The 144,179-nt window shown below is 35.4% G+C and overlaps 10 protein-coding genes, 1 long non-coding RNA gene and 2 pseudogenes across 13 annotated transcripts; 5 read left to right on the plus strand and 8 right to left on the minus strand.

Moving 5' to 3' along the window:
- Nucleotides 1-19,545: 19,545 nt before the first annotated feature.
- On the plus strand, nt 19,546-20,019 carry LOC116127353. The gene has a single exon (XM_031412999.1). It carries the CDS (start codon nt 19,546-19,548, stop codon nt 20,017-20,019), a length of 474 nt encoding a protein of 157 aa, XP_031268859.1.
- A 4,690-nt stretch (nt 20,020-24,709) lies between these two features.
- On the minus strand, nt 24,710-36,880 carry LOC116127274 (flowering locus K homology domain). 3 transcript variants are annotated; one of them, XM_031412931.1, is made up of 7 exons: nt 36,744-36,880; nt 31,155-31,578; nt 28,632-28,878; nt 27,916-28,061; nt 27,551-27,829; nt 26,254-26,448; nt 24,710-25,166 (listed from the first exon to the last, which is right to left on the minus strand). In XM_031412931.1, exons 2-7 carry the CDS (start codon nt 31,566-31,568, stop codon nt 24,990-24,992), a joined length of 1,458 nt encoding a protein of 485 aa, XP_031268791.1. In that variant the 5' UTR covers nt 31,569-31,578; nt 36,744-36,880; the 3' UTR covers nt 24,710-24,989. The 3 variants fall into 3 exon arrangements, with proteins under 3 accessions (XP_031268791.1, XP_031268789.1, XP_031268790.1); XM_031412929.1 differs by having other exon boundaries at nt 27,916-28,064; XM_031412930.1 differs by lacking the exons at nt 28,632-28,878; nt 31,155-31,578 and adding exons at nt 32,650-32,896; nt 35,175-35,598 and having other exon boundaries at nt 27,916-28,064; nt 36,744-36,874.
- Nucleotides 36,881-38,840: 1,960 nt separating this feature from the next.
- LOC116127418 (uncharacterized protein At2g34160) lies at nt 38,841-41,822 on the minus strand. Its single transcript, XM_031413071.1, has 5 exons — nt 41,580-41,822; nt 40,742-40,790; nt 39,565-39,627; nt 39,415-39,479; nt 38,841-39,312 (listed from the first exon to the last, which is right to left on the minus strand). The coding sequence occupies exons 1-5, from the start codon at nt 41,730-41,732 to the stop codon at nt 39,190-39,192; spliced, it is 453 nt and encodes a 150-aa protein (XP_031268931.1). The 5' UTR covers nt 41,733-41,822; the 3' UTR covers nt 38,841-39,189.
- A 1,104-nt stretch (nt 41,823-42,926) lies between these two features.
- Nucleotides 42,927-45,195, minus strand: LOC116127254 (cytochrome P450 87A3-like). The gene is made up of 9 exons (XM_031412894.1): nt 44,973-45,195; nt 44,551-44,875; nt 44,310-44,459; nt 43,946-44,194; nt 43,763-43,852; nt 43,546-43,624; nt 43,337-43,443; nt 43,117-43,244; nt 42,927-43,014 (listed from the first exon to the last, which is right to left on the minus strand). Exons 1-9 carry the CDS (start codon nt 45,173-45,175, stop codon nt 42,927-42,929), a joined length of 1,419 nt encoding a protein of 472 aa, XP_031268754.1. The 5' UTR covers nt 45,176-45,195.
- Nucleotides 45,196-55,272: 10,077 nt separating this feature from the next.
- On the minus strand, nt 55,273-56,252 carry LOC116127256 (cytochrome P450 708A2-like). Its single transcript, XM_031412898.1, has 4 exons — nt 56,241-56,252; nt 56,047-56,153; nt 55,731-55,858; nt 55,273-55,574 (listed from the first exon to the last, which is right to left on the minus strand). The coding sequence occupies exons 1-4, from the start codon at nt 56,245-56,247 to the stop codon at nt 55,478-55,480; spliced, it is 339 nt and encodes a 112-aa protein (XP_031268758.1). The 5' UTR covers nt 56,248-56,252; the 3' UTR covers nt 55,273-55,477.
- A 1,866-nt stretch (nt 56,253-58,118) lies between these two features.
- Nucleotides 58,119-60,815, minus strand: LOC116127380 (cytochrome P450 87A3-like). Its single transcript, XM_031413027.1, has 9 exons — nt 60,613-60,815; nt 60,195-60,519; nt 59,829-59,978; nt 59,448-59,696; nt 59,237-59,326; nt 59,087-59,165; nt 58,893-58,999; nt 58,577-58,704; nt 58,119-58,420 (listed from the first exon to the last, which is right to left on the minus strand). Exons 1-9 carry the CDS (start codon nt 60,813-60,815, stop codon nt 58,324-58,326), a joined length of 1,428 nt encoding a protein of 475 aa, XP_031268887.1. The 3' UTR covers nt 58,119-58,323.
- A 10,862-nt stretch (nt 60,816-71,677) lies between these two features.
- On the minus strand, nt 71,678-74,291 carry LOC116127379 (cytochrome P450 87A3-like). Its single transcript, XM_031413026.1, has 9 exons — nt 74,027-74,291; nt 73,605-73,929; nt 73,361-73,510; nt 73,004-73,252; nt 72,829-72,921; nt 72,635-72,713; nt 72,433-72,539; nt 72,176-72,303; nt 71,678-72,049 (listed from the first exon to the last, which is right to left on the minus strand). Exons 1-9 carry the CDS (start codon nt 74,227-74,229, stop codon nt 71,956-71,958), a joined length of 1,428 nt encoding a protein of 475 aa, XP_031268886.1. The 5' UTR covers nt 74,230-74,291; the 3' UTR covers nt 71,678-71,955.
- Nucleotides 74,292-85,478: 11,187 nt separating this feature from the next.
- On the minus strand, nt 85,479-87,819 carry LOC116127354 (annotated as a pseudogene).
- Nucleotides 87,820-103,337: 15,518 nt separating this feature from the next.
- Nucleotides 103,338-108,211, plus strand: LOC116127376 (protein WVD2-like 2). The gene is made up of 7 exons (XM_031413024.1): nt 103,338-103,471; nt 105,219-105,666; nt 106,590-106,678; nt 106,785-106,866; nt 106,964-107,035; nt 107,163-107,273; nt 107,701-108,211. Exons 2-7 carry the CDS (start codon nt 105,223-105,225, stop codon nt 108,001-108,003), a joined length of 1,101 nt encoding a protein of 366 aa, XP_031268884.1. The 5' UTR covers nt 103,338-103,471; nt 105,219-105,222; the 3' UTR covers nt 108,004-108,211.
- Nucleotides 108,212-110,279: 2,068 nt separating this feature from the next.
- LOC116127355 lies at nt 110,280-118,539 on the plus strand. Its single transcript, XM_031413000.1, has 15 exons — nt 110,280-110,663; nt 111,132-111,401; nt 111,628-111,754; nt 112,316-112,377; nt 112,490-112,711; nt 113,098-113,219; nt 113,912-114,230; nt 114,699-114,968; nt 115,195-115,321; nt 115,883-115,944; nt 116,057-116,278; nt 116,665-116,786; nt 117,479-117,617; nt 117,836-118,022; nt 118,118-118,539. The coding sequence occupies exons 1-14, from the start codon at nt 110,310-110,312 to the stop codon at nt 117,992-117,994; spliced, it is 2,577 nt and encodes an 858-aa protein (XP_031268860.1). The 5' UTR covers nt 110,280-110,309; the 3' UTR covers nt 117,995-118,022; nt 118,118-118,539.
- Nucleotides 118,540-119,727: 1,188 nt separating this feature from the next.
- On the plus strand, nt 119,728-121,570 carry LOC116127373. Its single transcript, XR_004127599.1, has 3 exons — nt 119,728-120,005; nt 120,595-120,848; nt 121,505-121,570. It is a non-coding gene; the product is annotated as an uncharacterized LOC116127373 (long non-coding RNA).
- A 2,236-nt stretch (nt 121,571-123,806) lies between these two features.
- Nucleotides 123,807-127,837, plus strand: LOC116127356 (annotated as a pseudogene).
- Nucleotides 127,838-128,592: 755 nt separating this feature from the next.
- LOC116127372 (probable WRKY transcription factor 74) lies at nt 128,593-131,219 on the minus strand. The gene is made up of 3 exons (XM_031413019.1): nt 130,006-131,219; nt 129,770-129,895; nt 128,593-129,041 (listed from the first exon to the last, which is right to left on the minus strand). The coding sequence occupies exons 1-3, from the start codon at nt 130,725-130,727 to the stop codon at nt 128,894-128,896; spliced, it is 996 nt and encodes a 331-aa protein (XP_031268879.1). The 5' UTR covers nt 130,728-131,219; the 3' UTR covers nt 128,593-128,893.
- Nucleotides 131,220-144,179: the final 12,960 nt, after the last annotated feature.

Raw genomic sequence — 144,179 nt, forward strand, 5'->3', positions numbered from 1 at the left:
CATGTCTTTTTTTAACTTTCTTTTTTATCAATATTGCCACCTCATTGTAGTGCTACAAACGAATTAATTAGAAAAAGAGGACAGGTGCACTGCAAACAAACTTGACACGAAGAACGAACAACAGAGCAAACATGATGGATATAGCTTGTATTACAAAAAATGAACAAACAAAAGACTGCATCTGTGCTGTGTCATAAAAAACACGACATACAGAAGGTGTTATTATTGTTTCAGGAATAATGTATGCTCAATGAGTCATACAACAGACAAAAATTTACAAATTCATGTAAAACAACACTTTGTCTATGTTTTTTGTCTGGTTGTAAGACATAGTTGTAAGCGTAGCATTATTCTGTGTTCAGAAGCAAATTGACTTGTTACGAAAAAGCAGAGTTTTAGACGACCTTTGTTCCAATGCACCGCTAAATTGATTGGCCAAACCACTTTAGAATTCTTGTGTTTCGTTTGCTTTATTTTTTTTTTTTTGTTGCTTGCCCAAATTTTGTGTTGGTTGTGGAATTTTTCATAGTGGTATCAGCCCCAGTTTGTGACTTGGGAGAGACAGCTCTAAAGGAGGCTGGATTTAAGAGTAGATCAGTGACTATCAAGCTCTACTTTTCTAGAGGTATGTCAAGTTTGGGTTCTTTTCTGAGGTAAATTTTTTTGTTATGGAGTTACAGATTTGGAAACAATTTGGCAATGACAAAATTTCTGATCACATTAGTAAGCAGAAAGCGAAAGGTGAATGAGAATTAAGGTAGAGATTCAAGAGATAATCAGATTGGCTTTGCTCCAGAGATAAGTAAGCGGACGAGTCCAAGGGTTTGGGGAAATTGGGGGTACTTATGCATCGAAGTTGCTAACAGATATGTTTCAGATGGTTGTATTCTCTGAGGTGAGGTCTAGTCTCCATGATCATTTTAATAGCAGTACTAATTGTTGCGTAATTAGAGAGTTAAGGATGAAGAAAAGGCTGTATTGTTGTCATCTTTGCCTAAATATAAGACCTTTAGTTCAAACTGTTGGTAGGCAGATCTATTTAAAATTAGATGATGTGACTACTTTTTGCGTAGGAATGAAAGTTTATGGGATCAAAGAACTCATCACTTAGAGGGATCTACTAGTTGCAGAAGGTTCTAATTGAGGAGGACTCAAGAAGAGGCGATAAATCAAAAGTAAGAGATTACAGTAATAAGAAGTGTTATTATTGTGAGAGAAGAGACATATCCAACCATTCTGTAAGAAATTAATAGGGGATATGCTTGCTTCAAGAAGGCTCAACATATGAAGGATTCGAAGGATGATGCTTGGATTGCTGATAATGAAGAGAATTTTAGTAACATGTCAAGATGAAACTCAAACTTCAAAGGGTGAAAAAGGTTGGGTTTTAGATTCAGCTGCATCATGCATGTTTGTATGGTAAGAGTTGTTAATTTGTTGAATTGAAAAAAGATGAAAATATGGAAATATTTTTGTCAGTATAACGAGAAAGTGAAGATTGAAGGCGTTGGTAGCGTTCGTCTCAAGCTTCACAATGGTGTTGTCAAGAAGCTTCGTCATGTGAGGTATATACTGAGTTGTAGTCACAATTTGATTTCTTGGGTAAGTTGGCTTCTCGTGGATATACCTACATTGGTCAAAGAGATGGATGCGAAGTGTATAAAGATGATGTTATGATTTCAAGGCAAAAAGAATGAAAAACAACTATATTTGCTGATGAAGGTGTGTGTCTTAAGAAATCAAGAGATAATGTTGTTCCAATTCCAGTTGTGAAAGAAAAGAAGACTGTCAATAGAGTATGATTTTTAGTGCTGCTATAATGTTTGGGGATTCAGGTCAAGGGAGGAATTGTTGGGATTGTGCCTTGAATCCCATACTACTTAGGAATGAGAGTTGCAAGGGGAATCTACCCTTTAAATAGACTAATAGATTAGGCTTTAAAAGTATCTTAAAAAGTGTAAGATAGACACCAAAAGAATAGTCATTATGGGCTGTTATTAAGGGTGTATGGGCTTTGGGATAATGTAAGGGTCTGCAATTTTCTCTTCTAAAAATCGCACAATTGTAAGCTTTGCTTAATGGATTGTTGAGTGAATAGTGGACGTAAGCTAAATTGATTGAGCCGTCACTTTAAAATCTTGTGTTTAGTTGCTTGCTTTTTTTGTTGCTTGCCATAATTGGTTTGAATTGTGGGAATCTTTTTAAACAAAGGTGAGTTGAAGCTTGTCTCAAGTTGCTGTTTCTTTCTTCTAGCGGCTTGCCTAATACCACTCAGCGAGACAAGAAGTAAGTTGAAGCTTATCACAAAGAAGTAAAGCCGGCTGCGGAGAGAGAATTATGAAACAATGACAACCGTATCTTATTGTGGGACTGAAAGCAATATTACATAAAAACAATATTCATATATGCATACATAGATAGATAGTTAATTTACTAGATAGAGAATCATGAAAATTTGAAGAATCGAACAAATTAAACTGTTAGTTTGTCAAGGAACGTTTTATATGAATGGCCTTGCCTTAGCTATATATACAAGAATTCCTTAAATAGTTGACCAATCTTCACACGTTAGGTGATGCATGTGATCAAATAAAAGCATGGAGATGCTTCTAACATTAGCATAACCTTAAAGCAAAGGTTAAAATCACTAAAAAGTATAGGGATCAGTTTAGCAAGAAACTATATTAACTATTTATAATCAAATTAGTTTTCTTGGAGTATGTGGATCATTGGCTAGTTTGACAACCTCATCAGGTGACTTCGATACCAGTATTAGTCTGCAAGAAGCACTCTTTTTATCTTTTTATTTCTTTTTTAATGCATCATTGAATTTGGAAAAGTGACAAGAGTCTTCTAATTTATTCATAGATAGATGAATAAATAGAATTGTGGTTATTGTAGATGCACAAATCTACCTTTACGGAAAGGGGGACTGATCCTGTGAGGTTGAGGCTACTGACAATCCGCTAGACTTGCACACATGAAAGGACAAGCGTGAAGCTTCCAGAAAACACTGGGGTGGTGTTTGCTGTAGGCACTCCGACGCTCAAGTCAGCAAGGCTGAAAGAGATTATTTGATAAGAATTAAGGAGAAGAAGGATTACCAGGAGTCTTGTCGGAGGCTAGGACTACAACGAAGGCGTTAGGTTCTTGGGAGCAAGAACTTATGAGCAAATATATGGTTTTGAGTAGTGTAGATTGACTATGGGAGATCCCCCCCTTATGAGAGGGCAGGCCTTTGTTTATATAATGAACCTAAGGGGTTAGAATCATAGTAGGACACTAAGTCCTATTTTGGGAGATAATCCCTATCAAGAAAGAAATATGATTTCTTGACTTTATCAGGTTAAGCTTAATAGTTTGAGTAAGATTTGGAATCTTAGTAGAAGAGGAAATAGAATGAGATTTTGATTTCCTGTTTATGGACTGTTGCCAGCTAATGGGCTGAAACCCAGTTTAGCTTAACTTATAGGATAGCCCAACTCATAAAGTGGGTAGTTCACAAGGTGATTTTAAGCGTAGGCCCAATTGGGATTGGGCTGAGGTCTTAGGTCGTGACATGTTTATTTCGTTATTAGGCCTCGTCAGGCTCAAGATGATTTTTGGCCCTAATAGTTATGTAATCAAGAAACCATGAAATTAAGCGGAAATATTTGATTATAAGTGCTATTTGGTTTTGTTATGCAATCGTATATGAATTTTTACACTAAAAAAGCATGGAGATGCTTTTTAGCAAAGGTTAAAACTAAAATGGCGATGTCTTCCATTTTTATATATTCTAAATTTCATCTCTTTTAGGAGCTAGTATGACCATTTTATTTTCTGATTTGATTCCGAAAATTTTAGTAATTTTCATTTTCTTATTTGAATATGAAAATTATTAGTAATGTTATACATGAAGTCAAAGATCTTAACCAACTCAGCTCAAGTCATAATTAATTATTTAATTATTAGTCTTAATTAAGTGTATGGACAAAAAATCATCTTGGGCCTGACGAGGCCCAATAACGAAATAAACATATCACATCGCAATGTTTTAGTTCAATTCCGGTTGGGTCTACGCTTAAAGTCACCTTGTGAACTACCCACTCTATGAGTTAGACTATTCTACAAGTTAAGTTAAACTGGGTTCCGACCCCTTAGCCTACAACGCCCATAAATTGGAAATTAGAATCATATTATATTTCATTTTCTGCTAAGATTCTGAATCTTACTCAAACTAGTAAACTTAATCTGATAAAGGCAAGAAATCATATTTCTTTCTTATCTCCCAAAATATGACTCAGTGTCCTACTAGGATTTCAACCCCTTGGGTTCACTATAAAAATAGATGTCTGCCCTCTCATTAAGGAGGGAATCTCCAGTATTCAATTTCCATGACTAAAAGCCACTTACTTGCTCCTAAGTTCTTGCTCTCGAGAATTCAATACCTTCGCCGTAGTCCTAGCCTCCGACAAGACTCCCGATAATCATTCTTTCCCTTAATTCTTATTAAATCTCTTATTTCAACCTTGCTGACTTGAGCGTCGGAGTGCCTACGGCAAACACCACCTCGGTGTTTTACGTAAGCTTCACGCTTGTCTTTTCGTGTGTGCAAGTCCAACGGATTATCGGTGGCCTCAACCTCACAGGATCTACATTAAGAATGACTAATTTGATGATTGTTTACATTCTAATTAAATATATTATGCGTTCTCAATATATAATAAGCTTGACATTTATTAAAAGCTGACAACGATCTCATATTTGAGTCGACTTTCAATAACTCACCTTGGGCTAATTGCAACCTATATTGAGTTGTGACTGAGGTTGCCAATTATTAGTTAGTGTGATTATTATTTATCTTGTGCTGGGGATATCAAGAAATGAAGATATTTAATCAAAACCTCATTTAAACGAGACTTGCTTGCTTCATGAAGTGCTTAACAAAAGAAAAAGCTAGTCATAATGCTACAACACAAGATTAAGTTTATTGTTTTTAAATAGATTATATATATATGATCCTCCATGCAAATTATATATTTCATATGCTGAGCAATTCTTCAAAATGTGCTACATGTTAGAGCTTCCAAGAGAAGCTAATGTAATTAAAATATTTTTGCAGTATGCACATCAAATTAATTTGGCGCTAACAAAAAAATATATATATATTAAAAGTTAACCACATTTTCCCATGGAAAAGCTTTTAAAAGACACGTTTCCACCCACTCATAGCTATTTTTAAGTAAAGAAGGACGTAATTATAAAGAGTAAATGACTTTTTCCGACTCAAATAATAATTTAATGATATTTTTTCACCAACAAACTTTTAAAATACCATTTTATTATACAAATTTAAATTCTCTTTTCAATTTTGGCATCGTTACGACCTCACACCACCACCATTCTCTTTCCTAATCATCACTCACTAAAACCCTTCAAACCCTACTCCCACCAACCTTGCCAATTATCGGCAATCGTACGATTCGAGTTTGCGCAACCGCCCCTCCCAAGTCAAATTATGATCAATACCAACCGCCAAAATCCAACTTTCCACCACCAAAAGACTCATCGACCTCCTATCTTCAAAAGCTTTAACAGTCTGAACCAAGTTTTCTCCCTATTTATAATTGGATATAAATTTGAGTAGTAAAATAATATTTTAAAACTCTTTGCGTGTGAAAGTGACACCATTATTTGGGTGGGAAAAAGTCGTTGACTCTAATTATAAATTCAAAAAGCAGTTATGGCATTTTATATCTATATATAATCTTAGAAAAAAGGGTTTAGGGAGCTAAAATTTTCTCTCAACTTTTGCCCACCACCGATGGATTTGGCCACTTTTGTGGCACCCAATCGCAACCCTCAATCTCCCCATTGTCGATCCAGTCGTGCCCCTCTTGCCTTAACGAAGATTCGCGATCTCACACAATTCACTCTCTTCTAGCCATCTTAAACCATTGTTTTGGAGGTATCTTCTCAGGGTGTTGTGTGATTGAATGAGCAAGGAGGTTGTTGCTTCAAGAAGGAAATTCGACTCGGGGCTTGTGATCCGAAGCAGGTCTTGTTGGGGCAAGTGCGGTTAATTTTTCAAATTTTCTCAACTTTGTTTGGTTTCTGAGAAAGTTTTTGGTTTTCCTAGTTTTAGTCTTTGCTTGAATAAATTTGGGAGAAAGAGGAGATCTTTGGGTCAAAGATGCAGCAAGATCAGCCAAAGAAGTTTACTTTCTCTATCTTTCTTTCTTGGGTCTGTTTGGCTGCCGAGAAAGTTAGAGAAAGATCAGATCTGGTTAATGGGTGTTGATGCGTGATTTTGACACCAACGAAACGCACGTATGAAATGCTGAGCTGGCTCAAAAGACACACGTGAATGCAAGAAAGTGAGAGTAAATGCAATGGGAACAGCTTTTAAAGTGGTTCGGATGCTGAGGAAGCAAGTCCTAGGCCCACTGATTTTTGTATTAATGATAGGGGTCAGGTCGCGTTAGCGGACTGACTTACAAATGATAGTACAAGAGTGAATGCTATATATTCTTAAGAGAGAGAGAGTAGCTAATCCTTTAAATGAGAGAAGAGCTCTTAATTTATAGTGGGATGGATTAAGGTTATCATTGCTGAATATGTGAGTTGGTGGGATTATCCGTGCAAATCCTTCTTTATGTCCTATTGCCCACCTTCCAGAGTGATTTACGCGATTTGGTGCAGGAATTTGGACATGTGGAGGTTTTCCACCTCCTGGCTGGTCTGATAGGAGCATGCTGCCCCTCTCCTCACGTGACTCAGCAGCAGGTGTACCCATGTTCTGACTTTTGCGCGTTGATTGGACCTTACGTCAGCCTTGAATTCTTTAGTCATAATAGAAGTCCCATAGTTTTTAAGGTTTAAGGATTGAACCTTGGAAACTATAATTCATGCCGCGACTGGATGCTTTCGGGAAATTCTAGTGATTCTGACCTATTTGAAAATAGGTCGGGGTAGCATTTTTTGTGAACGCGATCTCGCATGGTCATCACTTGTTAAGGATGAGCGACCTGGCCTCGTCAGGCGTTACCTGTTGTACTTTCGATACGGATGCATTTAATGAAACAGCCTCTGCTCTGACAGACGTGTCCTGTGCGTAATAAGTGACAACCAAGCGCATTAAATGCGTAGTATGCTGACATGATACCCTTTATCAGAACATTAAATGCATGATATGCTGAAACGACACCCCTTATCAGAGCATTAAATGCAGATTGGGGAGCAATTAATGCTGAGGGAGAGTGTGCCGTCGCTTGAGCTTTTCAATGGAAAAGGATGAAGGTTTGGTTTTCTTCAATCGTGATGTTCACTCTTTCTCACTGATTTGTGACACGTGGTCGTGATCAATGGTGGGACATTTTTCCGCCCAAACGTCGTTTTGATTTTGAGAAAAACAAGCATCGTTTCCTTTGCTATAAAAACTCAGATCCAGCTCAGGCAATGTCACCACACTCGTCTTTTTCAGAAAGAGCAAGAGACTTTCGCAAGCTTGGAATCTTTGTCTTCCAAACTAGCGTGTTTCTGATATTTGAAGCAGAAGGAGCCATTTTCGTATTCCAAGAGGTAAGAATCGTTCTCTGTTTTTATTTTCTTATTGCCCGTGGTTGGTAAATGGCGTTAGTCTTCCGGTAGCTGATCAGAGACGAGACGCTCATGTCGGGTTCGAACCATGAATGGCGGCTCGAATCATTCTGTTAGGGTTTTCTCTGGGATTTAGGGAGTTTGTTTCCTTCCACATCATCGTACAGAATAGCGTACGATGGCTAAATGACCCCCCTGCTTGTCGCTTTTGCAGACCAGTAGAATAGACCCCTCAATGACCAGATCCGAGGAAGAAACCGGTTCGTCCTCGCAGGGTGCTCTGAACGTCACTCCTAACGTCTATTTGGTACTTACCGGGGAAGAGCTCGAGAGGGTGATAAAATAGTATGGTATCGACATGGGAGTTTTTCGCGATAGGACCCACTCATCTCGATACCCATCAAGTGGGATGACTGCGATCTCCGAGGAGATCTTCAAGGGTAGGGGGTTGATCCTCTTCCACCCTTTTGTCAGGTCGTTCCTGGATCACTTCGGGATCGCGTCGATGCAACTTACGCCAAACGCGTATATAATTGTTGTTGCCATGTAAATCGCGTGTCGTGAGAACGGGCTGTGTGAGCTAACCGCGGTAGAGCTCGGTTGCTCGTATTACTTGAAAAAGAGCAAGGATAAGGATTCTTATTACTTGTCCAGGCGACCTACTATAGCCGCGGGGATACACAACTACCCTAGCAACGCGGGGGCCTATGAAATGAAGTTTTTCTTCTTTCGTTATGACAGCCATTGCCGCTTTCAGGACCCGATTAGGTTCTTTTCCCTTGGCGAATTCATTAAATTTGAAGTGCATTCTTTTCCTAACGACCTGTTTCTTTCTGGTAGTTAACAAGTCGACTGACTTAGGGCTGCTCTTCGATCCAGATAGGATTGTATCTTTTGATTTTCTACCCGAAGCTAGTCACGACGCGAAGAAGCTCGTGACAACCAGGAATCTGCGGAAACACGGTTTCTTCAACGCAAACGCGTCCTTAGAGCCCCCATTGAGTAAGTCTTGCTAACTGGGTCTTTTCTGGTCATGCGATGAATTACTTTTCGCTAACGATGCTCGCATGCAGCAACCATGCCTCCGAAGGTATCAGAGCTGCCGCGACGAAGACAATTCAATTTTCCATGGGCAAGGACTGCTAGGGCAACCGATGCCGCTCCTACCGTTCCCCCGACTGAAGGTGCCACATCGAGCCCCCCGGAGTGACCTGCTAGAACTTCTCAGCCTCCACCTTCGAAAGATGCACCAATCTGACATGCGGGGGCTTCCCATCCATCGGCTGTTCGCCCGAGGCTAAAGACAACGGCTCAGCGACCAAAGAGGAAGAGAAAACAAATTCAGGTCAAAAAGTCAGAGACCAAATCCAAGGGTGATCAACCAAGGAGGAGGTCGAGTAAGGAACCGACAGGCAACGCGACCTCTGCAGAAGGCGCAGAGAAGGAAACTCCAGTGCTGGACTCGCTGGGGGACCTGCCGGAGCACCTGCAACTGATAGTCTACACTTTGCTGGAGTACAGACTCTCGAAAGTATTCGAGAAGTTCGTAGGTTCCAGCGACGTGGACCTAATGTCCACATTGCTCCAGCATTTAAGAAAGGTAAATGAACTATCCTCGGTGAGGACTTCTCGTAGTTCCTTTTGATAAACTAACTTGCTATTTTTTCTTGTTCGCAAGTCTTACTTTCCATGCAACTATCCTTACAAAAGGTTCGGTTGGGAGCTACAAAGGGGGAGGTCGCACTGAAGGAAGAGAACGCAAAGCTTAAGCGGGGCCTAGGGGCCGCCCAAGCAGAAAGAGACCTATCCTCTGAGTCGGAGAACCGATACCTGAGTGAAAGAGACGTGGCTCTTCGTACGGTAGACTTTCAAAAAGCTGAGCTCGAGAAGCACGGGGAGGAAGTAAAAGAGCTCCAAAGGACCATAGCCAGACTCTCTAAGGAGGTCGGAGAGAGGGACTAAGAGCTCAAAACGACCTCTATGCAGGCCTTGCAAGCAGAACAAGAGAGGGATGCCTTCGAGAAGCAAAGGCAAGCTCTCGAGACCGAACTCCAAGTAAGTCAGGGAAAAGTTGCTTCCCTGACCGAAGAGATGCAGAATCAGGCAGTAGAGGTCGAGGAGAAGGCTGCCGAATGGGCGATCGAGTCCATCTATGCCTTGTGGCCGAGGAATCCGCATATTGATATGTCCGACCTCCCAGAGGACTGGCGGGAAACTCTCATGTCCATGGCGAGGCAGGATGATGAAGCGATGGCCACCCGAAGACCCGATCAGCGAGAGGGTTCGGGACATGCCCCGGAGAAGCTCCCAGGCGACCAGCCTTAGGATAATGAGGTCGGTCCTCTAGGAGTCCGATCAGGGCTATCAATTGTACCTTCTTGCCTGCTGTACTCTTCATATTAATGAAATATATTTTGCTTTTACAATTTATGTTCGCTTTATTATACATGAGTTCACATTCTAACTGCTTATAATATTGGAATAAGTCTATGCGAACATGATAACACGTTTATACGAACAAAGTTACATGTGAAGACTATTACAAACGAACAGAATAATACTTATGTACATTTACAAAGATAAAAAAATAATCTTTACAAGGAAAACTGAGTTTGGAATTACTGATAGTAAGGTCGAAGGTGTTTAGCATTCCAAACTCGTGGCACTATGGAACCATTTAGCCTTTTTATGTGGTAAGTCATCGGCCTTATCACTTTGGCGATGCGATATGGGCCTTCCTAGTTTGGTCCCAACACTCCCGCACTTGGTTCTCTAGTACCGGGGAGAACTTCCTTCAATACAAGGTCACCGACCTGGAAGTCTCTTCATTTGACTTTAGAATCGAAGAACCTTTTCGCGCATTGCTGATAGGCTACTATTCTTAGTGAAGCCTTGCTGCGATGTTCTTCAACAAGGTCCAGACTTGCTCGCATAAGTGCTTCGTTGTCGACTTCATTGTATAAGTCTCTCCGAAGCAAACCGGTTCCTACCTCCACAGGGATCATCGTTTCGCAACCATATGCTAGCGAAAAAGGGGTTTCTGAGTTAGAGATTCTTAGAGTTGTCATGTATGCCCATAGAACTTCTGGGAGGTCGTCGGCCCAATTCCCCTTGGCTGCGCCGAGTTTGGCCTTTAAAGTGTGCTTGATGGTTTTGTTGACAGCTTCAACTTAGCCATTTGCTTGAGGTCTTGCGACTAAGACGAATTTTTTATAGATACCCAGCTCGTCGCAAAACCGTTTGAACTCATCGTTGTCGAACTGTTTTCCATTATCTGAGATGAAGGTATGAGGAATCCCGTAGCGGCACACAATATTCTTGAAAACGAAGTTCTTGAGCTTTTTGGTCGTGATCGCGGCTAGCGGCTTGGCTTCTACCCATTTGGTGAAGTAATCTACTACGACCACGACATATTTGACTCCCCCTTTACTGACTGGCATGGGGCCAATGAGATCGATTCCCCACATAGAAAATGGCCAAGGGCTGGTCACTGTTATCAGTTAGTGGGAAAGAGCTCGTGGTATGTTCGTGAACCGCTGACACTTGTCACACCTTTTGACAAAGTTGTAGGTGTCTTCTTGGATTCAGGGCCAGTAGTACCCTTAACGAACAACTTTGTTGGCAAGAGATCGTGCGGCAGTGTGATTACCGCAGATCCCTTCATGTATTTCCCTCATGATGTAATCCGCTTCTTCGCTAGTTACACATCGGAGGAGAGGGGCGCTAAACCCTCGCTTGTACAACTGGTCTCCGATGAGGGTGTAACGAGCAGATCTTATTCGCAAAATCCTTGCCCCGACCTTGTTGTTAGGCAAGGTCCCGTCCTTGAGGTACTGGATAATGGGAGTCATCCAGGAATCTGATTCTGTTACATTCACGGCCTGTTTGATTGGGTTGATACTGGGGGCCTCGATGAATCGAACAGGAATGCTATCCGGTGCTTCTGAGTCCAACGATGAGGCTATCCTTGCCAAGGCATCTGCCATAGAGTTGCTATCTATAGGAATCTAAGTGATCGCGAAGTGCTTGAACGGCTCGAGTGTGGCCTTAGCTTTCTTCAAATAGTGGATCATATTTTCTTCCTTGGCTTGGTACTCTCCTAAAATCTGGTTAACGACCAGCATGGAGTCGTTGTGGATACTGATCGTGGTTATGCCCATTTCTCTGGCCAACCGCAATCTAACAAGCAAAGCTTCATACTCGGCCTCATTGTTGGCTGCCTTAAACCCGAATCGGAGAATGCCGTGAATGCGAGCCCCTTCGGGACTCAAAAGGAGAAGACCTGCATCGGCCCTCTTTATGTTCGATGACCCATCGACGTAGAGGCTCCAGGTCAACAGATTCTGAGCAGTTTTCTGAATGGCTTCGCTGGGCTGTTACTCCGACTCACTTGGAAGATATAAGAATTCTGATATGAAGTCGGCAACAGCCTGCCCTTTGATAGTCGATATTGGTTTGTACGTCAGATTGAACTGACTCAATTCCATGGGCCATTTAAGCAATTTACCAGACGCCTCTGGCTTCTGGAGGACCTGTCTGAGTGGGTAATTAGTCATTATATGGATTGTATGGGCGTGGAAGTAAGGTCGCAACTTTCTGGAAGATATCAGCAGGGCATAGGCTAATTATCCATTTCCGGATACCACATCTCGGCATCCAACAGATGCTTGCTTGCGTAATACACTGGCCATTGGACCTTCTCCTCTTCCCGAACTATGGCTGCACTGACCGCGAATTGAGAGACAGACAGGTACAGGAGGAAGATCTCTTGCGGAAAAGGCTTAGATAGGAAAGGTGGCTTCCCAAGGTGTTCTTTAATACTTTGGAATGCCTACTCGCACTCGGTATTCCACTCGAGCTTTTTATTGGCCTTCAGAACATTGAAGAATGGCAAACAGCGATATGTTAACCTTGATATGAAGCAACTTAGCGCCGCTATTCGCCCATTGAGGCTCATGACTTGTTTTTTGTTGGTTGGGCTTGCCATATGGAGGAGAACTTGAATTTTCTCAAGGTTGATCTTTATTCCCCCCTGGTTAACCATGTATCCTAGGAATTTTTTTGAGGATACTCCGAACGAGCACTTGAGAAGGTTTAGCTTCATTCTGTATAGTCGGAGGATATCAAACATCTCAACGAGATACACTATTGATCTGAAGCGACATGGGATTTGACTAACATGTCATCTACATAGACCTCCATTGACTTACCGATCTGTTCGGAGAACATCTGGTTAACCAACAGCTGGTAGGTCGCACCAGTGTTCTTGAGGCCGAAGGGCATAACTCTATAGCAGTACAGTCCCCGATCTGTAACAAAGGATGTATGCTCTTCATTCGACGCGTACATCAGAATTTGATTATATCCCAAGTACGCGTCCATAAAACTTAACAGCTCGTGCCCCGAGGTGGCATCCACGAGCTGGTCGATTCTAGGTAGGGGAAAGCTATCTTTCGGGCATGCTTTGTTAAGGTCGGTGAAGTCGACACAGGTTCGCCACTTGCCATTGGGCTTCTTTACCAAAACTGGGTTGGCAATCCAGGTCAAGTTGAGCGCTTCTCGAATAGATCCGTTTCGAAGGAGGTTATCCACCTCTAGCTTTAAGGCGGCATATCGCTCCGGATCTATCACTCTTCTTTTTTGGTGAACTGGCTTGGCTTCATTGTCGATGTTCAACGCATGGCAGATGATATCCGGGTTGATCCCGAGGCGAACACATCGATATTTTCTTTGAGGAAGCTGGTTCTCGGAGGCGAGCAGGGGGTTGAGATTGCTCCCAATCCTTAACACTCAACTTGGTTCGCTTTGGTCGATCGATACTTCAAACAAATCCTCAATTGGCCCGCTGGAAGGGCATTCCTGAATTCAAGGATCCATATTATCCTCGGCTGGACCAGGCTGTGGCTTGACCTGGCTGATCGCCATAGTTTGTCGGGGAATGCCACGCGAGATAACCTTCCCTTTGCACGCCATCTGCACTACTTTTACGTAACAGTCGCGAGATGCGCTCTAAGATCTGCTAACTTCCCCTATCCCTGTCGGGGTGGGGAATTTCATCTTCAGATGGTATATCGAAGTGACTGCCTTGAAGTTTCTCAGTAGAGGTCGCCCCAAGATTCCATTAAAAGCAGATGGGCAATCCACTACCAAGAATTCAGTAATCTTGGTCACTTCGTCAAAGTCACCCAGTGTGACTGGAAGCTGGATCGTTCCTTTGGGGATCAGGTGGTCCCTTGTAAAACCGTATAGGGTGAACAAGACAGGGCTCAGGTCGGCCTCATTCAAGTTCATTCTTTCGAAAATTGTCTGGAACAAGATGTTTACAGCACTTTTGTTATCCACCAACATTCTTTGGATGTTATGACACTCTATTAGAGGCGTGATTACAAGAGCATCATCGTAGGGATGATGCAATCGAATTGCATCCTTTTCGGAGAAGGTAATTTCTTCCTCCCTACGAACCTTTTGTGGTCCCCGCATCATGCTCATCACACTGATAGGGTCGTGATGGGCTGCGCAAGCGTACCTTTCTTGGGCGCCTCGCGAGTTCCCCATGAAGTATGGTCCCCCGAAGATCAGGTTGAGGCTGCATACCCCTTTGCGATCACAACGCTTCATTCCTGTTTCCCCTTGACTTTTCTCTTGCATGGGAGTAGAGTCGTCAATATATTCTTTGAAATGCCCCTTCTTGATGAGGTCTTCGATTGCCTGTTGAGAGCTTGGCACTTATCAGTGTGATGCTCGTTGTTCTGATGGAAGCGACAGTACTTTTTACTATTTCTGGCTGACGTGGGAGTTTTCATGGGCTCAGGCTCTCCGAGCAGTCTGGCTTCTTCTGATTTGTCAAGAATAGCTGATACAGATGCATTCAAAGGCGTATATTAATTTCTGTCACGGTCGCGATAAGGAACAGGAGCATAAGACTTTTTGGGCTCATAGCAAGGTTTCTTTCCTTTTCGTTGATCATCAGTAGCCCATCTGCGATCAACTCTCCTACTTTCCCCCCAACCAGACGTACTGCCTGAAGCGCCAGGGTCGCGGCGGTGGAGCGCCGCCACTTAATTTTCAATCCGAAGGTACTTCTCCGCAAGATTATAGAATTGGATGAGAGAAACATCGTCCTCGGCCTGTAGCTCTTTCCACAAGTCGGTTTGTGGATGAACTCCTGCTATGATGAGAGTCCGAACAGACTCTTCGGGAGTATAAGCTAACTTGTTGAGTTCTCTATGAAATCGGTCAATGTAAGACTGGAGGGATTTATCCTTTTCTTGCCTTATATTGCTGAGGTAGCTCAAAGGCATTGAGAACTTTCAGTTCGCTTAGAAGTGCCTCAGGAACGTCGCGCTCATCTGAGGCCACGAACTGATCGATCCCGCTGAGAGCGACCTTAACCACCGTTTGGCATGAAAGGTTAAAGTCACTGCCAAACAACGGCATTTTGCTAGATCTGAGACTTGGTGAAGCTCCATCAGGTCGTTGAATTCATATAAATGATCCTGCAGGTCAGAATTTCCATCGAACGCCAGCATGTCGAGCATCCTGAATCTTGATAAGAGTGGAGCAGCTAGCACTTTGGGAGAGAAGGGGGACGCAGAAGTGACCTACCCTTGCTCATTTTGCTAAGCTCTTAGTCAATCTAGAGCTTGCTGCAGTTCTTCAATTTGAGGCAATAGAGCCACTTGGGGATTGCTTTCACCCGTGCGAGTTCGACCCTCGCGATTACGATTGAGGAAAGTCCAGAGGTCAGATTCCTCTTCGCCTCAGCCGGCGGCCCCGGCCGCTCTCGACACACGCTGGCTAGAGGCGTGTGATGGCGATGAATGATACGGGGTATTTTCACGACCTTCGTGGTGGTACGAACCACCCCGCAAAGTGTGGGAACCTCCCGCACGATGACGATCATGATCGTTTTGCTGGTAGTGATAAGAATCGCCCTGCCCAGCACTTTTATGGGAGTGTACCTACGACGTGGCATGAGACAACTCGGGATGCGTCTTTTCACCGAGTCTTAACTTCATTGGTATTCTACTCGAGACGCGGTCGGTGTTCGCCGGCCCTTTGGAGCCCATAGGCCCATTTTTTGCCACTTGCTTACCCTTTCGTCGATGCGCTGCAATGCTCGCGACACGGGCTATCTCCCTTTGCTGCGCTTTCACGTGACCTGCAGGCGTTTTTGGCGGTTGCACCGCCCCAACTGATTTTGGTGGCACGCCTTGGTCCAAACGGTTAACCTCCAACCTTCGGTTGACCGTTTGGAGAGTATTGTCAAACCTCTCCAAGTAGCTTCTAATGGCAGGGTCAAGTTGTGAGCTTGATGGGATATCCACCGCGACATTTTGCGGAACCGAAGGTATCTCAGAAGAGGTGTCCTCCTAGACTTGGGGTATCCCTTCAACACCCTGGTTGGTTCGCTCAGGTTCAGGTTGGCGGGCCATTTGCTATTGTAGGACCAGTAAGTTAGAGATTCTCCTAATGAAGGATGAACACTAAATTAGGCCCCTCCTTCTAGTGTCAAATTGTTGATGCGTGATTTAAACACCAACGAAACACGTGTGAAATGCTGAGCTGGCTCAGAAGACACACGTGAATGCAAGAAAGTGAGAGTAAATGCAATGGGAATGGCTTTTAAAGTGGTTCGGATGCTAAGGAAGCAAGTCCTACGTCCACTGATTTTTGTATTAATGATAGGGGTCAGGTCGCGTTAGCAGACTGACTTACAAATGATAGTACAAGAGTGAATGTTATATATTCTTGAGAGAGAGAGAGTAGCTAATCCTTTAAATGAGAGAAGAGCTCTCAATTTATAGTGGGATGGATTAAGGTTATCAATGCTGAATCTGTGAGTTGGTGGGATTATCCATGCAAATCCTTCTTTATGTCCCATTGCCCACTTTCCAGAGTGATTTACGCGATTTGGTGCAGGAATTTGGACATGTGGAGGTTTTCTAGCTCCTGGCTAGTCTGACGCACACCCACTGCACTGACAGGAGCATGCTGCCCCTCTCCTCACGTGACTCAGCTGCGGGTGTACCCATGTTCTGACTTTTGCACGCTAACTAGACCTTACGTCAGCCCTGAATTCTTTAGTCATAACAATGGTTTTCCTCTGTTTAATTCCTGAGGAAGTTGATGAAAAACAAATAAAATTATTCAATTAGCCTAAATTTTTATTTTATCTGGACTACTTTTCTATTTCTTTTGTAGGGATCCTAAAATTAGAACAGATAGAAACTATAAATTCTTGTTATACTTAGTTTCTCTGTTAATGTGTTAATGTTTTTTTGAGTCTTGTTTTCATGGTTCATTAACAATTAATTTTGGATGAAGTTAACATAGCTCATAATTCTGAACATAATTTGCAATGTTGTTTTAAATCTATGAGCAACAATTGTTATTATTTGTATGGTTGTAATAGGAAGTGCTATCGTGATTTAGATTCTGCTGGTAATTTTAGGTGATAAATGGAGTTAATTAAATTCTATGCTGGTGGAGGTGAAGAAGAAGAAGAAGAAAAGAGAAGGAGACGAACGACGGCGAAGGTGAAAGAAGAAAAGAGTGGAAGAAGAGAGAAGGATATTTTCGTTTTACATTTACTAATAGATCTCGACGATGGGTGGGAAAGTGTCTTTTTGAAACTTTTCGGGTGAGAAAGTATCTTTAGGCCAAACCTTTGTGATTTGTTTTATGATTTGATAATATCAAAGGAGTTTTAAAAGTTTCTTTAGGCCAAATCTTTATATTAATAGTGTCATCTCATGATATATGTAATTATTGATTTACAATATGACATTATCAATTTCATGTTGTTTAGGAATACTTTTTATTCTTTGACTGTTTTGTAATGTCTTTTTTTTTTTTTCCAATATTTCATACATTTGTCTAATATATTTCATACAAATGTATAGAGGTTTCTTAAGTTATGAGTTTCACGACATCTAAGTGATTATATTGTAAGGAAACTAACTTATATTTCATACATTTGTCTAACTTCCTTCAATTTGCTCTTGTAAAGAATAATAGAAAAGATTTTGCATCGGTATACATATTTGATTTTGAAGGGCTTCTTATTCCAAAGGAGAAACCAAGTTTGTTCGGATGTTAAAGGAGCTAACTTTTGTCTTCCTACCAGAGATGACACAAACATGGAACTGTAACACTCAATTCATGAGCCTTCATAGAATCAAGTCCAAAGAGAACATAATTACAAAACATTTTTGTTTTAGAAATATGGAGATAAGTTTTTGCTTTAATTTAGTGGAGATTTCAAGAAGAAGGAAGAAGAAAAGCTCTTAGAAAGGAGATAGTATTGAGTAACAAATATCACTCCAAATTTACCACAATTTCCCTATATTTGAGACTTGACATTTATCTTTTTGCAATAATTTTTTAACCTATTTACAACTTCCATGGACAAAAGTTGTAGCCCAGAGGCAAGGACTAGCATGGGATGTGTGACTCTCTTAAATTATTTGTTTTTCAGCACATCCCTACCATTTACTTGAACTGGAAAATTACTCTATGATCTTAGATCCAAATAATAGGGTTAAAATTATATCTAGATATAGATCGGATCAAGAAATGGTGAACTAGATTTTTTGGGTCAGTTTTGGGTGAAGTGATAAGATATGATGAGTGATCATAGACAATTGAGCAACCATGTACCAAGACTTTCTTTTGACCAAATACTATTTTACATGATGAGTAAACAATTTTTTCCCACCCAAATAATGGCTTAATGACACTTTCCCACCCACAGATTTTTAAAATACAACTTTCTTACCTATATTTATATTCCGTTTTAGATTCCAGCATCGTTGCAACATCAAACCATCACCATTTTCTTCCCTGATCACTCACATAAACCCCTCAAATCCTATTACCGCTAACCTCGTCTATCACCGGCAATAGAATGATTAAGGTTTGCATAACCGCCACTTCCAAGTCAAATTCCAATCAATCTCAACAAACAAAATCCAACATTCCACCACTAAAAGACTCATTAGCCTCCCCTCTTCAAAAGCCCTAACAGTCTAGATCGAGTTTGTTCTCTGTTCACCGTCGAAATATAAATTTAGGTAGTAAAGTTGTATTTTAAAAGTATGTGGGTGAAAAAGTATCATTAAGCCATTATTTTGGTGAGAAAAAATGGTTAACTCTTTTCATGTTTCCATATCATTAAATACTTGTTTGTATTAAATCTTGATGATTTGAAATACGAGAGAATTCAAATCCTCCATTTATTTGGATGGTTTCCATCTCCAATTTGTTTTGATCATTACAAGTTGTATTCAAGTACATCCCTACCATTTACTTGAAAAGGAAAAATACTCTGATCTTAGGTCCAAAAAAATGGGGTTAAAATTAGATCCAAGTATAGATCGGATCAAGAAATGCTGAACCAGATTTTTCGGGTCGGTTTCAGTCTTACCCGAAACCGACCTGAACCCCATTTTAATTTTAAAAAAAAAATTATGGGTCACATAAATAACTTACTAAACACATTCCCACAAGCATTAGGTCAACATTACAAAACAATGGCGGCTCAGAATTGAACGCTGAAGGCTCTGTATTCAGCTTCAGCCTTCGTAGTCTTGGCATTGGCAGTTTGAATTGAAGAAGTTTCCGGGATGCAGTTTAAAGTTTACTAAGTCGAGTTCATTATGTTTCGTTTTCTTTGTAGAACAAAAACAAAAGTAATTGCTGATAGGGATTTTGCTCTGAATCTCACCACTACTCAACTGGGTTTTTCTCAAAACAAGATTTTCCCTCTTAGGTTTCTGTCATCATCTTCGCATTTAGAGAAGAGATCGTTAAAAACTAAACAAACTGAACAGGAAGAGTCTTTTACCGTTTCATACCTGTTAAACTCATGTGGGTTATCTTTAAAATCTGCTGTTTCTGCTTCAAAGTATCGTCAATTGAAGAACACTGAAAGAGCGAACTCAGTCAGGTTTCTCAGCGACCATGGTTTCACCAAAACCCAGATCTGTAAAGTTGTTATCTACGAGTTTAAAGAATCGTCTTATCCCCAATTACAATTTCCTCAAGAATGTTGTCATTCAGGACGAAAAAGTTTTCACATTTTTGAAGCGCTCGCAACGGCTATTTTTACTGGACTTAAGAAGTAAAAAACCTGGTCCAAATATAGCTCTTTTGAAAGATATTGGTGTGCCTCAATCTCAAATTTCTTATTTGGTGACTAATATCCCAAGAGCAGCATGTTCCAAACATTCCAAATTTTGCAAGGTTGTCAATCAGGTTAAGGAAATGAGATTCCATCCCACCCAAACTGTGTTTGTTGTGGTAGTTGGAGTAATCAGCGAATTAAAGGAATCGGTTCGGGAATCTAAGTTTGAGGTTTATAGGAGGTGGGGTTGGTCCGAGGATGAGACTCTCGCTGCTTTTAGAAGGCATCCCTGTTTTATGACAAATATCTGAGGAGAAGATTACAAGAGTTATGGACTTCCTTGTGAACAAAATGGGTTGGCTGTCGCGAGATATTTCCAAATGGCCAGAAGTTTTCACTTACAGCTTGGAGAAGAGGATTGTTCCAAGGTGTTTTGTAATTCAAGTTCTGCTATCCAAAGGTTGATCAGAGAATATAAATCTCCATCAGCTTACTTGAAACTTACAGAGAGCAAATTTATTGAGAAGTATATAACTCGATTTCAGGAAGAAGTACCTCAGTTGTTGGATGTGTATGAAGGAAAAATTGATTTCCTGGATGTGAATCCTGAATTTCAGAGGTCTGTAAAATGAAAGAGTTCACATAGAACTTTCTCTTTGCTAAAGGGTGTTTCTAATTTCTAAATTTTAGTTTTACCGAAGGGAAAATTGATTTACATGTATACTTCTTAGGTCTAAATTTGTTTTCTTGAGTCTAGCATGAAATTTGTTCTATGATCATATAATATCAGTGGGTCTAAATTTGTTTTCTTGAGTCTAGCATGAAATTTGTTCTATGATAATATAATATCAGTGAGTCAACTATACATACATATAAATAAAAAATCAAAGTTAAAAACGAGTGTGAAAATTGACCGTGGAGTTCACGCCGGTTGCTGGCCTGAATGTTGTCCCATCTCAATTAATTTCACTTTCAATTTCCCATTTAATCTACGTTTTAATCAAGATATTAAAAATCATAAAATAGAGAATAAACAAAGACTATTAAAGATTGGAATATAAAAAAGGAATAACATCAATTATTGGACTTACTATATATATGTGTGTGTGTGAGACAACTAATCTACTTTACCAATAATTTTGTAATAGCATCGATTGTCGCCGACCTTTTGTCGAACCGTTGGTGTGCACGCTTGGAACAGTGGAGGTGATGGCGTCGGGGTGTATCGGCGATTGGACAATCAACAAACAAACCACAAACATTTTAAATGAACCTTTCTCAATCGTCTTTCAACCCAACAAACACAAAAAACCGAATTAATCAAACCCAATTCATCAATCAAAACTTGAAAAACCTTAGGGTGGGGAAGCTTCAATCGCCAGTGCTTGGTGAGCAAACAGGATCGGGAATGTTGGAGCTTTTTTAGAGGAATAGCCGGTGAGTCTATTGGTGGTGACAAGGACGATTTCCAGTGACGAAATCGACTGGAAAAGAAAACAGTTCTCAAAAACCAATCAAGTCTCCGATTGACGAACGGCGGGCAAACATGGGTGGGACGGAAGTGGGTTTTAGCGAGGGAAGTGGGAGAAGTATTTTAATGGTGGTGGGAGAGATCGACAACACCAGAAAGCCAATTTGGCCTTGGTTGGCGATTGAGATAGGGTGGGTTATTATGGGAAGAAAAGCGCCATGCCAACTAGATTAAGGACAATTAGGCCAGGGAAAAGGCACAATCGATGAATGGGAGAAGATTCAGTCGGATTTCATGAAAAAACCAGATGAAATCATATTGAACCATCACCGATTTCCTGTGACCCACAACCACCGCGTGGTTGCCGTTTTCAGGCCATTTTTTGCCTAAATCAAGCGTCGTTGAGCCTTCCCATCACCACCAAGATACTCACTAGCACTCCCTCACCAAAACACCTCCCACTCTCGTGCATCTAACCCCTCCATTCGCTAGCCACCGCACACGATTGGTTCACATGATTCTTGCCCTTTTGAGACCATCAATCAATTCACTATCCCACCTCCAAAACCCTTAACCTTCCCAACACCAATTGCACGATGTTCACCACTCTTCACCACGTAGGGTTTTGCTGTTTTTGCACCGATTTTGCTTGATTCTTTGGCCAAAATCCAATCTTCCACCACTCTTTCAACCTCTGACCTCCCCTTTTCAAAACCCCTCAAACCCCAGCACTTGGTTACTCGCCATTCGTTGGTCGTGAATCACCACCCTTTTTCTTCGTTCACTGTTTTCCCAACAAGGTGAAATTTTAAATTGATCATCCTACCCTTCTTCACAGCGAAATTTACTAACCAAACTATGCTTTAGGTAGTAAAATTGTATTTTGAAATTTTTTAGGTGAAAAAGTGTCATAGTTCCTTCGAGAAACTCAATGGCAATCTTGATAACTTTATCGGGTGACGATATCTGTTTTTAAAACCGGACCGATCCGACTGAGACTCAGCAACTTCTCCAGTCCGGCTCAAGTCTTAGGGGGGTTTTTATAATATTTCAAAATTATAAGGGTTAATTCGTTATTTTATAGGGGTGTTTTGGATATATGTCAAAAGTTTAGGGATTAATTGGTAATTTCTTGGGGTATTTTTGAAATAAATAAAAATTTTAGAGACTAATTTTAACTTTTAGGGGAATTTTTGAATATATTAAAATTTGAGGGATTAATATGTAATTTTTTAAAAATAAAATTGTTGTTGACGTCATCGATCCAACCGATTGGACCGGTTGACCCGTGACCCGGGCAACAAAACGGGTTACCCTCCGGCCCGGGTTTTAAAACAATGGTGACGATATGGTTAATAAACAATCAAGTCAAGATTTGACTATTCAAGAAATTCTAATTTCTCTCTTTTTAATTTTGAGTCTTGTGTGTTTTACAGTAGTATGCAAAATGCTTGCAATTATTAGAAAATAATTTGTAATCGCCAAAGTCTCGTTTTCTTTGGAGAATCTCAGTTGCAATTCTGAGCGATATTGATAAACATATAGCTCACTCCCACTTAGGAAACAATCAAGGCAAGTTTTGATGATTCCATCATCAGTGTCCGAATTGTAGCCACTTTTTTGGCATGGAGAAGATGAATGAGATGAATTACCATGTCGTCGCCCACATATATTCCTATATATATAATTACAAAATACATCAACAAATTATGGAAACTCAAAAGAATAGTGAATGAAAACTACTTACTATGATGATGGTAGACACCTCCCATCCTTGGACCACAGATATGATCACCCAGTTTCAACTTAGACCGAGTAGTGCTTAGTTTTTTTCCCATCTAATTTCTCTATTTCAAGTTGTGGTTATATAAGTTATTTACTTGGCAATACAAACATTTCTCAACAATGGATAACATATATATATATATTCACACACACACACACCCCTAGGGCTCAAAATCCAGCAAAGCTAAAAACTGTTTATGATAAAAGTTGCACAGACAAGGAGTACATTGCTTTATATTAATAGTTACATTATAAGTTTGTGGAAATGCAAAAGTTGAATTTTGAACCCATATATATATATATATATATATAATCTAATTCTGACCGGTTAAAACGAGTTAACCTGACCGGCCCGACTAAGCCACTCGTTCCCTGTTCAATTGGTTAAACCGATCAGGTCGGGTTAGGTTTATATATATATTATAATAATCTAATTCCGACTCGTTAAAACGAGTTAACTGTTATTCCTGACCGGCCCGACTAGCCACTCTTTCTGTTCATGATAAAAGTTGGATAGACAAGGAGCATATTGCTTTAAAACCTTGAGTTGAACAATTCTTCAAATCTTAGTGCTTGCATCAGAATCAGATTCTAAATATAATTCTCTTAAAATTTGTAATCAAATTCGGATCTATTCGGACTTGAGAGAGTTTATGATAAAGGTACCAAATCAACATTATCGGAAAGGTATAACATGATTCCGATGAGTGTACAAATTTGTCAAAGCAAAGAGGTGGAAATTGCTATCGAAATATAGAATCTAAAAATCTAAGTTAAAGAGTAAAAATTGACCATCGTGCTGGCTTGAAAGTTTGTACCATATTAACTAATTTCCCTTCTGTCTAATCAAACCATTACAAATTCATAAATAAATAGACACTGGAATATAAACTTAAAGAATTGGAATTTCACTGTAAAGGAATTGCTCGACAGTAAAAGTTACATCATTAACTTTTAATAATGGCCCAAATAATAATAATACACAAGGATGGAAAAAATAAAAATAAAAACTAGCAGTCCGAGTGTCACAATTCTTTAAATCAAGATTTTGAAACCCGACCCAAGTTGTCACTCGGCCAAGGGGCCAAATCCTGGGTTGACCGGTCCAACCGGTTAAACTAGCAGTCTGTCAGTGATCCAGAAGTTTGAAATCTTGCAAATACCCCCTGAAGATTGCAAAGCAGTCCCTATAAGTTTAAAATCTAGCAAACACACCCCTTTGACAATTAGGGCTTTGATTTTTCCAACCAAATTTCGCCTTATTCGACGGCCAAACTTCAATTTAACACCACCACTTAAACCACTAGCATCTACTCTACGAAACCCCTCTAACCACAATACTTGGTAACCCCCATTCGCCGACCGTGACTCGCATATACCATGCGATTGGTTGATTTTTTTGATCAAATTCCAACTGATTTCGACATTCAAAATTCACTCTGACACCACCCCTTGAATCACCAACATCCACTCTACAAAAGCTCTCTAACCCTGACATTGGTAGCCTCTTGTTCGCCAACAATCAGGTTGGAGATTTTGAGGATAGTTGAATTTTGTAACCCGACTTGATGAAGCCCTCGAGTCCCAGTTCAACCGGCCGGGCCGGGCCAAGTTTTAAAACCTTGATTTAAATACACTGGAGACAAATAATTTTCAACCATTCACATACAAGATTAACCTTTTAATAATTCTTAAAAAAAATAACCCTTTAACATAACAAGGCACACTGCAGAGTTCCAAGGCGATTAAAGGAAAACAGAATGATAAGAAAAATGCACAGTAAACAGAAGCAAAGAACTACGGCGGTCAATAATAGTAAAAAATAATGTATGGCTTAACCCTATGGTTAGCCTAATGCACACACAAAATCTAACAAATGTAGCTTTGTCCTACCACATAATTTTAGGGGAAGCAGAGTAAAATAAAACATTATGGTTCTCCAACAAATTTAACTCCGTTTTTACCAGCCAAATTTTCTAAAATTTTAAGGTCTCGATTATGAAAAACTAAGTCCAACTGCCTTGACTAGTAACCATAGTTTGAACCATAGACTGAGCCATACCCCCCAGTATGGCTTGCATGTCCAGGATTGGAAGGAGGTGAACCATACATTGAACTATGAGTTGCATATGGGTTATAACCTTGGTCTGTCGACCCACTCATCTGGGCCTGTGATGGAGCCGCAGCTTCAGCCATGAAATTCTGCCATACATAAAAACGTTCCGTCAGTTTATAATCGGAAGCATTTTTCTCTAAAAGCTAAAAGCAAAATTACAGTTATAATATTCTTCTGAGAAAGAAGAAAAGAAGAAAAGATAGCAATAAAACAATATATAAAAGCATAAATATGTGGCAGGCAAGGGAGAGAACAGAAGAAATGTTGCCAAACCGAAGTTCAACGAAAAAGATAAGACAAATGATAAAGTCATGACTGATAACAGCAACAGCAAAATACTCCACTTGGGCAATTACTAAACCAAGAGAAATAAGAAGATTAAACATAAAACAGTTGAAGGTATGCACCACCCATGACTAATTGATCTAAACTGCTACATAATCATAAGTACCAGATCTGATTGCAGCAACATGTCTGCTTCTCGCTTGAAAGTAAAATGCGGTAGTCCATATATCATCTGTGGTACATCTAGTTTCCCGTAAATTAACTATAATCTTGCAACGTAAGCCTTCGACCAATTTTAGAGTTTTGTAGAACTAACAGTAAACTTTACTGGATATCTTCTTAATCTTCCGAGCAGACTAACCACAACTTCTTATCATTTCTCAACTTAGCACAATTAATAGGATACATACCATGTTACACGAACAACACTTTCCTAGAATACATGTGTGTGTGTGTGTGTATGTATAGAGAGAGAGAGAGAGAGAGAGAGAGAGGAGAGAGAGAGAGAGAAACTTTATGTGACCATTAGATGGTAGAAAAAGCAACCCTTTCTTTATCGGCTAGAACACAAGAAACTCTCTAAGACATACCAAGTTGCACCAACAAAAGTATCAGAGTGAATAACTCTCGTATGCACCTAAAATTTGATAAATATCCTATTATAGACAACATGTAAAGTATGTTTTCTAGAGGCCCATAAAGTAAATGTTGTCAGAATTATGGGGGCATCCAGCAGGAAAATCAATAAAAGAATTCCATTATAACAACACACAGAGTACAAGGCACAAGTAGCAGCATATTAAGCAATGCACATTAAGAGAAACAGGACTATCTAGCAAAGGAAAATAGAAATCTTGAAATTAACCCAAACAAAGACGAGGGATATGCCTGTATTAGCTGCTGAGCAGTTTGCACTTGTGAAGCAGTTCCACTGATTTCAACTGTCATTTCCCCAGGAACACCCCTGGTTTCTTGAATAGTTACAGTTGCCCCACTAGAACGTCGAATATAGCTTATACTTGCACCAGCTGTCCCAATAACAGCATCAGCATAAGACAGGGGAATTTGCATTTGCTGCGTAATCTACAAGATCATATGAAAACCATCATCAGAAGTCCATAAAATTTGAGAACTTTATTGAGGTTGAGCCAAGATCACAAACCCATTTATAGCATGTGCATACAACACTAGATTTTATTAAAGCCGCAACAAGCTTGCATAATAAGAAACGAGTTTCAAGTCTCAAGCCAGGTTTAAACTGTAACCAAGCATTAAATTGTGCCTGGTCCAAGAAATTTCAACTCAAGACTTCAAAAAATTAACATATTCTGACTCCAAAATAATGGAGAATATATAAATATTATAAAGGTGCAAAGGTGGAGGTGTATATCTCGGGATCTACAGCTCACTAAGTACTATAAATCTGGCATGTATTCTTATAGCTGATACTGCTACATAATTAGCATCTTCCTTAAGCTGTACAACCTTGATGAGGCCCAAGAAATAACTTTTTAGCAACTGAGTATCAAACCCCATAGAAGAAAAGACAAGTCTAAATAGTCACTAATAATCTAAATTACCAGCACAAAGAAATACATTATCTGACACCTTTGTGATCTACATATTTACTTCAGAAAGAGAAGATAATAAAAATAAATAAATAAATAAAAAATAAAAAAGTATGTTCAGATCACATATCCAATCTTTTTTGTCTTTACTCATATTTTGCATGGCCTATACACTACCCCTCTGCTTAGTTGAGCTTGAAAGGGGCCACACTTGTGAAGTAAAAGTGGACTTGTTCAACTCTCTATCACCTATAACATTCATTCTCACAAGGTTTTCAAGGCTCTCACAGGGTCTTGAACTTATCTAATCTATGTGGTCTAAGAGGTTTTACATGAACGCTGCTTTTACTCGGACATCAAAAGAATAACGAGGTTCTCTACCATAACAAAAATAATAATAATAATAATAGCTTTTACTCGGACATCAAAAGAATAACGAGGTTCTCTACCATAACAAAAATAATAATAATAATAACAATAGTTAAGCAAATGAAATCCAGATCTGCACTATGGGTTTAATTTCAAGCGACAGGGAAAAGCATAGCTAAGAAATAAAAATGAATCCATAGATTTATTATCCAGTGAAAATAAATAGAAAAACATGAGGAAAAAAAAACCTGTGTTATCATCGATGGTGCTGACTGGGTATTAGAGGATGCATGGACACCCATAGGGGCTTCTCTTCCATAAGCAGATATTCCCTGATGAGGCTGTTTCTCCATAGGAGGCGGCAAGTCCACAGCAGGATAATAATTGTCAACTTGCCGTGGAGGTGGCATGTACTGAGGATTATGTCCAAAACCAGGGCCTCCACTAGCATTAGGAGGAAGACCTTGAGGTGGACCCCAGGATTGATGAGGTGGCATGTGCTCAATTTGAGGATTTGCCATTTGCATCTGGTTGAAAATAATAATAAGTCAGAATTCCATTTACTATACATGATAAAAGGGAAAAATTAATCAGTGAAGTAAAGTGCACTTACATGCATTTCAAATAACGGAATAATACTGCGGTCAACTAAAAACTTCCTGAGATGAGATGCAATAAGTTCTATTGCTTTGTGTACACCAGTTGCATCTCCTACTACTTCGACAACCCGATCATCTTGAAGAGCAAAGACTGGTAGGTCTTCTGCAGCAATTCATTACGGCAAGTCAGCCAGATACATGAAAAAATAATGCAACAAGGAATCAGCAGTACGTAAAGTAAAAGAAAAAATGATTTTGCTCAAGCAATATGATCTCTGAGGTTGTCAAAGCAAGAATGTACACAAAGCCAAACTCACAATGTACAGCTAGTTAGTGCATTAAATATAAAACACGTGTCTCTCAATACGAAAAAATAATAGAATTGTGCTATTACAATCCAGCCACATGAAATTAAGTCGATTCAATAGATTACACTTTGCCATGGTTAGCCGTGGAAATTAGTTATATTAAAATTACAGAAAATTTCACAACCAAATTATAAATATACATTTCAGGACGCCACAGACAACAGCAGCTACATCAGAGTAAGTATGAATCCAATAACTAAGCATTGCACTGTTTGGAAATTTTGACACAAGGTATGTGTATGCAGATCATTCTTAAGAATATCGAAAATACAGACGTTATGTAGTGCAAGAAGATGACAATATATAAGCATAAAACAGAAGCAAGAATGAGAAATACTATGCAAAGCAAAATCAGAAAATACCTGCCCCAAGAACTCTAACTATACAACTAGATGCTTCTTGAATAGATTTAACAGTTCCTCCTTGTTTACCAATCAAACTTCCTGCTTGAGAAGCTGGGACTAGCAGCCTTGTTGAGACCTTGCCTCCTGGTGGCGGATGAGAAGAATCACCATCCAAACCATCAACAATGCGCTTGTGAACCCTCAAAAGGCCATCCATAGCAGGAGGAAGAGAAGAATCAGGTTCCTCCTTAGCAGATATCATCACCTATTAATGAGTGACAAAGTAAGATCAGCATAAGAAGTGAATTGCCAAGCTTACAACTAAATCCATACAAGCCAAAATAGAACAGGAACATAAAGAACACATGGGTTGGCTGATACAAATTCTTAGCTTAGAGGAAGAAATGATAAAACATTTAAAAAAAAAGAAGAGACATATCACACATTTTTTATACCTGTGAAAATAAAGATAACTTCAAAAAGAAAAAAAAGAAACAAACAAACAATCTTTCAATAGTGCATCCAATACTAGAGAGCAAGTCGTAAGCAATCAGGATGCTCAGACAACAACAGAATGGCAACAAAAATTGGTTTGCCAACTTCCAGTATGCCTTGAGAGTTAACTCCTACCAGCTTATTATCATGACTTACAATCCAATGACCTTTTTCTCTACTGAATTCTGTGAGCTTCACTCCCTATAATTCCAAACCCAGGCTCCAATACAGAATAAGATCCAATATTTTGTTTTCTAAAGAAATATTTTTTCTGCAGTCCAGTTAGTTTGAGAATACAATGTCCAGGCTCCAGGGGAAGCTTGAAGTGTGATAAGAACATAGGGTTTAGCAACTTCACGAAGTTCTTTGTATCTTCACTTGACAAATAAGACCTTGATGTGACATCCAGAATAGTTAGTAACAATTTCTCTTGTAGAAAATTGACTTAATAACCTAATAAAGGCCTGATATGCTTTAGTTTACACACTAAATCCTAATTCATAAAGTATTTTGATGACTTATAGCATCATGATGCTGATTACATGTTTCAATTTAAAACAAAAACGAGACACAAAAAAGTTTCTGTATGTATTTCACTATAAGTGATTAATTAACTTCTGGTAATTTTACGGCGTAACCATCCTAAACATAACTATGCAATCTCAGAAAGGAATTTTCGAATTAACAGTTATTTTAAGTGTCATCTTAGAGCTTATTTTTTTTTTAACAGGATCCTTTGTGGTTTTTACAATCTGCGGCAAGACATCAATCATCCGGGTTCTGAAGTTACCAGAGAGAATGCAGAGCTTCTTGGTACGGTTGTTCATATTTATTCAGATCAACTTTGCAGCACTTTGTAATGCTCAATGCTGATCCCTGCAATCTGGATCTTTGGTCCTTCAAATTTGTAATCTTATTTTGATTTGTTGCCTTAAAATTGGCGAACGGAACCTGCACAGATTCATGTTTGTTATTGCAATAAAGGGAATTGTATTCTTATCTTACGGATTGCTTGTCATTATTGAAGAAGCGTCCTTCTTCTCTTCTTCATCGATTATATTTCTCAAGATTTAAGAATGTGTCTGAGATTGGATTTTATTTTGATACAGAAATATTCTACACTCTTGTTTTCTTATTTTAAAGGCAATAGCCAATGTTTATATAACAATAGAATTATATTTTTCCCAAAATATTATCAATCTTAACATGTTAAAGAAGGAAGAAATTTACTAGAAACTAGTTTATGTACAACTCAACACCTAATTTTTTCGGCAGAAAGGGAACTGTAGTTCTTGCTAGAAAAACAAAACATCTGCATGATTGAATGAAAGGCTTTTACTATAACATCCAAGATTAATACTTACTCTCTTTTCCCTAAATTCTCCATTAGAACCTATAAATGTTTTGAAAATTTTACTTGGTTCAGCTATTCTGTAGCTTTGGCAATGTGGTGTACACTTAGTGGTATAATATTTCATTTCTACTCTTGTAATGACTTTATCTGTCATGAAGTTACTTAATAATTAAATATAACATTTTAGTTCAACACAATTACAATGGATCCTATGAAATTTCAAAAGCTTCCTTTCTAATCATATCTATTAAGTTCATTTCCACATAACCTAATGCCACATGGCAAAATTGTTAATGCATAATATGCTCTATGCACATAAAAGCAACTTTTCAATCAGTTTCAAGACACTCAAGTAAACATAGCCAATCAAACTCAAGATGTTTCGGGGGATATCTGAATGGAACAAGAAAAGCTTCAGAAAATCTCTTCCAGCAATCTTGTGCTGACTTCAGAAACTAAGCCAATGCATAGCAAAAAATATATTTATAACATCTAGAGATTGCCAAGTATGCTCCAAAATTAAATTTGAGATGGTGAAAGATAGAAAATCAAGAAAAAAAAAATTCTTGAAATAGCAACCAGAAGACAGACAGATGTCCTCAAGCCAATAAACAATTCCTGCCCACCAGCCAATTCAAATGTGCTATATCAATATATGTAAACTGAACCACCAAAATTATGAACAAACTTACAGCTCTTTCTGTTGTCCCAGGAGGACCATCAAGTATCTTAATGCGAGCTCTTGTCTCCTCAACTATTTTTTTAATGAACTCCCCTTTGCGACCAATTATACTACCAACTTTCTGTGCAGGAACCAACATCCGGAATACACTCTCTCCAGGCCATCCTGGCCATTTCTTTTCACCGCCTCCAACTGCAGAATCCCCTTCATGTTCTAGCTTTTGTTGAGCCTGTGAATCTTCAGGTACTTGCTCCTCAGCTACTTCATCAATAGGAATTTGATATTCAGGTGCTTCATCATTAGGTACTTGATATTCAGGTACTTCATACTCAGGTACTTGTTCCTCAGGGACTGGATTTTCAGGTATTGGATCTCCTTCATGATTCCCGTCATGTTCAACAAAGCTTTGATCCACTTCAGCCATGATTTTCCCACTGGAGCAAAAGTCAAACCAACACAAATTACTTCAAGACTAAATAGTATACTAATAATGATACATTCAAACCTCAACCTAATTACTTTGTCTATCGGAAAGGCAACTATAAACAACAGCAAACAGTTTATAAAGAAAATCTAAGTTAAGAAACCTCACCCAACACAGAACACGTGAGAGGTTAACCAAAAAAGACAGCTTTAAAAAATAAAACTAAAAGCACAGAAAGGTCAATGATGAGAGAAATGGAAGTGCCATACTCCCTCAATGCTTGATTTGGGAAACAACTAGTAAACGGATAGCAAATACATCATCAAAGACTAGAAGAAATTGGCGATAAATGGACAGCACCTTTAAAAGTCCACCAAAAGGGATGTAACAATGGAATGTAAAGCCTAACCTTTTACTTGGCATGCTCTCACACTATATTTTATTTAGGAATAGGGTAATATAGGAAAGTCATGAAAAATAATCTAATTCATTACAGCCATATATTGTGGTCAAAGCAAAAACACAAAGGCACTCACAAGATGGCAGGTGCACACAGAGTAAGACACTTTCTAAACTTGTAAAATTATTCACCTGGTTCTATCAAAGTATATCTCCCTTGTTTCATCTACTCCTAAACCTCTAAAATTCTACTAACTTATAGAACTACACTTTGAAAAGCATAAACAAAAAACCAAAATCTAATTACATATCAACAATAGATTACTATTACAACTAATAAACAAAAAATCCAGCCACATGAAATTAAGTCGATTCAATAGATTACACTTTGCCATGGTTAGCCGTGGAAATTAGTTATATTAAAATTACAGAAAATTTCACAACCAAATTATAAATATACATTTCAGGACGCCACAGACAACAGCAGCTACATCAGAGTAAGTATGAATCCAATAACTAAGCATTGCACTGTTTGGAAATTTTGACACAAGGTATGTGTATGCAGATCATCCTTAAGAATATCGAAAATACAGACGTTATGTAGTGCAAGAAGATGACAATATATAAGCGTAAAACAGAAGCAAGAATGAGAAATACTATGCAAAGCAAAATCAGAAAATACCTGCCCCAAGAACTCTAACTATACAACTAGATGCTTCTTGAATAGATTTAACAGTTCCTCCTTGTTTACCAATCAAACTTCCTGCTTGAGAAGCTGGGACTAGCAGCCTTGTTGAGACCTTGCCTCCTGGTGGCGGATGAGAAGAATCACCATCCAAACCATCAACAATGCGCTTGTGAACCCTCAAAAGGCCATCCATAGCAGGAGGAAGAGAAGAATCAGGTTCCTCCTTAGCAGATATCATCACCTATTAATGAGTGACAAAGTAAGATCAGCATAAGAAGTGAATTGCCAAGCTTACAACTAAATCCATACAAGCCAAAATAGAACAGGAACATAAAGAACACATGGGTTGGCTGATACAAATTCTTAGCTTAGAGGAAGAAATGATAAAACATTTAAAAAAAAAGAAGAGACATATCACACATTTTTTATACCTGTGAAAATAAAGATAACTTCAAAAAGAAAAAAAAGAAACAAACAAACAATCTTTCAATAGTGCATCCAATACTAGAGAGCAAGTCGTAAGCAATCAGGATGCTCAGACAACAACAGAATGGCAACAAAAATTGGTTTGCCAACTTCCAGTATGCCTTGAGAGTTAACTCCTACCAGCTTATTATCATGACTTACAATCCAATGACCTTTTTCTCTACTGAATTCTGTGAGCTTCACTCCCTATAATTCCAAACCCAGGCTCCAATACAGAATAAGATCCAATATTTTGTTTTCTAAAGAAATATTTTTTCTGCAGTCCAGTTAGTTTGAGAATACAATGTCCAGGCTCCAGGGGAAGCTTGAAGTGTGATAAGAACACAGAGTTTAGCAACTTCACGAAGTTCTTTGTATCTTCACTTGACAAATAAGACCTTGATCTGACATCCAGAATAGTTAGTAACAATTTCTCTTGTAGAAAATTGACTTAATAACCTAATAAAGGCCTGTTATGCTTTACTTTACACACTCAATCCTAATTCATAAAGTATTTTGATGACTTATAGCATCATGATGCTGATTACATGTTTCAATTTAAAACAAAAACGAGACACAAAAAAGTTTCTGTATGTATTTCACTATAAGTGATTAATTAACTTCTGGTAATTTTACGGCGTAACCATCCTAAACATAACTATGCAATCTCAGAAAGGAATTTTCGAATTAACAGTTATTTTAAGTGTCATCTTAGAGCTTATTTTTTTTTTAACAGGATCCTTTGTGGTTTTTACAATCTGCGGCAAGACATCAATCATCCGGGTTCTGAAGTTACCAGAGAGAATGCAGAGCTTCTTGGTACGGTTGTTCATATTTATTCAGATCAACTTTGCAGCACTTTGTAATGCTCAATGCTGATCCCTGCAATCTGGATCTTTGGTCCTTCAAATTTGTAATCTTATTTTGATTTGTTGCCTTAAAATTGGCGAACGGAACCTGCACAGATTCATGTTTGTTATTGCAATAAAGGGAATTGTATTCTTATCTTACGGATTGCTTGTCATTATTGAAGAAGCGTCCTTCATCTCTTCTTCATCGATTATATTTCTCAAGATTTAAGAATGTGTCTGAGATTGGATTTTATTTTGATACAGAAATATTCTTCACTCTTGTTTTCTTATTTTAAAGGCAATAGCCAATGTTTATATAACAATAGAATTATATTTTTCCCAAAATATTATCAATCTTAACATGTTAAAGAAGGAAGAAATTTACTAGAAACTAGTTTATGTACAACTCAACACCTAATTTTTTCGGCAGAAAGGGAACTGTAGTTCTTGCTAGAAAAACAAAACATCTGCATGATTGAATGAAAGGCTTTTACTATAACATCCAAGATTAATACTTACTCTCTTTTCCCTAAATTCTCCATTAGAACCTATAAATGTTTTGAAAATTTTACTTGGTTCAGCTATTCTGTAGCTTTGGCAATGTGGTGTACACTTAGTGGTATAATATTTCATTTCTACTCTTGTAATGACTTTATCTGTCATGAAGTTACTTAATAATTAAATATAACATTTTAGTTCAACACAATTACAATGGATCCTATGAAATTTCAAAAGCTTCCTTTCTAATCATATCTATTAAGTTCATTTCCACATAACCTAATGCCACATGGCAAAATTGTTAATGCATAATATGCTCTATGCACATAAAAGCAACTTTTCAATCAGTTTCAAGACACTCAAGTAAACATAGCCAATCAAACTCAAGATGTTTCGGGGGATATCTGAAGGGAACAAGAAAAGCTTCAGAAAATCTCTTCCAGCAATCTTGTGCTGACTTCAGAAACTAAGCCAATGCATAGCAAAAAATATATTTATAACATCTAGAGATTGCCAAGTATGCTCCAAAATTAAATTTGAGATGGTGAAAGATAGAAAATCAAGGAAAAAAAAAATTTCTTGAAATAGCAACCAGAAGACAGACAGATGTCCTCAAGCCAATAAACAATTCCTGCCCACCAGCCAATTCAAATGTGCTATATCAATATATGTAAACTGAACCACCAAAATTATGAAAAAACTTACAGCTCTTTCTGTTGTCCCAGGAGGACCATCAAGTATCTTAATGCGAGCTCTTGTCTCCTCAACTATTTTTTTAATGAACTCCCCTTTGCGACCAATTATACTACCAACTTTCTGTGCAGGAACCAACATCCGGAATACACTCTCTCCAGGCCATCCTGGCCATTTCTTTTCACCGCCTCCAACTGCAGAATCCCCTTCATGTTCTAGCTTTTGTTGAGCCTGTGAGTCTTCAGGTACTTGCTCCTCAGCTACTTCATCAATAGGAATTTGATATTCAGGTGCTTCATCATTAGGTACTTGATATTCAGGTACTTCATACTCAGGTACTTGTTCCTCAGGGACTGGATTTTCAGGTATTGGATCTCCTTCATGATTCCCGTCATGTTCAACAAAGCTTTGATCCACTTCAGCCATAATTTTCCCACTGGAGCAAAAGTCAAACCAACACAAATTACTTCAAGACTAAATAGTATACTAATAATGATACATTCAAACCTCAACCTAATTACTTTGTCTATCGGAAAGGCAACTATAAACAACAGCAAACAGTTTATAAAGAAAATCTAAGTTAAGAAACCTCACCCAACACAGAACACGTGAGAGGTTAACCAAAAAAGACAGCTTTAAAAAATAAAACTAAAAGCACAGAAAGGTCAATGATGAGAGAAATGGAAGTGCCATACTCCCTCAATGCTTGATTTGGGAAACAACTAGTAAACGGATAGCAAATACATCATCAAAGACTAGAAGAAATTGGCGATAAATGGACAGCACCTTTAAAAGTCCACCAAAAGGCATGTAACAATGGAATGTAAAGCCTAACCTTTTACTTGGCATGCTCTCACACTACATTTTATTTAGGAATAGGGTAATATAGGAAAGTCATGAAAAATAATCTAATTCATTACAGCCATATATTGTGGTCAAAGCAAAAACACAAAGGCACTCACAAGATGGCAGGTGCACACAGAGTAAGACACTTTCTACACTTGTAAAATTATTCACCTAGTTCTATCAAAGTATATCTCCCTTGTTTCATCTACTCATAAACCTCTAAAATTCTACTAACTTATAGAACTACACTTTGAAAAGCATAAACAACAAACCAAAATCGAATTACATATCATCAATAGATTATTATTACAACTAATAAACAAAACCAATGACAGAAAATAAAATAACAAAACAAAGTATTAAAAAAAAATTATAGTCATATATTCAAGAACCACCAAAAGAAAAACATAAAATCAAAAAAATAAAAATAAAAAATAAAAAAACCATTAATTTGTCAACATTAAAAACAAAATCCCAAAGCCAAAACACAGAAAAAGCTCGAAAAAATTACTCCCCTCACAGAGGAACCAGCATACAAGTATGTAAACCCTAAAACTACTCATACATTCTCATTAACAAAAAATAAACATAAATATTCTTCAAGTGACAAAACCCCATGAATGGGTCAATTCTCAAATCACTCAAAAGGACAAACACAATAAAACCCCATAAAGAACAAAATAATAACAGAAACAACATGAACTAAACCCTAAAATTTTTAAAATAAATACTCACACGTGATACGGGAAGAGCTAATAAGAGGTTTCTGGAGGTGAATTTCGCTGTGAAAAGACGAAGTTCTTGCGAACCTTTTTTGGGTTTTTAGGTTTTGTGCGAGAAGAGGAGTCGAGAATAGAGAGATTTGGATTTTGTGAAGTGAAATTATTATTCTCTGATTTGACTTGTTTAATAGTCCTTTGAAACTATCTAATTAAACGTTGACCCCTAAGTTTGAGTTAACTGACAAAGTACCCCTTTATTTCGTTTCCTTTTGGGAAGAAGTTTTTAAAATGTTTGGTGGTGAGTGGCTCGTGCTTGGATGAGTTTAGTGAGTGAGTGTGAATCCAAGTAAGATGGGTCCCGACTTGAGTTTAGGGTTTTGACTGTGGGCTGGACTAGGGTTTTGATGGGCTTTAGAAAACTTGACTGTGGGCTGGTTAGGGCTTTGATGGGCTTCAGAAAACTTGACTGTGGGCTGGGTTAGGGCTTTGATGGGCTTAGGATTCTTGAATTGGGCCGTATTAGAGTTTTCTGGGCTTTAGAGCCTTAGGCTTTTTATTTTTTATTTTTCATTAACATTTGTATATAATTTTTTGAAGTACAATGGTTATTCGTTTTTTAATCGAGTAAGACGTTTTAGGTTTACTTGTTTTTTAGCTTATGTTTATATATTAAATATAAGTACTGTATTTAGCTTTTATCTGAATACAAAAACATCTTAATCAATAAAAGTTTTCTTTTGTCAACAATACGTCTATTAATACTATATAATTCAAATTTTGACAAAACCCTTATGCTATGTATTTTTAGTATAATTTTTAATAAATTTTTAAACATTACATCAAACAATATGATAACATAGTTATCTTTGATTAATATACATTTTTTTTAAATTTTCATAAATTTGATAATTTAAATTTGTTTAAAACATGGAAAATGTAAAACTATATTTTACTTAAAATCAGACATTAAAAAATAAAAATAAAAACAAACATATCAATCAGTTTTGTATATTCAGATAACATATGCATTCAACTTTCAGACAAAAGAATAAACACCACCTAAGTAAATAGATGTGGTTTTATTTTAAACCATGATTGAGAAAATTCAATATTTAAAAAATGTTCTTTAGATAATGAAAAGAATTTTCATATTTTGTATGACAAAATTTTGCAACTACTTTCATTTTTCTCACAACTCCGACATAACAGCTTGCAATTGGTTAGCTGTAATTTATCAGGTGAGACCCATTGCAAGCTACTACATCAGGGTTGTAAGAAAAAGTTTAGGAGAAATGTTGTAAATTTAGCATTTTCTTTATTGGTAGCAAAACTTCACTATAGTTCTGTCATATACTTTCCAATTTGAAAAACTAAAAACAAAGATGATCAATAAACAACGGTACAGCCTAATAGAATTGCCATACCTAAAGAAATTCCGGAAAGCCACATCTTTCATGAAGCTTTAGTAATTCTATGGGGGCTCAGAAAATGCTCGGGGAGATCAGCAATGAAGATGATTTTGTAATTGTGAAGGTGATTTTGAAAAAGACTTAAAGCAAACAATACTCTGTTGAAACTTAATGGTCATTATACTGCTTTCTTTACACTTAATGTCCATAACCACAAAATTGTGGGCAAGAGCAACACTTAGTTTCACAACCCACCCAGATTCTCCTTCTACAATCCCCTGGTTTTGTTTGGACTTTATATCTTCATTCGAAAAATGGAAGAAAAGCCCCTTTGCTAGAAGTTAGAAAGAACCCGCTATGAAAAAAGGAAGAGGGCTAGAGTTTACACATTGATTTTTTTGGCATGTTGAACCGTATGCATCAAAATTCAAAAGATGCCTGTTCGGCTCCTAAAGGATACAATTTTATAAAGTAGAATGACAGGTGAGTTTAAGCTCAGTGATGATATTCAAAACAACAAACTTTTTCAAGGCTAAGAAAAGAGTCAGAATATTAACCATAAAATCAAGAAACTAATCACAATGTTTTCATCAACATAAGAAACCTGTTAATTATCTAGAAATTAGGTAAAGAACGTAAACAAAAGCAAAGCTACAAGTAGTGCTTTACTCATGTACATCATTCTCCTAAAAAAACACCAGAGTACCTTGCTAAAAGAACAACCTCTCACAAATCAAACAGGCTAACCACTAAAACGTATTTCTAGCTAGTTAGCCATTCAATCGTCTTAAAGTTCAAAGATAACCAATATGATAAGGGGAATCACAACCCTGTTAAAAATAAAAGCAGAGAGAAGCACAGAAATTGCCACTGCCCCATTGTGCCATGACATATTAAAGTACTCTCTTTACTCCATCAGATACTCCATAAAGCAGAATTTTAAAGACACGTTACCTATTGACCTCCTATTTATCTACTTTTTCAGACCATAAGAAAGAATGTGGGTAGAACTACAACAAGTGGACATCAGCATTTCTCTAATTTTTCATGTCATTCCTTGTCTTTGGCAGCCACTTCTGGAGCTGGAGCTGGAGCCGGAGCCCGGGCTGCAGCTGGAGTAGCAGTGTTCATCACCGAATCAAACTTTTCAGATTTCTCCAACACAATTTCAATCTAGAAGTCAAGGGAAACAAAAATGAATTACAAAAGGACTTCTTTAGCACAATTTTCTAGCAGACTGCATACAGTAGCACCTAGTAAAGAAATCAAACTCACCTTGGCCTTCTGAATGAATCGCCCTTTGTTCTCATCTTTCATGGCCACAGTAGATGTCAAGACTTCTGTTTCATAATAAAACAAATTTATCAAATCAGCAATCATGCATAAATTCAAGACAATACATAGACTTAAGAGGGGAATTCTTACTCTTCTCAGTGGCCAGTCCATTGTTCTTAAGAATCTCAGCAATAGTGACAACTGTAGTAATTGCTGAAAAGGAAACATAAGATAGATTTTTAGAAAAATGATGACACAATAAACAGCTCTCCGACAGACAAAATGTATGTGCAGAAACTACTATATGGAATTCAAAGCACTGAGAGACAGGTCAAAAACACCCAGAAGACAACTAAATAGCAGGCAAAGTGAAAAGTGCCTTTCAATAACCATCTAATCTGTTTTTCAGCCAGAAAGAGGGATAATAAATAAGATACGTAAAGGGCAAAATGGTGATGCAAGGCTCAAGGTTCATCAGAAGGCAAATCAGTTGAATAGAATAGTATGCAAAAAATATTATCAACTTTACGGTTTCCAAGTGGAAAGTCGCTAAGTGACATCAACCTTGTCAGGAGATCAAATTGAAAACCATATATATAACCATCTGAAGTTTCAACTCATAATTAACTATCACATTAATTTTGTCCTATTATAAATAAGCTTAGATAATTTTCTTATATCTTTCCTTCTTTGTTCCAGTGAAAACTCTACCTTCTGTTCTTTATAATGCAACATTGAGGTAGCAGTATAGCAATAATACCAAATGCCTCCTAATTTTCCAAATGCATGCCTAATCAGTGACTCATGACACAATACCAACAAGAAGGTAAATTTAAAGCCATTTCAGGTGAATTACTTAAGTTATGGTCTCGCTGAAGACTGGTTCATATGAAGGGAACAGTTAGACTTAATCAATTCTTAGCATCTCAACTAATCGGAGATACATCAGTGAAGCTCTACAGGATATAATTTAATCATTCTGCAGAAAATTAATGACCTACCAATCTTAGCATCTTCAGACAATTGCAAGAAAAGACAAATTATGAACCTTTAAGTCTCCCATTTTTGGTTCAAATTTCCAATAAACTATATTGTTAAAACTTGTTATACTTTTATCAAACATGTAGTTAATCAAAGTTCAGTAGTGAATTTTCGTGTTATGCACTCAATAACTTCAACTTACTGAACCTAAGTCTACTCAGTAACATATTCCTGATTTACTTTAGATTCTTTTTTCTTACTTCTTCGCTACTTTCTCATTAATTAGACAGAAGATTACATGAATTTATGATTTAACAATGATATAAGAGATTTCAAAGAAACATACCCATGCCTAAAGCAGAAAGTTCAACCTCATTATGCTGTTGAATGTACCTCTGCATCAAAGGGGAAAAAACAAGTTAAACACATGAACCACAAATTAATAGATACAATATGTTGTTCAAAGATGCATAATTAACTAAAATTGAAAATTAAAACAATCAGATCTTGTCTAGATATTATGTTGCAAATTCTAGGTTAGTGTTTTTCAAAAGTATTTTCACTTGGGATTAGCATCAAAGCTCATGTACTAAAGCAAACAGTAAAAACAAGTTTCTAGACACTAATTAAATTGACTTTGAATCTTTTGAATCATGGCATTCAGAGACAGCAATAACATTTTCTTCTAAACAACATTCATAAGACCACTCATAGAAACAGATCAAATAAAATATCAAATGATATTTTGTTTCCTCAATTATAAAGCATGCGAATTTCTTTTGTTGCTAGCTTTCTACAATTCTAAAATAGCTATAATAACAAATCAACAGCAGTAATTCCATAAGCTAAAAACCAGAACAATACTTAAACTCCCCAAATTTTCTTCCAAACCAAACAGAACTATAACTATAACCACAAAATCATTAACCAATTTCCAAGAACGCAGCAGCAAGAAAAAGATGAAAATTACTTGCGCAATTAAAACGTTAAAAATATAAAAACCAACATCACAAAATTCAAGAAACATGAACTGTGCCTTTAAAAGAATCAAATATAAACTAGATCACAATTCTTAAACAATTGCAAGATCAAATGACACAAGATAACACACAAAATAAGTAACATAAACCAAAAAAGAGAAGTGATTACACATTTAACAAGAACCCAGATGTGAAAAGGCATACCTTGGCAAGATTAACATAAAAGAAGAGTGGTTTCTTGGTGTTAGAAACTTGGATTCTGTTCTTCTTCTGATTCTCCATAGTTTGAGTTGGAGTTGTTGTTGATATTGGTGGTGCTACTGCTGGTTGCACTGCCACTGCTCTCTCTCCTGCCATTTTCTTGGTTTATTTTTGGGTTTCTTGGTGTTCTTTGTAAACTCTCTATCACTTTCCTTCACTTTCTGTGGCGGGAAAATGGGAGTTTCATTAAAGGTGTTGGCCACTACGAAATTTAGAGAAAACCGTTATGAAGTGGTTGGTGGTCTTGTAAAGAGCGGGAGTTCGGTTGGTGGGACCTATGGATGCTCTCCACGTGGTTGGTTTTGGTTGGTGGCAGAAGTGGTAAGAGCTAAAGACGGGTTCAATTGTTTGGTTTAGTTCAATGACTGTTACACCCCTTTGGTAATTAGATCACTAACAATAAAATTAGCCTTAAATTTATAAAAATTTTGTTATGATATAATTATTAATTAGTGTAAAGTAGTTTGAAAGTGCTTTTATAAAAAGCAGTTTTGTTCAACAATGTTTATATTCTAAAAAAAACATATTAAATAAATTTTAAGAGTGCATGTGACAATGTCTTTTGTTTATTTGGGCACTATTTAGAGTTAGAAAGTTGTAAATTGTAAGAAAGGTGACAACAGATTTGCCAAATCCCAATTATTAATGCGACACAAGCTAGGAAAAATATTGACATTAAATTTTATGTCTCATTGATTTATACTGATAATCTTTATATGTGACTCACATAAACTAATATAAGAATTTGAAGACTCCGATTATGAAAGCATTAAGAAAAAGTTGTATAACCACCAATAGATAATCTAATAGTTAAAAAGCAAAAAAAAAAAAAGTTTCATGAGCTTCTTAGTTCAAGTCCCTCTAGGTATAGTGATTATTAGGGTTCTTACCCGATTGACAGTTTCAAAGTTTTGAAAGATTAATTGAAATATATACAGACTAACAGTTTCAAGACTTCGAGGAATTAGTTGAGGTTGGAAAGTATTATAAATTTTACCATAGCATGAGGAAAGAAAAGGAGGAAGATAATAACTCTTAATAATAGAATTTGGAAACAATCAAGAGAACTAGTTAAAAGAAAAAAATATATATTTTATTTCAATTATCAGTAATTTCTTCTTCAACTCTTCTTGAATGAACAATGTCTCTTATAATATACAATTATATTATAATACAGAAAAAATAAAAAGAAGAAGATAATCACATATAAAATTTGGTACGTAATGTTATCAAAGGGTAACATTAATTCTTATAGACACTCTTTTAATTCATTGCCGTGATTTGGTACTTCTACTTCTCTTCAATATCGATGTGCAATCCATTTGGAAATATGAGACTCGGCCTTCGAATGAAGTCCCCTCCTTTGGTCACTGACCACCTGGTGATATCAATCCATGAAGTTTTAAGCCTCCTTTTTTTTTTTTTTTTTTTTTTAATCTAAATAATTGAAAATATTTTTCAAACTTATGTTATTAATTACCTGTATTTACTGACGAAATGATGGAGAAAAATTGCAATTTGGAGCTTTGCAAAATCAGCTCCAACGCAAAGTCTTGAACCACTGCCCCAGGCCATGAAAGTCTTTGATCCAGAGTGTAAATCTTGTCCCTATTCAGTCCATGAAAATACATTTTCAGTGCTTTCTAAGAAAGGATTTTATAACATACTAAAAGTTTAGAATCAGCTAGAATCAAATTTACCTCCCAACGCCATGGATTGAAGTCAAGAGGATTCTCATATTTCTCAGGATTCAAGTGAACAACGGCCGGCGCCACCATAACTATCCACCCTTTTGGAATTGTATATCCTGCAACATTTATATATAATACAGTTTCTCTTAGTAACGTTCATCATGTGCCTTCAACATGTAAATACCAAAGGTTAATTAGCGCTGTGATTTAGAACCTGCCTCTAATCTCTGCATCTTTCCCTACTTTCCTGAAAATCACAGGTGCTATATTTGCCAATCTAACTGTTTCATTGATTACCTGCAACACAGAAAAAAAAACAAAAAACAAAAAATAGAAGTTATTAAAACATTTTCAGTTTAAATGCTTTCAGAAAAGTATTTTATATACGACCGGAAGCAGCCACAGTATTTTCTTATCAGTCCAACTATAACTCACCATATGTGTAAACGTCATTGATTTATATTCTTCCCAAGTAAGTCCAGAATTCTCATCCGCTCGGCCTTTAAGGATTGCCTCCTGCTCTTTCTGCACACAAATTAACAGTTATTAATTATTTTTTATTTTAATTTTGTTTTTGTATTTGTTTGTCGAAAGTATATGTATATTAGATTTACGAACCGTTAATTCTTCTAGCACTTGAGGATGGTCAGAAATAAACTTGGTAAGCAATGTAATGGCTTCAGAAGTACTTTCGAAAGCACCAAAGAGAAGCAGAAACAGCATGTTTATAGCAACACCATCATCCAAAAATGCATTGTCTTTCTCTACTTCTTCAATTACACGATCCAAAAAATCATTTTGAGGAATTTTCGTTGCTTTCCTCTCATGATAGATATCTGTAATCACCTTAATTGCGTTTTTACTTCCCTGCAGGCGTAAAAGAACTTTATATATAAGATCATGAAATTAATGAAAATAAACCCGGTTTCTTTATAAAGTGTTTTTTTCAAAAGTGGAAATAATACTGGGTTACAAGGTATACCTGTACACATGCATGGAAAGCGGTTCCTGGAATGTTGACAGGAAGAGAGATGAGACCATTCATGAAGGCTTTGTAATTATCTAATAGTTTCTTTCCATCCTTCTTTTCCTCATAACTTATCAGCCTCTTTGCAAATGATTCAAATATCATCTGCCAATAGCCAATTAGGAGTAATGTATTAGACTCATTAACATTAATAATTATATAATTGAATCATACACATAAGAATTATTAAGCTTACTTCTGCAACTCCTTCTTTGACATTGACATTGCCTTGGTTAGCCCATGAACGTATATGTCTACTTGTTGCTTCATCCATTTGATGGAGAAGCTTTCCCCTCAGGCTTTCAGGGCCAACAAGATGTAGAATCAAGTTCTTCATGTATCTATGAAAGGTTCCATGCTGTGTGAGCATGTTTTCTTCTCCTAGAAATTCACTGAAACTGTCAGTCAACCAAATTGAGAAATTTGCGCTCTCTCTTTGGAGGATAGTATAGTTTATCTCCGGATCCGTCGATACAATCATCTTCTGACCAAACAGACTTGTCCGGAAAAGTGGTCCATGTCTGAAAGGAAAAACAAAAATGACTACATATTAAGATAAAATTCTTTCGTTAATTAAATCATTAACATACTTTTTGGCCAATGATAGTATGATATTACCTTGCCATTCTCCTTTTGAGAAATGGAGCAACATCATGAACTTTATAGGGAGATAAGAATTGGAGGGTTTCTCCAATAATTGGCAAACCCATTGAACCAGGAGGTAGTTTGCCATCGCACTCGGGGTTCGACCAAGTATAGAACCACTTCACAATCCTAATAACAAGAAAAGCTACCACGCAAAGCCCTATTTCACTCCACATTTTTCCTCACTCTTGTTCGAGTTCAATAAGTACTGATGAGAAGTGGTTTAATTCTCTAGCTACTTATTGATAAAACGGCAAACAACAAAGTGCTTATATAGGTAGCTAAATGCAGATCATAACCATTTAATAAATATTTTTTTATTGATCAGAAATCAGTTGGAAACATTCCTTGTTTAAATTTGGCATCATTCATTATTTTCTAATACTATTGGTCAACAGTCATAGATGAAGACCAAGAGAACGTAAACGAGAATGGGGCCAATATAGATGAATACAAATCCCGGAGAAAGTTTGGTACGTGAATATTTATGAGTCAATCTTGGAGAGTAGTGCCGCTGCTGCCTTCAGTTCCTTGATCAACTTGCCGCTTGAAACAACTGTAGCTGCTTATAATTTAAGGCCGCCCTTAAATTTAAACGCACCTTGATTTAAACAGCGGGGTTTTATGATAATTTTATTAAATATTTGAGTATATATAGTAATTGAAAAAGAAAATTTAACATACAATCTAATTAAAATAATTGATAAACAAAATATATATTATAATAATCTTAAGTAAATTTTCTTAATTAATTACCAAAACACTCCTGCTATGTACTGGAAGCATACACTATTGATTAATATATAACTTTTTAAAACTAAAATTACCATGTATAAGGTTGGGTTAATGGTTATCTATAGAGTAAACGACTTTTTCTCACCCAGGGTTAATGGTTATCTATAGAGTAAACGACTTTTTCTCACCCAAGGTTTGCATTAATTATACTTTCCCATCCAAAAAGTTTCAAAATACCACTATTCTACCCAAAGTTAATATTTTGTTACTACTTAAAGTCGATCTCGGCTGATTTTGGTGGCTAAAATTCTCTCTGTCACCACTGTTTGAACCTCCGATCTCCTCTCGACAAAATTCCTCTCACTTCAACATCCGATTTTTCATTGATTATTGGTCATCGCAAAGCTAAGGTTTCCTGCTCTTAACTAATTTCCTACTGATTCAGGCAATGAATATTCAATCGGTCTTCACCAGCCTCCACTCTACAAAACCCCTCTTACCTTGGCTCTTGGTAATCCGCCAAACGTCGGCTGAGAAAGTGAAATGTATTTTGAGTATTAACGAAATATAAACTTTGAGTGGAAAAGTGGTATTTTAAAACTTTTTAGGTGGGAAAGTGTCATTAAGGCAAACCTCGGGTGGGAAAAAGTCGTTTACTCTTATCTTATATTAGAGACCAGCCCGGCTGAATTTTGTTAATTAAGCAATATTGCTCCAGGTTGCAGCTGGCGAGGTACTTGAAGCAGCCGTCCAACTTGTCCTATTCAATCTTTTACAGAAACTTTAGACTCATAATATCTTTGGAAATAAAAGAATTAATTCAAAGATTCGTTAGGAATAATTTTGTTTTGTGTTACAAGATGGCAAGCCAGTGAGATTGTTTTGAAACAATGTCCCTGGAAATCTTATAATTGTTGTCCATTTATGGTGCACTTCTCACTGTCTAACACCTTTGGAAAACCAGCTTTTTATGCTCATATATAAAACAAGAAAATTCTGCGACATGTAGCACCTCTGCATAGGAGAAATATTTTAGGGTTGCGTTAATTATTGCATTTGGTGCTTTTGTTTTTAAAAAATAAATTTAAAAATAGAAGTAAAAAGTTTTGATTTCATATTCTGAAATATTGCATTTGGTGCTTTTGTATGAGATAAGTTAAATAAACTAATTTAATATCAAGTTCCATATAGCATCTCCTCGGTTGCATAGGTTTTTATATATAATTAATCTTAATTTGCATGAAGACTGAAAAAAATTCACTAGAAACTATCTCTGGGTGATCGAGTGATTCATTAGGGACTCTTGAGTATATAACTCAAGAGGTATTATGTACAAGCCCCTCTTAGGTTGTTAATAGGGGTAACCATTGAAGTTCTTACCCGATAGATAGTTCTAGAGTCCCAAGAGATTAAATAAGGTGTGTGTAAACTGACTCAGACACTCTCGGTCATTTAAAAAAAAAAAAAAATTCATTGGATATCCAAAGGATAATGTTAATATTATATTAATTGTTGATAATGCCATTTATGGACACTAATTAATATTAATTTTGAGGACCATGATATAAGTTATTTTAAAAATCTCGTAGCAAACTATGTGTAATCTTTTTTAGTGTTGAAATTAATATAAATAAAATGGTGATTTGGTGAATAATATGACAATGTCAATTATAAGATAATAGATGATTTGATATATGAATTGTGAAATATATTTTAAGATGTGTAGTATTATTTATGTACATATAATTTACTTTATTGTTAATCGAAATTATAAATAAGTTAATGACAAAAGAAAGGGAGAAAATTGGACTCTTACATAAGCGAATGTATGTAGAAGACGACTGAAAAGCATAATTGTGAAAGTAAATTAAAACTCAATATTTAAGAAATTGATGACAGCACTCGACATAACCAAGGCTTGTGTTGTTCCATGTTGTTTATAATAATTTCATCTTAACTTGTAAATCTTGTTCTTGGAAAGTAATTGTTATTTTGAATAATGATTCCAATTGACCAACACCTAACTGTGTAAGATTATTTTAGAGTGACTAAATCTAATGTCCCTCATCAATGTAGTTAATTCACAGCCAGCTGCACTTGATTAAGCGCCCATGGTTTCAATTTTTAAAACAGGCACTTCATTCTTTGCCGTAATAACATTAGTTTATGAGCAAACAACATGTTCTCACCAAAGGTTTAGCGAAATGGCAAGTTTTCACCCTTGGTTTCATATATTTCAGATTTTCATCCTTAAATTAACACAGTTACTAATTGTTGGGTTTTGAGAAAGATGCTGAGGGTGTTGTTTCTCTCTCTTAGAGTTTTTCCAATTTATAAAGTAGGGGGTGACAATTGCACTTTTTATAAAACAATATCTTCAAAAAATTTATAACTAATCAATATATTACCGCTGTTAACCCAAACTGTATTAAATTTTTGTTAAATAGTAATGATTCAATTCACTTTGAACGATTTCTAGCTACAAAAAAGAAAATAAGCTGAGCTAAGGAGAAGAAGAATCAGTGAAGAGAGTGTGTGGAGGAATCTGGATTTTCATTAACTAAAAAAATTAGTTAGTACATCACATTTATATAGTTTTGAATAAACCAAGACACTGCTGTTTTAATACTCCAGCTTAGTGCTTTTACAAAACTAACCCTATACTAGTGCATTCTTTATCTCAATATCTTCCCATAAACTGGACTACCTTCTTCTTCTGTATCTCAATATCTTCCTATAAACTGGACTTCCTTCTTCTTCTTTATCTCAATATCTTCCCTCAACTGCTGTAGTTTTGTTACATCAGTTGCTGCATTGTACCTTACCTACTGCATTTCAACTACAGTTGTTGAATTGTAGCAATCATGCCCTCTTACGTTATTTCCACCATTCTAACGGCATTCTAGTAGCACTATTACAACGCATTGTACCTTACCTACTACATTTCAACTATAGCTGTTGCATTGTAGCAATCATGCCCTGTTACGTTATTTCCACCATTCTAGCAACATTCCAACAACATTCCAACAACTATATTACAATGCAAGTCAGGTGATTTTAGCAGATATGTTCATTCAGTTAATTCGAACACAACATTCAGCTTTTCCCATAGTAAGCTGAATCTATGACCAAAGAGTGATTTGGTCAAAATGTCAACTTTATGATATTCTCAAGATACATACTGAATAGCTAGACTCTTTCCTGCAACAAGCTCTCTCACATAGTGGACACCTATCTCTATATGTTTAGTTCGAGCATGGAATACAGGGTTAGAGGATAGTGCCTCTGCACTCATATTGTCACACCAAACTATGGAAGTATGCTTAATTTCAATCCCCAACTCTTTAAACAAGTGGTGAACCGAAACTACTTCAGTGGCTACCTGACTTAATGCCGTATATTCAGCTTCAGTGGAGGATAGAGAGACAACTTTCTGCTTCTTGCAACTCCATTGAACCAAATTTTCACCAAGAAATATAGCATATCCACTTGTAGATCTTCTATCATTTATATCACTTGCCCAATCTGCGTTAGCATATGCTTCAAGGCAAAAGTGTGAGTTTTGTTTAAAAATCAATCCATGATAAAGTGTTCCTTTCACATATCGCAGTGCCTTTTTGCATGTTGTCCAATGAGTTAAGGTTGGACTTTGCATAAATTGACTTGGCGTGTTGATTGTGAAGGGGTCAAGTCTGGATATGGTTAAATACTACAACCCTCTTATAATGCTTCTATATAAAGTAGGCTGCTCAAATAACTCCTCATCATCCTTACTAAGTTTCGTACCAACTACCATGGGGGTAAGACAAGGATTACAATCCTTTATTCTAGCTTTTTCAAGAAGTTCTTGAGCGTATTTGGTTTGGGTTAGAAGAAGACCAGAACCATTCCTCTTTACTTCAAAACCGAGGAAGTAATGCATAAGATCCATGATCTTCAGAGCAAACTGGCTGTTAAGGTCTTGAACTACCTTTGTAATGAGTTCATTGTCATTCCCTGTAACCAAAATATCATCTACATACACCAACAAATACATTACTGTATATGCATTTTTATAATAGAACAAACTAGTATTCAAAGTGCTATTGTAAAAACCCCAAGTCAAAAGTGCATTTTTCAGTTTATGAAACTAGGCCCTAAAGGCCTGTTTGAGACCATATAATGCCTTCTTGACTTTGCAAAGCTATTGAGGCTGATTGAGAGAAGAAAAACCTTTTGGTGGTATCATGAATACTTGCTCTGTGAGCTCCCCATTGAGAAACGCATTTTTCACATCGAGTTGATGAATTTCCCAATTGCTATGAACTGCAAGAAAGAACATTATGCGTATAGTAGCTGCCTTTACCATCGGAGAGAAGGTATCAAAATAATCTAGACCAAGGGTCTATTGAAACCCCTTAGCCACCAATCGGACTTTATATTTTTGTAATTGATCCATCTAAATTTGGTTTTGTTTTAAACACCCATTTACGACCCACTATATGCATACCATCTTCATAAGGTACCATCTCCCAAGTTTTGTTGTGCAACAAAGCATTATATTCACTGTCCATGGCTGATTTCCATTCAGGAACTGCCAAGGCTACTTTGACAATCTTAGGTTCTCGAAGAATGACTTTGATAGATAAGAAAGCTTGAGCTAAAGGTTTAAATTGTGAGGATTTCAACCTAGTAATCATGGAATGTACATTTACAGTAGGTGCAGAAGTATGTGGAGCTACCAGAGGTAGAACAACTTCCAAATTAATACCCGAGGAGGCTGAGTGTCTTGATGAGCTAAGATATGTGTCAGAAGAAGCTCTAAAATATATTGATAAGTCTTGTTTACTTCTATTGGATGCACAAATTTATAGGCAGTAGCTTTTGATTGTTGTCGTGTATATGGCAAATCAAAAGCTGCTGCTATAGGAAAGAGGTTGGTCTCAACTGGAACAGCAGAGTAAGCTACTGCTATAAGAGGCTTATTCACCTTTGATTGCACTAGATGCATAAAAGTAGATGCAATGGCTATTGACCGCTGCAGTGTAGATGACAGATCAAAAACTGTTGTTGTAGGAGAAAGATTGGTCTCTGTTAGAGCAGTAGAGGAAACTACTACTGTAAATAGCCCATTCATCTTTGACTGTGTAGAAGGAGAAATTGCAGCTACTGGTGATTTGGATGAACATGTGTGAGTAGAGGATGTTACTCTAATAGGAAAATCAGTCACATGAGGATCATAACTAGTAGAAGCATTGGTTGTATTAAAGGAACTCATGATTTGAGAAATATCATTATCCCCGCAGGAAGGTATAGTCCAAGATGAGATTCCTAAAGAAGAATAAGTATCAAAACTCAAAGGTAAAGTGGAATTATTTGAGTTGAAGAAACCAGTGCGAAATGGGAATTCTTGTTTATTAAATTTGACTTGCTTGACTATATACATATAGCCCGCACTTGTCATGCATTTCTATCCCTTATGGACCAAACTATATCCCACAAAAACGCATTTTTCTATATGAAATGAGCTTATGTTTATGGCAAGGCCATGGGAAAGGAAAACAACTACAGCCAAAAATTCACAGCTCTTGATATTAAGGTTTTTGCTTGAACAAAAATTGATAAAGAGACATAAATTCTAGAACCGAAGAGGGCAGCTTGTTTAAGAGATAAACACCAGTTGAAAAAGCCAACCACCAAAACTTAAGTAGCATAGAGGCATGAGCTAACAAGGAGAGACCAAGTTTAGTTATGGATATGTGCTTCCTCTCTATTTTCCCATTCTACTTATGAAGATGAGGGCAGAGATGTCTAAACATAATCCTATGTTGTTGAAGATATTTAGCAAAAGGCCTAAACTCACCACCCCAGTCAGTTTGCATACATTTAATTTTGGAATTCAACTGATTTTCTATGAAGATATGAAACTGAGTAAACACTTCAAAAGCTTCAAATTTGAGTTTAAGTGGATAGATCCACACATATTGACTGTAATCATCCACGAAGACTATGTAATACCCATATCCTTCACTGGAAACCATAAGGGCAGGTCCCCACAAGTCAGAATGAACTAATTCTAATGGAGCACGTGTTCGAGAGGTGGAGGATGGAAAACTACATTGAGTTAATTTTCCAAATACACAAGCTTCACAGAAAAATCCTTTATTGATATCCAAAGAAGGCTTTACATTCATCTTATTTAATACAACTTGTAGAAACTTGGCATTTTGATGCCCTAGTCTAGCATGCTAAAGAAAAGAAATAACATCAGACTTATTACAAGCTAAATTCTTATTGGAAATTTGAGAAGTAAAACACCTAACACCATCCGAGAAAGCACCAACAACTGTTTGTGATGAAGAAGCAAAATCTGAAGTTGCAGCAGTATTGAGATTTTCTTTAGAAACCAAGTGAACATTGTTGATTGGAAAATCCAGTTGGTACAATCCATTCTTGACTGTCCCTTGAAGTAGGACAGCTTTATTGCTTTTGTCCTGTACCAAACAATGGTCAGCATAGAACTCCACTATCACATTGTTATCTCTTGTGATTTGTGAAATACTTAAGAGATTTTTTGCAATTTTAAGGACACATAATATGTTCCTAAGCTGAACAAGTCTACTGGAATCAAAAGAGGGTAAGAGCATCATACCTATGTGTGTAATTGGTAGTGCCTCACAATTACCGACTTGCACTTGAGAGCCTCCAGGATATTGTGATCGTGCCAACATGTTGGAAGAGTCTGCCATTATATGATTGGAAGCTTCTGAGTCCATGTACCAGGACTGATCTTTGATAGCTTGAGAAGTTGCAATATCAGAATTGGAAACACCCAAGGACAGGATAGTATCTAAAGCAGCAGGCAAGTTGGCAAAATTTTGTTGTGCATTATTAGTCTGTATTGAGTGTACATCTTGGAAAGGAACACCAAAGTTATGTTGTTGATAATGAGGATGTCCTTGTGAGCCATAAATTGAACTGAACTAGAAGCAAACTAATTGAAACCAAGAGGTCCAATAAGCTGATTGCAGACAATACTCTATGATCCATAAAAAGGACTAGACAAATCTAGTGCACAGGAGATCCTCTAAGAGTAGAAAAATCATGAAAGCCACTCATATTAGTGTTAAATGCTCGAAGTGGTATATTTGTTCCAGCAAACAATGCTTGTGCTTGAGCAGGATCAGTAGAGGTTGTTGGAAATGAGGATGAGCCAAAACCAATTGGAATAGTTGGAATAATTGGATATGATAGAGGCTGTACTTAAGTTATTTGAGGGTGCTACTACAAAACCTTGATAGTCCTGATCAAATCTATGGTAACAGTGCATGGTTGAGTGGCCTAGTTTCCCACAAATTTGGCACATCAGCCTTGGTTGACCATATCCTCTACCTCATCCTCGACCTTGGGGATGACAGTTATACGAGCCTCTATTAATATTTGGCCTGAAGTTGCCAATTTGTCTAAGCATTGAGTGTTAATATGGAAATCGTAGATAACCAACATTACCAAAGTTAACATTATGAGCTTGCTGTGATTATTGAGATACCAGTCCAGGATCTTGACAGATATTCATAACTGGACTTAATGTGTTTGAAGGCTGATTAACCATTACTCCAGAAGTATTCACAACCTGCTATGTCTTAGATGCTAATAATGTAGAAGACATTTCATGAAAATTCAATAAAGCATTGTGTTGTTTTTCCAACCGCATCTCATGCTTATAAAGTAAGAACTGAGCCTCTTGAAACGTGACATTACTACTATTTGGCACAAGATTGGCGACAACTGCTTCATATTCAACACCTAAGCCATCTAAGATCTAAAACAACAACTCTCCATCGTTGATATGAACACCACTTGCATTAAGTTCATCCCCCAATTCTTTCATATGCAACACATATTCATTCACACTTTGAGAATCCTTTTTCATTGCTTGTAACATGTTACGCAAGTGTAGTGTTCTAGCCTTAGAGAAAGATTGAAAATGGAGTTCAAGCGTATTCAAAATTTCATACGAGTTACTACATTTCGAAACAAGTCTAAACATGGACTTTGAAACCGACGAATTCAACCAACTGACAATGAATTGATCAGTTTTCTTCCAGCGAAAGTACTTAGGGTTTGATTTTTTTACATAATTGTTCAGTTCCTTCAACCTTTTCTGTTACAAAGATGGGAGGACGAGTGTTTGTACCTATAACAAAGCCATCCAGGTCGTGAGAAACTAAGGCAGGAAGTACCTACGATCGCTAATAATTGTAGTTCTTCTCACCCAATTTGACAGTAAGGTTTGGCAAAGACGAGTGAACTATTAAGCTCTGTGTACTGTTGGTGCCACATTACTCTATATTGGGTTTTGAGATAAAGATTGAAGATTCAGGATTTGAGCTAGTCATTGACGCTTGTCTTTGGCTCTGATACCATGAACGATTTCTAGCTACGAAAAAGAAATTAAGCTAAGCTATAGAGAAGAAGAATCAGTGAAGAAAGTGTGTGGAGGAATCAGGATTTTCATTAACTAACAAAATCAGTTAGTACAACACATTTATACAGTTTTGAATAAACCAAAACACTGTCGTGTTAATACTCCAGCTTAGTGCTTTTACAAAACTAACCTTATACTAGTGCATTCTTTATCTCAATATCTTCCCTCAACTACTGCAGTTTTGTCACATTAGCTGCTGCATTGTACCTTACCTACTGCATTTTAACTACAGTTGCTGCATTGTAGCAATCGTGCCTTGTTACGTTATTTCCACCATTCTAGCAACATTCCAACAACTATATTACAATGCAAGTCAGGTGATTTCAGCATCTATATTCATTCAGTTAATTCACTTGATCTGTCCTTTTATTAAATGATTTTAACTGTGGTAATTAAGCTCTAGTATAAATTTAATCAAGTTTCTCCCATGTAATTTACAACATCCTAGCTCTTGTTTAAACCCTAGTTTAGAAAAACTGATACTTGGCTCTTTTCTCTTGACCATGTTTATCCAGACATGTAGTAAATGATATAATTGAACAAAATAGAGATATACGAAAAAAAAAAAAAATAAACACACAAACACAAACACAAACAGTAAAGAGAAAGAAGAAAACGTGCGATGTACCCTAGTTCACCCAATTAACAGGCTACGTCCAGCAGAGTCAATATTATTTCAATACTGTCTCATCTCTCTCATTTACAATGAATGAATTTCTCCTATTGTTTGCTATCACTCATTACAAGAGTAAAGTGTGTTTATATACTAGGTTTAAAAGACTTAACCTAGCATTACAAGGATTCTTATTCCTAAGCCGAACCTAATAAATAATTAATAACTTAAAGAAATCCTTTAGTAGTTATACATGAAAAAGCCCTAAAACCACCTACAGGCTCAGGCGCGCTGCCCCCGCTACCCTCGTCGACTCACCGAATGCGTCTACGTGGCCTATTAATGTTGAAGTGGTTGACAACTCCAAACAATAATACTATAGTATATAAAGAGATACATGTGTAAAAAGGGGAAAAAAATGCTTTTGTTAATTATTGCGTTGATCATGTTTCTTGTTCAACTTTTTTTTTTTTTTTTTTTGTAAACAATCGTTTCCATTACATTATACAATTGTGCACGAGGAAGTGAAATAGAAGAAGATAATTGAACCTTCATAAAGAATTGGTAATTAATGTAATATATAAAGAGAAAAACTTCTTAGTGTAAAATCAAATGCTCCAAAAACCCAACAGTTCCTCAGCAAGTTTTCTTCTTCAAAACTTCTTAACACTTCTGCTTTTCGGCAATTCTGATGTGTATTCCATTTGGAAATATGAGACTAGGCCTTCTAATGAAGTCCCCTCCTTTGGTCACTGACCACCTGAAGCATTAACCCATGTGATTTTTTTTAGTAATTTTATCTTGTTCTTAGATTAAAAATCACATTTTAGAGGTTATATATATATATATATATATCGTCATAATTACACATAAATGAGTGATAATTAAATTGACCAAAATTGTGTTTTTAGTTTACCTGTATTTGGTGACAAAATGATGGATGAAAATTGCAATTTGAAGCTTAGCAAAGTCAGCTCCAACGCAAAGTCTCGTACCACTACCCCAAGCCATGAACGTCTTGGATCCAGAGTGCAAATCTTGCTCCTATTTAATCCGGCAAAATCCATAAGAATTGGAAATGGTACATTACTTTAATTGAAGAATAATTTGCGGAATTTTTCTAAAATAGTATCTATCAAGTTTGTCCTGAGAAAGCATTTTTAACATTTTTTTAGAAAATGTTTTTTAGTGATTTAAAAGTTTTAAAATCAAATATTGCACTATTTTATTACCTTCCAACGCCATGGATTGAATTCAAGAGGATTCTCATATTTCTCAGGATTCAAGTGAACAACGGCTGGCGCCACCAGAACTATCCAACCCTTTGGAATTGTATATCCTGCAACATTTATAGTTTCTTTAACGTTATGTATTTTATTAATTAATTTTTCTGCTTTAGTTACTGCTCAAGTGATTTACAACTTACCCTTCATCTCTGCTTCTTGTTTTTCCAACCGCATCTCATGCTTATAAAGTAAGAACTGAGCCTCTTGAAACGTGACATTACTACTATTTGGCACAAGATTGGCGACAACTGCATCATATTCAGCACCTAAGCCATCTAAGATCTAAAACAACAACTCTCCATCGCTGATATGAACACCACTTGCATAAAGTTCATCCCCCAATTCTTTCATATGCAACACATATTCATTCACACTTTGAGAATCCTTTTTCATTGTTTGTAACATGTTACGCAAGTGTAGTGTTCTAGCCTTAGAGAAAGATTGAAAATGGAGTTCAAGCGTATTCAAAATTTCATACGAGTTACTACATTTCGAAACAAGTCTAAACATGGACTTTGAAATCGACGAATTCAACCAACTAACAATGAATTGATCAATTTTCTTCCAGCAAAAGTACTTAGGGATTGATTTTTTACATAATTGTTCAATTCCTTCAACCTTTTCTGTTACAAAGATGGGAGGACGAGTGTTTGTACCTATAACAAAGCCATCCAGGTCGTGAGAAACTAGGGCAGGAAGTACCTACGATCGCTAATAATTGTAGTTCTTCTCACCCAATTTGACAGTAAGGTTTGGCAAAGATGAGTGAACCGTTAAGCTCTGTGTACTGTTGGTGCCACATTACTCTATATTGGGTTTTAAGATAAAGATTGAAGATTAAGGATTTGAGCTAGCCATTGACGCTTGTCTTTGGCTCTGATACCATGAACGATTTCTAGCTATGAAAAAGAAACTAAGTTGAGCTAAAGAGAAGAAGAATTAGTGAAGAAAGTGTGTGGAGGAATTTGGATTTTCATTAACTAACAAAATTAGTTAGTACAACACATTTATACAGTTTTGAATAAACCAAAACCTTGTCGTTTTAATACTCCAGCTTAGTGCTTTTACAAAACTAACCCTATACTAGTGCATTCTTTATCTCAATATCTTCCCTCAACTGTTGTAGTTTTGTCACATCAGCTGCTGCATTGTACCTTACCTTCTGCATTTTAACTACAGCTACTGCATTGTAGCAATCATGCTTGTTACGTTATTTCCACCATTCTAGCAACATTCCAGCAACTATATTACAATACAAGTCAGGTGATTTCAGGATCTATATTCATTCAGTTAATTCACTTGATTTGTCCTTTTATTAAATGATTTTAACTATGATAATTAAGCTCTAGTATAAATTTAATCAATGTTTCTCCCATGTAATTTACAGCATCCTAGCTCTTGTTTAAACCCTAGTTTAGAAAAAGTGATACTTGCCTCTTTTCTCTTGACCATGTTTATCCAGACATGTAGTAAATGATATAATTGAACGAAATAGAGATATACGAAAAAAAAAAAAAATAAACACACAAACACAAACACAAACAGTAAAGAGAAAGAAGAAAACGCGCGATGTACCCTGGTTCACCCAATTAACAGGCTACGTCCAGCAGAGTCAATATTATTTCAATACTGCCTCATCTCTCTCATTTACAATGAATGAATTTGTCCTATTGTTTGCTATCACTCATTACAAGAGTAAAGTGTGTTTATATACTAGGTTTAAAAGACTTAACCTAGCATTACAAGGATTCTTATTCCTAAGCCGAACCTAATAAATAATTAATAACTTAAAGAAATCCTTTAGTAGTTATACATGAAAAAGCCCTAAAACCACCTACAGGCTCAGGCGCGCTGCCCCCGCTACCCTCGTCGACTCACCGAATGCGTCTACGTGGCCTATTAATGTTGAAGTGGTTGACAACTCCAAACAATAATACTATAGTATATAAAGAGATACATGTGTAAAAAGGGGAAAAAAATGCTTTTGTTAATTATTGCGTTGATCATGTTTCTTGTTCAACTTTTTTTTTTTTTTTTTTTGTAAACAATCGTTTCCATTACATTATACAATTGTGCACGAGGAAGTGAAATAGAAGAAGATAATTGAACCTTCATAAAGAATTGGTAATTAATGTAATATATAAAGAGAAAAACTTCTTAGTGTAAAATCAAATGCTCCAAAAACCCAACAGTTCCTCAGCAAGTTTTCTTCTTCAAAACTTCTTAACACTTCTGCTTTTCGGCAATTCTGATGTGTATTCCATTTGGAAATATGAGACTAGGCCTTCTAATGAAGTCCCCTCCTTTGGTCACTGACCACCTGAAGCATTAACCCATGTGATTTTTTTTAGTAATTTTATCTTGTTCTTAGATTAAAAATCACATTTTAGAGGTTATATATATATATATATATATCGTCATAATTACACATAAATGAGTGATAATTAAATTGACCAAAATTGTGTTTTTAGTTTACCTGTATTTGGTGACAAAATGATGGATGAAAATTGCAATTTGAAGCTTAGCAAAGTCAGCTCCAACGCAAAGTCTCGTACCACTACCCCAAGCCATGAACGTCTTGGATCCAGAGTGCAAATCTTGCTCCTATTTAATCCGGCAAAATCCATAAGAATTGGAAATGGTACATTACTTTAATTGAAGAATAATTTGCGGAATTTTTCTAAAATAGTATCTATCAAGTTTGTCCTGAGAAAGCATTTTTAACATTTTTTTAGAAAATGTTTTTTAGTGATTTAAAAGTTTTAAAATCAAATATTGCACTATTTTATTACCTTCCAACGCCATGGATTGAATTCAAGAGGATTCTCATATTTCTCAGGATTCAAGTGAACAACGGCTGGCGCCACCAGAACTATCCAACCCTTTGGAATTGTATATCCTGCAACATTTATAGTTTCTTTAACGTTATCTATTTTATTAATTAATTTTTCTGCTTTAATTACTGGTCAAGTGATTTACAACTTACCCTTCATCTCTGCATCTTTCCCTACTTTCCTGAAAATCAAAGGGGCTATATTTGCCAATCTAACTGTTTCATTAATGACCTGCAGCACGGGAAAAAAAAAAAAGTTTAGAAATCAATTGCAAAATCCAGAAATTTACAATTTAGACCCACCATGTGCGTAAAGTTCATTGATTTATATTCTTGCCATGTAAGTCCAGACTCCTGATTTTTACGGCTTTTAAGAATGGCCTCGTGCTCTTTCTGCAAAAACGAAATAAAAATCTTTTACTCTTTGTCTTTCGTTTTCGTTTTTGACTTTCTTATTTAACGAGAAGGGAAATTCGGGGGAAAAAAAATTAATGGCCTATAGTTTTTTACTAACCGTGAGTTCTTCCAGCACCGCAGGATGATCAAAAATAAACTTGGTAAGTAATGTGATGGCTTCAGAAGTACTTTCGAAAGCACCAAAAAGAAGAAGAAAGAGCATGTTTATTGCAACACCATCATCCATAAACGCATTTTCTTTCTCTTCTTCTTCAATTAAACGGTCTAAGAAATCATTGTGAGGAATTTTGGATGCTTTCCTTTCGTGGTAGATATCTGTAATTACCTTGATGGCGTTTTTACTTCCCTGGTAAAAAAAATTCAACAAGTAAATTAGATTTCTGTCAGAGATAGAGAAAACGACTTGAAGACAGAAAAAATGACTAAATTAATAATAGTATATATGAAATTCAAACTACCATGCAGATATATATTATACCTGCACACAGGCATGGAAAGCGGTTCCTGGAATGTTGACAGGAAGAGAGATAAGACCATTCATGAACGCTTTGTAATTATCTAACAGCTTCTTTCCATCCTTCCTTTCTTCATAACTTATTAACCTCTTTGCAAATGATTCAAATATCATCTGCCAATGCCAAGAAGATACCATTAATTATTATCAACATCATGAACATTTTTACATAGTTATTTTCTACTAAGGACGTTTTGATATTAATTTTATCAGGACCTTGCTTTTACACCGTTTAATTTCATCTTAATGGCATGATACTAACAAATTATATTAAAACGTCCTAACTAGAGAATACTATATAATATGATCAATTAATCATGCATGACTTACTTCTTCAATTGCATCTTTGACATTAACACTGCCAAGGGTAGCCCATGAACGTAGATGTCTGCTAGTTGCTTCATCCATTGGACGGAGAAGCTTTCCTTTCAGACTTTCAGGGCCAACAAGATGTAGAATTAAGTTCTTCATGTATCTATGAAAGGTTCCATGCTGTGTGAGCATGTTTCCTTCTCCCAGAAATACATTAAAACTGTCAGTTAACCAAAATGAGAAATTTGTACTTTCTCTTTGGAGGATTGTGTAGTTTATCTCCGGATCAGTTGATACAATTATCTTCTGACCAAATAAACTTGTTCGGAACAACGGTCCATATCTGAAAGAAAGAACAAAAATAGATCATGAGTATTACTTTGTGCCCAACTCGAATGTTTCTGACAAATTTCAAAACAAACTGAATCCACATTACCTTGCAATTCTCCTTTTGAGAAATGGAGCAACATCATGCGTTTTGTAGGGAAATAAGAATTGGAGAGTTTCTCCGATAATTGGCAACCCCATTGAACCAGGAGGTAATTTGCCTTCGCACTTGGGGTTCGACCATTTACAGAAACAGTGACTAATCCTAATAACAATAAAAGCTACCAAGCAAAGACAAATTTCACTCCACATTTTTGCTCGCTCTGACTTGATTTCAATGATCAATAGAAAGGCACAATGTGGTTTGAGTTCTACTTATGATTAATGCCAGACAACAATGTGGTTTACATAGAGGCAATTGCTAACCGTATAAGATACTCTGTTCTTCTTATTTAATGAACATTCTTTGCTTTGTTTCCGTCATATCATTCATTAATTACTCTGGTCAACAGTCATAGAGAAGGACAAAGTAAATGTTAAAGAGGCAACATTGAAAATTCCTGTATGGAAAATGTTTTGGCACCCAAATGGGTCAATATTGGAGAGTTGTGCCGCCTCAAGGCTTTAGTAACTTGCCGGATCAAGCTACTTCGTTAGCCGCTTAAGGCGGCAACTTCAACTAAGACGCACAAGTCTTATTCATAATATGTTCAGATATTTATTCCCTTCTTCCGACGAAAATTATGTCATATTTTTAGGGTGCGTTTGGTTCGGGGTCATATAAGATTACGTGGATAATCTTTGTTTAATTTTCAAGTTTGGTTTGTATGTAATAAAATATTATGGGTATCTTTTATTGTAAATAGTGTATTGTTAGTAATATAGGGGGTAATCAGATTACCCCGGGGGTGTTATTAAAAGATTACCGAGGTAATCTGATCTGATTTTTATACCTATTTTACCCTTAATTAAATATCATTTTGGATACAATTACCCTCAAATGTCTACCAAATAACCTAATCCAAACCCCCTAAATTTGAGAATTTAGCTAAAACACCTCAACTACAAAAAAAATTTAACAGTTAACAAAATACCCCCAATCATCCAAGACCACCGTCGGTCGTCGGCCACCATTGCCAGCGGCAGTCGCCGTAATGGCACACAGCTAGCAGGATCTGGCCAGTCGTGCTCCGATAAGGCTATTTCACTTATCTAAGAGACCCCCTAAAATTATAATAACCTCATCTATTATCAATTTACGGATAATTTATTCAGAAAAGACAAAAGTTTGAAAATAAATTGAAAAGGAACAAAGCACGGTTTAAAACTGTAAATTTCCAACATTTAATCTATTGGGCTGAAATTAAATTCTCTATAACATATATGATCAATTCCTTAATTAATTGAAGGCTATTTTCCAATCTTTTTAACAAAAATAGATTAGTCCTTCAGTCAAAGGAAGTATATTCAGGACCTTATATAGCAGAAATCAATAATTTTGAACTCTTCTTTTAGCATTATTTTTATTTTCAGAGTGTTTCTTATTCAAAGATTCGTTACAAAAATTTATATATGTCTCATCTTGCTCGACGGCAAGCATTACATACATGGAGGTTACTCTTTGATATTTGAATTCAATAATTTATGAAGTCTACAACGTCATCAAAATAGAAAAATAGATTGTTATTTTGTATTGGTAGAAGAAGAAATTTCTGTGAAACGTACTGAATCTGTTGAAGAGAGAAAATTGGGGAAACATATGTGTATTTCATCATTCGACAAATACAATTTGTACACTGCTTTTATACTTGCAAACTAACTTAGTAAGCTACAAGCTACTAACTGCAATTAACTAACTCTAGTTAATAACTAACCAAACTTGTAACTAACTCTCTTAACAATAACAGCAACTAACTTTACATTTAAACAAACAAACTAAACTGTATAGTACTTAATAAATTAGCTATTGTTAACAACCCCTTCCCAATCCCACAACACCGCAACAACCCCCCCAACCCCAACACCCCCCCCCCCCCCCCCCCCCCCCCCCCCCCCCCCAAGTTGGAGGGTGGTAGAGGTCAACACACCCAACTTGCTTAACAATCTGGAATGCAGTGGACTAACAAGAACTTTAGTGAGCAAGTCTGCAGCTGTTCAGATGATGGAAATATCATGGTAATGACTCCGTTTGAACTATACTCTCACAATGTGGCAATCAATGTCGATGTGTTTAATCCTCTCATGGAAGATGAGATTCAATGTAATGTATTAGCACCGGTTGTCACAGTGAAGAGGAGAGGAAACAAATCAGTAAATCCAAGTTCTGAAAAGTTGAATCAACCAAAGCAGCTCACATATAGTGGAGGCCATAGCTCTATACTCTCCTCTGATGAAGATTTAGAGATAGTGGCCAGCTTTTTAGATTTCCATACAATTAAAGACTTTCCAAGAAAAATGCAGTACCCTGTAATTGACTTCTTGTCATGAGATAGGATCCCCAATCAGCTCACAAAATGCTGATAAATTCATAAGATTGTTAGCTGAAAAAATAGGCCTAACCAGAGCAGACTTGAGATATTTCACCACTTTAAGTGTTATCATATGTGATTGTTTGGGACATGCATAAACTGACTTAAGAGATTGACAAACACTTAAGTCTGGTCTGGTCAGGCATAAGTCAGCAACTTACCCTCTAACCTTTGATAAACACTCGGATCAGAAAGAAGAGGATCAGGACCAGCAGGAAAAGGTCATCATAAGCAACTGATGTAAGTTTCAAGGTAAAATCCATAGGAACTGCAAAAGGTTTAGAACAGACAAACCTAATTCAGATTTAAGCTCCAAAGCATACTTTCTTTGACATAAGTGAATACCCCTGGAAGATTTGGCTACCTCTAAACCCAAGAAATATTTCAAAACACCAAAATCTTTGAGATTAAAATGAGAATGCAATAGTGTTTGGTGGAGTTGATCATGTCAATGTTGTCCCCTGTGAGAAATGTCATCTACATAGACTAAAACCAGCAAAATAGAGAATCCATCCTCTAATGAACAAAGAATAATCAACTTTAGATTGAGTAATCGTCCAACAAGTAAGGCGAGTAAGCTTGTAATTCCAAGCTCTAGATGCATGTTTAGTCCATATAGAAACTTGTGTAACTGCAGACTATAAGTTGCCCCCCAAGTTGCCCCTTGCTTGCAAAACCTTGAGGCAAAGTCATATAAATCTCTTCTTGTAAATCCCCTTGAAAAATGCATTATCCTATCCATTTGGTAAAGTGGCCATTATGCATGGAAGCAAGTGATAAAATGGAACTAATGGTAACTATTTTAACAACTAGAAATTGTTTCCGCATAATCCACACTTCCTTTTGAGTGTATCCCTTTGCCACCAATATTGCCTTATATCTTTCCAAGGAACCATCAGCAATATATTTGAGTTTATAAACCCACTTACAACCAATTGGAGTCTTACCTTGGGGTGAAAAGACCAGGGACCAGGTTTTATTTAATTCCAAAGCTTGTATCTCCTTTTGCATGGCAGCTACCTAATTAGGGTCTTGAGAAGCTTTATTGAAAGAAAAGGGTTCTACTAGAGTGAGATGGGATAAGAAGGCTTGGTAGCTTGGTGAAATATGACTATAAGATACAAAATTAGAAATAGAATATGGGATGCAATTGGCTAAAGTTGAAGTGGAAGGAGAAATAGATGGACAAACAAAATCTGATGTTTAGATAGGGGGCCTTTTGATTCTACTGGATTTCCTAAGAGGAATAATAGGTTGAGGTGGAGAGGAATTAATATATAAAGAGGGAGGTCCTGTAGGTTATACATTCTGGACAACAGGCAATAAATCAACTGATAAAGGGACAGTAGGGGCTGTAGTTGTAGAAGGCAACTCAATATCCAAAAATTCAGGATCAAACGGAAAAGGTGATTATGGAGATGTAGACCAAGTAAAAGGAAATATGGTCTCATAAAAAAGAACATCTCTAGTGACAAAAACTTTATGAGAAGAAAGATTATAAAGAAAGTATCCCTTTTAAGTCAAAGAATAACCCAAAAAGACACAAGGGGTAGATCTAGGTGACAATTTGTCCTTAGGGATGAGAATGGTAGCATAAGCTAAACAACCAAAAACCTTGGTGTGATCCAATGAAGGAGGGTGACCAAAAAATCTTTCAAAAGATGATATACCTTTGAGAACTGATGAAGGAAACCTATTTATAAGGTAAACTGTTGTTTGCACACGATATCCCCACAAAAGGTTTGGTATATTGGACTGGAATTTCAAAGCCCTAGCTACTGCAATGATGTGTCTATGTTTCCTCTCAACAACTCCATTTTGTTGAGGGGGATAAGCACATGAGCTTTGATGGACAATGCATTTACTAAGAAACATATCTTGACATTATTCATTAAAAAATTCAAGGCCATTGTCACTTCTAATGCATTTCAAAGTACAATGGTATTGAGTTTCTATCATTTTAATAAAATGTTTAATGGTAATGAAATCTTCATATTTGTATTGCATGAGAAATGACCAAGTTACTCTTGAATAATCATCAACCAAAGTAAGGAAATACCTAGCATTTCCATGTGTTGGAATCTTATATGGACCCCAAACATCTACATGTAACAAATCAAAGATGCAAGTAGAAATTGAATTACTATCATTGAAGGGAACCCTAGTTTGCTTAGCTAGTGGACAAATAGTGCAGTGAGGAGCATTAGAAACATCAAAATCTTTATGCATATGTTGTAATATTGTATAAGGAACATGTCCTAACCGTTGGTGCGACAATTCGACACTATTAGAAACATTTGCAGCAAGAAAAGTACTAGGAAAATTAGACTCTTTATTCAACTGAAAATGACATGGTACATTATGATTTGAACAAAAAACCTTTTGAAATATTGCAAACAGCTTTATGCGAAGCATCTGCTGACATTATTGATTTTTGTGAAATTAGATCAAGGAAATATAGGCATTGCTTATTCTTACCAATCCCCTTCAATTTGCCACTGTAAAGGTCTTGGATTAGACAGAAATCAAGGTAAAAATTGATAATACAATTATTAGAAACTGTAAATTTGGAGACTAAAAGCAAATTGTGTCTAAAAGTTGGTATATGCAAAACTTTTGAGAGATGCATGCCATTGTCCAAAATTGCNGTGAGATGGGATAAGAAGGCTTGGTAGCTTGGTGAAATATGACTATAAGATACAAAATTAGAAATAAGATATGGGATGCAATTGGCTGAAGTTGAAGTTGAAGTTGAAGTTGAAGTGGAAGGAGAAATAGATCGATAAACAAAATCTGATGTCCAGATAAGGGGCCTTTTGATTCTACTAGATTTCCTAAAAGGAATAATAGGTTGAGGTGGAGAGGAAATAATACATAGAAAGGGAGGTCCTGTAGGTTATACATTCTGGACATCAGGCAATAAATCAGTTGATAAAGGGACAGTAGGGGTTGTAGTTGTAGAAGGCAACTCAATATCCAGAAATTCATGATTAAACGGAAAAGGTGGCTATGGAGATGTAAACCAAGGAACTATGGTCTCATGAAAAAGAACATCTCTAGTGACAAAAACTTTATGAGAAGGAAGAGCATAAAGAAAGTATCCCTTTTGAGTCAAAGAATAATCCAAAAAGACACAAGGGGTAGATCTAGGTGACGATTTATCCTTAGGGGTGAGAATGGTAGCATAAGCTAAACAACCAAGAACCTTGATGTGATCCAATGAAGGAGGGTGACCAAAAAGTCTTTCAAAAGATGATATACCTTTGAGAACTGATGAAGGAAGCCTATTTATAAGGTAAACTATTGTTTGCACACAATATCCCTACAAATGATTTGGTATATTGGACTGGAATTTCAAAGCCCTAGCTACTGCAATGATGTGTCTATGTTTCCTCTCAACAACTCCATTTTGTTGAGGGGAATAAGCACATGAGCTTTGATGGACAATGCCTTTACTAAGAAACATATCATGACATTCTTTATTAAAAAATTCAAGGCCATTGTCACTTCTAATGCATTTCAAAGTACAATGGTATTGAGTTTCCATCATTTTAATAAAATGTTTAATGGTAATGAAAACTTCATATTTGTATTGCATGAGAAATGACCAGGTTACTCTTGAATAATCATCAACCAAAATAAGGAAATACCTAGCATTTTCATGTGTTGGAATCTTATATGGACCCCAAACATCTACATGTAACAAATCAAAGATGCAAGTAGAAATTGAATTACTATGATTAAAGGGAACCCTAGTTTGATTAGCTGATGGACAATAGTGCAGTGAGGAGGATTAGAAACATCAAAATCTTTATGCATATGTTGTAATATTGTATAAGGAACATGTCCTAACCTTTGGTGCCACAATTCAACACTATTAGAAATATTTGCAGCAAGAAAAGTACTAGGAAATTCAGAGTCTTTATTCAACTGAAAATGACATGGTACATTATTATTTGAACAAAAACATTTTGAAATATTGCAAACAGCTTTATGCGAAGCATCTACTGACATTATTGATTTTTGTGAAATTGGATCAAGAAAATATAGGCATTACCAATCCCCTTCAATTTGCCACTGTAAAGGTCTTGGATTAGACAGAAATCAAGGGAAAAATTGATAGTACAGTTATTAGAAACTGTAAATTTGGAGACTAAAAGCAAATTGTGTCTAAAAGTTGGTATATGCAAAACTTTTGAGAGATGCATGCCATTGTCCAAAATTGCAGAACCTACATGTGCAATATGAGTCTTAGTAACATCATGTAACCCTAAAATCAATTTTGAAGAAGGTTTTATGGCAATAGGAGACTGCAGAATACTAAGGTCATAGGTCATGTGATCAATGGCCCCTGTATCTATGATCCAAGCATTTTTATTTAAATCAGGCAATGTAATATCATGTGTACTATTAAAGATACTTGCAAGGTTTGCAGCTGAATGATTTGTGGAGGTTACATTCTCTTTTCCTAGCAGCTTCAAAATCTGATTGAACTGCTCCAATGTGAAAACAGGTCTAGCTGGAATATTAAGAGACTTTGCATCTGTCATTTCTGCAACTATATCCTATGATTGCACCTGATTAGCAGAGAATTTGGATTTTGAGTTACCTTTTCCTTTTGAAACTAGTAATCTATTAGATAACCATTTGGCTTGTAACAATTGTCACGTTTGTGACCAGGTAGGTGACAATAATCACATTTCATAGAAGGTTTATTTCCCTTATATCTCTGCCCTAGATTTTGTTTTTTACCATTCTGAGCATAGAGTGTTGTAGTTACATCTGCATTAGTATTCAATCTAGCCAGACTCCTTTGGCTCTCATCTTGATCACTACGGAATATGCTTGTTTCACACTTGGCAGGGGATTCATCAACAGAATTTGACTTCTGACCATAGAGTACGACGCATTCAAACCCATCAAAAATTATAATAACTTTTTTTTTTTATTAAGGTGTTCAAGATATGTCTTTGCAAAAGCACTATCTAGAGTAGGAAGGCTTACGAGAAAATCCAATTCGTCCCATAACGACTTAAGCTTGTTAAAATAAATTGCCACAGTGTTGGTTCCCTGTGTAAGATTCACAATTTCTCTATGGATACCAAAAACTCTAGTGCCATTCACTTTGTGATATTACTCTTTCAGATCCTGCCAGACTTGTGAAGCATTGGTTGAATACACAGTCCCTTTGAATATTTCTTTCGAGACTGAATTAAAGATCTAGTCAAGAACCAAGGAGTTGCACCTTTCCCACTGTGGAGCTAAACGAGCATATGCTGAAGATTTTGTGCAAGTTCCAATAACAAAACCTAGCTTGTTTTTGCACATAAGTAAACAGTCATAGTTCTGCTCCAAACACCGTAATTTTATGTTCCTATGAGCTGTTCTAACACTAAGACTGACCCTAGTGTATTAGATGGATGAACGTAGAGGGGCGAATTTGAGTCAATCGAAGGTAGAACTGATTCTTCTGCCATAGCTTATTGAGCTCAACTTCCAAAGTCTACAGCTTAAGCTGAACAAATTAACGAGTCTTGAACCTTTTTTGAGCTAAACCAGAAGAATATGGAGGTTCAATCAAACCAATTTTTAGGAAATTTGCAAGAAATCTCCTGCTCTGATACCATGTTGAAGAGAGAAAATTGGGGAAACATATGTGTATTTCATCAGTCGACAAACACAATTTGTACATTGCTTTTATACTTGCAAACTAACTCAGTAAGCTACTAACTGTAGTTAACTAACGCTAGTTAATAACTAACCAAACTTGTAACTAACTCTCTTAACAATAACAATAACTAACTTTACATTTAAACAAACAAACTAAACTGTACAGTACTTAATAAATCAGCTACTGTTAACAAAATCCTCTTTGATATTTGAGTTCAATAATTGGTGCTACTTCTAATTAATATTAGGGGTGGAAAAAACTGGTTAACCGAACTGGTTTATCCTATATTTGAACCGAACCGAATTCTGGTTTAAGTAAAAAACCAAACCGAACCGATTTTTTACTTAAACCGGTTTGCAACCTAACCGAAATTAACCAGTTTTAAACCGGTTTTTTAAAATGGTCTGGACCAGTCGGCCCAATTCAATATAACCTTCCAATTTGGCCCAATTTATGTGTTGATATTTGCCAGATATGCTATAGTAGAAGAACTAGCAGGATTTGAAGCAATAGTACACACATGTTCACGTAACCAAACAGAGCTCGATGCCAGAATTCAGGAATGGAAGAGTAAGAGGCTAAAAGTAAGCGGCTCAATTTGTGACATGAAAATTAAAGCTGAGCGGGAGAAGCTGATGGAAACTGTCTCTTTGATGTTTGATGGCAAGCTCAACAACCTTGTAAGTTTTTAGCACCCAAAAGCTGTAAGCTTCCCCAATATATGGCAATCGAGACAGTTGAAAATTCAACCAAAAAAACAACCGCTGGTGGTAAAGAAAATCATAAAGTATATACGCTTATGGTTTTGATGATGAAGTTTTATCATGTGGAGTAAGGAACATTGAAAGTTGAAACTCAAGTTATAGAGAAGGAAAAGATAGAGAAATGGTGGATGCGTATTTGCAGAGCGAGTGAGAGAGAGAGGAATTTAATAAAAGAGAGTTTAAAAATCAGAAGGAGAAAGAGAGGTATTTAATGAAAGTGGTAGATGAAGATTGAAGAGATCGAGAAAGAGAGAGAGAGAGAGAGGCATTTAATAAAAGAGAAACTGAAGAAATCGAGAGAAAGAAAGAAAGAAAGGCATTTAATAAGAAAAAAAGGTGGAGAAATCGAGAAAGAGAGAGTGGTATTTAATAAAATAAAATACGGAGAAACGGAGAAAGAAAGAGCGATTTAATGAAAGAAAATAATTATTCTTTTTAAAAAAATCGGTTTGGTTTCGATTAGCCAGTTTATTTATTTTTTAAAACCGAATCGAATATTCAGTTTATCCATTATTCTAAACTGAAACTGAACTGAATTCATAAAAAAAAACCTAATTTTTAATTCAGTTTCGATCCAATTTTTTGGTTCAGTCCGGTTTTTGATTTTTTTTTTTTTTCACCCCTAATTAATATGCAGTATTAAACAAGCCCTTTAGATTCAGTATTCACAGTCAAAATTGTATTATTGATATTGTTTCTTTTCTTTTTTTTATGGCGATGTAGAGACGTCAATGGTCCAAGCATGGCCTTATACAATAAATAAAATAATTAAAAAATAATATCTGCTTACTTCAATGAACCGTATTATATGTAATTTTCTGAACTACTTTTATTTCGTAATGTTATTTTTTTTTAGATTTTAAAGATTTTAATTTTTTTTATTTGAAAAAAAAAATGTATCACTACTGCTTCTGCATGATATTTTAATGTTTGACAATAACTGAGATTTAGAGTTAATTTTGTTTTTTTTTTTATATATATATAGTTTTTGAGTACTCCCTTTTACTTTGTAAAATAATATTGAATTTTAATGTAATATGCAAATTTCTGAAAATGAATAAACAACTCATTCTCAAGAAATGGGTTATACATATATATATATATTGGTGTCAGCCACGAGGTGTCCCCACATGCACCCGAGGGGGTACGGGACTAATCCCCAGTTTCAAGGTTGGTGCGATGCCCGTAGCCACATGTTGTTTCCAAAGTTCGTCTGAGAGTTCATTTACTATATATCTTATACAATAGGAACCAGACTATTCCAGAAATGCTTTATTACAAATAATCTCATATCTTAAATATATAACCTTTTGTGATTTTATTAGACATTTTCCATAGCCTGTAAAACGAGGCCTTAAGTTTTAGCTCCTCGGGCTGGCATGTGAAGCACAAAAATAACTCAACATGAAAATATATTTTAAAATTAATTAATAAGTGGAAATAAAAGATTCAATATATATATATATATATATATATATATACACGGCAAACTAAATTGTTTCCCCACAACACTTGTCTTGTTTCCAATTTTGTTGCGTATAATGTAGGGGCCCCATGGGATGAATAGCATTGATAGTGTTAGAATGCAATAAGTTTTGGTAGGGTACGCACTCCGAAACGGCCAAACAAGTTAAGCTCATTGTAAAAATGAGTTTTGTCATTTTTTAGCGTTTTAGAATCATTTAAAGACAGGTTTTTGGACGTTTTTATTATTTTTAGGGGGTTTTTTTACAAGTTTCTGAAATTTCTGGACTTTTAAATTTTTTTCGATAATTGTTTAATTTTCCTTTTTCTTTGATTTTCAGATTAGGTTTTTTTAGAGGAACTATTTAAAGATTGGTTCAGCGGTAACAAAAGTAGTTATTATTATTAGTATATTGAATGAAATATTAAGAACCTTGTGTGTTTTCTTTTATCCAATCCAATATCCAAATCTTGATACAATTTGGTAATGGTTAATCATATCACTTATTGATTTTCAGGTTTCAGTCATCTCTGTTATTGTCTACACATCAACACATTTACCAAACTCATTACTTTACTTCCTCATTTTACACAGTGTGAATCAGACCAATCTGAAAGTGAAATATTGAGATGAAGAAAATTGTGACAATAATGGCAACTATATGGAGCTACCCATCATCACAAATTAGTGAAAAATTTAGAAAAATCTTGATGTGATCGAGACCCCACTTCCAATAGTAATTTCTTTATTTACTACTGAGATATACAGATTTCATTATAGAGATAGCATCTCTACACAGATTAATCTAAGAAGAATAAAATTGCAGAAGGCATATGCATTAAGAATATGGTTTGTATTGATTGATTCCTGAATCTTCAGTTTCCTTCTGTTGGGTACAATATACAACATACAAACACAATATTATAAAATCTCAACGTTATCAAGAGATAACTTTAATTCTTATATACTCTATTAATTTTTATTGCCTTGATTTATCTTCTACATAATTATAATTAACTTGCGATCACTTTTGCTTTTCTGCAATACTGATGTGAAGTCCGTTTGGAAATATTAAACTCGGCCTTCGAATGAAGTCTCCTCCTTTGGTCACCCTCCACCTGATCATAATATCATAATTATCGATATATAAAAATTTATTAAAATTAAAGTTATGTATATTTTTGTTTTCAAAGATTTACGTCATGTTCATTCTATATTTCTATTCTTTATATTATTTTTATTACCTGTAATTAATAACGAGGTGATGGAGAAATATTGCGATTTGGAGCTTTGCAAAATCAGCTCCAACGCAAAGTCTTGTACCACTGCCCCAGGCCATGAAAGTCTTCGATCCAGAGTGTAAGTCTTGTCCCTATTTAGTCCATGAAAATAAATTTTCAGAGCTTTCTAAGAAAGGATTTTATAACATACTAAAAGTTAATTTAAAATTAGCTAGAATCAAATTTTGCATTATACATGTAATTCAAATCAATTAATTTACCTTCCAACGCCATGGATTGAATTCAAGAGGATTCTCATATTTCTCAGGATTCAAGTGAGCTACTGCTGGCGCCACCATAACTATCCAACCTTTGGGGATAGTATATCCTGCAAGATTTGTAAAAATTGTGCTATTATAAGTGTTTTTCAAGTTTTAAAAAGACTAATCTGTTTCTTCAGTCAATTAATTATTTGAAACTTACCCCTAATCTCTGCATCTTTCCCGACTTTCCTAAAAATCACTGGTGCTATATTTGCCAATCGGACAGTTTCATTGATGACCTGCAGTATAGGGAAAAAAAAGTTTTAAAAAAAAAAAAAAAATGGATTCAAAATAAATTAAAAGATAAATTATTATAGAAAATAATTAAAATTTTAAAGTCTAACTACAACTTACCATATGGGTGAAAGTCATTGATTTATATTCTTCCCATGTAAGTCCAGAATTCTCATGATTTTCTCTCCTTTCAAGAATTGCCTCATGCTCTTTCTGCATATGTGAAATAACCAATACTCAGTTTATTTTTGATGTTGATAAAAAAAATTAATCAAGTATTGTTAAATCTACTAACCGTTAATTCTTCAAGCACTTGAGGATGGTCAGAAATAAATTTGGTGAGCAACGTAATGGCTTCAGAAGTGCTTTCGAAGGCACCGAAGAGAAGCAGAAATAACATGTTTATTGCAACACCATCATTCAAAAAGGCATTCTCCTTCTCTACTTCTTCAATTACACGGTCCAAGAAATCATTGTGAGCAATTTTTGTTGCTTTCCTCTCGTGGTAGATATCTGCAATCACCTTAATTGCGTTTTTACTACCCTGATTAAGAATTCAAAATAAAAAACATCCAGTCAGAGATATAGGGGACAGGGTAAAAAAAATATATATATTTGATAGTATAAAATTCAAACTCAAATAGTTATATACCTGTACACATGCATGAAATGCAGTTCCCGGGATGTTGACAGGAAGGGAGATGAGACCATTCATGAAGGCTTTGTAATTATCTAATAGCTTCTTTCCATCCTTCTTTTCCTCATAACTTATCAGCCTCTTTGCAAATGATTCAAATATCATCTGCCAATAGCCAATTAGGAGTAATGTATTAGACTCATTAACATAAATAACTATATAATTGAATCATACACATAAGAATTATTAAGCTTATTACTTCTGCGATTCCTTCTTTCACATTGACATTGCCTTGGCTAGCCCACGAACGTAGATGTCTGCTAGTTGCTTCGTCCATTTGATGGAGAAGCCTTCCCCTTAGACTTTCAGGGCCAACAAGATGTAAAATTAAGTTCTTCATGTATCTATGAAAGCTTCCATGCTGTGTAAGCATGTTTTCTTCTCCCAAAAATTCACTAAAACTATCAGTCAACCAAATTGAGAAATTTGTACTTTCTCTTTGGAGGATTGTGTAGTTTATCTCAGGATCAGTCGACACGATCATCTTCTTGCCAAATAGACTTGTTCGAAACAGCGGTCCATATCTGAAAGGAAAAACAAAAATGATTATATATTAAGATAAAATCCTTTTGTTCACTAATTAACATACTTTTTTACCAATGATAGTATGATATACATTACCTAGCCAATCTCCTTTTGAGAAATGGAGCAACATCATGAACCTTATAGGGAGATAAGAACTGGAGAGTTTCTCCAATAATTGGCAATCCCATTGAACCAGGAGGCAATTTGCCATCGCACTTGGGGTTGGACCAAGTATAGAACCAATGGGTAATCCTAATAACAAGAAAAGCTACAATGCAAACACCAATTTCACACCACATCTTAATGATTGGTGAGAAGGAATGGTTTTAATTTGCTCAATGCTGGATGGAAAGGAATTGAAGAAGTGTGCTACTTACGATAAATATTTTAGGCCACAAACAGTTTATATAGAGGCAGATTCTAAGCCTTGCCTTGCTTACTCAGCTCGCTTTATTTGATTATTCTAAGCATGACTGTCAACTGTTCTTATCGGTCAACAGTGATAGTTATGGGAATTAAAAGTGTATTTTAAACGAATGTTATGGGTTTTCCAGGAAAATGTTTGGTCAACAGTCAGTATTGGAGAGTGTTGCACCAATGCAAATCAAGCAAACTATTCTACTAAGGCGGCGGCACTCTCGTACCAAAGGTACAATTTATTCTACTAACTATAGGAATTGAATTTCTATACGACCGAATTATATTTCCTGTACAATATATATGATATAAATTTTCGAGTATTTTCTCATTCAATGTTTTCATCCCTCCGATTTAATTCATTATTAATATATTTTTCTCAGTGTTACCTTTGCCGCTAACAGATATAATACTATTCTTTTTAAAACATGTATATTATGAAGATTTAAAAAAATGCACTAATGCAAGCCAACTATACATAAAATAAAAAACCTAGACTTTAAATTTGTTGAAAAAATAAATTCTATAATTGTGTTTATTTCTTAAAATTAATACAAAACGGAGAAGCTTGTTTATCTTTTTCTTTCTCCGACTCACTTATGTTTGAAACATGGAGAGGGGACATGTACATGTATATATATACTAATTTAAATTACTTACGGACCACATAATATTATTAGCCTATTAACCATTACCATTCACCTATTAGTATTTTTTTAATAGATAATAATTAAACTAATTATAACCAATAGAACAAAACAAATTTATTTATGATTTTGTCAATACCCTCTCTTAAACTTGTTTTGTGACATTAAGCCAACTTCTTATCCTTGCAAAGTCCTCGTAGTACTTGAGCGGCTTGGTAAGAAAATCGATAACTTGATCATGTGTTTTCACATACTCCACTCATATTTCTTTTCTTTCAATAAATTCTCTTCTGTAGTGATAGCAAGTATTGATGTGCTTGCTTCAGTCATGAAAAATTGGATTCTTCAATAAAGCAATTGCAAACTTGTTGTCAACGTAAATGGATGTTGGCTCTTCTTGTGATATATTCAACTCTTTTAATAAGCTTCGTAACCAAATTACTAAGGGTGATCGATTCTTGGTACCCTGCATTTTTTGAAGGAACTGAAACTAGAACTAGCCGGTTTCAATTCCTAGAAGCCTGAAATTAGAACTTGAAACATAGGTTCCAATTCCGATTCCAGATATCTTGGTTAATTTTAATTGCCCCCTACTTTTAAAAAATGATAAATGTACCCCCAATAGTTTACAAAACTTACAGTTCAATCCCGGTTCCTACCCGAGTACCCAGACCTCAATTTCAGTTCCAATTCCGATTCCAGCACTGCAAGAATCGAAATCAAACCCGAAAATTCCCCATTCCAATTTTCCATAAACAGAATTGGACACTAATGGGGCCAGTTTCGATTCTACCCTTTACCCATGCTCACCCCTACAAATTACATGACAAGTGCATGCGATGGCAACAACATACTTGACTTCACATGTTGAAAGCGTGACAATTGGCTGCTTCTTTGACATCTAAGCAGAAGCATCGTCTCCCATGAAAAATATGAATCCAGTGGTGCTCTTTCTATCATCAATGTCTCCAGCTCAATCGCTATCACTATATCCAATGAACTTATACTCCTTTGAAGATGAATAGAGTAAGCCAAAGTTGATTGTACCTTCAAGCAATGTTCTAAAACCTGGACCAGACCAGACCAGCCAGTTTAATCGATTCGCCTAGGAACCGGTCACAACACCGGTCCGGTTATATAATAAACCCATTAATAGACTAAAAACCGTTTTGGACAACGGTCGGACTGGCAAAACAGTGAAGAACCACCAATCCGTCACCCAAACCGAGTCCTTAATTATTTGCAAATCTAAACCCTAGAAAAAAAGTTAAAAAACCCATTCCCAAATTTACATTCGCATCTTCATTTCAATCGGGATATTTTCTTCCTTCGCTGCGCAGAAACTTCGAATCGCATACATTCTCATCTTCAATCTTTAATCTCCCTACATTTGCATCCTTCAAATTACATCTCCAATCACGTTCATATCTTCAATCGCATTCAAACCTAGTTGAACTTTACCGGCAAACCCGTAGTCCTGTACTTCTTCACTCCTAAACTGTACTTTGCCAATTTGCAAATGTACTTCTTCAATCGGTTGATTCATTTTTCCTTTTCTAGTTTTGTAGTTGTAATAATGTTGTATATGATGAAGAATAATGTGGGATTAATTTAATAGTACTCTATTTGATGCTTTGTGGAATGTGAAGATTGAGGAAAGAAAAACAAGAATGGGGTTTTGGTGAAAAAGCATGTTGTGGCTCAGCCAAAAGTGAAGAAAAGTAAGGAGGAGGGGAAGGAGAAAAGAAGGAAAAGGATGAAGTGAAGAAGTTAGAGACGAAGAAGAAAGAGAAAAGTTACAGAAGAGAGAGAGGAAACTGGAAAGTAATAAAAGAAAGAAGAAAATGATGAAGAGAAAGAGGAAAAAAATAAAAGTGTAGAAGTGTAGGGGTGTTTATGCTGGATTTCAAACCTGTAGGGACTGATTATTTTTCTGAGGTGCGTTTACTAGATTTAAATCTGCAGAGTCTGATGGTAATCACTGGTCAGACCGACCGGTCCAACCGATCAGATCGATCAGCTCGGGACCTAACCACTTAACCGAGGCATTGGACAAGTCGGGTTTCAGAACATTGCCTTCAAGATAACAAAGGATTCTTTTTTCCACCTTGAAATGAGTTGTTATTGGGGTTTCCAAATAGCAACTAACTAACCTAATGGCATAAAGAATGTCAAGTCTGGTAAACGTCAAATAGCATAAGCTTCCAACTAGGCTCTTGAAGACAGTTAGATCTACTCTTTCTCCTTTATTGTGTTTGGATAGTTTGACTCTACACTCTACTGGTATGCTTGTAGGATTGCAATCATGCATCTTAAATTATCATTGATGTACCATGTATAATTTTTTTTATATATATAAATAAAATATTAAATTGAATATATAACTAAATGAATGTATTGGTCTTACTGTAACAATATATTCTTTCTTCTTTTCAACAATAATATTACGCTAACAAACCCTTCTCACTAACTTTCTCTCACAAAAGCAACGTGTCAGCTCGCAATGGTTCTTATCTGTCCAACAATGTGTCCCGCCTGATCAAATGCAAGCTGACTAATTACAAATTATCACATCGCATTTGTGAGAGAAAGTTTATGGAAAAAGTTTGTCAACATACTTTTATGTATTGGCTTTTCCATGGTGGATGACAATAAAGCTTTCTTCGCAAGCAGTAATTGTTAATGTATACCCTAGGAACCAATCGTGTCGGNTAATATTACGCTAACAAACCCTTCTCACTAACTTTCTCTCACAAACGTAACGTGTCAGCTCGCAATGGGTCTCATCTGTCCAACAATGTGTCCCGCCTGATCAAATGCAAGCTGACTAATTACAAACTATCACATCGCATTTGTGAGAGAAAGTTTGTGGAAAGAGTTTGTTAACATACTTTTATGTATTGGCTTTTCCATGGTGGATGATAATAAAGCTTTTGTCGCAAGCAGTAATTGTTAATGTATACCCTAGGAACCAATCGTGTTGTCGGTTTTAGGACATTATATCTTGTAAATGTATTATGAATAAAAGAAAGTGTTCTTATTTCACATATTGATTTTCTACTTCATTTATATTATATTATTTTTAATATTGCATGTGAAATACCCGGATGACACGAATCTTTAGAAGATCAAATCATCAAAGAATTCCCTACGCAAGTAATGTTAATTGGGCAATAACATTGCATAGTAGGCATGCTGAATGTCTCCATTGAATATCATGTGATGGTATTAGTGTGGGTGATTATAAGAGGTATGTCACTAAGGCATAAGCATAAATAAACGATTAGTGAAATATTAATCAAATACGACAGATCACGATGAATCACATGGATATGGTCAATGATGCATCGTAAGATCGTGTTAGTGTACCATTGATCCTTAGATATGAGACATCACGGTTGGATTCAACATAGGATGCATATCGTTTATATGGTGTATAGGCACGAGACTAGTGATGTCTTGTGTAATAAGCCAGTTTGGTCATATGTTATTCATATGCGAGGACAAGTGATGGTCAAGATGGGATCCGTTAACTCAAAATAGTCCAATCTCGAGTTCCCAAATGAATGTCAATAAACATTGGAAAAGGGAAATCTCTGGCCAGAGTATAATGAATGTCAGATGAAAAGTAGTTTCATATTGATGAGTTCCATTGTATCGATTGACAATTCGATTAAAGATTACGTTAAATGTTTTGACATACCATGAACCATTCTTAATCCAAATTAGATAACAGAGGGATTTGACTATGGTACGTACGATCAGAATAGGTTCATTGGAGTTTACACTTCATTGTGGTTTAGGGGTTATGAAACATTGCTAGACGTCTACCATAATCAGTGGGAGTTTCGATCATAAAGAATTACAATGAAACATATCAAAATCAGATATTGGGCCCACGGCTAGATCGCAGTGAACCAAAATGGTCACACATAAAACCAAGCTCAAGGAGAGAGAGTAATACATATCATTAATCAGATTAATGATGTTCGGACGTAAATGGTTGCATCCGAATTAATGTATTGGTGAGAAATGATAATCCATGGATAGCTAGCACTAACCAAGGGTAATAAGGATTTATTAAATATTATTATTGAATTGGATTCAATGATGGGGGCAAAAGTATATTGGTTTTATTCTAAAGGGTTAGAATATTTAATAGAATTAAAATTTGGTCTAGTTATAAATTAACCATAAATTACACTTTGTGCCCATGGTATATAAATTAAGTTTTATACCATTTTAATTAAATTGAATCAATTGAAACAAAAAGCAATCTCTCACTTTCTCTCACACTCTCTCGGCTCTCTCACTTTCTCTCACACTCTCTCAGCTCTCTCATCTTTGGCTTGGGTGGACTTTATTTTGAGTTTCTTCATTCTCTTTTGAAGAATCTAGACTCAAAGTTTCAACATCAAGCTTTTAATAGCAAAAGGAGTTCGTAATTTTCTATCTTTTTCTTACATTAATATGTTAATGTTATAATGGTTTATTTTCTATCTTATGTCCATCATTTTGATCATCATTTTCTCTCCATTTCCATGTCCAAAATGCATAAATCCCAACAGTAATTTGCATGGAAATTTTACTTGTGACTAGAGGTGGGCATTTGGGACTAGGTCCAAAAACCCGGTCCTAGGAGGCCTGATGAGGGTCCGTCCCTCCACTGGGCCCTTCTCCCAGGCCTGTGCCCAAATTTTTTTACATTTTTTCCTTTTAGTCATTTGTAAAATTGCGTAAAATCCCCTATAAATTTTAAATAAACATAAATTATAGAGGTTAAAATGATATTTTACAAAAGTTATTTAAAAAAAAAAATTTACTTTTTTAATAACCGTTGGTAGCAACCAACGGTTATATAATGTAACAACAGCCAACTGTCATTTTGGGCCAGCGCCGCAAACACCCCCCCCCCCCCCTCCCTCTCCTTAATTACACTATAAATAACCCTAAACACCACTCAATCTCTCTACTCCAAATCTCCAATCAAATTCTCATTCAATTTATATTTATATTTATAATTTATTCATATTATTTATTTATATTATTCAATATCGTCTATTATTCATATTATTACTTAATTTCTTTTCATTTTAATTATTTATTATTTTATCATAAATTCATAATGGATTCTCGAAATGATGCATTTGAAGGATCATCCCCAAATGAATTTTACATTCCATCCACCGAAGAAATGGAAGGGTTCAATCCATTTTCACCCTTTCCTCCACAGGCAGCAACTACAATTCCACAACAACATTCGGTCGGGACGAGGTGTAGCCAAACATATGCAAGCTGCGAGTCAACAGGCACGGGCATAGCCCAACCCCTCCGACTGTCAAAGAGGGTCAAGTCCGATGTATGGCGACACTTAACCAAATCAAAAACGACCGAAGACAAATGGGCAGGGGGAAGAATCGTGTGGGATATTAATTTCTGTGGAACCATTATTGGCACTGAGAAGGGGACTTCGACGATGTGACGACACGTGGAGAAGAAGCACCCCCAAATAATGCAGTTGCCCAATACATCTTCAACCGGATCAGGTAGTCAAATTCAAACTCAACTTAATTTTAATCCACAATCCTCAACTCTCTCAACATGGCAATACAATGCACATGTTGCACGAGAGGAAATAGCAAGATTCATAGTTGCTACGGACTCTCCCATTTGTTTATCTGAAAATCCTTATTTTATTCACATAATTAAAACTGTATTTTATCCAGCATATACCCTTGTTAGTAGAAGTACAAGTAGAAGAGATATACTAAAACTTTATAACAAAATAAATAATAAACTTAAAAACGAATTTCAAAATTTTAGGAATATATCTATTGCACTTACATCAGACATATGGGCTTTTAAATCAAAAACCGATTTTTTAACTGTCACAGTACATTTCTTAGATCATAATTGGGGTTTACAACAAAAATTGATGGGTTTTAAACCATTATATGAAAAACATAGTGCTAAAACTATATATTTTACAATTCTTGAAGTTTTGCAAGAATATTTATTAACTGATAGAGTTGTAACGCTAACGCTTGCTAATGCAGCTGCTAACACCGCGGCAATCTCTTTATTTGAAAAGAGATTAGATCCACGTGGTGAAGGCAAATTTTTTCACCAGAGATGTGATTGTCACATCATTAATTTGATAGTTAAAGCGGATTTAGATGCTATACATTCGAAGATGGAAAGGGTGCGCATGACTATCGGATTTATCGTCTGCGGTAGCAATAAAAGATGGCAAGAGTACGTCAAATATTGTAAGTAAGAAGACCCACCGGTTCGACCTTTGAAGTTATGTACGAATATGTCTATCCGTTGGAACTCCACCTACTTAATGTTGGAAAAAGCTTTGCCAACCGCGAAACAAATTACAGATTTCGTCAACTGGAAGCACTATCCAGAGGAAGTTGTCAGCTATGATGATTGGGCGGTTTGTGAACTTTTTTATTCATTTCTTAAAAATTTTTATGATGCTACTAATACATTAAGTGGTATTTATTATCTGACTACTAATTTAGTGTTAGATATTTTACTTCAAATTGCTAAAACTTTTGCTAAATATAGATATAATAATGTTTTAAGAGAAATTGTTTTAAAGATGGAAGAAAAATATGAGAAATAATGGTTAGATATTCCATTCTTATATGGATTAGGCCTTGTTCTAGATCCTAGGTTTAAATTACACGTAGTTAACTATATAATTACTGAGATAGGCCAGCATTTAGGACATGATTATACGTCTTATTTGACTGACTTTAAACAAAAATTGGATAACCTTTTTTCTTTATATAAGAACAGGTACAATGGAAGTGGAAGTGGAAGTGGAAGTGGAAGTGGAACGTTTAGAAAAGACGATCAGGACCTTGATGCAGCCCTCTGTCAAGGATTGAGCAAGTGGACGTATGTGGAACGTGTCGGAAGTAACAGCTCCAGCTCGTACATACATGGACCAAATGAGCTGAATCGCTACCTGCAAGTGGACATGTCCCTTATAACAATGAAGGAGTAACTTGACATGGATATTCTTCAATGGTGGAACCAACATGAAAATCGATTCCCCATTGTAGCCCAAATGACAAGTGACATTTTATCTGTGTCGGTTTCTACAATTGCATCCGAGTCAACATTTTCAATGAGTGGTCAGATTGTTGAAAACAGAAGATGTTCTTTAACCAATGAGATGATTGAAGTGATAACGTATTTACGGGATTAGACTCATGCAGAAAGAAGACTATAACAGCACCCTGAAGATCCCGAACTACTCGAACTCTTTAGGAATACAGATTTGAATGATGTAAATATTGTTGACGATGAAGCTGAATAATTTAATTAAAAAAATTTATTTAATTGTTTATTTATGAAGCGTGAATGTGTGAAATGTAAATATTATATTTATGTTAAAAATTAAAATTAACTATTAATTTATTTATTTATTTATTATTTTTTCTAATTAATTTATTTTTTATTATTTTTTCAAATTAATTAAATTTTTAGAAACTTACTAATCTACCCTTGAAAAATACTAAAAACCCCCATAAAATTTTATTTCGCCCCTAAAATATAAAAAATGATCTAGGGGAAGAGGAGTAAAGAAATTATTTAGGCTCATAGGACCAGTCCCAGGCCCATGAGCGACTGGTCCCATTTGGGACCAGTCCCAAACGGGCCCAGGCCTGGGCCTGCTTGGGACTGGTCCTTGACCAGCTTTACTTGCGACTGACTGGCACATGGAGTCAAGTCTTGCAAACGGTAATCAACTTTGAAAAGTCAGCTTCTTTTATTCCATGAATCAAAAATATAATATTTGACTTCAAAGAATTATTTTTCCTCAAAACAATTATTTTGGACATAAATAATAATACCAAATACAGTGTTTATAGTCAACCAAGTTAGAATATTAAAAAATTTACTGGTTATAGTCGAAGTTTGTTGAATGTTTTGCTTTCAAAACTAAAAAGTCTTGATATGGATATTGATTTTTCTTCGGAAATTAGGGTCGATTTTTCGTGGAATATTGATGGAGTGATGACCACCGCGAACTAATTTTATCAACACCAATAATATCCAAAAACTATTCAAAAACCCTTTCTCTTATTAGCATATATTAACAATTTGTTTAATTAACGAAAAAGTTTACTTAATTATCATTATAACATAATATACAATATTTGGAAACACAAAATTCATGCTTTGAAAACTTATTGTTAAACCTTAAAATAAAATAAATAAATAAGTTTTTTGAAACGATTCTATCAGTCACAAACCTCAAAATTTGAAAATATAAAATGAACAAATTAAAAAAAAAAAAAAAAAATAGTTTGTCTACACTTAACGAGTTGTATATAGTTGAATTTTGAGTATGAGTTTTGGATTAAGATTTGATAATTAATACTGTTCTCATTGGCTGCTTTGGTTCGTGGAATCAGCTATAAAAACATATTGAAGCATGCGAATCATTCACTAATTGAAAAACTCAACACAGTTTTTACTAAATAATTTACGAGATGAATTAAAATATTCAATTAAGAATTACGATGGCTCTGGGGAAAGGTTTAAACCATTAATTAGATAAAGACTAACGTCAATAACCTAATCTCTTCCAATCAAATCTGGTATCAGTACCTTTCAGTTTGCAACAGTTACTCATGTATCTAAAATTTGGTAGGGGCACGTCATAAAATAATAAAATCAGAGTTTTATTTTACGTAAATAATATGTAATACCGTTGATAATGCGAAAGAAACTACGAAATTGAGCATTGAGTGCAATGAAGACTGACGACTTCAATTGCTTGGACAATAAAATAAGTCTTTGGTTATATGATTTCAATTGACTAAGGTCTTGAAAATTAAATCAAACTTTATCATGTACTAGCAAAATTTATCAAACACATGTATCACATATATTGTCCGTAAAATTCACAACGCCTTTTTCGGTTCATTGGCCGCTTTTTCGGTCATTTCTTATTTTTTGAATGTTCCCACAACCCAAGGCATAAAAAAATCATAAAAAAAAAAATTTGTTCGGTGCCTTGGGCTTTTAGCATTGCGTGTGAAGTCTTTGACTTTTTTGGTTCAATTGGAGGTGGTTGTTGGGTTTTTGTCGCCCATTTGGGCAATGTTTTTTGGTTTTCTTTGGTTTTGTTGCTAACCTAGGACATGCCTCGAGGTACGAAGAGTGTTTTATGTATATACATAGTCTTATATTTGTATAGACTATTTTTTTGGGTCTTAATCTGGGGGATTATCCTAAGATAGGCTAACCGCCTTTTACAGGCATATTGTACATTCTTTGTTTTTATATATATTGTTTTGGAATATTTAAAATAAGATAACCGACTTTTATAGTATATGAAGATATAGTTGACAAGGCCAAACAATCCTAATCTTACCCTTTTGGCATGTCAATCTAATATAATAAATGTATACGCATAAATTAGAATATTCAAACAGTAGAAAAAGACTGAAGAGTATAATTAAATGATCAATCTATTTAAATATTATATGAACTCTCACACTGGACGTAATCAAGCTGGCTCACTTTGAATTCTTCAATCTATAAAACAACAACTATGTGCGTTGAATGAAATGACTGCCAAACTCTTGCATTAATCTGTATATCGTGACATGAGCAAAGGAAAAAAAAAAAAAAAATATATATATATATATATATATAGAATAATTTTTAATTAATTATATTGATGCGTGATTTTGATACCAACGAATTACGCACATGCAAACTACTATAAATTTACACGTGAGGTGATTATGAAAGTGTTTATGGTGTAGTGATAATATTTGTTTGAGTGAACATAAATAAAAGACTGACAAAAGATATTTTTTGAGTGGTTTGGATACTGTAAGCAAGTCCTATATCTACTGTTATTTTTTTATTCTCTAATTGTTTTTTTGATATCACATGTCAAATGTACAAAGATAAAATAATGTTTTGTTTACAGAAAAAAACAATGGTTTAATCTCGAATGTATGCCTAGCCTTTTTTTTTTATGAAGAATGTTGCTCATATATCTAGCTAAGTCCAATGTAATAATTACTTAGCAATCTGTCTACTTATGTGGGGAATTCTCTTTAACCCTGATCCAAGAATTTAATAGAGGTGGTACATGTGTGGATACTTGGATTAAGTTGATGAAAGTTCACTCCTTCTAGACTTTTAATTGATGACTGATGTTTTGTTGTAATTGGTGCGTCAAATTATATGACGAGATTAATATGGTGATTCGACTATATATATAGAGGTGGTACATGTGTGGATACTTGGATTAAGTTGATGACAGTTCACTCCTTCTAGACTTTTAATTGATGACTGATGCCTTATTGTAATTGGTGCGTCAAAATTATGACGAGATTAATATGGTGATGACTGATCTATTATATATATATAATAACGAGAGGTAACTTAGTAAAAAATTAATCGTTGTATTGCATTAATTTGATCCTTGTCCAGACTCGTGAAAATAAATGAACTTTTTATTATCATACACAATTATATCTTAACCTCAACACAAGGAAAGGAAATGGAGCAGATAATCGAAGCCGTATAATATTAAATTTGTTAAGGTTATCAGGAGATAACTTCTGGTACAGTACACTACTCATTTTATTGAATCGATTTGTTTCATCTTCTTCTAGACTTAAAATCACTTTTGCTTTTCTTCAACTTTGATGTGCAATCCATTCGGAAATATAAGACTAGGCCTTCGAATGAAGTCTCCCTTTGGTCACTGACCACCTGAAAACATAAGTACCAAAATATTTTATTGTTTTTCAAGGTTTCAAAATTACACATATTAATTTGTGTACTGACAAAATTATGCTGGTAAAACCACCACTAGGTAATCCAACGGTCAAATAGAATTTTTGAGTATATTACTTAAGATTTTGAGTTCAATCCACTAAGTTGTTAATAGGGGTAATCACTAGAGAGTTATCCAACTATCAATCAAGGCACAAGAGATTAGTTAAGGTACGCCCAAGCTGGCACGAACACCTCCAACAAAAAATCAAAAAAAAAAAAAAAATTATTATGTTGTTAATTACCTGTATTTGGTGACAAAATGATGGAGAAAAATTGCAATTTGAAGCTTTGCAAAGTCAGCCCAACGCAAAGTCTGGTGGCCATACCCAAGCCATAAAATTTTTGATCCAGAATGCAAGTCTTGTCCCTTCAATTCATAAAAATTTTAAAAAAATTATTAGAAAAATGAGTTGCAATAAGAGACAGAGTACCAGTTTTAATTCGATTAATTATTGAAAATTACCTTCCAGCGCCATGGATTGAATGCAAGAGGATCCTCATATTTGTCTGCACTCAAGTGAGCAACAGAAGGTGCCACCAAAACTATCCAACCTTTTGGTATTTTATATCCTGCAAGATTAATTTGTAATTAATTAAAAATGATAATTAAGTAATGCAATTCGCATATTTAAACAAATACTGGCAAATTAAGGGATTTAGAACTTACCCTATCTCTGCATCTTTCCCAACTTTCCTAAAAATCACAGGTGCTATATGCCAATCTAACTGTTTCATTAATGACCTACAACACAAAATAAGAATTAGCTAGAAATAATTATACATCAATCAGTATCAGCAATAGATTTTTTTAATTTTTTTTTTAAAGTAAAATACTTATAGAGAATTTTTCTAACATCCTGTGTGAACGGGTGGGGTGATAAAGACTATTTGGTATTACTCAAGAGGTTTTGAGTTTAATTCTCTCGGGTAATAAAGGTGGTCATGGAGGATTTATCCAATCGTTAACTTCAAAGTTCGGACGATAGTCGAGATACACGCAAGGTGCCTAGACAACCCGTTCACTAAAAAAAAATATATATTAATGTTTCTCATATTAGTCTATAGAACTCACCATATGTGTGAAAGTCATGGATTTGTTCTTCCAAGTAAGTCCTGATTCTCATTTTCTCTCCTTTCAAGAATTGCTTCATGCTCTTTCTGCATATGTGAAATAACCAATACTTGATTAAAAATTTTAACTATATTTTATACAATCCAACATAATAAAACCAAGTATTTATATAACTATAACGTGTAATTCTTCAAGAACTTGAGGGTGGTCAGAAATAAACTGGTAAGCAACGTAATGGCTTCAGAAGTGCTTTCGAAAGCACCAAAAAGAAGCAGAAAACGCATGTTAATGCAACACCATCATCCAAAAACGCATTCTCTTTCTTACTTCTTAATTACACCCATCAAGAAATCATTGTGAGCAATTTTCGTTGCTTTCCTCTCATAGTAGATATCTCTAATCACCTGATGGCGTTTTTACTTCCTGTTAAAAAAAATGGGATCATATTAATTACGAGATAAAGAAAGATGGCTTGATACTCAATAGTTCCATGCACGAGTGGTTTGAACAATAAAAGTTCGTTTGAGTGAACATATATAAGTATTAAACTTTACCTGTACACATGCATGGAAAGCGGTTCCCGGAATGTTGACAGGAAGGGAAATGAGACCGTTCATGAAGGCTTTGTAATTATCAATAGTTTCTTTCCATCCTTCTTTTCTCATAACTGATTAGTCTTTTTGCAAATGATTCAAATATCATCTGCAAATACCAGGAGTTTATTTTAGACTCATTAACATCGTAAATATAAATCGACTAATAATATAATAAGATAAAATTCTTACTTCTGCAATTCCTTCTTTGATATTGACGTTCCTTGGAAGCCCATGAATGTATAGTCTGCTCGTTGCTTCATCCATTTGATGGAGAAGCTTTCCTTTTAGGCTTTCAGGGCCAATAAGATGTAAAATCAAGTTCTTCATGTATCTATGAAAGCTTCCATGCTGCGTGGTGTTTCTTCTCCCAAAAATTTACTAAACTGTCAGTCAACCAAATTGAGAAAATTGTACTTTCTCTGGAGGATGGTATAGTTTATCTCCGATCAGTTGATACGATCATCTTCTTCCCAATAGACTCGTCCGAATAGCGGCATATCTGAAAAATAAAAAAAAACACAAAAAATGGTTATGTATTAAGATAAAACTCATCGTTAATTAATTAATATACTATTTTTTGCAAATAATTTAATTAACATACCTTTATTCTTTTTGAGAAATGGAGCAACGTCATGAGCTTTATAGGGAGACAAGAATTGAAGTGTTTCTCAATAATGGCAAACCCATTGAACCAGGAGGCAGTTTGCCATCGCACTTGGATTCGACCAAGTGTAGAACCAAGGCTAATCCTAATAACAAGAAAAGCTACGAGGCAAAGGCCAATTTCACTCCACATTTTAGGTTGATGAGAAAGACACACTCTAAATAGTTTGAGGCTCAATGCTTGATGAGAAGGAATACTAACGCTAGTATTTATGATAAAAGTGTAGAAGTATGGAGGGTTTATATAGAGGGACGTCCGAAACATTCAGTGTAAACAATATCTTTTATCAACATTTGAAAAATTCTTTGTTTTGGGTCTGTCGTGATTCTTATTAATTTTCTATTCGTTCCAGTCAAAAGTCGTAGAGAATGAATAAGACTCTAAGAGTGACAGCATATTAGCCAATATTATGAGCATTTCCCATACAATGCTTTGTTACGTTAATGGGTCAGTGCTTGCAGGGTAATTAAAGCCGCCGAGCCGTTTAGGAAAATTGTCAATTAGCTGCCAAGGGAAAGCTGAACTTCAGTACTACTACGCACAATTTTTAAATAATATATATTTCCTTTACAATATAATGAACAATTCTTAGTAAACTGTCTATTTATGCATTTTACTAGCTTGGATAACTTCTCTTATACCATTAAACTGTAATGAGTAAATGAACTTAAATAAGGGTCGAGCTCTATCAACCATTAATCCATTTCAATTAAATGCTGTGAGTTGTGAGGCAGAATTTAAAAGTGATTATTGGCTATGCCTTGAAGATTCGAAGAAAACAACAGGACTAACACAGTACTGCAATATTATAATAACTGTAGATAAAATTTATTATGTCTTATCTTTATATACAATTAATTTTTAGGCTTTAGTATTAATATTTTTTTGTTTTCTGAATCACGATTTAGTATTTTGTATTTTAGTGTAATAAATTAATGGTACTAGTCCTAAAGTATAAGTCATCAAGATATTAAACTTAAACAAAACAATATATATATATATATAATATATATATTATTATTATATATATATAATATATATATATATATATGAATAAGGTGTCCGGATCAGTTTAAATACACCTCAACTGATCCCCAAACCCTGAAACTACGACCAGATAAGGTGTTCAGTAACCACCCCTATTAGTAAACGGGGAGGAACTTGAACTAATGACCTTTTGAGTAATACACTCAAGAATCTTTATCAAACCACTCAGTGATTGGTTAGACTAAAAAATTATGAGTGGTAAGAAGATCTAGTGATTGAAAACAGATAAACACATTATTAGAAAATAATATCATTTTTATAAATGGTTAAACCAAAACATGAAGCTGACTAGTAACATGAAGCAGCCACCGAACTTTACTATTCATCTTGTATATGCCTTCAGATTCGGCAAAATTTTAAGTTTCGTTGCAAAAGCATCCAAAATGAAATAATTCTTACGTAATAAACTCTTGGTAATTAATCCCAGGAAAATATACTTGCTAACCACCCATTCAAGTCAAGTCTACCAGCATAATGAACTTTTGAAAACTCTGCTTTGTATTCATGGAAGACGAGACATACAATAATTCTTTCTTGATATTTCTGTATAATGATAGCAGTGAATAAAAACAAGATGATCTTCTTATTTAATGTTATATCACAGACAGTGGTTTAGTTTATCATATAAAATTCGATAAATACACTCTTGTTGTTATATAGTGTCAAATCATACTTTTTTTTTTTATTTTATAATTCTGTCTTTGATACTCTTGAAATTCTTTTACCATATTATTATCATATTTTCGAAACTTCAAAGTTCGCTATTAAGGATTTGAGTTAATTTTTAGGTTTCTTAAAAAAATATTTTTGTAAACTATCAAGATGATGGAAGAACTGAAAGAACTCGAATTTCACATAAGAAAATATATAAAGAATACAATGATTTTTTTTATTAATACAGAGTAATACTACTAATCTCAAAAACTTATCTTATTTTCATATCTTAAATGGTGTGTTATTATATATGATATTGACATATCATTCAATGTATCATCATTTTATTTACATGTCAATGACATATATAATAACTTATTACTAAGTATATGAAATTTGGAATAAATTTTGAAAAGAATAGTATTATTTATTGTATAAATGCTATGTAAAACATTGTAATTAGGATATGAATAGGTGGAACTAATTAACACTAACACACAGGACAATGAAAGGAAGGAGCTGGGTGACTTTGATTTGTTCAAAATGTCTTCAAATGAGTAGGACAACACATCAAAACAAGACAGTCCTCCGGACCATTGACTGAAATGGTTTACCAAGACGCAAGGTTGTTTACAAATTTAGAGTTGAATGGAAAAATATTATTTCGACCGGGGCCAAGTTCGGCGCTCATTCTGGGAAAGTTAGAAATAATAATAATAAACCCACAGCATTTATGAGGATGAGCTGACTTGGAGTCGTCGATCTCATACTGGCATGCATGGTTGGTTTGTTAAAGTGCCATTACATAAAGCTTAGCCAAAGCCAATGCCAATATCTTCAATAATTAACGGAAAGATTTGGAAATTTTGCGTGTGGAATTCCACGTCTCTTTTATAGAGACTTGCATGGTTGTTTCATACTGCTTTTGGTGTTTCTGGTTTCAAAATTGAGTTTAATTCGAAAATAAAATTAACAATTTTTGTTTTTGTTTTTGTATTCTAAAAATTTGAAAATATGTGTATTACTTAATGAAATAAAAATAATAAAAATAAGTGTATTCTTTTATGTTTGGAATAAACATCATCTTAAAACATCATCTTAAAAGCTACCTTTACTCCATCATATATACATTTGTTATGCCTAAAAAATCAAAACTAACATAGGCTTACGTCAACAAAGACCAATCAAAATTTAAAAAGACATTGTGTCGTTCAGGCGCTACCACATCGTCCAAGGACATAAGGAATAAGGTTGCCATCCGCTTGGCAGGTGAAGGCATGTCGAGTAAGTGGCTTGGAGTCACCCACTTGCCCAAGCCCTGCACGATTTAAGAATATCTTCCGTGCAATCGGCCAATGAGGAGCAGGATAGGAACTTCATGGCACCTACCCACTGACAGACCAATAATCATGACCTAGAAACCTCTTATTATAAATAGAGAGCTCCTCTCTCCTTTTTGGGGATGCTAGTTCTGATAACATAAACACTCTCTCTCCCTCTCTATATTTTTGCTCTCTTAGATCGTTGCATAAGACTTGATTGCACTCTTTCATAAATAAAAAGACAATGGACCTAGGATTCGCTTTGAGCATCCGAACCACTTTAAAAATTGTCTCCCCTTTATTTGTTTCATTTTCCAGTTCACGTGTAATTTCTAAGTCCGCTTAACATTTTGCACGTGTGAATAGTTGGTGTTAAAATCCAGCATCAACAATATTATACAAACATAAATATTTTTGACCAATGTCAATCGAGTTGTATACCAATTCAAATGTATATATTTCCTTTTTATATGTAATTTATAAAGTATGGTCGAAATAGACAAAATTGCATTTGAAATTATAAAACTATTTGGATTGTTTCAATGAAAAATTAAGTGCCTCTTCATAAAACGCTTTGATGTAGTTTCGTGAGAAAACAAATTTGGAGTGTGTATTTAAAATTACTCATATTAATTTTATAAATAGTATCAGGTTAAAAATATAGATTTTTTTTTTTTTTTTTTTTTTTTTTTTTGTATATAGCCACATTGATAACATATAATCCTAAGAAGATTAGAACACTATTAGAAAGACATTGTCAAAAAATAAAAATAAAAAGCTTGTAGCATATAGCAAGGTTTTAAAACCCTGCTCGGGGTGAAATCCAGAAATGTGGCTAGGTCTTAGGTTGACCGATTGAACCGGTTTGACTGACTGGTCAAACCGATGACATCAACATGTTTGAAATCTGACATCTAAACGTTTGAAATCTGACAAACACACCCCTAAAAATTACACATTAGTCCCTATAATTTTAAAATCCAGCAAACACACCGTAAATGCAATCAGCTGCATCAACAACCTAGGCCAAATAGGGCTATTTTCAACATCAACAACACTCCCCATCATCACAAAAACACTTCCCTCAGTCTTCTAACCAAAACTCATCTCACCCAACCTCCATTCGCCTCGCCAATCGCCAGCAACATCCCGTTTGTTGCTGTCACGTGATTTTTGCGATTTCAAGTCGTTTCACTCACCAAAAATTACCTCCATCACTACCTTTCGACTCACTAGTCATTCCTCTTTAAAAGCCCCAACATCCCAACACCAATTACTCGCTGATCGCCATCCATAAATCTAAGGTTTGCTTTGATAAGTTGTAAATAGTTGAAATTGGGAACCCAGCCCAACCAAGGCCCCAGGTCCTGATTAGACTGGTTTAACCGGCTGGGCCGGACTAGGTTTTAAGACCTTGGCATATAGTACATTGGTTTAAAATTATTAAATTAAAGTTATAATTGACTCAATAAAAATATACCAAATAATCTAAATAGTAAAATCAAGATTAAATTAATATGGATGTGTACAAACAAGAAAAAGAAAAAACAATGCATAATTTTGAAAAAAAAAAAAAAATTGGAATCTGATCCGATTTCCTAGCAAATTAAAGAATAGGTGGAGTCTCAATCCTAAGTTTAGGTTTGATAGAAAATTTAATCAATCAATTGACGTGGGAAACGTTGATTTGGAGTTGTGCCCACAAAATTAAGCATATGGAATAAGTCAGGTCAACAATGTAATTGATGAGTTGAAGTTAAATCAAATAGAGCCAAACAAATTAAAGTTTTTGGATACCCGCATCTTTTGTGTAGTCAATTTCGATTTGATATTTAGACTTAGACCCCATAGACTTGATTAGCAAAAATTATTGAGTGATGCCTTAATGAAATTTATTTTTGAGAAAACGATTTTTTTTCCACCCAAGGTTTGCATTAATGACACTTTTCGACTTAAAAAGTTTCAAAATATCACTTTCTTACCCAAAATCGATTCTGACAGCAAAAATTTTCTCAGTCACCACCATTTAAACATTTGCTCTCCTCTCTACAAAACATTTTTTACTCCGACACCTGATTTCTCGACAATTGTCGGACACCATAAAGCTAGGATTTCTAGTTTCTAGCTAATTTCTGTCGACGAATATTCAATCAATCACCACTATTCGATCCACCAAACTCCACTCTAAAAAAACCCTCTTACCATGGCTCCTAGTAACTCATTGAATGTTGGTTGAGAAAGTGAATTGCATTTTGAATATTAACGGAATATAAGCATTGGGTGGGAAAGTTGTATTTTGAAACTTTTTGGGTGAAAAATATCATTAAGGCAAATCTTTGGTGGGAAAAAGTCGTTTACTCTCTATTTTTTTTCTCAAACTAATTATTTGGTGAAAAAAGGTTTGTTTAATACACAATATAAGATCCATAAAAGTATGATTTATATTTAGTATTTTAATTTTGTTGAGACATATTTTGAAAAGATTTTATTGGTCGAAACATGATGATATAATTAATATTAAAAATGGTCAAATCAGCCCAACGCCGTGCCGCCATGCCCATGGTGGAAATATATTTTTCTTGATTTGAACGAGCTATACGACTTGACTTTATCTATTAATTTCGAAAATTTAATTTTTAAATTTTTCTTCCGAAATATGTCACTTAATAGCTATACATGGTCAATGGGATGTATTAGACTCTTACATAAGCATCAACAATAATCAACAATTTTAAGTAGAGTAACACTACATTTCCTAAGTGAAATCCCAAAATTTTCATTCTAGCTTATGTATCAGTTTATGTGACGTTGGCATATAATTATCATAATAACTCTTTATTTTTAAGTCAATGACATATTATTTAAGATGAGAAATTTGGGATTTTATTTGTGCATGATACTGGCTTCACCAAATAAGGAATCGGAATTAGAACTGGAACCAAAACCCTGAGTACTCCGTACTCGCCAGTTCCGATTCTACCCTAAATTCATGCACACCCCTAATTTTAAACATTGTTTCATCCTTATGTACCTAGAGATCACCCCATTTAGTTCCCCATGAGTTCTTCATGATCTAATATTTCTAACTATCTTCTTTACAATAACCAACCACTGTTATTATCTTTTTCACTATAACCAACTACTATGATTACATGGCTGAGATTAAATCCACAATACATCATGAAAATATATTTTGTATACATGTGATCATAAGAATAGATAAATTTGCAATCTTCCATTAAATGAAATTACAAAGTAAAGTTCAATTAAATAAAATATAGACAACAAACATTACAAAAGAAAACAAAAACAAATTGCATCAATTTATTCACTTAAAACATTGTCCAAATCTTAATAGGATAGCAAGCCCTCATGGCAATGCACATATGCCTCTCTTGTCTTCAAAATCACGTTTCATCCTTGTGTACCCAGACTCACCCAACTCAGTTCGCCATTATGTTTTCAAGATCCAATACGTGATCCTAAAGTGGCAGCTTGCAATTGATCAGCTTGCAATTAATTAGTGAGACCCATGTAGGACCCATGTGAAACCCGTTGTGAACTGACCAATTACGAACTGTCACGTCAGGATTGTGAGAGAGGGTTGTTGGTGTAGTATTATTCATAAGTAAAGGGGATAGAATTTTTAATTTAATTTGTTTGCACAAATTTTCAGTCATAAATATAATACAATCCAATAGTGTAGAAATTACTGAGGTGACAAACAAAATTATTACCTACAACCCAGAAATTTGTGTCTTAATTTTGAGTTCAAAATTTAAGTTGAAAATCTGTGAATATTATAAAGAGTAAACGATTTTTTTCCCACCCAAGGTTTGGCCTAATGACACTTTCCCATCCGTCAAGTTTCAAAATGACACTTTTCCCACCGATCAAGGTGAGCTAGGGGTCGGGAGCTTCAAATTGTCGCTGAAATCGACTGCTCATGCAATATGCAAATCAAAGAGGGCGGTGTGGCAGCTCTTCAAGCGACATTGTGGCTAGTTTTGGGTGGGGTTGTTGCGGGAAGATGAAAGGTAGTAGAAGGGAACTTCAAAAGTCATTGGCGGCAACGAGAGTGGCGAAGGAAGTGCGATGTTGGGGTGGGGAAGAAATAAAAGGGTTTTTAAGTTTATATATAGGGGTTAAAATGACATAATTATCCCTTGACTGTTTTTTTAATTTACTATTATATCCTTCTCTGGTTAAACTTGATGGATGGATCTTCATATGGGTAATAAAGTTATATTTTGAAACTTTTTGGGTGGAAAAGTAGCATTAGGCCAAACCTTGGGTGGGAAAAAGTCGTTTACTCAATTAATATAGTAAAGATGTTTGAAGTTTCTTTAGCTTACAAGCGGCGAATAATGGGAAAGCCCCAACTCAAGAAAAGTTTAAGGATTATAGGGCCAGCAACCACTCCAGGCCCAACAACAAAACAATATGTTTTTTGTTTTCACTTTTGTTCATTACAATCAAACTATTAATTTGAATTAATTAAGATTAAACTATAATTGGAATTTTGGTCTAAATAAAGCATAAATTTTAATTAATTGATGAAGCTTCGTGACGAGAGATGAAAACAAAAAATTAGCCAAACCATCACAATTAATCCCCATAATTAAGGCCCTTAAACTTGCGTGATTATCACTTGATTTTGATAAGTCAAGCTTTCACCTACTTTGATCTTCAATTAAAACAATAATGATCGTGATTTGTGATCTTAGTTTATGAACACGTTTGACCCATCTTCATCTTTTTTAGCCTCAAGTAATTTACTTAATTCGGATTACTTTTTCTGATTAATACAACTAACCATAGTCATTAATTAATCAATTAATGGGTTGATTAAGAGCTAATTCTTGTGACGTGCCAATCTACTTCCTTTTTTTTTTTTTTTTTTTTGATTTTTTGACTCCTTGATTATGCACTTACACTTTTTAATTACAATTTTAATTGATTAATTAATTAATCAGGTTCAGTTTAACGTGTCTATCTCAAAAATCAATTATGTCTGTCATATTTATATTATTTAATTTATACTATGTAAAAATAGGTACTTGCATATTATTTTCAATAAAAATTATTTGGGTATTAAGAGTAAAGACTTTTTCCCATTCAAATAATGGTTTAACGACACTTTTTTCTACAGCTTTTAAAATATCCTTTATTATTCAAATTTATATTCGGACGGCAAGTAGAAACCAAACTCGATCTAATCTGTGGGGTTTTTGAAGAGGGGAGGCCAATGAGTCTTTGTGGTAGGAGATTAGATTTTGGTGGTTAAGATTGATCGGAATTTGACTTGGAATTGGTGACTGTACAAACCCAATCATTGATTGTCGACGATTAACGGGGTTGACAAGAGTAGAGTTTGAAGCTTTTGGTAAGTAATGATTGCGAAAGAGAATAATGGTGATGTAAGTTCACAACGATGTCAAAATCGAAACAGAATATAAAATTAGGTAGTAAAATAATATTTAAAAGTATGTGAATGAAAATGTTGTCATTAAACCATAATTTGGATGAGAAAAGTTGTTTACTCATACTAAAGTGGGTTAAGAATAAAAAGAATTGAAAAGAACATATTGGGTCTACTAGGATATAAATATTCATTTGGGCAATGATTAAGATTAATGTTAATGATGTTTAACAAGAGGGATTAATTAGTGTCCCATGGTATAATTACGGCGTAATTAATTATTTGTTTGATTCCTTTTCTAGATGGTACATTTAACATCATTATTAAAATGTGGATTTAGTCAAATGCCGGAATGATTTATATTATTAATTTGCACTATGTACCTCCTAATTAATTGGAATAATTCTGAAAAAAAAAAAAAAAAAAAAAAAGGAAATTTGGACAGTCAAAGATGGGGTCACAACCCAATCTCACAAACTTTCTCTCATAACCCTGACATGACAGCTCGCAATTGAGAAGACGGAACCCATTTGCAAGCATACCAATTGTGAGCTACTACATTGAAGTTGTGAAAGAAAGTTTCTGAGATTAAATTGTAAGTATAATATTACCCAATTTGGACGTCAAACATTTGAGCTCATTATTTATAATACAAATGAATATTAAATATTGTTGAATCAACATCAATAGAATTAATATGAATTATTGTAAACCACTATTCGATGGTATGATAGTAAAAGAGTAAATGAGGATTTAAGTTTACATAGACTTCTAAGTTCGAGTTGTTGCAGCTCTTAATAGGGGTGACCATTTGAGTTTGTACTCAGTCAGTAGTTCTAGGATCCCAAAAGATTAGTTAAGGTACGCGCAAGCTGATCCAGACAACCCTCAATCATCCAAAAAAAAAAAAATTATTGTAAAATGTTGACATTACTAGTGTTATACAATTATTTGACTCAAAAACTTAAGTGAATCCAATTTTAAGATTCGATCAAGAGAATCTTGCTATTGACACTTGACCCAAAATCTTAAGTTATTAAGTGAAGTTTTGTCGTTAATATAGCTATAACGTCCCTTGAGAATGGTTTATAAACATGAGAAATGAAATAACAACCATGAAATGCTGCTATGTCGCAGTTAGGACCTCATATTAGGGTAATTACTATGAAGTTTGCATATTTTATAATACATATCTCAATTAGCAATACTATTTAATGATCAACCGTCGTCTATTAACACTAAAAGATAAATTTCTGTACGAACTATTTGTATTAGAAAATGCAAAATCTTAGTATTTATTACTAGTACTAACAATTAACCATCTCTATCTAAGAATTTTAGTTATATGATAATTAACTAATAGGGTAATACTACATTTAAAACTCAATCTCATAATTTTTTCTCACAATCTCGATATGGTAACTTGTAATAAGTTTCGTCTGCCCAACAATGGATCCAGTCTGTCTAATTGCGAGTTGACCAATCGTGAATTATCATGTCAGAAGAGAAAATTTATAAGATTGGGTGTGAAGAATTTCCAGACCTACAAACAAAGAATAAGGCCCTTCTAACCTAAAATGTTTGAGATGAAACTTGAAGCTAAAATGGGTTCCTACTTCCTATCAACTATATAAAATTTCTTCTTGGAGAAATGATGTTAATGTAGACACGTTAATTGTGATGTTTAAAAGCCTTAATCAAACCTAACACATCCATTAATTATTACTAATCACTTTAATAAATAAATAAATTAACCTTGATTAGTGGAAATGCCAAGAGTTTGAATACAAGCACTAAAATACAAATTTCCAAAAGTCAATTGATTTATATTTATTTTGGTAGCAAAGTGGAAAGTTTTTGCCTGATTTCAATAAAGTTGTTGGCTTTAAACCTAAAAAAGTCCAATTCAGTTTTGAAGATGAAAAGATAAATTATAATAATCGTTAAAGCTAAGGTTTGATCCATATCTATCACCACCTATTCTGAAAAGGATTACAATTAATTAATTAAAGTTTAATACTTAATTGTTTACAGATAGATTAGGTTCTGCAGGTTTACTGCCTCCCTCTACCCAAAATCAACCCCTAAAAGTTGATTTCATATTAGATCCCACATATATATAGGTTCTGCAGGTTTACTGCCTCCCTCTACCCAAAATCAACCCCTAAAAGTTGATTTCATATTAGATCCCACATATATATAGGTTCTGCAGGTTTACTGCCTCCCTCTACCCAAAATCAACCCCTAAAAGATGATTTCATATTAGATATATGGGATCTAATATGAAACTCCAGGTCCAGGAGATTAGTATGGTCAGTGAGGTTTACTCCATTCTTTAAGTTTTAGAGTTTAAATCTTGGAGTCATCTATCATAATAATATTGTGCTTACTTGGTCCTTTGAGTTTATAAGGTGTTTAATTAACCCCAGGGATTAGTTGATGTTTCTTTAGATTTGTAAAGTGTTTAATAGACCCAAAAGATTAGTTGAGGTTCCTTTGGACTTGTATAATGTTTAATGAACCCCAGAGATTAGTTAAGGTTCCTTTTAACTTGTAGAATATTTAATGAACCACAGAGATTGACTAAAATATACACAAACTGATCCGAACACCCTGATTCAAATATATATATATATGTATATGAGAAACAACATGAAACCCACTTTGAGGTTTTAAAAAAGAAGATGTGCATGCATGGGCATGGCCCCTTACTTTCTGTTTGTCTCCCTCCCTACAACCACCACCATTTTTTCACTTTACTTTAATCTAAAATCTTTGCCGCCAATTGCTCCTTCGTTTAATTTCCATTTCTAAGGTCAGAGATTTCATTCAGGTCACGTTTTGGTCCCCCCATCCCCATAAATCAAATTTACATACAAATATTTCCTAAATTAAAGATCCAAAAATTCAAAAGAAAGTGGGAGGCAAATTTCTCTAAAGCAATAGTTGAATGTTTTTGACCTTTTTGAAGCATATATATGCATTGGAATATGGGATTGTTCAAAATCAAAAAGACTGAACAAAACAAAAGTTGCATTTATTATTTTTATTTTGAATCAATGGATTGGGGACCTCTTAATTCCAACCAACTCCCCCCCCATTGTTTTTTTATATTTTTATTCTAATCAAAAGAATCTTCTTAACGACATCCCCAAAGCTGACCTTGGTCTTCTCTTCTACGTGTGAACCACACAGAATTATTTTACTTTATAATAAATAAATTAAAGAACCAATTTTATTTTAAAATACACCAAACATGGGTGTTAAAAATAATCACATGATGTAGTTAGATATTAATTGCAAATTTTCTTTTCTTTTGTAAACATAAAACATTCTCATTAAGTAAGGTTAAAGGTTCTCGTGAATCTTCCTCCAAAAGTTTTGTACAAGAAAACTGTAATTATGTTCACAGACATTTCACATTACCCATTTTATGTTCTTCAATTTTCATAAGTTAATTCTCGATTACTTTTTCCCATCCAAATAATGACTTAAATGACATTTTTCCACCCACTGATTTTTAAAATACAATTTTACTACTTAAATTTATATTCTTGTGACAAATAGAGAGCAAACCCAATTCAGGTTATTGGAGCTTTTGAAGAGAGAAGACCGATAAGTCTTTTGGTGGTTGGGATTGATTGGAATTTGACTTAGAAAATGCGGCTATACAAACCCTAATCACTCGATTTCCAGCAATTGACGAGTGTAGGGTTTACGAGGTTTTGGTAAGTGATGATCAGGAAAAAGAATGGTGATGGTATGAGATTGCAACAATGTCAAAATAGAAAACAGAATATAAATCTGAGTAGTAAAGTGGTAATTTAAAAGTTTGTGGGTCGGAAAGTGTTATTAAGTCATTATTTGAGCAGGAAAAAGTCATTTACTCCCTCCAAATTTGCCAAACCTGCACAAGTTAGTTGTTTACTCAAAGGAACCTAAAATCTCTGTTAGAAAACCTCCATTGACCCCTCTTTCATCTCTCAATTTTATGTCTGGTTTTACAGATACCAGAGACAGAGAATTAACATGGGTCAGCTTTGGCATACATAAGCTTTGACTGTATTACTTTGAGGGAGTGAATGGAGGCTTTTCTTTCTTCCTTTTTTATATAGCATGCAATTAGGCCTGAAAATTTGATCAGATATAGCATGTTTTTTTCTGCTTATAATCTTAACATTTTTACAGTTAAAAGGAGACTGAGTTTATGAATGGCCTGGAGAAATTGAAGGCAGTGAATAATGGTGACAAGTATCAGTCTGATTGTGACCAGAGTAAAAATTAAAGAAGAATTTAATTGCTTTGAATTGAATGTAAATGAAATAAATTGTTTCTCATAAAGGTTAAAGGTCTCAGACTATAACGACTTTTTTATTTAATGCTTCCACCCTTTTAATTTCATCTCATTCCATTCACGTTTTACACTTTACTTTTTTTAACGTAACTCAAGGTCTGATTCAATTAATTAATTATACATTACAAAAATTATATAAAATAAAAAATAAATACTCATATTTAAGATACGTAGACAAGTGAGTTCTGTTCATACCAACATAATATATTTTTGTTAACGGATTCTATTGCAATAAGATACATACACACATATTATTTTAGGATGGTCGAGTGGTTGAATAAAGACTATTGAATGTATTTTTTAATATGTCTTAAGTTCGAATCTTTCCTCGTTTACTAATAGGGGTAGTTATGAAGCTCTTACCCGATCGGTGATTTTAAAGTTTCGAGAAATTAATTAAAAACTTAACCCAAACACTCTAGGTCGTCAAAATAAAAATAAAAATAAAAATAAGATGCACATGAAACATTCTCAAATTTAAGATGTTTGTTATTATTTAAACGTTTTATGGGCATAATTATAAGTGATTGATTAATGTTTGTACTGAAATTCACCCTGAATCCCACATTAATTGATTGGAGTTATAACCCAACACACAAAATTGATCAGTGTAATTTATGGAGGCATTGAATGAGAAGAGGTTTCTAAAATGAAAGCACACACCTTCTCACATTTAATATCACCACCCATTCAAAAATATTTCCCTCACACAACAACACTTTGACATTTGAATTCAAAAATCTACCACTTTTCTCAAATTGATTTCAAAATTTATAACCAAACCAAGTTGTGCATGAATATATGCGAAGTCATGGGTACCACCACCTCTTAATATTATTTCCACAATTACTACCATATATTAAACTAAACTACTATGTGCCCTACATGTTCACTACCCAATTTTAAACTAACTACTCTTTCATCGTTATCATTTCCCCTTAATCATGGTTCCCTAATTCAAACATTACACTTGATAACCAACCCCTGAGTGATCGAGTGATCGAATAGAGGCTTTTGGGTATATTACTCAAGAGGTATTGAGTTCGATTCTTTTTTATTGTTAATAGAGATGACCATTGAAGGATTATCCGACCCTTAACTTCAAGGCCCAAGAGGATTAGTTGAGGTAAAAGAAAATTGACACAAACACACAGATTAAAAAAAACAAAAAAGAACATTACCCTTGATTCTCTTTTGAGTCTTTATTAAATTTAAAAAAAGGACAAAAACTGAATAAATATAAATTATCATTAGGTAGGTACTTTAAGGTTTTTACTAAAATTTAAAAAATTTCATGGGTTTTGTCAAAATTTGTGAAAAAAGAAAAAGAACCTTCTGTCACTAATCTTGTTAAATTTGATGTAAAAAAGACTTATATATATGGTAATTAGTAAGTGAAAACAAGTGATTTGACAAAAGAAGAATATCTTTAGGAAGAATCTCCGACAAGTCGTCCTCTAAAGGGATGAGGTCACTCGCGTCTGAACAAAAAAAAAATGAAAAAGAAGAAGATAAATCCACCGACAAGATTCGAACCGGGGACTTGAAGATTTCGGCTCAGAAACGACATCCACCACCGTCACGTCGGCCCCTTCTTTTAGACTTTTAACGCATTTTCAAGTTTGACCGCCACCGTCATCTAACGCCATCACAACTTCCACTAACTATATAAAGATAAAATTAAAGCTCATGATTTAAAATAAAATTCAAGATTTAATATTTTAAACATATTAAAAAGAAACGTTGTGTATATTAAACTTATTTTTAAAATATTTAAAAATATTATGATTCATCACTTTATTTGAAAATATTCATAAATTATATAATAAATTTTTTATTAAATACTTGAAAACAATACTATAATTATATAAATTAGAAGTTAAAACGTACACGGCGATCTTATCTTTTTACACAAATATAATAAAGTCAACAAAATTGATTATGACATTTTCCTTTTTGATTTAATTGTTTTATTATAATTTTTCTGATAATTAAAAATATTTATTAAAGAGAATGAGTGTAACCAGAAATTGGATAAAGTGTAAATAAAATTCCAGTAAATAAAAATAGATACTTACAAATTGAATAATTCTATGATGCTTATAAAATATAATTTTAAGGAAATTAACACCATGGAATAAATCAGTCATCTTCATCCAACGGTTTAAATATAATATATTAGAATGTAGAATTAAAAATTACGTTAAAAAGAGAAAAATAGGGAAAAAAGGTCACCGTTAAAACTGAAAAAACTGTCCTATAAGTAAGTAACAACGCAACATTAAAAAATGAAAATAAATTAATTAATTAAAAAAAAAAAAGCTTGGATTTAGAAAAGGGTGAAGTTTATATTAGCTAAAGAGAAGGAAAATCATACAAATATTTCGTTTTTAGACAACACTCACAACAGAAAACAAAAACACAACACAACTCAAACACAGAGAGATAGATAAAAGAGAGAGAAACAGAGATTTGTGTTGAGGTTCAAGATCTTGTCAGATCGACCACAACCAACTGTAAGAATTCTCTCACATTCTTCCTCTACTTCCTCTTCCTCTTCCTCCTTCTTATTCATCACTTTTTCAGTTACATTTTTGTTTGAACAAGTCTTTTATTTGATCTAAAAAAAAAACGCTCTCTGTTTGATCTTCTTCTTCTTCTTCTTCTCTCTTTTCAACCCTTTTCTCTTATGGGGTTCCTTGTTTTTTTGTTCTTTATCATTTCTCCACTTGGGTTTCAAGATTTGTTTTTGTTTTTGTTGTACATGTTGCATGCATTTTCTGGTCTTCTTCTTTAAATTTTTGTTTCAGCTTGAGATGATTCATCTTGTTATTATTTTTTTTTTTTTTCAAGTATTATAAATCTTTCTTTTTTTGAATTTAATAAATGGATATGTTTTGTTTCAGTCTTTCCCTCATGCTATGTTATTTAATGTAACCATATAAATAGAAAGTTTATATGTGAAAAAAAAAAAAAAACTGTTTTTTTTCCTTACTATTACCTTGTTTGATCTATATATTTCCTTTTTGATATCTCTTCTCAAGCTCATTTTTTTCCGAAATTTGCTTTAAAATTTTGTGGGAATACTTAATACCCTTATAGATTTTTTTTTTTTTAAGTGCCAAAAAGCACAGTGAAAAGTATAGGGATAAAAGAGTATAGCAAAATAAGTTGAGATATGTGATTTACTTCACTTTTTGCACATGTGGTTGTTGTTGTTTGAAGGCTTTCACCTTAAGGAGACATGAATTTATGAAACTTGATTGAAATTGAAGTAACCTTAGATTATGAATTTATTTTTTCAAAAAATGGAAAGTTTAAATCCTAAGATGAAAATTTCAGTGCATAATTTCTCCAGATCTATATTGCAATACGCGTTGTGTAGAACATGGAGTTCTCTGTAGCCTTGGTTTTGGTTATACTTTTTATGCTTTTGCAATATTTTTGGGGCTGTTATTAAAAGTATATCTGTATTTTTTATTATGGAAATTAGAACAATTTATTTTCTATTTGTTATGAAAGCAGTATTAATCAGCCCTTTTTTCTTTATTTTATTTTATTATGTGAGCTTTTGTTGTATGATTTGGAGTGTGGATATGGGAATTTTAGTTACTGATGGAATTGTGTGCATAGAACTTTAATAAAATTCGAAAATTTAGAGATGTAAGGGAAATAATAGGTGAGAAAGACAAATAGTTACATGCTCTCACTATCTTGAAGTCTTTCATGTTGTATATTTTCAAATAAATCGTTTCCTCGAAATATTGAAATCAATAATTTGACAACCTTTCAACTTGTTCTTGAACTTATGTGAGCAATTCAAAGTTTTGAATATTTCTCTGAACTCATGAATCTCAAAGCAACCATGAAAACTTCTTACTTATACTGCATTAAATTATTTGCTTATCTAGGTTGTGCCTTTTTGTATCTTTCTGTTTCTGATATATTTTCTAAGATTTAGTCAGATTGGGGATCGCCTTCTTCAATGAGTTCACATGGAGATGTGTATCAGGGACTGGGACATGGTTAAAATAGACTTTCATGGTTGTTTTGGCTGTGGTGGTTAATTGACATGTTTAGCATTTGTTGTTCTGTATGAAAGAACATACAAATAATATAAGTATGCTGCAAACAATCTTTTTATGGATAAATTTTGTTGTAGGCTCTTTATCAGCACCGAGGGGGTGTTTATTTGCTTTTAATGAGCTGCAAATGTCAATTTTACGAAGCATAATGGACTTCATTGTTTCAATTTTCATACAGGGTGATGGGGAGGGAACTCATGGATGTACACATGGATAAGAAGCCAAACGGCGTTCTGAAGTCAAATGGTGCATCTCACGATAATGTCCATGTTGCCCCCAAAATTTCAGAGGACCACATTGAAGCAAAGGACTATGATGTGAAAGAATGCACTGAAGAAAACTCTGTTGATAATTGTCATGACAAACAAGATGTGGTAGTTGTCAAAAGCAAAAACTTTGATACTGATGAGGCTAAGGATCAACATGAGAGTCCTGGATCTCAGAAGTCAAGCTGTCCTACATCTAAACCTCGTGGTCCTGCTAATGTGCATACAAGTAAAATTGTCTCGCAGCCTTTTGCTCTGGCAACTGAAAAGCGTGCATCGGGCGCAACTCGGCATGTTGGGTTTGAAACTGCAGCTGATGTTAACAATGTCCAAACCCCTGTTCCTAAGAAAACTTCACAGGTAATGGAAACCCTCATTGGTGTATATTGGTATATGTCATGCCCTGTTATTTATTCTTCAAGTGAGGAAATCAATGAACACAATGAAAAGGCAACTGTGGTCAATCTCTACTTAGATTGGGTTAACGTTAGGTATAATCAACTTTTAGTAAAGAGTTTCGGACTGAGAAAGATGCCCAAAAAATAAATGTACTGTGTGTTAAGGTAGAGGTTATCTCACCATGTATGTGCATTAGAAGACTTGTCAAAGGAAAAATTTAAAACAATTTCTTAAAAGTTTTATTGTACTTTCCACTTTTCTGTTGTAATTAATTCTGTTTTGCAGTTAACTTAAATTTCTTTTTTTCTAGAGTATTGATATTTTATGGCTTTCGTTCCTGCATGTTTACTATCTTATAGTTCTTTTTTTCCAATTAGAAGTGGACAACCTTTTTTCTTTATTTCGTTTGTGACTGCTTCTGAGGCTTTAGATTAATTGATTTACTTGCTTTGATCCGTCAGCTACTTAGATGATTGTGCCAGTTGATTTTCTACCCAATTGATGTAAACTTAATTATTCAGGGGATCATGCTTAGGATCTTTGCCCATATTATGGCTTCTTGATTTAGGTTTAGGAAATGTTTCAAATCTTTTTTGTTTTAATCAGAATTTAACTAGATCATAACCTTTGTTTTCTTGCAACTGTTATGGCTTTCCTGGTGCACCTTAGGAAAATTTGTAAACTACATGTTTTTGGTCTTCTCATCTGACTTCTTTCCAGTTGAAAGGAATGTTTATGAGAATTATCAATTTCTTTGGTGTGAAGGGAAATGCCGATGGAAATTATGAAGTGTTATTGAACTTGTTTGGGATTATCAATGTTTCAATTGTAAATGTTAAGTTTTAAGATGTTGCTAGTCTTTAAACTCTTTCCCTTTTTTCCAGCCGAGCTCGCCCCTGACATCAAAGAAGCTATCTCAACTTGATAATAAGAAGCTCCCAGATGAAGAAGATACTTGGTCTGTTGCTTCCTCGTATCCTATGGTTTATGTTTTGTGCTTTATGTTGTAGTCTTTTTTTTAACTATATTTTTGTACATTAGTTTGGTTTATGTATTGGATTATCCTTAGCTATAAATAGTACTGCTACATCTGTCCGAAAGGTAACCATTGGAACAGCTCCTAAATTTCGATCTTATGAACGTGCTGAGAAACGGAAGGAGGTATACTCTGAATCAAACATTAAATGTATAGTTTCTTTACTGTGTTTGTATTACATTTATTAGTCTATTTATGTTTGTCGTAATTCCCCTCATCCAGTTCTACTCAAAATTAGAGCAAAAACAACAAGCATTAGAGGCAGAGAGAAGCCAGTGTGAAGCAAGACAAAAGGTGGACTTTTATAAATGTCTTTCACATAATGTATCTGTTCACACGGTTTTTTTTTTTTTTTGTCACATATGTGAAGATGCTATTATTGAAGAAACCACCCTTAAAAATTTCTTGTATCTATTTCCAGGAAGACCAAGAAGCTGCCATCAAGCAACTTAGGAAGAACATGTTTGTCAAAGCAAATCCAGTTCCTAGTTTTTACTACGAGCCGCCCCCACCAAAGGCTGAACTTAAGAAGGTATTTCTTTTAATGGTTAGAATTCCATAAACTTTATTAATGTGTATGGAGATGGTGTGAATCCTTTAATTAAAGACATAAATATCAACCAGAGAATGAAAATATTTGGACTTATTTGAATCCTATTTTTATGGTCTAGGATTTACCTACAAACTAGAGCAATGTGTTTTAGTCCAGAGTAGCTTAAATCAAGGACTCAAATTTCTCAGTTTCTTATCAAAACATAGAAAATGAAAAATATTAATATGAAATAAACCTTAGGGTCTTAATTAATGAAACGGGGCGGGATGTTATCGTAATAAATAATAAATATTAGCAAACATATTCACTGGACATGTTATTACTGGAATGAGAACTGGCATATGTTATACCTGCAGCTTCTGATGGAACACAAAATATTAATTTTCTTATTTGTCTTTGATGCCAGCTGCCATTGACAAGACCCAAATCTCCAAAACTAAACAGTTTGAGCCGGAGAAAGAGCTGCAGTGATGCAGTTAACACCTCTTCCCCTGATGACAAGGGAAGAATTTGTGCTCGGGCACAGCGCCGCAGCCTCGGTTGCTTCAAAGAAGAATCCCCTGCTTCCACTACAAAAACTAAGGTGCGAGGACAGAATACTAATGGCGCTTGCAAGGTGAAAAACCAACTGAAGCAGTCAGAGAAAACACAAACCTCTCCTCAGAAGATCACAGAGCAAGCGATTGCAGATATCAGTGTTGAGTCCTGAACTGCTGGTTTTTGACTAACTATTTAAGTTGGAGAAATAGTCTTCAATTTCCATAACACTACCATATGGATGTTCCAAAAGAAATAGCCTGTTTCTTTTCATCTGCAATGACTTCTTTTAAGTTGTTTGTGTTGATGTGAATTGTATATTTTTTGTAAGTTATCTTGGTACATATCATGTTATATATAAAAATTTATCAATTTTAACATGGACCAAAAGTGTTGTTTCATCTAATATTTTTCTTAGCAAATGGAACTTGGTGTTCCAGTTTTCTAATTTCAATTTCTTTTCGATTGAATATGTTTTCAGGGTTTTACTTTGGATTATAATAGTTTTTCTTCATTTTTGGTACATGGTGATCTGAGTTGTGGCAGGTTTCACATCTGGATTTCTTTTATTGCTGAGGTGGGAGCCAAATTTAAGTGGAATCAAGGAATGATTAGTACGTTCTAGTTGAAAGAATATACATATAATGGAATATGCTCTATATCGGATTATTGAGTTACTAGAATTTTTGTCTTTTTTTTATAATCACCGGGAGTGTTTAGCTAAGTTTGTGTACACTTTAACTAATATCTCGGAGTTTTAGAATTATTGATCGGATAAGAGTCCTAATGGTTGCCTCTATTAGTGTTTGAGGAAACTTAAATTCTCGAATTCATGAAACCTCTTTTTGTTTTTTTACCGTCAGATTATTCCATAATGGTTTATGAAGTTAGTAATTAATCCTTATGATATGTAAAGACAAGAGTGATGAATATGTTTGAGACAATGTGAATTCTCTATATCCAAACCAACAGTTGTTTCCCCAAACATAAAAACATAGAGCTAAAACAAATTATAATCATCTGGTTTAACTTCCAAAATGTGGATAAGAATGTCAGGGAAGGGAAAATAATTTAGACCTCTGAAGTTCTAAGAATATCATGCTTCTCCACAGTTTTAAAAATTTGACATTGAGCACCAAATGATGCCTCCATAAGGCCAATAAACAAACTCTAGCAAGCGTCCAATTCATCTAAGAAAACCATCACATGAACGCCTCATCAAATCCACTTGATAAATACAAATTTTTTTTTTTTTTTTTTGTTAAAAGATAAAGTATTTAAAAAACATATCATTTATATCACGTCAAATTTGAAGGTATCATATTATCCTGAATTATTTTAAAAATAATATCTTCTCATCATAAAAAATTACAAATACCTTTGATTTGTTATAGTTTTAAGTNATGCCTCCATAAGGCCAATAAACAAACTCTAGCAAGCGTCCAATTCATCTAAGAAAACCATCACATGAACGCCTCATCAAATCCACTTGATAAATACAAATTTTTTTTTTTTTTTTTTTTTTTTTTTTTTGTTAAAAGATAAAGTATTTAAAAAACATATCATTTATATCACGTCAAATTTGAAGGTATCATATTATCCTGAATTATTTTAAAAATAATATCTTCTCATCATAAAAAATTACAAATACCTTTGATTTGTTATAGTTTTAGATGTACGTTTGATTTAGAGTCATAAAAGATAATATCGATAATCTATCTTATAATCTAATAATTACCATGTTTGGGTGTCAAGTAATGAAATATTATAATAATTGACCAATATTAATAATGATTACTATAGATAATATAAGGGCTAATTCGATTATCGTCTGAAAGTATGTTATTTTTTTATTATCGGGGTAATCCACTGTTCATATCAATTTTACCCTTAATTAATAAACATTTTGGACATAGATACTCTCATATTTCTACTAAATAACAACTAGTTCAAATGTGTGAAATTACTTCTGTAACCTCATAAATTATTATTTTTGGATAGAAATACCCTCACTATTTACATAAATAATACCCAAAATACCCCAATTACCCAAGATGAGACCCAAGATGATTGCCAGTCGTCGGCCACCACAACTGATAGTCACAGCACATGACCAATCAGATCTGACCTGCCGTGTGCCAATCAAGTCATTTTCGATCAGATAGAAGGCTAGAAACGGCGAAATGACTGTAGATCTAGCGGGAAATGGGATGATCTATCTCAGTGGTAATCCTATTTTTTTAATAATAAAAAATTCTCCGAACCAAACGCTACCTAAAAGTCAAAACCACAAGAGTAAAAGTTTGGGATAAATTTGATAGTATAATAAATTATGGAGGATTTTGTAACTTCTCTAAAACTTTATGTCTTGAAAAGATTGCAATAAATCACAGGGGCCTATCATTCAGCCGATAAAAAATCTCTAACAAAACAATACAACCATCTCAAGAATCTAGTTACCAAGTTGCGTCCAAAACCATGACCACCTTAATTTCATCTTCATCTTCTTCTTTCATCCTTCAACCCCTTAAACCCTCAAAACCCTCCATACTCTCCAACTCAGACTTCCTAACTTTGACCATTATGTCAACTTCTCAACCAAAAAGACCCACCAAAAATGCTCAAAAACCCACTTCCAGCTCTCGCAAAAGGTCCTCATATGGCACCTCAAGAAGGTCCATTCTCAAGAAAACCTTTTCTCAAGAGCAAGTCACGTTCTCTGCTCCGGTCTCTGGTGACCCCCACGTTGGGATTATCGGTGGAGGCATGGCGGGTCTCGCTTGTGCTTTGAGTTTGGACCAGAAAGGTGTCAAGTCCACTGTTTTTGATACGGTTAGCTAGTTGTTTTGTTTTGTTTTGTCTTTTTCTTAAATATTTGTTTTTTGAGGTGTGAAATGTGGTATTTAAGTGGGTTTTTATATTTAGTAATTAGTATTGCAGCTTAACTCATTGAATGAGAAATTCTACAATTGAGACACTAGCATTAAGATACATATTGCTTGTAATGACTAATGTGAAACCTGAAAAAAATTATAAATGTGATGTTTGGTAATGTGGAATGACACTTTGTGAATGCACCTGTGATTTGATTAAGTGTGTGCATCAATCTCACCATTGTCTATGAAGTTCTGGAATCCTGTCTCTAGGTTAGGACTCAAATGAGTGGAGCCAAGTTGAGCTTTGAGTTATTTGAACTTGGTTCACTCACATGTGATGTTCATGTGTAGAGCTGTGATTTATGCGACCATATCAAAATTACAATTATTGGGGTTTCTGATTCTACTATGCTTTGTGTATTAGGGGATTCATGGTTTGGGAGGAAGAATGGGAACAAGAATAATTGATCCTCAACCACTGATATTTGATCATGCTGCTCAGTTCTTTACTGTGAGTGATTCTCGGTTTGGTCAGTTGGTTGATGGTTGGTTGGAGAGAGGTCTGGTGCGGCGGTGGGAAGGTATGATTGGGGAGCTTGAAGTGGGTGGCCGGTTTGTTCCATTTCCTTCTTCCCCTCCAAGATATGTTGGCATTAATGGGATGCGTCCTCTTGCTGACTCTTTATTGACCCAGGTAACTAATCTCTCTCCGCTGGTATATGTCAAGTCGTATTATGACTATAATTCCTTAAAAAAGTATCATACTCTTTTATGCACTGCCTAATCGGTAATATTACCAATTTGGTTAAGCTATATATAAGGCAACGTATTATATTGGTATGCCATTAATATTGAAATAGGTAAATCAAATTCCTTTTTTCTGCTTGTCATGACTGAGTTTATTTTGATGCTTGGTGCAGACATCTCTGGTTAATGTTGTGAGACCTTGCTGGATAAGTAAACTTGAGCCATTTAACGGGATGTGGCACTTGAGTGAGAATGGAAAACCGCGTGGGCAGTTTGATATAATTATTATTGCTCATAATGGTGATTTAGTGCTGCCATCCTTGCTTTTTCCAATGAACTTAGTTTAATGTTATACTATTCCTGTTTTGTGTTAAGAAAATGTTGTTTATGACATCGAAATTAATGTTATAATGGCCTCCTTTTTGGAAAAATGAATCATATCTGATTCTGCTTCCAATCATTACAAGGGAGTTAGGAATGGCAAACTGGCCGTTTGGTACAGAAAACCCGCCCATAATCCTTTAATGCTTGTGCTTGAAGTATGCAGAATGTGCTCATTCAAAATGAAAAATTCTCAGAATTGATACCAGTATGAATTACTTTTAGAGATCTCAATACGTTCATATCAGTAATTTCCTGCTGAATTCATTGAAATTTGTGTCCATTGTAATGTTTTGGTTTTATTGAAGATTTTATATTTTGTATAATGTAGTAATTTAGAGTAAGTTTCTGGATCAGGAAGACAAGGTGATAGAAGTCGCCTTTTTGTTCATTAATTAATTATATAGCTGCTAATCCGCATTTTTTTAGAAACATTTTTTGGTTTTCCTTATAGTAATGATTCCTCTATTTAATTTATAGGAAAATGTGCAAATCGCTTACTTGGTTCTTCAGGCTTACCTCTCATTGCTAGACAAATGAAGGTAGACTTTAAAATATTAAATTTGTTGAATGCAATCTAGACTCTGCTCTATCTTTAGTCACTATCTGCCTTGCCAAATTGTTTTGGATAATTCACATTTTTTTTGTCTGTAGAGGCTGGAACTGAGTTCCATATGGGCTCTCCTTGCAGCATTTGAGGACCCCCTTCCCATAGGTGGGGAATTCACATTTGAAGGAGCCTTTGTTAAAGGAGTTGATTCTCTCTCATGGATGGCAAATAACTCAATGAAACTTTTGGGTTCTCAAAGTAATGGTCCTCAATGTTGGACCTTTTTCAGCACTGCAGCTTATGGAAAGCAAAACAAGGTTCCACAGGTTAGTTACATGTTTACACATGGTTATATGCAGGGTATCGCATAGTTTTGACCAATTGATTTTATGGAGAGTTGAATTCGTATATGTGAATCTCGAAGCTCCATTTTTTCTCCCAGGCATTGGAATAATGGCATTAGATTGAGTAGAAAGCCAGGGCAGGATTTTTCTTTGATGACTCTAAACTATTGAAATAAGGAAAAGTGTTCAGTTTTATATGCATATTTAAGTAAATTTTGTTAAAAGATTAGCACTGAATGTTCCATTTTATGAGTGAAGAAATATGATCAGTTTAAGGGCATTCTTTGGTGTAGTAAAGGTGGTTGTAGTTATGCATTGCAATAAGGTTTTTCTGCAAGACATTGATATTATTCCAATCATGTTATCAGGAAAACATCCCAACTGCCACTGCAGAGAAGGTGAAAACAGGTATGCTTCACGGTGTTGAAACTGCACTTGGACTACCAAAGTCTTCACTTCAGAAACCCCTTTACACTCGAGTCCAATTATGGTAAGACACTGCTTCTCCTTAACATACCTTTGTGAGTGCATTACTATGTTCAATTTTCAATCCTTTAGCAATTTTCGAAAGGCTTAAGACACATTTGAGCACAAAGGTCTCTTAGGACTCGAGTGTAAAGCGCAGTACTTCCTCAAAGTTTAGGAGTTCTTTCAAAACTAGAAGGAATATTATATTTTGCAAGAGTCGTAAAATAAAACATAAAAGAAGGAAACAAAAAATGTGGTTCTAGTATTCACCATGCAAAATTTGAAAAGTTAAGGAGCTTTACCTGTTGTCTAGAATTTACTGGAATTTTTATTATGATCCTCCCTTAAATAGTTTGAGATCTGTTGGCTAGGCGCTTTATTGATTATCACAACAGTGGATAAAAACAAGGTTCTTTCTTGTTAGACGTAGATTAATCCTAGGATCGTGTAGACACACAAAATGTAAACACTTGAAAATGATCTTTATTGCCTCCTGCATTTCATCATAACTTGCGGCTTTTTCATCAAACTTGCACTTCACCAGTCGTGCTGTGTTTTAGGAGTAAGCACACACTTTTTCCTTTTACTGCTGCTTTTTCTTTGAATAGTTTATGTTTTCTACTTGTTAATGGGTTTTGAGTACCAAGGAAATTTATGAAAACGTTGGGTTACTCTGCATTCATTTTGGTTGATTTTCTTTTTTGGGATGTGTAGGGGTGCAGCCCTTCCCACTAACACTCCGAGTATCCCATGCATCTTTGACCCTCATGGAAGGGCTGGTATCTGTGGCGATTGGTTGCTGGGTTCAAGTTTAGAGTGTGCAGCCTTAAGTGGCATGGCTCTTGCCAATCATGTGAGGATATGCTATTCTTTTTCACTTAATTGGTACTATTTGTGCTCTCAAGAGCAAGTCACGTTCTCTGCTCCGGTCTCTGGTGACCCCCACGTTGGGATTATCGGTGGAGGCATGGCGGGTCTCGCTTGTGCTTTGAGTTTGGACCAGAAAGGTGTCAAGTCCACTGTTTTTGATACGGTTAGCTAGTTGTTTTGTTTTGTTTTGTCTTTTTCTTAAATATTTGTTTTTTGAGGTGTGAAATGTGGTATTTAAGTGGGTTTTTATATTTAGTAATTAGTATTGCAGCTTAACTCATTGAATGAGAAATTCTACAATTGAGACACTAGCATTAAGATACATATTGCTTGTAATGACTAATGTGAAACCTGAAAAAAATTATAAATGTGATGTTTGGTAATGTGGAATGACACTTTGTGAATGCACCTGTGATTTGATTAAGTGTGTGCATCAATCTCACCATTGTCTATGAAGTTCTGGAATCCTGTCTCTAGGTTAGGACTCAAATGAGTGGAGCCAAGTTGAGCTTTGAGTTATTTGAACTTGGTTCACTCACATGTGATGTTCATGTGTAGAGCTGTGATTTATGCGACCATATCAAAATTACAATTATTGGGGTTTCTGATTCTACTATGCTTTGTGTATTAGGGGATTCATGGTTTGGGAGGAAGAATGGGAACAAGAATAATTGATCCTCAACCACTGATATTTGATCATGCTGCTCAGTTCTTTACTGTGAGTGATTCTCGGTTTGGTCAGTTGGTTGATGGTTGGTTGGAGAGAGGTCTGGTGCGGCGGTGGGAAGGTATGATTGGGGAGCTTGAAGTGGGTGGCCGGTTTGTTCCATTTCCTTCTTCCCCTCCAAGATATGTTGGCATTAATGGGATGCGTCCTCTTGCTGACTCTTTATTGACCCAGGTAACTAATCTCTCTCCGCTGGTATATGTCAAGTCGTATTATGACTATAATTCCTTAAAAAAGTATCATACTCTTTTATGCACTGCCTAATCGGTAATATTACCAATTTGGTTAAGCTATATATAAGGCAACGTATTATATTGGTATGCCATTAATATTGAAATAGGTAAATCAAATTCCTTTTTTCTGCTTGTCATGACTGAGTTTATTTTGATGCTTGGTGCAGACATCTCTGGTTAATGTTGTGAGACCTTGCTGGATAAGTAAACTTGAGCCATTTAACGGGATGTGGCACTTGAGTGAGAATGGAAAACCGCGTGGGCAGTTTGATATAATTATTATTGCTCATAATGGTGATTTAGTGCTGCCATCCTTGCTTTTTCCAATGAACTTAGTTTAATGTTATACTATTCCTGTTTTGTGTTAAGAAAATGTTGTTTATGACATCGAAATTAATGTTATAATGGCCTCCTTTTTGGAAAAATGAATCATATCTGATTCTGCTTCCAATCATTACAAGGGAGTTAGGAATGGCAAACTGGCCGTTTGGTACAGAAAACCCGCCCATAATCCTTTAATGCTTGTGCTTGAAGTATGCAGAATGTGCTCATTCAAAATGAAAAATTCTCAGAATTGATACCAGTATGAATTACTTTTAGAGATCTCAATACGTTCATATCAGTAATTTCCTGCTGAATTCATTGAAATTTGTGTCCATTGTAATGTTTTGGTTTTATTGAAGATTTTATATTTTGTATAATGTAGTAATTTAGAGTAAGTTTCTGGATCAGGAAGACAAGGTGATAGAAGTCGCCTTTTTGTTCATTAATTAATTATATAGCTGCTAATCCGCATTTTTTTAGAAACATTTTTTGGTTTTCCTTATAGTAATGATTCCTCTATTTAATTTATAGGAAAATGTGCAAATCGCTTACTTGGTTCTTCAGGCTTACCTCTCATTGCTAGACAAATGAAGGTAGACTTTAAAATATTAAATTTGTTGAATGCAATCTAGACTCTGCTCTATCTTTAGTCACTATCTGCCTTGCCAAATTGTTTTGGATAATTCACATTTTTTTTGTCTGTAGAGGCTGGAACTGAGTTCCATATGGGCTCTCCTTGCAGCATTTGAGGACCCCCTTCCCATAGGTGGGGAATTCACATTTGAAGGAGCCTTTGTTAAAGGAGTTGATTCTCTCTCATGGATGGCAAATAACTCAATGAAACTTTTGGGTTCTCAAAGTAATGGTCCTCAATGTTGGACCTTTTTCAGCACTGCAGCTTATGGAAAGCAAAACAAGGTTCCACAGGTTAGTTACATGTTTACACATGGTTATATGCAGGGTATCGCATAGTTTTGACCAATTGATTTTATGGAGAGTTGAATTCGTATATGTGAATCTCGAAGCTCCATTTTTTCTCCCAGGCATTGGAATAATGGCATTAGATTGAGTAGAAAGCCAGGGCAGGATTTTTCTTTGATGACTCTAAACTATTGAAATAAGGAAAAGTGTTCAGTTTTATATGCATATTTAAGTAAATTTTGTTAAAAGATTAGCACTGAATGTTCCATTTTATGAGTGAAGAAATATGATCAGTTTAAGGGCATTCTTTGGTGTAGTAAAGGTGGTTGTAGTTATGCATTGCAATAAGGTTTTTCTGCAAGACATTGATATTATTCCAATCATGTTATCAGGAAAACATCCCAACTGCCACTGCAGAGAAGGTGAAAACAGGTATGCTTCACGGTGTTGAAACTGCACTTGGACTACCAAAGTCTTCACTTCAGAAACCCCTTTACACTCGAGTCCAATTATGGTAAGACACTGCTTCTCCTTAACATACCTTTGTGAGTGCATTACTATGTTCAATTTTCAATCCTTTAGCAATTTTCGAAAGGCTTAAGACACATTTGAGCACAAAGGTCTCTTAGGACTCGAGTGTAAAGCGCAGTACTTCCTCAAAGTTTAGGAGTTCTTTCAAAACTAGAAGGAATATTATATTTTGCAAGAGTCGTAAAATAAAACATAAAAGAAGGAAACAAAAAATGTGGTTCTAGTATTCACCATGCAAAATTTGAAAAGTTAAGGAGCTTTACCTGTTGTCTAGAATTTACTGGAATTTTTATTATGATCCTCCCTTAAATAGTTTGAGATCTGTTGGCTAGGCGCTTTATTGATTATCACAACAGTGGATAAAAACAAGGTTCTTTCTTGTTAGACGTAGATTAATCCTAGGATGGTGTAGACACACAAAATGTAAACACTTGAAAATGATCTTTATTGCCTCCTGCATTTCATCATAACTTGTGGCTTTTTCATCAAACTTGCACTTCACCAGTCGTGCCGTGTTTTAGGAGTAAACACACACTTTTTCCTCTTACTGCTGCTTTTTCTTTGAATAGTTTATGTTTTCTACTTGTTAATGGGTTTTGAGTACCAAGGAAATTTATGAAAACGTTGGGTTACTCTGCATTCATTTTGGTTGATTTTCTTTTTTGGGATGTGTAGGGGTGCAGCCCTTCCCACTAACACTCCGAGTATCCCATGCATCTTTGACCCTCATGGAAGGGCCGGTATCTGTGGCGATTGGTTGCTGGGTTCAAGTTTAGAGTGTGCAGCCTTAAGTGGCATGGCTCTTGCCAATCATGTGAGGATATGCTATTCTTTTTCACTTAATTGGTCTATTTGTGCATAGAAACGTATGTATCTCTCAATTTACCTATAATGTCAAATTACATTAATCTGTAACTTAACTCCTTTATAAGACTGAGGTTATATATATACACATAAACATGAAATCTTGATTAATCATTTATAAAGCTTGATTACTTGTGTATAAATAATTTATTGGGGTTTGCAATTCAGATAGTAGATTACTTACAAAGTGGTGGAGTTCATCCTGAGGAGTTTGCTGTTGGTTTGCACAATGAGTTTCGACCCCTTGAAGGACATGATATCGGGCAATTTCCAGGTTTGGAGTCCACGGAGAAGGAGGAGTTTCAATCATATCAACTTACCCCTTGAATCCGTAATCAGGCTATGAAGATTTTAGGTATATTGTGTATATTGTGTTGATGCAATGTCCTTTCCTTCATATGCTTGGTCGATACTTGATTGTCATGTTCATCATCTTGTTTGTCTTTCTAGGATGATTAGGTGGCAGAACTACTGCACGAAGGTAGTTATTGGAAAAGTTGGTAAGCTAGATAGTCGAGTTCATTCTGCTACATCGTCCATTTATGAAACCAGATGACAAATGTACGTTTAAAGGGGATTTTTGGGGGAATTAATCTTTATAGAAAGCTGTCGTTCTCAGTTGCAGGTGACACGAAACATGATAGTTCCCCTGTAAGGTTGAACACGAAGCCAAATAGCAGATTCCGGTATACCAAGCTTAACAGATATCACCGCTTCTGCAGCAGCATGGGATGAGACAATGTAAATTTTGCAGCTTTGATTAATGGAACTTACTAGTTAGTGAACCACATCACACTTATCATCTAATCAGGTTTAGTAGGTGGAGCTTCATCCACGATGAGCTCATACCAAACCGTGTGAACATGTTGAAACTGAAAGTTGTAAAAAAGTTCTCTGAAGTTATAAATTTCAGTTGTAATGGCGACGATGCTTCTTGAATTTTGAAGTCTCCTCCATTTGCAAAAACAAAGCTGGAAAATGATTACAGCCTCAGGCTTCATTAATTACAATCCTTTTGTAACATACCATACTAATACGTTGTTTCACAAAAAAAAAAAAAAAAAAAAAAAAAAAAAAAAAAAAAAAAAAAAAATTACTGCATTCGAATAAAGATATTGAACTTATTATAAATACAACGCATAAGAAAGAAGAAAGAGATGCTGGAACAAGAGATGAGACGCATGAAAAGAAAGAGGGTGTTGATGTGTTGGGTTGTGATAGTTATAGTTGGCGCATGTTGGACAGAAGGAGCTGATGGCGGTTGTCAAAGTGAATGTGAAAATGTCATTGGTTGCTTAAGCTCGATGGAATGCAGCTTAGCCTGTGTTGTTGCATGTACCCTCAGCTTCCCGGGTCCTTGTGATCTTACCCGTATTTTTCTTCCCGGGTCCTTGTGATCTTACCCGTATTTTTCTTCCCGGGTCCTTGTGATCTTACCCGTATTTTTCTAACTCTTCTCTAGTCTCTACTATTTTCTTCATAGTTTTCTATTTCATGCAATATCTTGAAAGAACCTTACATTTACAAAGTTAAGATTATCGCATTCCCATTGCAAATGAAATGATAGACATTCGATAGTAAATGTACAACTTTTATTAATTCATGTGAATATTGTTTTGTAGTTGTTTGCTGATGATACTGTTTTTGTTTTCAAAAACAGGTTACTTCCAAGATTACAGAAACAGGAAAGACAAAATATGTGGTCATCTGGGATTGTTATGATAATGTTATTGGCATTGTAGACTCAGATTAGTTAAGAGGCAATCACTGTAACTGCTGCTGCTCGTTCATTTGATCGGTTATTCAACTAATGTATATGTTTTATTGGTTTAATAAATGTAAACAATATTTAATGTGTGTTTAAGACAAGTTACTTGAATATGCATTTATGATTTGCTTGAAGTTGAACACCAGCATGGCAGCACCACATGGACAGTACAATCTAGAATGGCACAAAAGGTAATAATAAACCTATATTGATTTTCAATTTTATTTAAAAATATTATATAAATAATGCCATCTTATATTTTCTGTGATTCTGTCTCAAAGGGAGAGTACAAAATTCTCTTCGGTCCAATCACTTGCTGTTATTTTTGCCGTGTCTACCAAAGCTTCAAGTTCTCAAACAAAAAAAGCCCTCGTCAAGGACATGCAAAAAGTCCTCGTATGGCGCAGCGAAAAGGTCCATGCTCAAGGAAACCTTATCTGATGAGCAATTCACGTTCACTGCACCTTTCTCTGACGACCCCCGCGTGGGGATTCTCGGCGAGGCATGGCAGGTCTAGTTTGTGCGTTCAGTTTGGACAAGAAGGGTGTCAAGTCCACGGTTTTTGATACGGTTAGTTAGTCATTTCGTTAAATTTGTGTTTTTTTGAGTTGGGAAATGTGTGTATTTACGTGGGGTGTTTGTATTTAAGAGTGTAGCTTAACTCTTTTGGATGATTGTAGTTTAACGCTGCTAATTGCCGAGTATTTCATTATATATTTTCAATGGGGAATCAGCCGATTAATACAGGCAAAACAGATCGAAACTTGAAATGGAATACGTATTACGTGTAATTATTAATGTGAAACTTGTAATGTTGAAGTAAAATCTCTGTATCAACGTCAATTTAACATGGAATATTGACTTGTAACGAGGTTAATTGTAATATACGATGTGAAGAGTTGTACAATGTTAAATATTTGATGTTTGGTAATATCTACTGGTATTGCAGAATGACACTTTTTTTACTGCATTTTTTATATGATTAAGAATGGGTGTAATTATATCATTGTTAAAGAGGTTCTGGAGTTCTGTCTCTGGTTTAGGATTCAAATGTGAGTGGAGCCAAGTTGAGATTTGAGTTATTTGAACTTGGTTCAATTTCATATAAATGTTGCAATTGTTTGGGGTTTCTGATTCATACCATGCTTTGATATATTAGGGGATACATGGTTTGGGAGGAAGAATGGGAACAAGAATTATTGATCCTCAGCCTTTGATATTTGATCATGCTGCTCAGTTCTTTACTGTAACTGATTCTTGGTTTGGTGAATTGGAGAGAGGTCTGGTGCGGCAGTAGGAAGGCATGATCGGAGAGCTTGAAGTGGGTGGGTGATTTGTTCCATTTCCTTCTTCCCCTCCAAGATATATTGCTGCTAATGGGATGCACCGTCTTGCGACTCATTATTGGTTCAGGTAACTGATCTTTTCTAACACTGGCCTACCTGTAATATTACCGGTTCGATTAAGGATTAAGGTTTATGCTACATCTTATAATAGTTTGCTGTTAATTTTGTATGAGGTAAGTCAAACTCCTTTGTTCTTCCTGTCATGTCTGAAAATTTCTTGATACCTATTGCGGACATCTTTGGTTAACATTGTGAGACCTTGCTGGATAAGTAAACTTGAGCCTTCTAACGGGATGTGGTACTTGAGTGAGAAAGGAAAACTTCGTGGGTAGTTTGATATAACTATTATCGCTCATCATGGTGATTTAGTGCTGCCCTCGCTTTTACAAATGAATTTAGTTTAATGTTATTGTATTTCTGTTTTGTGTTAAGAATATGTTCTTTTTTTTATTTGTTATATTGACTTAAATGTTACAATTTGCTTCATTTTGGGAAAAAAAAAATCATATCTTGAATCTGTAAGATTTTGGTGTTATTCAAGAGTTGAAGATTTCTGTATAAATTTTAGTAATTAAGAGTAGGTATCTGGATCTGGAAGACCAGGTGGTGCAAGTACCCTTTTTGTTTCATTACTTAATTATACAACTTCTAATCTTCTTTGCGTGTGTGTGTGTTTACTTTTTGGCTTTTTCTGATAGCAATAATTCCTCCATGTACTGATAGGAAAATGTGCGAACTGCTTGCTTGGTTCATCAGGCATACCTCTCAGTGCTTGACAAGTGAAGGTAATCCATGAAATATTAAGTTGTTTACTGTAATCTAGACTATGCTTTATATTTAGTCCTTTAGGTCCAGCCTAAAATGTTTTTGTTCATGCTTCCATCATCCTTGTTTGTAGAGGCTGAAACTGAATTCCATATGGGTTCTCCTCGCAGCCTTTGAGGACCCCCTTCCAATAGGTGGGGAGTTCACAAGGAGCCCTTGTTAAAGGAGTTTATTCTCTCAATGAAACTTTTGGGTTCTTGAGCTAATGGTCCTCAATGTTGGACCTTTTTCAGGACTGCAGCTTTTGGAAAGCAAAACAAGGTTCCAGAGTTTACTTACATGTTTACACATGGTTATGTGCAATTATCACACAGTATTTGCTGATTGGTTTAACCCATAGTTGAATTCAATATATGTGAATACTGAAGCTCCATGTTTTCTCTCACGCATTGGAATAATGGCATTAGATTGAAAACTAGGAGAGGATTTTCCTTGGATGACTCCAAACTATTTAAATAAGACAATGAATTAAATTTTATGTGCACATTCATTTAAATTTGATGCCAATGTAATATGATGTTGTAGTTTAAGGACATCCTTTTGGTGTAATAAAGATGACTTTAGTTACGATTGCAATAAGGTTTTCTGCAAAGATATTGAAATTGTTCTAATCATGTTATTAGGAAAACATGCCGACTGCCACAGCAGAGAAGGTGAAGACAGATATGCTTGAAGGTGTTGAAGCTGCACTCGGACTACAAAAGTGTTCGCTTTAGAAGCCCTTTTACACTCAAGTCAATTATGGTAAAACACTGCCTCTTTTTGACATGCCTTTAATAAGTGCATTAGTATGTTCAATTTCTGATCTTTAGCAACTCTTAAAAGGCTCAAGACACATGTGAGCACAAAGGTCTCATAGGGCCTAGATGTTAATACTTCCTCCAATGATGTAGAATGGAAACAAAGAACATGGTGTTTCTATTATTCACTATGGGGATATTGAAAAGTTAAGGAGCTCTACCTGTGGGCTAGAATTTACCGGAATTTCCATTTGGATTCTTAAAAAGTTTGAGATATATCGGCTAGGCTTTTTATTTATTATAGGAAAAATGAATAAATATGGTTATTAAATGTTAGACATAGATCTATCCTTGGATCGTGTAGACACAAGATGTAAACCTAGAAAATGATACTTATTGGACTCTGTTTCATCACAACATGCGGCTTTTTCATCAACTTGCTCTTCACCAAATATGCTGTGGTTTNTTGATATTTGATCATGCTGCTCAGTTCTTTACTGTAACTGATTCTTGGTTTGGTGAATTGGAGAGAGGTCTGGTGCGGCAGTAGGAAGGCATGATCGGAGAGCTTGAAGTGGGTGGGTGATTTGTTCCATTTCCTTCTTCCCCTCCAAGATATATTGCTGCTAATGGGATGCACCGTCTTGCGACTCATTATTGGTTCAGGTAACTGATCTTTTCTAACGCTGGCCTACCTGTAATATTACCGGTTCGATTAAGGATTAAGGTTTATGCTACATCTTATAATAGTATGCCGTTAATTTTGTATTAGGTAAGTCAAACTCCTTTGTTCTTCCTGTCATGTCTGAAAATTTCTTGATACCTGTTGCGGACATCTTTGGTTAACATTGTGAGACCTTGCTGGATAAGTAAACTTGAGCCTTCTAATGGGATGTGGTACTTGAGTGAGAAAGGAAAACTTCGTGGGTAGTTTGATATAACTATTATCGCTCATCATGGTGATTTAGTGCTGCCCTCGCTTTTACAAATGAATTTAGTTTAATGTTATTGTATTTCTGTTTTGTGTTAAGAATATGTTCTTTTTTTTATTTGTTATATTGACTTAAATGTTACAATTTGCTTCATTTTGGGAAAAAAAAAATCATATCTTGAATCTGTAAGATTTTGGTGTTATTCAAGAGTTGAAGATTTCTGTATAAATTTTAGTAATTAAGAGTAGGTATCTGGATCTGGAAGACCAGGTGGTGCAAGTACCCTTTTTGTTTCATTACTTAATTATACAACTTCTAATCTTCTTTGCGTGTGTGTGTGTTTACTTTTTGGCTTTTTCTGATAGCAATAATTCCTCCATGTACTGATAGGAAAATGTGCGAACTGCTTGCTTGGTTCATCAGGCATACCTCTCAGTGCTTGACAAGTGAAGGTAATCCATGAAATATTAAGTTGTTTACTGTAATCTAGACTATGCTTTATATTTAGTCCTTTAGGTCCAGCCTAAAATGTTTTTGTTCATGCTTCCATCATCCTTGTTTGTAGAGGCTGAAACTGAATTCCATATGGGTTCTCCTCGCAGCCTTTGAGGACCCCCTTCCAATAGGTGGGGAGTTCACAAGGAGCCCTTGTTAAAGGAGTTAATTCTCTCAATGAAACTTTTGGGTTCTTGAGCTAATGGTCCTCAATGTTGGACCTTTTTCAGGACTGCAGCTTTTGGAAAGCAAAACAAGGTTCCAGAGTTTACTTACATGTTTACACATGGTTATGTGCAATTATCACACAGTATTTGCTGATTGGTTTAACCCATAGTTGAATTCAATATATGTGAATACTGAAGCTCCATGTTTTCTCTCACGCATTGGAATAATGGCATTAGATTGAAAACTAGGAGAGGATTTTCCTTGGATGACTCCAAACTATTTAAATAAGACAATGAATTCAATTTTATGTGCACATTCATTTAAATTTGATGCCAATGTAATATGATGTTGCAGTTTAAGGACATCCTTTTGGTGTAATAAAGATGACTTTAGTTACGATTGCAATAAGGTTTTCTGCAAAGATATTGAAATTGTTCTAATCATGTTATTAGGAAAACATCCCGACTGCCACAGCAGAGAAGGTGAAGACAGATATGCTTGAAGGTGTTGAAGCTGCACTCGGACTACAAAAGTGTTCGCTTCAGAAGCCCTTTTACACTCGAGTCAATTATGGTAAAACACTGTCTCTTTTTGACATGCCTTTAATAAGTGCATTAGTATGTTCAATTTCTGATCTTTAGCAACTCTTAAAAGGCTCAAGACACATTTGAGCACAAAGGTCTCATAGGGCCTAGATGTTAATACTTCCTCCAATGATGTAGAATGGAAACAAAGAGCATGGTGTTTCTATTATTCACTATGGGGATATTGAAAAGTTAAGGAGCTCTACATGTGGGCTAGAATTTACCGGAATTTCCATTTGGATTCTTAAAAAGTTTGAGATATATCGCTTAGGCTTTTTATTTATTATAGGAAAAATGAATAAATATGGTTATTAAATGTTAGACATAGATCTATCCTTGGATCGTGTAGACACAAGATGTAAACCTAGAAAATGATACTTATTGGACTCTGTTTCATCACAACATGCGGCTTTTTCATCAACTTGCTCTTCACCAAATATGCTGTGGTTTAACTAAACATACACTTTTTCCTTTTAAGTGCTTTTTTTTCTTTGAATAGTTTATGCTTTCTATTCTGCAATCATTTGATTGATTTCTCTACTTTGAGCTGTGTAGGGGTGCAGCCCTTTTGACTAACACTCCAGGTATCCCATGTATCTTTGACCCTCATGGAAGGGCTGGTTTCTGCGGTGATTGGTTTCTGGGTTCAAGTTTAGAGTATGCAGCCTTAAGTGGCATGGCTCTTGCCGATAATGTAAGCTCAAATATAATTCTCTTTTTGTCTTCTTGAGGTCTTCTTTGTGCATAGATATGTATTTTGTTATTCATTTATAAATCTATAATTCAACTCTTTTTATATAGGATGTACATATGGAGACTTATATGGTAAATCTATGATGCTGGCTTTAATCATGTTTGAAATATAAACATGGAATCTTGATTGCTTGTGTATAAAATAATTTACTGGGGTTTTCAATTCAGATCGTAGATTATTTACAAAGTGGCAGAGTTTGTCCTGAGGAGTTTGCTGTTGGTTTACACAATGAGTTTCGGCCCCTTGAAGGATATGATATCGGACAATTCCCAGGTTTGGAGTCAATGGAAAAGTAGAAGTTTCAAACATATCAACCTACCATTTTTGACAACAAAGTATGAAAATTTCTAGATTTCTGCTAGGTATACTCTGTATATCCACTGCTTGCTCTTTCTTTCATATGCTTGCATGATTTCCATGGTTGTTCTCTTTGTTTGTTTGCTAGGGTTATTAGGTGGAAGAATTTTTGTGCAAGGGTAGTTCTTGGAATTGTCTGTAAGCAAGATAATGTTCTTCATTCTGCAACATCATCAATTATGTAACCAAATGACAAATGCAGTTTAAGGGGATTGTTGGGCAGCTAAGCTTCACGGTCGGCTATCATTCTCAGCAACAGGTGACAAGAGAAATTTTTGTCAAAAAGAAAAATTCTAACATCTGAACCCCTGCAGGTTCCCCTGTAATGTTGAATACCAAGCCAATAAGCAGATGCATGCAAATTTAAGGTGTTCTTTCCCGGCACAAAGTTTAAGAGAAAACTCTGTCTTATGCAGCAGCATTGGATGGACAATGTAAGTTTTGTTGCTTCCATTAATGGAACTTATTACTGGTCTATTAACATCTTCAAACTTCTTATCTAATCAGGTTTATTAGGTGGAGCTTCGTCCACTAGAAGCACATATGAAACCATATGAAATTGTCAAAACTTAAAAAAGTTATAAAACATTCTCAGGTTATATTTACAAACAACTGTCACAGACATTCTTGAATCTTGAAATCATCACATCCCACTTCCCCTTTTCATTTTTTAAATTCCTTTTCCGAACACATGTTGGAAATATTTGAAATTTATGGGTACATTTGAATTTTATTTTGTCGATTTCACACATGTAATAGAGCTAAAAAGCACTTTTCTTCAAGATAAATTTCATATTTTCATGGTGTAAAATAGATATAGAAACATGATGATCTAGCATTTAAGATACAATGACTTGTTTATAGAGATAAATTCTTAAATATAAAACCTTAAAACTGCTGTAGAACAATTTTTTTTTTTTTTTGTAATATATTACAGAACATAATATTCTTTACTCTTCCGGAAATTTTTACATGTAGTTAATGTGAGAGTCCTACTACTTATACAAAATCATCTAACAAAAATTTATATACAAAGGGATGTGTCAGAAAATAAATGAAAGTGTGAATAAATAGTCAAAACTCATTATATTCACTCTTCTATTCATATTTTACCACATTACTTTGTATACCTATCTTTGTATATGTAGTATTATTGCTAATGTAATGTTAACACATCATTAGAGATCCCAACTTTATATAAGTAGCATTACTCTTCTTCATAGTTCATACATACAAAAGTGTTCTTTCTCTTAATTGCAGAATGCACAGTCTTCAATGGCATGCTAATTAATGACCTTATAAATACAAATTAGAAGAAAGAGAGAAAGGAAGAGTTAGAGCGAGAACAAGAAGAGAGAGATGTAGAGATCACAAACATGAAAAGATATAGGGTGTTAGGTTATTGGGTTCTTTTAGTTTTGGTTGGTGTAATTTGGACAAAGGGAGTGATGAAAGAGGGAGAAAAGAGGGCGATGAAAGGGCTGATGCTAATCTTGAGGGGCTTGTCAACTGTAGACAAGAATGTGAAACTTTTCTTCATTGCTTAGGCTCAACAGACTGTGGCTTAGCATGTACTGTTTCATGTAGTCCTACCTATTTCCCCCAACTCTGTAATCTTAAATCTTAATAGTACTTTTCTAACTCTTCTTTATCTAGTAGTATCATGTAATTCTCGTAGTGTAATGGTACATTTACAAAGTTGAGATTGATACTAATTTTATATTAAAACTTTTTTAGTGTTGCCAAATTAACTATCACAAATAGATTCGTACTGGACTTTCTGTTTCTTATGCCTCTTTTTCATTTTTTGTACATGTTTGGATTTAATTCTAGTGTTTATCATGACAAGGTTTGCTTCTGATTTTGTTTTTTGTTTTGTAAAACAGATTAGTGATTGCTTCAATAATTACAAAAACAGGAGTGAAGAATTACGTAAGCGGCTGGGGAGACCATCCATGAAAAGGGTTTATGTAAATGTGATCACATCGGCATTGCGGAGAATAAAAATTAAGGGCAACCATTTAAACGGTCGGTTGTTGATTTGAGTTCTAATTTAAGTTGTAATGCTATATTTTAGGATGTTTTAGCATTTGTTAGCTTCACTTAAAGGGTATTAAATGTGTTTTTGAATTTATTTTTTTTTGAAAAACATTCTTGAAAAAAAAAATGTTTCTGTAGAGTAACTTGAATCAGTGTTTTGAACCCTCACCTGGCTTGAGCGGTTCAACCGCCTTCACTAGGTCGAGTTACCAATTTCACTGTTCATGGCAAACCCTAGAAATTAAGACAATGATCGACGAACAATTAGTGGTTGGGATGTTGGGGCTTTTGAAGAAGAAGGGTCGGTGAGTGGAAAGGTGACGACAGATGTGATTTTCGGTAAGTAAAATGACCGAAAATTGCAAAAATAAATTGGTGGCAACAACCTGATTAGTGAGGCAAACTAGGGTGGGGTGAGATGGGTTTTGGTCAAGAAGCTAAGGGCAGACTTTTCGTGGTGATGGGGTGTGTTTTTGACACCAGAATATGCCCTATTTGGCTTCGGTTGTCAACACTGACAATATAATTTGGGGTATTTTTGCAAGATTTCAAACCTGTAAAAACTTATAATAATTTTCAAGGGTATATTTGCTGAATTTTAAATCTTTTTATATGCTGACGTCATCGATTTGACCTGCTGGTCAAACTGGTTCAACCGGTCAACCCGAACCTAGCCACTTTGCTGGGTCTCACCCCAAGCTCGGTTTTAAAACCTTGACTTGAATATGCTTTATATCTATAATATAAGAATAAACCAAATAAGCGTTCTACTCTAATAGGCGTTGCTTCTATAAGCTCTATTTGAAGAAGCTGTATCTGACCAACTCAAATGATATTATTAAAAATAAAAAATAAAGAAGAAGAAGAAGAAGAAAGAAGAAAGAAGAAACTATATAAAACATGCATTATAAAACTGAAATTCACTCAAAAAAACCTATGGAGTTAAAACAAAAAACTTGCAAACAAGAGCAACATAATTAAGCTTTTACAGCCAACCCCTAACATATATAAGAGCCTTTTAGCCTTGTTTCTTCTGTGGCTCCACTTGCAGAGACACAGAAAGCCAAAAAGCAAATAGAGAAGTACTAGTAATTAGCTCCAGCATTTGTAGTCACAACTTGAACTACAAATTATATACACCAGAAATTCACAATTACAGATTAACTAATTTTGGTTGGTTTGGATAGTTGTAAGCTGGCGATGTTGGCGGTACAGCTTCATGTATGGGCGGATTGCGATGACTGTAACCTGGAATGGCTGTGCTCGCCTTCATAGGTTACAATTAGCATCGAAGGGTCATCAGGGCATCTCTCGACATGCTTCCTTGCTGGGCACCCTCTCATACTGCTACATTTGTAGTATCCCCTGCATTTTAAAAGCTTATTAGTAAGTTATGTGCTAAAATTTCATATTACAAGTATCACATACATTAATTAATACACAAATAGACAACATATATGAGTCAATAAGACAGTAGTGATGTTACACTTCTTATAATTTATTAGAAGATGAATAAGAATGAGTATCCTCTAGTGCTTGACTTGTTCATAGTTCAATCTAAAGAAGCAGGGCTCAATCTGGGCCTCAGTTGAGCCTATACTGGCATGATTTACTTTGTCCAAGGCTCAGTACACTCTTGAACACAAAGCACAACATGGGCCTGAACATCCCAGAGTGGAAAAAAATTGTTTGTTATCTTGTGTGTGTTTTTCGGTTTTTCATTTGGGTCAATATGTCAAAATTGGTGGCAATATTGTTACTAGTAGATGTTATCCATTCTTATTAAGTTTAAGATTCATTAAATATAGCATTCTATGTTTACTCTAATGTCTCATCCTACCTACCCTTCTCCTTTAGGGACTTGAAATGCAAGACTTGTTATGGGAATCTAGACATGATCTAAAACCACTTGCTATAAATTGGACGCTTGTCATCAATTGAAAAAAAAAAAAAAAAAACACTATTTCTAATTCTTTCATATATTGGACACTGACACTAAATAGTTAATTTGGACTTGTAAAGTTTCTTCAGCCTACGGAATCCTGATTTGGACAAGTAAACAAAAACATAAGCCAAAAGAAGATCTTCTCTACCTAGGATGTGGAGATCCCTTAATAGGTTTCTGTCCATATTTCCTCCATGAATACTCATCAGGAGGAATATCTGCAACCTTGTTACTGATGGCAGGCACCTTGATTGACCTCTTTATCCTGTGTTTCCTGTAAAAACACACAAAACAAGTTAATAGTCTCAACTCAAACACAACAAACAACACTGAAATTACAGCACAAATAAGGAAAAAAAAAAAAAAAAAAAATTAAAATCTAACCTCCTCTTTGAGCAATGACATTTACCAACAGTACTACATTTCATACTCCCATCTTCTCCCCTAACAGAACACCTAGTCCTTTTGGACTGTTGAGAGATCTGACTTGAATGCTGTGGCACACCAATCAATTGAAAAGAATTCCCATCAAAGTTAGCCACACTTCCATCCAAGCTCAAAGATGATATTAGTGACTTTGTTGAGGACATGGTCGGTGTGCAACTAGAGCCATCAAATTTGAGGTTCATGCCACTGTTTGTACTCCTGCTAGAGTACATCATATTCATATCGGCTTGATATTTCTGCTGTTGCTGTTGAAACCTCAACCTTTGCATCTGTTGCTGATGATGCATAAACTGAAAGTGTGGTGATGGTATTGGTTGGAGACGGAACTTTGGAGATGAGTTTTGCGGCAACTGCATAGGATCAGCTGGGATTATTTGGAGAGGTTTTGGTGAATAAACTGGTGTGTAATTAGGACTGTCTAAGAAAATATTTTGAGGCAAAGACGATGAAAGTTTCTTCCTCGACTTTCTGACTCTTCCATGACCAAAACTTGAGCTTAAAAGAGACACAACTCTTTTAAATCTAAACACAGCTTCATCAGTTTCACCTGCCAAGTTCCTGTACTGAACTTGATGATGATCTTTTTGTTTAGACAACAAACCAAGAACTCTGTAGCAGCTCTCAACAGCTGCCTTGTTTGCTTCTTCAACCTCCTCCATGTTCAACAAACACTAAAAATCAAACCCCAAGGAAAACCATCATAAAAACAAACACTTTAAGACCAAGATGAGACAAACATGAAAAAGAGAGCCAAAACTATCTTCATTAAAGAAACTAACCCAAACCCATTTTGCAAACAAGAAAAACTGAGATGGGAATTCAAAATCTTTTCAAACAAAAGCTGAATGTGATGATGATATCATATTGAAATCATCAAAAGTAAAAGACAAGTACCCAAATGAAAATTAACCAATTTTTTTCTCTTGTTATGGGAAAATCATTCTAAGTAAAGTGAAGAGGAAAAATAACATATGACAAGAAGACAAAAATTAAGAAAAGCTTAGTGAAGTTAGAGCTGAGGAATCCCAAATAAATTATCCCATAGTTTGAATAAAAAGATGTGAAAGAAAACTTTGATCACTTTATGGAACTTGTTGAAATGACACAAAGAAAACAAACAGTCTCTTTTAATTAAAATTTCACTTGTTCAAAACTCAAAAAATTAAAAAATAAAAATAAAAATCAAAGAGAAAAGAGAGATAAATAGAGAAAGCGAAAGAGTGCTCTGTCCAATGCAAACAGACAACAGAGACCAGAAAGAAACTGAAGTCTCTGCTCAAGATCCTCATGCGGGTCTCACACCAAAGCACTCGATATTTTTTCTTCTTTTTGTTTAAAAAAAATTATCCTATTTTAAAATAAAATAAATTATTTAATTATTCTAAATTTATAATATATTTTAAAGTTATTTTTTTTTTGAGGGTAACTTTCATATTTCCATGGAATTGAATGAATTCAAAATTGATGTTTAATGAATAATTAATATTTGTATTAATCACGGTATTTAATGATTTATATAAAAATAAAACATTGAAATTTCAACAATTAGGCATAATAAAAAGTAAATGACAAAATAAATTATAATAAATAAAAAACAAAAGTGGTTAATTTTAGGTTACTTTAGTTTAGGGTGGCCTTTTGTGAGAAGGTCCGCCACCAAGAGTAGGGCCTAAAGCTCCAATCTAACACCCCAGTTAACCGTTAGAATGAACGGACGGTAGAGATCGTGACACGTGGATGTAGAAAGTATTTTTGTCTGTATGTGTAGGTGGGACCAGCAGCCAAGTCAAGACAACAGTTGACCTGACAGAGATTCTGTCTGCCCATCCTTCTTCCATTCTATTATGTATTATTTTTTAACCAATTTACTCTTTTACCCCTTTTGAAAACTATTTTACCCATGGATCGAAGAAGAAGAAGAATGGATTAAAAAAAAAAAAAAAAAAAAAATTAGAATACTTTTGTTTAAACATTGTTCTCCATAAAAGATTTGAATTTATTTTATAATTGAATTTACTTTTTTAGATTTTAGGATGAATTGATGTTCATTGTAATCTTATTTTTAAGCCTTTCAATTTGAGTTAATACATGGATAAAGATTAGCTCACAATCTAATCTTATAAATTTTCTCTTATAATCTCGATGTGACAACTCATAATTGGTAAATTCGTAAATAGGTAGACAAGACCCATAACGAGCAGACAAGATCCATTTACGAACTGATCAATTATAAGCTGTCTCGTCAGGATTATAAGAAAAAGTTTATGAGATTAAGTTGTAAGTGTAGTATTACCTTTGATACATTGACCTTTAAAATTTAATTTAATAACAAATAGTTGTCTGAATTTATGTTTAAGTGCATACGTTTAGATAATTCATAAACAAAATATTTATTTATTTTATGCACTTTATACAATAAAATATTTGTATAGTGATACCCTATATGAAAATAACCTCTATAAAGTCATAAAAAATTGTAGTCCCAACTTAGACTAGTTATAAGTAAGAATAAACTCTGCATTGTAATAAATTATAATTTTTCTAGTTTCCGTTTTAAAAAACTTGTTTTCATATAGTAATAATTATTTGTATATTATAAAAAATATATATACTAGTTTTTTGAAACTGTGTCTATTTTCTTTTATCAATGTCTATACCTTAGATTTCATATGCTTCATTTATTAATTATTAATGCATTCCATATTTTACCTCTATACCACTTGTACTTAAGGATAAATAGGGGGTTCTTGTTTAAGCTTATAAACTGGTCAAACTAGCTTATAAACTTTAAAATTAAGCTGACTTGTTTGTTTATAATTTTTTTAAACTTATAAGCTAAAAATAAAAAAAAAGATAGAGGAAAGATAATTTTTTTTTTTTTTTTTTTTTTGGCTTATAAGTTACTTTAACCAAATATATTATCACATTATCCCCTTTTTATTTTGAAATTCTATCATATACCCTTATTTTTAATAACGTAGTACCATTTTTAGTTATTTTAATAATAAAATATACTTATAAGCCACATTTTGCCAAACGTTTCAACTTCTTATCAGTCACTTATAAGTACTTTAACCAAACACGTAACTGCTTAAATTTTAAATGCTTATAACCTCAAATTAACTTATAATTACTAACTGTTTATAAACTAATTTTCATAAACTCAGTCAAATAGGTTCTAAGTCAAAATAATAAATTTTTTTAACAACACTTCTATTAAATTATAATTTTTTTTTATAAAAATAAAATTAACGTGGTCCATAAAGGTTTATATATAAAAAACATATGTTTTGTAATATTCCGACCAAAATAAGGGTGACGACATATTATGCGAAGAAGGTTGGAGCATTTATTATGGTAATTGGTGAACAAATTGATGATTATAATATATTGGTTTAGGGCGTTTCATGATTTGTACCAAAACAAGGTTGAATATATTTGATGTAAGTAGAAATCAAAATAGACAACACCCCGTGACCCTTCTTCTTCTTATACAAATTAAAGACAAAACATCTTGTATTCTTGGCCAACTTTCAAGGAGCCAGTCAAAGGGAACATTCATTTTCTTGTCCCCTTTGGACCCCCGCTCCCGCTCCCTCTCCCTCTCCCCCTCCCTCTCCCTCTCCCATTATGTTCAAATTTTGATGCCTCTAATTGCTCTTATTCATAACTTTTTTAACTATATATTAAGTCACTTGGTTAGTGAATAAGAGTCTGATTGTAACTATCTGATATGTATGTATTAATTTGTAGTATCACGTCAATAATTAGTATTATATAATTTTTAATTATTGGGTAGCTCATAAATTATACTGTTATCTAAATTTACTTTTTTTTAAGTAAACGACATGTTCCCATTTAAAGATTAATAAAATAACAAGTTTTCATCTTTAGTTTCATTTATTCTATATTCTTACCGTTAAATTAACACTGTTAATAATTTTTTTATGTCTGACACATTATAGAAAGTGTTATTATCAAACTGCCCTTAACAAATAAATTAATAAATTACTTTTTAACCCATAAATTAGTAGAATTAGAAAAATAATCATCTTATTTTCAAATTTATTTCAATAATACCATCTTCTTCAACCTTCCTCTTCTTTAATAGCCAGATTTGACTTCCGGGATCTTCTCCACCTCTTTCTCTGTTCTCCAAAAAGACAACCAAAACAACCAATCACTCCAAAAAGACAACCAAATCAACTCCCAAACTACTCCAATTGAAACCTAAACTCAAAGAAACCCTAAGGTTGGCTAGCAGCGAACAGTGAGCAACCTCGGTTTGAGTTGTTAGGGCTCTGGAAGTAGAGAGGTTGATGAGTCTTTTGGTGGTGGTAGGTCGAATTTTGGAGATCAGAGGTGGCCAAAATTTGGCTTGGAAGTGGCAATTGTGTGAAGAAAAAAAAGACGCAAATTTCGACGAAATAGAGAGTAATGACGACAAAAGAAGATATGAGTTTTGAAGAGAAGGTGGTGAGGGTTCAATAGGTGGTCTTAGAAGTGATTTTAGATGTCAGAATTGGCTAGAAAATGGCTGGGAACGAAGGTGGTGACACTTGCTAACGTGCATTGCCTTTTACTAATGTGTGCCTACAATAGTAAATCTTCATTCTTAAGGGTGCTTGTAAAAGAAATTTGAAATATAGAGAGTAATTTTGAAATTTTTATTTTTATTTTAAATTTAATATAATACAAATGACCACTTTAATCTTTTACTGTTATATTAAATAATTTTATCCTAATTTAAGGGCGAAAATATGAAATAACTTAAATATGAAAAGTTGCCATTTCGCTGATATTTAGGTGGGAACATGTAGTTTACTTTTTGCACATCTAACCTACCCTACCCTTTACGCAATTAAATTGATTTGTAAGAAAGAATAAATAATGATTAATGAAACAGCTTTTTCTCCACTATTAGCTAGAGATATGAAACCAATTTGAGGATATATATTATTAATTATATTGTATTAATTGAAAGAATGAACTGGCAACCATGTCTTAATTAGTGTGAATGTGTGATTATAATATTTAATTAATTAATGGGCATGATTAAGTTTGACAGCAGCATATGCCAATGCCACTATATAATTTTCTACTTTTCTTGGTTTCAGCTTTTTACATACTACTAATTAATTAATTAATTAATATACAGCAATTAATTAATTAATTATAGAGATTGACTTAAACACGTATAAAGAATAAAAAGTTGGCTATCGCTACTAAAAGGGTCACGCTGAACAGTAGGGTTTTCCTTGGAAGGAAGATCATGTATTTACCTTTATTCTTCTCCATTTCTTTATGTTATGTATTGCCAAAATTCGGTATGTGTGTATATATTATTATGGGTTTGGTATAAATTACTCCTTTGTATTGTTTAGAATTTAAGCATATGAAATAAAAATTCTAACGAAATACTGACAACCATATACTCCCTCTATTTTTTTATAAATCTCGTTCTGAGGGTATTAACTTTTTTCAAAATAAATGACGTTGTCTTTTCTCTTTTAATGTTTCTCTAACCCACATCTCCATTCTCTACTTTGCCCCTCGTCTCGTCTCTCCACTTTTTTCTATGGCCCACATCTCTTCTCTCTCTCTTTATCTATCTTTTCCATCTCCCACATCTCCTTCTCTACTCTCCCCTCATCTCCTCTCTTTACTTTTTTCTATGGCCCACATCTCCTCTCTCTCTTTCAATATTTCACACACGTGTGAACAAATTTTTCCCACCTGCAATATAAGAGGAAAAAGTCAATTTAAAGAGAGATTAAATTGATTCATTAAAAACTGTGTAGAGGCTTAAAACGTCAGTTATATAGAAATGAAGGAAGTATAATAATTCTCTAGTTAAGAAGTCTTGATATAAATTTATCAGGACCATATATATACATAACTAGATCCGAGTTGTAAAATATCATTTTAATCTAATGTAATGAATCCAACTATGAATATGTATGGTGTTAGGGCCAAAAAAAGTCCTCAACCCAAGTAGGCCCAAAAACGAAGATACCTTCAACAAAGCTGAATGCTTAGGCCCAATTCCGATGGGGCCCATAACTTAGTCCTACAGATGAGGCCCGTTCAGTATGCTTTCCCAATTCCTCACCATCCAGACCCAGGCCTTCGGATCCTAGAACACCTCTTGGACTTACGATCAACTTGAAGCCCACAGCTGCTTACGAACTAAAGTACTACTTGAACTCTACTAAGGAAGTCAATCACTATCCTAATTCGTCTAAGGCCCGTATCCGAGGCACACTAAGACTCCCTTTCCTACTGAGATGAAGGAGCCGAAGGCTCTACTCTTGGAGAAAACCATCGCTGCAAGGACTCCCAGTCCTACCAGGATTCGAAGACCCTGCAGTCACTATTTAAACAAAGGCCAGCCCTCTCACAAAGGACAGAGACATTACACCTTAAAACCTTGGAGTTCCCACCCTTGAGAACTTCGCATTACAGCCGTAGTCACAGTTCCCAACTAGACTTCTAGTAAATCTTCTTCTCCCTAACCCTCACTAAACTAGCCCACTCAGCCTTGCTGACTTGAGTGTCAGAGTGCCTACGGCAAACACCACCCCGGTGTTTTTCGTCTGCTTCATGCTTGTTTTCTTATTTGTGCAGGTGTAGCAGATCGCTAGTGGCCTCAACCTCATATGATCAATACTCCTTTTCGTAAAGGTAGATTTTTGCATCTACAGTTTATACCTTCAATCAGCTCAGACTGATCCATAAGTTTACACCTTCAATCGGCTCAGACCGATTCATAAGTTACACCTTCAATCGGCCTAGACCGATTCATAAGTCACACCTTCAATCTGCCCAAATCGATCCATAGGTTTACACTTTCAATCGGCCCAGACCGATTCATAAGTTACACCTTCAATTGGCCTAGACCGATTCATAAGTTACACCTTCAATCGGCCCGACCGATTCATAAGTCACATCTTCAATCGGCTCAAACCGATTTATCGATTACCTAGACTGACCTATAGATTTACATCTTCAGTCGACCCAGACCGATTGAAGGACTTGCACCTCCAATTTACAAGTCATAAACCCAACCCACTAGACATTCCAGATGACTCAGCCGCTTGGCCTCGTCAAAATCACAAAGCACAAGCAGTCAGTTCAACCCCTAATACATCTACAAACAATCAAGCAACCAACTCATCCATCCACAAGGAAAGCAGCAAAACAAAAACACAAGTAAAAATACAAAAGCCACTGACAACTATGTATAAGATAAAAGAGCCCCAAGCGGCTAAGTATCAAGTACAAAAGAAGGCACACATGCCATGGAAGGGCATCGCAGGCCCCAAAATACATGAGTTAAAATAAACCTAAGGGGCATCATGGCCCACATCATCAGTGCGAGTCATCTCACCCATCTTCGACTCGATCACCTTATCACCGACCCCAATGCTCGTCCCCGCAACCTGGTCGCCTACATCCTTTGTGATCAATTGCCGCGGCTAGCTAGCAAGGTCTAGAATCTGATCATCGACCCGTTCTTTTACGCGAGCAGCAGCCTCTTTCTCCTCCATCTCCTATAGAAGTTGGATGTCCTCATCCAAGTTCTAATGGGAGGTGTTCCTGGCCTTGTACTCGAGCATGAGCTCTCCCCTAGCCCTGATGATGGCGTCATCAGTGATGCTAAGGTACTACTCCCTTAGGGACTAGACTTCTACATTCTTCTTGGCCAGCTCTCTCCTCAATCGATCCAGCTCTGCCTCGACCTCCCTCAAACACTGTTGGCTCTCCCGTTCGGCTTTCTGGGCCGTCGCTTCTCTCTATTACAGATTGGCATTGGATTTGGATACATCTTGTATCCTCTTCTCCTGTGACACGGTGGATTTTCTCAAGTGCAGGCTGTAAGTGAATGCTTGCATGACAAAACAACTCGATCAGCATACGACCACAATAAACAAAATAAGGTAAAACTCCGGTTCATACCTGAAAAGCATAAGAAACCCCCCAGTCAGCGACTGCGATTGCGCTTATTTGGTTTAAACGGTTCTCGTCTATCGAGAACAGGAATGAGTCGGCCAATTGGCTCATGGAAGCTGCGTTCGAGTAGGTCAACGCAGAAGCCGAGATGCTAAATGTGATCATCTTAGTCTCCTCATCCAAGACCACGGTCTTGGATGACCCAGCTCCGGCTGCAGGCTGACGACTTGGTGGAGTCGCCACCACATCCTCTGTTCTTCTCTCCTCTCTGGTCGAGGATTCCCTCTTTTGTTTCTTGCGACGTGTCACAATAGATTCGCTCGCACTTGGGACGGTCAACTTCTTCATTTGCTTTTTTGCAATCGTAAACTCTTCAACAGTTAGTGGGTTCAGCCTCGACTTACTGTACAAGATATGATTGCAGTAGCGAGTTAGCAGCACACTCTAGGTTTGCTTCAACAAAGGGAAGGGGATACCTCGCTGGATCACTCCTACTTCGGCCTAAAGATGACTCGTCCTGAGGTTAGCTTCCTCCAACACCACTCGCCAATCCCTCTGCGCTTTTGGAATGGCTAGAATCTTCTAGGTCTACACGTCCAAGCCGTCTCCACTTTGCCCGGCTCGGTTGAATTCAAGATCTGCAAAGAAGAAACACAATAAGATTTTAGTAATCAAAATCCAAGGTAAAGACAAAGTTTCTCACCAATGGCTCGCCAAGTGCATGGAATCTCGCCCTAACCTCTCTCCCCGAAGACTACATCAACCCTCATAAAAAAGTACCGATCCTTCCAATTCTTGTCACTAGCCCGGAGGTCGGTCACGAGGTAAGCCCGATCATGTCTAAGGTTGATCAGGTATCGACCTTTGTCCTTGTCGTTCTCTTTCAGGAAATACGAATACAACAACTCGTACAGCCCAAACATCACCTGGTTCCGCACACAAAGGTCATCCAGAGCCATCAGTAAGCTTTATCCGTTTGGCATAATCTGGGACGGGGCGGTCATGAAATGGTTCAGGACCTCCCATACAAGGCAAGAGATGAGAAGCCTCAGTCCATCGTGAAACCATTTCTTATAGGCGCTCACCCAACATTTCACCTCCCAATCGACTCGTTTGTACAACCGCGACGTCCTGATCTCGATAGAATCTGAAATATGATACATCGTCCGGATCCGTCACACATCGTTGTCCTTCAGCAATGGCAGGTAATCCCGACTCAAGATCCCACTGCCTAGTCGACTTAGCTCATCCTCGGAGCCACTACTGGCGGAGGGTGAACTCTCAGAATCACCAACTCTATCGGAGTCTTCCCTACCCCTTGCCTATCAGACTCATCATCACTCGGGGTGGCGTCACTCGCTCCAGAGGCAACCACATTCACCCTAGTCGGTATATCGACCGGAGCGCACCCTTCGGGCATCATCACCATGGTTGGGGCATTCTCGTACTTGTCCCCAACTCTTGCCTCAGCCTCACTCGAGCTGCTCGACCCTGACCGTGACATCAAACACTTTATCCACTCGCCCCGACCGATCGACCTCTTTCATTTTTGAGCCTACTCCGTTCTAAAGCCTTACTCACCCTGAACCACCGATCGACTCCCTATCCAAGAACACACGCCACCTGATTCCTACTCGCCCCGAGTCACCGATCGACTCCCTGTCCGAAAGCCAACGCCGCCTGACTCCTACTCGCCCTGAACCACCAACCGCCCCGATCCTTGAACACCAAATTCTCCAACTCCTATTCGACCTTTAACTCAGTCCGGACGACCGACTACCAACTTAGCTTAAAACCACCAACTAGTCGGTTTGAAAGACCGATTGACCCAAGAAGACTACCAAACTTCAAACCCCAGCCGAACACCACACTTGACTCGGTCAGGCAGGCCGAGACGAGCCAAATGGGATACTTGTATAAATCGACTTCATCTTTTAAAAACCCAAACAAAACCCAGAAAAACTATTGTAAACCCAGAATCCTCGATCGCCGACGAATGTTTTTACCTTCTCCGTTCGACCTAAAATTCAAACCTATTCAAAATAGAACACAACTCCTCCCAAAACTTTCCAAAACCTTTCAAAAACCCACCAAACCCGCCAAAAACTTCCCAAACTTGGTTCAATTTCTCCAAAAACGTCACATAAATGAAGAAAACAACAAAAGGAACAGAAAAAAGTATAAGGGAACGAGTGTTTATCGTAGAAGTGGCCAAAAATCCCAAAATCCTTCAAAGCTGCGAAGAAAACCCAAAGAACAGAGGAAAACGCGAAATAAAGAAAATGGAAATGGGAAGATGAAACGAACGGTCGCCCCCACATATTTATTGACGAAATAGTGTTAGAGCTAACATGTGGCGGCCTATGATTGGTCATCGAGAACCGCGTGACTTTGATTTTCCTACCCAAATTCAGAAGGTGTTCGATCGTACACGTGTTAGGAGATGGATTATCCATCCGTGCTTCGTTCCCGAACAATAACCACTCGCCCGGTTCACCCGACCGAGCGGAGTTACCACTGGACGCATTGACTGTCCAGCCTCAGTTCCCAAGCCTCATAACGAATAGTGCTTTAACGAAGCACGAACTCCAATCACTCGGTCATTCCGACTGAGTGAACTAGCTTTCCTGAGGGGAAGCACACATACACCCATTCGCTCAGAGTTAACCAATCAGCCTAAGACACCACGACCAAGTTAAGCTTGGCGTATCCCGCTCGGTGGGAAGTACCGAGCGAGCACACCTTCAAGGATAGCTCGCGCCACCCGCTCATCCAGTCAGTTATACTGAGTGACGACATCGTCATGAGACAACTCGCACACCCACTCCTCGGCTTGATACACGGACTAAAAACACCTTTGTGGGACGACCCACATGCCCCCGATCATTTGTCTCGATACACCGAATGAGAACACCTTTAGGGGAGGTTTCACCTACTTTCCCGCTCTAAAGGACATACCGAGTGAGGATATATGGAGCAGACTCTTCATGCTCCCCTTCGACCCGACATTCCAGGCGACTCTAATACGATTAGCTTCACCCCCCCACTCGGTCAGATGCACCGAGCATGTTCATGACTAGGCTTCACCTCCATCCACTTGGTCTGGCGTACCAAATGATGCACCGACAACAAAATCAGTACTGTTTGCTCCCGAGAGCGGGGAAGCAATACGTTCATAAGCTCAGCCGGTCGGTCACGAAGGTCGACCAGATACACTTCCACGCAATGCCTACTCTCTAAGCTAAGCACTCCTTAACTCAGAGAGTGGAGGGAAAACTTTTAGGGCCAAAAAATGTCCTCAGCCCAAGTAGGCCAAAAAACGAAGACACCTTCAACAAAGCTGAATGCTCAGGCCCAATTCCGATGGGGCCCATAACTTAGTCCTGCAGATGAGGCTCGTTCTGTATGATTTCTCAGTTTCTCACCATCCAGACCCAGGCCTTCGGATCCTAGAACACCTCCTGGACTTACGATCAACTTGGAGCCCACAGCAGCCTACAAACTACAATACTACTTGAACTCTACTAAGAAAGTCAATCACTATCCTAATTCGTCTAAGGCATGTATCCTAGGCACACTGGGACTCCCTTTCCTATTGAGATGAAGGAGCCGAAGGCTCCACTCTTGGAGAAAACCACCGCTGCAAGGACTCCCAGTCCCACCAGGATTTGAAGACCCTGCAGTCACTATTTAAACAGAGGCCAACCCTCTCACAAAGGACAAAGACATTACACCTTAAAACCTTGGAGTTCCCACCCTTGAGAACTTCACATTACAACCGTAGTCACAATTCCCGACTAGACTTCCAGTAAGCTTTCTTCTCCCTAACCCTCACTAAACTAGTCTCACTCAGCCTTGCTGACTTGAGCGTCGAAGTGCCTACGGCAAACACCACCCCGGTGTTTTTCGTCCACTTCACGCTTGTTTTCTTATGTATGCAGGTGCAACAGATCGCTAGTGGCCTTAACCTCATGGGATCAGTCTCCTTTCACGGGATATGTCCAACTGTGAATATGTATGGTATGATCTGAATTAATATCGGTACGTCTTAATTAGAGAATGACACTCTCTCTCTCTCTATCTCTCTCTCTATATATAATCTTAAATATGTGAAAATATATTATTAGGATTTTGCACTCACAAAAACACACACACACAAAAACATATGGATTAACATGTGGGAAAAAAAAAAAAAAAAAAAAAAAAAAAAAGAACATATGGATTAACATGTGGGAATATAAAATTACACAAAATAAACCAAAGACACATGATAATTAGCATGGTCTAACATAACCCATTTACATTCACAAATAAGAGAAAAATCTACACAAGAGAGAAATCCATTGCAATAACGTTAACACAAATATAAAAAAGGATTTAATACAATAAACCTAAGCTGAAACGATCCTACTTTTTATATGCATTTTACCCAAAGCACACAACACACAACACTACCAAGTATCAACCTAAACAACACCATCAACCCAAACAACACAACACCACCCGAAGTATACAACACCATAAACCTGAGGGAAAACATAAAACAATCCCTTATATATTGTTTTTCTTTCACAACCTTATATTGGTTCTTACTCTATATTAGTAATAAATAAAAATAAAATATTGTATTTCTAATAGGATTTATGGGCCTGTTTGGTAGATTATTTGAAAAAAAAAATTATTTTGAAAAACTATCTGAATAGGATAGGAAATGATAGAATTAAATTAAATAGGATATAATTGTTTGATATAATATCTGAAAATTATATCAGAGTTGGATTGAAAATTAGAATAGTTGTTTGATATATTTTTTGAAAATATTTATATTATTTTAACTTCCTACATTTGTTAATTTAGCTAAACACTCCCATAATAAAAGTTTATAAATTAAAAAAAACACTCTCACCCACCAAAAAACTGCCAACAGCCGGAATGGTACACAACCAGCTGGATCTGGCTTTTTTTGACCAGATCCAGCCAGTTGTGTGCCATTACAGCGATTGCCCACTATGGATCTAGCCATCGTTAACGGCCAAAATTTGGCTGCAGATCTAACTAGAAAAGGCCAGATCGGCTGATCATGCATCTTTTTGGTGGTGGTGGCTGACAATAGTTGTTGGCGGTTGGCAGTGACTTAGGTGGGTGGGGGTGTTTTTGTTAATTTATAAACTTTTATTGTGAAATGTAATTATTTTTAGTTGAATAAAGTTGGGAAAATGTTAGAATAGAATAATAGAAAACAAGTCCCACCTACTTTTCATTTTCAATAGAAAAAATCTTATTTGATTCGAATTGATTTTCAAAATAATGATCTCAATAAGTAAACAAACACATATTCTGTTTTTTAATCCAACTAGGATAAAATAAAAAATGATTAAAAAGAGTGAAACAAACAGGGCCATAATTTTTCCTTCCCTATTATTCCTCTTTTAATAACATTTCTAAACAAATAATAATTTTATATGAAAACAAAAATGAGCTAAAATACCTCTTAGATTACATTATATTAAACCTTGTAAAAGATAAAGGTTATGTAACCTTGAAGAACACACTTCCCATAGTGCAACACACATGGATAATTATTTAATTAAATAAACAATTATCACTATAAAGTTTAATGATTCTCAAGGAATATTAATAATTAATATTGTAATTTGTTTAATTTTGTCTTCTAAACAAGACAAAGATATTTGCTATTCTTCCTACAGTGTTTAAGGTTTCTGCCTTTCTCCACAACTCCTATGATTAGATTTAAATACTCTTTTTTTTTTTTTTTGCGACATTATGTCTCATAATCTTAATTAATTAGATTAATGCAAATATAATAAATAAACATTAGAGATGAGGCTCCAAAAAAAGCCGCAAATAATATAATAGAGGATGAGTGGAATCCTAATTAATTAGTTTAATGATTTGTCAAAGTGGGTTTTGAGTAATCCAATTAAATTACAGTAATTTGGGCAACCTCCAGTGATACCCCACTAATTAAAATACAAATAGGATGATGATAAGCTTTGCTTTAATTAATTTGTTGTCATACATTATACTATAATAAAAGAGAAATTCCATAGCCCTAGATATTGATTATAGTGGGTTTGACATAGTTATATAATTTATATTAATGTTAGCTACAATGTAAATTGACTTGTGGGTAACAT

The sequence above is a fragment of the Pistacia vera genome, unplaced genomic scaffold, assembly GCF_008641045.1.
Source record: "Pistacia vera cultivar Batoury unplaced genomic scaffold, PisVer_v2 Contig190, whole genome shotgun sequence".
Taxonomy (NCBI): domain Eukaryota; kingdom Viridiplantae; phylum Streptophyta; class Magnoliopsida; order Sapindales; family Anacardiaceae; genus Pistacia; species Pistacia vera.

Excerpts from the sequence above, each read along its gene's own strand:
- LOC116127353 (XM_031412999.1), top strand. The coding sequence starts at position 19,546 with ATGGTTTCACCAAAACCCAGATCTGTAAAGTTGTTATCTACGAGTTTA.
- LOC116127274 (XM_031412929.1), bottom strand. The coding sequence starts at position 31,568 with ATGGCTGAAGTGGATCAAAGCTTTGTTGAACATGACGGGAATCATGAA. Across the intron at positions 28,065-28,631 it reads AGTTAGAGTTCTTGGGGCAG|AAGACCTACCAGTCTTTGCT; the intron begins GTATTTTCTGAT and ends GAATTGCTGCAG. Across the intron at positions 26,449-27,550 it reads CACCATCGATGATAACACAG|ATTACGCAGCAAATGCAAAT; the intron begins GTTTTTTTTTCC and ends ATGATCTTGTAG.
- LOC116127418 (XM_031413071.1), bottom strand. The coding sequence starts at position 41,732 with ATGGCAGGAGAGAGAGCAGTGGCAGTGCAACCAGCAGTAGCACCACCA. Across the intron at positions 40,791-41,579 it reads TTTATGTTAATCTTGCCAAG|AGGTACATTCAACAGCATAA; the intron begins GTATGCCTTTTC and ends CCTTTGATGCAG. Across the intron at positions 39,313-39,414 it reads GATTCATTCAGAAGGCCAAG|ATTGAAATTGTGTTGGAGAA; the intron begins GTGAGTTTGATT and ends CTTGACTTCTAG.
- LOC116127254 (XM_031412894.1), bottom strand. The coding sequence starts at position 45,175 with ATGTGGAGTGAAATAGGGCTTTGCGTGGTAGCTTTTCTTGTTATTAGG. Across the intron at positions 43,444-43,545 it reads GAAAGATGCAGAGATTAGAG|GATATACAATTCCAAAAGGG; the intron begins GCAGGTTCTAAA and ends TAAATGTTGCAG. Across the intron at positions 43,245-43,336 it reads TCAATCCATGGCGTTGGGAG|GGACAAGATTTACACTCTGG; the intron begins GTAAATTTGATT and ends TGGACTGAATAG.
- LOC116127256 (XM_031412898.1), bottom strand. Across the intron at positions 55,859-56,046 it reads TCAATCCATGGCGTTGGAAG|GAGCAAGATTTGCACTCTGG; the intron begins GTAATAAAATAG and ends CGGATTAAATAG. Across the intron at positions 55,575-55,730 it reads CATTTTGTCACCAAATACAG|GTGGTCAGTGACCAAAGGAG; the intron begins GTAAACTAAAAA and ends TTAATGCTTCAG.
- LOC116127380 (XM_031413027.1), bottom strand. The coding sequence starts at position 60,815 with ATGTGGAGTGAAATTTGTCTTTGCTTGGTAGCTTTTATTGTTATTAGG. Across the intron at positions 59,979-60,194 it reads TCAAAGATGCAATTGAAGAA|ATGATATTTGAATCATTTGC; the intron begins GTAAGTCATGCA and ends TGGCATTGGCAG. Across the intron at positions 59,327-59,447 it reads CGGTGCTGGAAGAACTCACG|AAAGAGCACGAGGCCATTCT; the intron begins GTTAGTAAAAAA and ends TCGTTTTTGCAG.
- LOC116127379 (XM_031413026.1), bottom strand. The coding sequence starts at position 74,229 with ATGTGGTGTGAAATTGGTGTTTGCATTGTAGCTTTTCTTGTTATTAGG. Across the intron at positions 73,930-74,026 it reads CTCAAAAGGAGATTGGCTAG|ATATGGACCGCTGTTTCGAA; the intron begins GTAATGTATATC and ends TTTTCCTTTCAG. Across the intron at positions 72,050-72,175 it reads CACCTCGTTATTAATTACAG|GTGGAGGGTGACCAAAGGAG; the intron begins GTAATAAAAATA and ends TATTATGATCAG.
- LOC116127376 (XM_031413024.1), top strand. The coding sequence starts at position 105,223 with ATGGGGAGGGAACTCATGGATGTACACATGGATAAGAAGCCAAACGGC. Across the intron at positions 105,667-106,589 it reads TTCCTAAGAAAACTTCACAG|CCGAGCTCGCCCCTGACATC; the intron begins GTAATGGAAACC and ends CCTTTTTTCCAG. Across the intron at positions 106,679-106,784 it reads ACTTGGTCTGTTGCTTCCTC|TACTGCTACATCTGTCCGAA; the intron begins GTATCCTATGGT and ends AGCTATAAATAG.
- LOC116127355 (XM_031413000.1), top strand. The coding sequence starts at position 110,310 with ATGACCACCTTAATTTCATCTTCATCTTCTTCTTTCATCCTTCAACCC. Across the intron at positions 112,378-112,489 it reads TCATTGCTAGACAAATGAAG|AGGCTGGAACTGAGTTCCAT; the intron begins GTAGACTTTAAA and ends TTTTGTCTGTAG. Across the intron at positions 117,618-117,835 it reads GCATGGCTCTTGCCAATCAT|ATAGTAGATTACTTACAAAG; the intron begins GTGAGGATATGC and ends TTTGCAATTCAG.
- LOC116127372 (XM_031413019.1), bottom strand. The coding sequence starts at position 130,727 with ATGGAGGAGGTTGAAGAAGCAAACAAGGCAGCTGTTGAGAGCTGCTAC. Across the intron at positions 129,896-130,005 it reads TGTCATTGCTCAAAGAGGAG|GAAACACAGGATAAAGAGGT; the intron begins GTTAGATTTTAA and ends GTGTTTTTACAG. Across the intron at positions 129,042-129,769 it reads AAGGGATCTCCACATCCTAG|GGGATACTACAAATGTAGCA; the intron begins GTAGAGAAGATC and ends TTTAAAATGCAG.